Here is a 124,001-nt window from a genome sequence, read left to right on the forward strand (position 1 = left end):
AATATATTACTTATACTGATAGTACAGATACACTTGAAAATGCAACAACTAGTGAATTACTTCTAGTTGGAAGAATATATCATGAAATATTTAATATACCCCAATGACTACGACCCACTGTTAAAGTGGATATAAAACTGACGCTTGCACCATCCAATTTCAAATTGAGAAAAGAAATTGCTGCCAATACTGATGTAATTCTCTCCCTCACCTCGGCAATACTTCATGTACGCAAGCAACAGGTTATGAGTTCGGTTGCTTTGGCAGTGGAAAAACTGAGAGTCAGTGGAAATAATATTAAACTACTTGTTCCTCATACAATCACAAATCAACTTCATATTGCCATGGAGTCACGCACCTTCACCGACTCATCCTTTATCAATGGCGAAATTCCGTCAAAGCTCGCTTTGGCATTTGTAAAAAGTTCTAGTGCAATAGGATCGTGGACTAGATGCCCACATAAATTTCAGATGTTTGGGCTTTTATCTCTTGTTTACAAAGTAAACGGTATCCCACTCTACAATCTCTATTTTTATAAATCCTATAGAATATTGTATGAGTTGACCATGCAAACCCTAGATCATGATTCGCAACTATTTGAAAATGGTATAACCGAAGAAATGTTTGCTAAAACACATGGTATCAATGTATTGGATTTGTCTGGCACGCAAGATATGAGTATAGTACGTACGGGGAGCGTGCGTTTAGAATGTACATTTGCTGACCCATTGGCTGAGAGTATTGCACTAATCTCACTAAATCAATATGAAACCTATTGGGAAATCACTCCCGAAGGCAGTGTTCTACTAGACTTGGCGCCATGAACACCAGTCAAATAATCAATGTATTTAATATGGATCCCTACATGTCCCAGTACAAATCCTATTGTCTGACCTCGGACTATCTCGGAAAAATTCAAAGTGGAAACAATACCTTGATTATTATTAATAGCAGTCCGTCGACTGTGCTGACGGGTAATTGGCTGTGCATCTTTCAAACAATGAAGACGACGATTGAATTTTTGATCCTCTTGGTCTACACTATACATTCTACACACCCCACATCAGCAACTATATTGAGAGCAGTGTGAAAACTATTATTCAAAATCGGAGGAGAGTGCAGGATCTGACGACTAAAAGCTGTGGCTTCCATGCACTACTATATTTTGTGTTCCGATGTCGCGGCTATACTTACACGCAGTTTCTCAACATTTATGTTGACAATCCACGTCTGAACGACTTTCTAGTGGAAAATATCCTCTCAGACCTGTACAGTATTGATTTCAGTGCCCTAAGAGTAAAGTGCTTAAAAAATGTTTGTGAATTTGTTTATTAATAAAATGCATATATATATATATATATATATATATATATATATATATATATATATATATATATATATATATATATATATATATATATATATATATATATATATATATATATATATATATATATATATATATATATATATATATATATATATATATATATATATATATATATATATATATATATATATATATATATATATATATATATATATATATATATATATATATATATATATATATATATATATATATATATATATATATATATATATATATATATATATATATATATATATATATATATATATATATATATATATATATATATATATATATATATATATATATATATATATATATATATATATATATATATATATATATATATATATATATATATATATATATATATATATATATATATATATATATATATATATATATATATATATATATATATATATATATATATATATATATATATATATATATATATATATATATATATACAACAATGTCTTTAAATCTTCACTTTAGATTTCTTCTTCTTCATCGGTTTATAGGCAACTGTCGTGAACCACTAATGCCGGTAAATCATTTGGATTCACTGTATATTGATCTTGATTGACTGCAAAGTCAGGGTCACATTTTCTACAGTATAATGTAACTTCACTCTTGTCATATCTCTTTGTATAGTCAATGATACTATTTGCATTCATATCATGAAATTCACGAGTTTCAATCTGACTATTTGAAGCAATATCACATACAGTGTTTTCAAATGGTGAATCACAATCGGTAACTGCCAAATAAAAATCACTTGGTTTTTAGTCATAATAGGCAGTTTCGTCGCAACGATGACGTAGAAGCTAAATTGTCTTGTTACTCCAATAGTTGACTCGTAGAACTGGCTCCTCCTCCCAGAATAATTTAAATCCACGACGATACCAATCTTGTAGAAATAAATTAAAATCACGTTTGGGATTCTTTCCAATCATAGCGGGGTAAGTATTCTCCCACTGATCACAATTATCATAGGGACAATCGGAGCACAGGTGTCCTCTAAGGTGAGAGTCACAAATCTCTTCAAGACATAAATTACATCCTTTAATTTGTACTGCATAGCCTCTATGTAATTTACAAGGATTACATAATTTGCACTTTTCACTATAGTCATCAATAATTGTACAATTCTCACATTGAGTCCAACTGCCAAGAGTGTCCATGCATAGTGGACATGTATAGAACATTTTTTTTTTTTTTGGTTTCCGATGTCAACTCTCTCACAGCTAAAACGAAACTGATCGTTCCTGCTGACGGATAAATTCACGGTGGAGGATTGGGGAGAGGAGTAACTCTGTGATGTTACCTCTTTCGAATGGTGGTGGGGAACCATCTACATTGAATCCATTGGCAATGTTTTCAAAAGTGTATCCACGATATGATTCTGCTTTGTTCCAATTAATGCATCAATAAATTGAGTATAAGCATTTGAGTCACATTGACAAAGCTTCATACAATAGTCCAATGGGGGAGAATCAGTCCTCATTGTATTGTCAAGTGTTCCCCGAGAGAATATCCTGCGTTGAAGAGATAACTCGAGAAAATCTACATCCAAAATCAAAAGTTTTTCCATAAACACTAGATTTGATCTAATTCTCTCTTTCTCAAATTTATTCATTTTTCAATCCTTTCACACTGACTGCTGACTCTAGACTGACCATGAATCATTAGCCCTAGCATTCTAACCTGACAAAAAGAAAGGGAACATTTTCGATTTCGAAACAATTTTATTGGATAATTACAACAATAATACTAAGCATATACAATTAGCTATACTGTTTATTGTCTTCGATATGTTTCACTAATGCACTTAAAGCACATTGAAGTCTATTCACATGTGCTATATCAACTTTAGCAGCGAAACATAATTGATCCTCCATTTTAAATTTGCTTAAGGATATCACATATCTTGCACATACTTCATCCCATTCCAGACAAAGCCGTGATCCTCTCGTGATTTCCACCGCAATGTTTGGTGCTCTTGTATTATTGCTACCAACTCCATTATCAACTTCTAATAGGGTAAACATTCCACTCATCATCAACACAAATATATATCCAAATGAGTAAAGTCAAACTGTTCTTCTCACTCCTTTGAATTCAATTTACAGACTAATAAAAACTATAGCAAAAATCCTTTCCTTATATTCTCTGCAATCCTCTCCCGCTAATATGTAACCAGCCCTCTAATTGGCTTAAAAGGAGACACGTGATTTGCTTCCCGTTATCGGATCAATACAGTTCACAATCAATTAAGCATTAAAGTTATGGGAAATACATTTCCTCTTCGATTGCACAATCAATTTCTCAGAAATCCATTTCCCCTAGGGAGTCTATGTCCATATATGGTGCCCCGTCATGAGTTATAGATCAATACATTTCCCCAAACGTTAATGCGCATGTGCAAACTTCGCCCCGGAGACTATACACTTGAAAACAGCAAATAAATTGACCTTGAAAATACATCAAAGTGAGAAAAATCCTGTTTTTTCATTCTCAGGGACAAAAACCATAAAAACATCCATAAATTGCTGTACTCGTCGAAGATGTTATGTAATCAATTGAAAAAATAAATAAAAACATGCATAAATTGCTTTTGATAACCATGAAACATCCTTCAATTGTTGTTGACATCCAAGAAACATCCATCAAAGTGAGAAAAATCCTGTTTTTTTTCAAGTGAGAAAAATCCTGTTTTTTCATTCACAGCAGTGACAAAAACCATAAAAACATCCATAAATTGCTGTACTCGTCGGAGATATTATATAATCAATTGACAAAAACCATAAAAACATGCATAAATTGCTGTTGACATCCAAGAAACATCCTTCAATTGTTGTTAACATTCAAGAAACATCCATCAAAGTGAGAAAAATCCTGTTTTTTTCAAGTGAGAAAAATCCTGTTTTTTCATTCTCAGGGACAAAAACCATAAATTATGTCCCGTCAGTGTTAGACTAAATTGTAGATGGCAGCAGGGGTGAGGGGTGGGACCTCCTGATAGGTTCCTACTTAGGCAGAACTCACACTTTATCGTTAAGCGGAGTTCAAGGGGGCAGTAACCCAACTCTTGTTTTAACTCCGGTTCCTTTTAAGCTTGACTTTTCTTTTCTTATTTTTTAACTGTAGAAATGGTTACGCGTCTGAAATGCATGGATTTAAATTTGTATTTTGATGAAAATTATTGCCTTATTGAATCATAACACCAAATTGATTGCTAAAAGATTGTGTACACCGAGATTTTTTGTGTGTATTCACTATTTTTATTAGTTTTTTCTAAGTAAGCAACAATTTACGCTAGTCTTTTCAGGCGTTTGTGGGATATGGCAGCACAGTAACGAACTATCGTAACTTTTGGACAGTTACCATCGCCGGTAAAATTTTACTAGATCTAGTAAATTGCAAGTTCCCTTAGTAAATCTAGTGGAACAGGTGTCAAGTCTAGTAAGACCGATTAAACCTTGCAAACTTTTGTGAAAACTGGTAAGATTTATCAATGACGACGAATTTTTTTTTTTTTTTAATCTGTGAAGGTTAATTTGACTGCCTAGTCAATCTTACTTCAACGCTGTTCTCTGTCCACGCTATCCCAGTGGCGGATCCAGGGGAGTGGCGAGGGGGGCACGCGCCCCCCTAACGTAGTCTAAAGTAGTGTAATTTACTTAATTAACGCAAGATTGTGTTAATTAAACTTGCTCCTAACGCAAGTTTATCGGATCAACCTATTTTGCGCCCTCCCCCTTTAAAAAATCCTGGATCTGCCCCTGCGCTATCCTACTATGAGCGACACTGTGTCCTCTGCCCATTCGCTCCGCAAAAGCTGAAATTATAAAAGATACATGATACCATCAAGCTTACTTTAGTCTGACCCTCATTTGCATTTGAAAAAATAAAAGGTACTGCTCTTAAACTTTTGTATTCGAATCGGTGTGTGGAGAGCATGGGTGTAGGGAGGGGGCAGGGGGCAGCTTCCCGCCCCCCCTTTAGACCTTCAAATTTACATTAGATATGGCTGAAAAAGCAGATGGTTGGAAAAGCAGTTGATAAAAGGCCCTCCAGCACACTATCGACTGCCCCCCCCTAGACAATATGTTGCCTACGCCCATGGTGGAGAGTGAAGGACAAGACACTAGGGTAAATAGTAATCAAGTTTCTAATATTAGCTGTACAAGAAATCTGTGAAATTGGTAATCCAAAATACCTCAAGATTAGTTGCACTCGCTTGTTGTCACTTTAAGGTGACACTAGCCGTCTGCTTATGTTCGACTGATATGTCTGTGGGATTTTGCGACAATCCAACCAGGGACAAGGCAAGCTTCAATTTTTTGTTTTATTGGTCGCATGTTCATGTGAGTCTTTTATCTTTTATATATTTTTGTCTTGATCAAGACAGCACTTGAACATAGGGACGAAATATTCATTCAAATTATCTCCACTGTCTTGCAAAAAGATTTCCGCGTTGTTCTTCGTGCTTTTGTTGTTTGAGATTGCTAATATTAGTGGACCATCAATTCTATTGATGGTTCAATGTATTATGGATGTAAAACACACCATGGTACATACTATTGCATTTAGTCATATTACAATAGAGATAAGGGTACCAGACATTCCTTAGTCGATAACAATATGTCTAATTTACGATAATTTTAATCAGTATTTTCTCTGAATAAAATATAAAAAATATTTCTTTAACAAAACATGAGCCATAGGAGTAAAGCTTATGACCTGACATATATGCAGATTTTTGTTTTCGCTACCGGGGAGGGGGGGGGCTACAAAAGTTTAGAAAAGAACATCTTTGAATTATATGGAAAATGTATGTACAATGAACTGTATGAAAAATTATAATATTTCTGGAAAGGGGATAGAGCGGTCCTAAAAGCCACATCTCTTCCTTGTTAATGTATCTGCATGTGACTTCTCATTGTACAATATAATGTTCCTGATGCATTTAAATGGGGGATGGTAATCAGATTAATCATAGGCAGCGCAGTAGCGCTGCCTACGGAAAGAGCGATGTCGTCACAATGTGATTTTTTTTCACCAAGGCACAAGAAGCAGTTGTCGTAAAAACTTCGAAAGCAGGTCACTCGACTGGAAATTGAAAGCTCCAGTGCCTTTTTTAAGAGTCAAATGCAGCTGGAGGACAACCAGACTCCCCCAAGCCCTTTATTTCCCCACACATCCAACCAAAATTTTGAGATAGCTATTTTGTTCAGCATAGCTGAAAAGTCCAATAATTATGTCTTTGGGGATCTCAACCCCCCAAATCCCTCAGTGCAAGGGCTATAAGTTATGCTAGTTGCCCATTGTTAATATATAAGGTTTTTATGGAAGGGGTGGTTGTATAAACTTTGGATGGAGCTCATTTGATTGGAAATCGGAAAATCTAATGTCATTTTTAAGATTCAAAAGTAATCGGAGGGCAACTAGCCCCTCCCCCACGCCCTTTTTCCCCAAATGCATCCGATCGAAAATTATGAGAATCATTTTGTTCAAAATACTCCAAAAACCATATAACAAAACCTCCAGAGCTGACACAAACCCCCACAGCCCGGGGGTAAGGATTGTAAGTTATGCCCCGGAGGCATATAGGCCTAAGGTATTTATGGAAGGGGTAGTTGTATAAACTTTAGAGGAGGCTCATTTGATTGAAAATTGAAAGTTCTAGTTCCCTTTTTAAGATTCAAAAGTGATCGGAGGGCAACTAGCCCCCTCACCCTATACCCCTTTTCCCCAAATGCATCCAATCGAAATTTTGAAATAGTTATTTGTTTAAAATAGTCCAAAGATCATATAACAAAGCCTCCGGGGTTGATACAAACCCCGTTCCCGGCGGCAAGGGTTTTAAGTTATGCCCCAAGGGCTTATAAGGTTGTTTTTTTAATCGGAAGTTCCAGTGCCTTTTTAAGAGTCAAAAGCGATTGGAGGCCAACCAGCATCCCACTCCAATCAGTTTAAAAAAACGCATCCAATCACAATTTTAAGACAGTTATTTTGTTCAGCATAATTGAAAGGTCCAATAATATTGTCTTTAGGGATGTCAGCCCCCCACAGCTCTCAGGGCAAGGGCTGTAGTTTAGGCAAGTCGTCCATTGTTTACGTAAAGTATATGTTATTGAGAATGGTGGGCATGTTTGACTTTTACTTTCCAAAAAGACGAAGGGCATTCAAATGAGCCTTTTGGAGAATGTTGAGGGGAGTGTTGAACTAAATCAAAACACATTATGTGCATACGGGTTGTCAAAAGACCGTAGCCCAAGAATGACTGAGTATATTAATTTGGAACTTTCGGGAAATGATAAAGAAGATAATCAATTGACCAAAAAGGCAATACTTGCTCGCTACTACTTCTATTACTACTGCATCTCCCACTACTACTACTGCTACCAATGCTGCTACTACTACTAATACTACTACTACCACCACTACTCCACTAAAACCACATCTCCTATAGCGAGTATTACCAAGGCTGAAGATACTGAAATGAACATCTAAGGAAATGTTGAGGGGAAAGTTGAACTAAATCAAAATATATTATGTGCTTATAGATTTTCAAAAGGGTGTATCAGCAATACTTTTTGGAATAGCTTACCGTGTCAAGATGAAACTTCCGGGGCATCATGAAAAGGATGTTGAACTGATCAAAAGGCAACATGTACATGCTACTACTGCTATTATTACTGCTGCTACTACTGTTATTACTACTACTAATTCAACACTATCACCGCTACTACTGCTCCTACTATTACCACTACTACTAGATATTAGTACTATTAAGGCTAAGCGTATGAACATGAAAATTTGACAGAATATTGAGGGGAAATTTAAACTATATCAAAACAAATTATGTGGTTGCAGATTGTCAAAAGGGCGTATCTCAAGAATGGATTCGGGTATTAAGTTGGAACTTTCAGAGAATGCTTAAAGGGGAAGATCGATTGACCAAAAGGTAACATGTGCATGCTACCACTAATACTGCTACCACTACTGCTACTACTACTCCTAAACTACTCTAACCACTACTTCAATTGCAAATACTTGTAAGGCTAAAAATGTTAAGATGAAAAAAGCTTCAAAAAGCGGTGAAAAGGGCGCATCAGGAAAATTTTTGGAAAAGCTTACCGTATCAAGATGAAACTTGCTGGGCATCATGAAGGGGATGTTTAACTGACCAAAAGGCGACGTATAGATGCTATTACTGCCAGTAATACTGCTGCTACTACTACTATTATAACACTACTACTGCTACTATTTCTCCTACTAGTACGACTGCTACTATGATACTAGTACTATGAAGGTGAAATTTTGAGAGAATATTGAGGGGAAATTTGAACTAAATTTCTCCAAAATTAACAGGAGTAGGACTGACGCCCCCATGCTCTCTTAAGACCAGAACATAATTTTCACTTTACAGAAAAAAAAAAAAAAAAAACTGAATGTGGATTGAAAGTTTAATATACGCATGCTGATTCCTTAAGGTTTTTATAATTTTGATTTATTAAAGTTAAAAACGAAAACATTTAAAAGGTATTTTTTTTAGTAAAGTTCAAAATATATTCTGGTCTTCAGAAGACATGGGGGGGCGTCATCCGTGCTTATGTTAAGTTCTGCTCATTTTGAGTTTGAATTGATTATTTATTGTAATTTGTCTTGGCTTTCATTTATTTTGATGGTAATCCGTGGTAGTTTTAATCTGTGAAAATTATTTTACTTTATTTCTGTTCATTTTTGGTTTAATGGAGCTCTTTAATTTTCTTCGAAAAACTTATTTTATGGATAAAGTTTTTTAAATTAATAGATATTTAAAAGCCAAGTAACTCTCCGACGAAACGCGGCTTGGCTCTTATTGTAAGTGTTTTTGAGAGATCGTCGACACATTAACAGCAGTTTTTGACGATTTTATTTTTAAGCTGTTCTTATGGCTGTTGTTTTGGTTCTTTTCTGTGCCCTGTGTTGAGCCAAAAAATTGAAGGGTGTATTGTTTCTCTTTCTGCATTTGTCTTTGACACAGGAACGATACATGCTTTATAGGAGCTGCTTTGGGTGGATATTTGGGCCACAGGGGAAATTGTCCTTCTTAGTGTTTGCTTTGAAGTTTTAAGGTACAGTATAACTGTATTTATTTTGCTAATTCAAATTACGCTCATGACAGAAGGACTTAGTTACAATTCATTCATTCAATCAATAGAAACTAATAATGCATTGGTATTATCACTCAGACTTACAGATGAGTATCATCAATCAACAGCTTATTTGACAGCAAACATCGATCCCATCGTCGTTTTGAAAAGATGCCGAATATTTGGACCTTAAAAATAATATCTTGCTGTTATTCACTTAAGTTGTATCACAGATTAATGAATATAAACAAATAATGAATGCTATCATTTTTCAACTTAAGAACGTATCAGAAAGCAAAAGGTCGTAAGTAAGGTGGGAATTGTTAGAAGCGGCACTCATGAGTGTAGGTACATAAAGCGCAGATGCTGTGATTTTCAATAAAAAAGAGAAGGAGAGAAGCAAAGAATATGCTCTCACAAAAGACCATACGCTACGTTTATTTCTTGTTTTGGGGGCTTTTCGTCCACAGGTTTCACTGTTAATTACTGATGGTACGAAAAAAAAACAATGCAGCAATTACTGCATATCTTTTGTTAAGTTCAGTCAATATCTAATAAGACACGTTTCAAACTCTTTATCGCTCAATGTCATTTATATGTTGAGTTCACTCTAAATGAAGGTCGGAGTATTCATTTTTAGAATAAGTTACTGTTTAAATTTTTACCCATTTTTCCAAATAAAAATGAATATTTCGAAGGATTACGTTGACAACTCTGGTCCAAACACAGGATGTACTTCTAGAGATTCGATGTTACCCATGACAACCAATGTTAACTAATAATATCCTGACTCCGGTAACTTTAGCCAAAACTGGGTTTTCCTGCCATCTATCTTTTGCAAATAATGTACTTTGTAGGCAGCCAACTTTTATTCCCAAGCCTTTTTTTCGCGATACTATGTTGGACATATTTTTGTTGTTGATTTAAAAGGATAATCAGCAAATTTGGAAAGTTTCAAATGCAGATATGTGGAGCTAGAAACCTTCTGGTGTTAAGATTTAAACAGAAATACGTATTTGTGGGAAATAGGGGACTGCATATACTTTTCTGTCTTCAACTGATTTTGCTTGTGCCCTGTCATGGCAAAACAAGAAATGAAAAAACCCACTGGGTTTGAATATTTTTCAACAATATTAAGTAGGTCGGATAATTTGTCTTTGCTGTTGTGCTTCTATTGATTATTTTGAAAATAGTGGGAACCCACAGCTAATTCCCCATTTATTTTCTCTATTAGTTCAAGATAGTGACTATTTGAAATAAACAACTCAGATACAGCAGCCAGAGTTCCCAATTGCCAGCCGCTTTGCCAGACCTCTAACTATTGAAATTTAAGTTTGTTCCTTATATATCAAATAACCAATTGCATACTCTCTTTTATGTTTTCAACTGCACCGGAAAACCGCCAGGTTCAGACTTATACTGCACTACAAAACATTATGTCAGCTGGCAGTAATCACCCAATACTCAGCAGTCAGTTTCGAATTTGTTTCGGGATGATCCCTGGCCTATCCTGAACCCGATTCTGACAGACCAAATAAAAACTAACCGCTGCTATTCATATATCCTGAAAAAGAAAGGCACGATGCAGAAAAGATTCCCAGATATAAGCTTATCTAAAACTTACATTATCAGGTCACATAAAAAATCACGTTGTTTTTTTAATGAACTATTTTTTAACACTGGCACCGAAAAATCCAATGAATAAATACAGACCACTCCCGATCCTTGACTTAATTAAATTAAACTTGTTTAATGTTTTTTGTAATAAAGGATCCAGAATACACAGCCTAACGGAATGTTCGTACAGACAGGTGTGTTGCGAAAAATACAATGGGTGCGTATTCCGCGTTGCATCGCTGTAGTGGTGAAACAGCAGAGTCTGTTCACATCAAAAAATTTATAAAGGCGAAAAAAATAAATTTGAGAAATGCCGGTGATTCCATTCAACCATACACTTGTTACAATTTTGATATTGCAAAGAAGAAGAAAGAGATTTCTTCTTCTTCATTATTTACTAATTTTAAATAACTCAAATATTTAGTTATTATAGTCATTAAAGTTATTAAAGTTATTAAAGTCAAATATAAGTTAAAACTTTTTAACTTATCGAAAAACATCTCAATGTTGAAAGACAAACTAAAAAATAAATAGTAAATTTGGGGAATGTAGAAAGATGATGAGATAGTTAAGTAATAAACATACCATTCGATTCAGAATTCAATCCTCTATCCGAATATAACAATTGCTTCTATTAGAAATTAATTCCAGAAGTTTAGAAAATTCTTGAATTTCCAGATTCTGGGGATGGAAAAACCTAGTTTAAGTTTTGTTTTTCCTTACTCGGTATTCAGGGTCTTGGCCACCCCACCTACAACCGAGCAGCCCACCCTGGAATCTCTTTGCATCCCCAAAAAGTTTGAGTCGTAGAATCTAGGGGATGCGTTTCCAAACCGCATGCGTTGGATTTTTTGAACGCATGAGTCTTGCGGAAAACCGTAAGGATGCGCGGCAAGAGATGCATGTGTTCCTCCACGAAACGCAATCCACAGCAGTTTTCCGCAGATCTGTGCTCTGTGTGAATATAGGGTAATTGTTCATTTATATAAGAGGGCTAGATTTTGCCTGACTCATTGCATATTTCAAAGTTTTTCTGACAGTTTAGTTTTTTAAATTATAAAATCTTTAAAGGATTTTATTGTAAAATAGACAAAAAGTTCTTTGCAGTCCGCTAGTCATAGGCAACTGTGATAGATCATCATGGCCAGTACCAATTGATCATTGAAAATACAACCATTATTTCTAGAGGAAAATATAATAGTTCTGGATTTCAGATGGCAGCAGAGGTGTCTGAATGCTTTTACAGGAACACTCAGGATTACGATTAGCTGATAAAGGTAATCCGCTCCGTTCACATCTTATATTTTATTGGTGACTTTTTTTTTCTAGAGGCTGAGATAGATTAGTGTTACTACTACTATCATTATAGAGCAACTCACTAAACTCAGTCGAGCATCCCGCCAAAAAGGCCCATTGCCTTAACACCAAAGCAAACCTAATTCAGGGGGAGGGGACAAGTATCAATTATCTCAATCTCTACAATAAATTTGCAATCTGTCGGACATCACCTTCCCTAACTATATCTCTAGCTTAACATCCAATTTATGAAGAGCCTTCAGCCGCTATTTTGAGGTAAATGGTCAGTAATTATAAAAATATAACCCTCCTCATCCAGGAATCGGTGTAGCTTTCTGAAATCGTAACTCGAATTATGATAAAATGGCCAGTTTTTCAAACGGGTGTGGACCAACTGATCGAACGGGCTGAGTTTAAGGAGGTTGGGCTATTAATTACAATTCAGTGTTACAAATATCAAATTACAAATATCACACAGGGATTTTTAAGTTAATTCTTCCCGCCTTTACAAGGGGTTGGGGGTGGGGTAGGGATAATCTTGAAGCAAAACTAAAATTTCAAAAAAAAATTGCAGATGGCAATTCAGGCTACTTAAATTCAACGTAATAAGCGAGAGCCAGTCCCCTCTAAATATATAAATACTTTTCATCTATGACTTCTTTGATTGTGCTATCTGTTGCGTAATTAGGGGGTGCCGGGATTTCAAACTACCGTCGGTGGCACTTACTAGGGGGCAGCATGGATAGAAGAGAATAAGAGAACAAAAAAATGGAGTGTAGTTCTAATACATATTATGACCACAGAAAATCAAGCTTTGATTTGTAAAAAAAAAAACAGAAACACAGTTACAAATGTTGCTTTAGAACTTGACCCGGATTCAGAAGTGGAAAATTTTTCTACCAAAGTTGAATGTGCCACTGTGGAATGCTCAAGCTCTTTTGACCAAGCTTTGGGGAAAAAAAAGAGAGAGAAAAAAAAAAAAAGATCAAAACTCTCTTTGAAGCTGTCTACTTGATTGATTTCCGGGTTACCTAAAATTATTTCTTCATTCTCATTCATTTCTAGTCTAAGCGTCTTAGACTTCTAGTCATTAGTCTTCTCGCGTCCTTAACTCTAAAAACCTCCAAAATTCATTGATTTTGCTAATATTTTTATCTAGAACACTCAAATAATCTGTATATTTTAAGTCTGAGGGAGTATTACCTTCCCATCTGATATCATGTTCTCCTATAGACTTTGCCATGTACCTTAGGGAAAGTCCATTAAAATAATACATGTAAACAAAGATAGGAAACAACCGCGCTTAGTTACTGGTTCCACGCCAAACCAACTACTAGCCTCACTTTTTACTCGAACTGCAGCTTTATTATTGTCTCTCATAGTACTTATCACTTTAATGTATTTATCTAGTATGCCATAAAAAGGTAGAACCTTCACTAAAGGTGTTCCATCAGCTGAATCAGATATCTGTTCATAACCTATACAACTGAGCATAGAAGGGGTCTGATGATTCAGGCACTTCTCAATTATTTAATCGAAGAATAAAAGTTTTGTCAATACATGTTCTCTCCTTCCTAAAACAATACTACTCTCAAAACTAGATATGCAGCATTTCTTACTCTGATAAGTGGGGTCATGCTAGGTACTCTACTGTCTACAGAAACCAAGATAATGTCTCTGTAATTACCATACTCAGTCTTATAACCTTTCTTATATAGGTGTTTAACTATGGCTTGTCTAACATCCCTGGATACTTCCGTTTTTACAAAAATCGTTTTCACAATCTTCAGTAATTTATGTGTAAGTTCGATCGACAATGTGGGAGGATGTCATAAAGAAAGATTTATGGTAAATGAGAACATCGTGGGAGGGTGTAAAAAGGGAGTCTTTGAATAAATTGGGATGGAGGAGGAGCGTGCATAGCTGTGTTGGCCTCAGACGGCTTGGTGCTGCGGTGAGTTGTTAGTAGTAGTAGTAGTATCTAGCATTTCAAGTCAAATTGCACATATGGAAACACAAACTGCGCAACGATGTATAGAAAGTATCAAACTCATGAATTTAGAACCAACAAAGGTTTTATTTTTGACTCAATGAAAATAAAAAAAAATTCGTTGTTACCTTGGATGTCAGCAGTGGCTTTAGACCTCATTATCTGGGGGAAGGGGGCAAAGTATACCACAGAAGTTAAAAATAAAAATAAAAGGAATTTAATGTCAGATGTTAGAAAAACTGGGAGGGGTAGCTGCCTTTCTACCCAAGTCTAGAACCGCCACTGGTGAATGTGATTGAATTATTTAGCAATCTTATTATAACAAATACCGTGTCTGATCGTAAAATGGTCCAGAACTTAACACTGTACTTGGCCTTGGTACAGTACTAAAAGGATTGAAAAATAATACGGCCCAAGGTGCTGATAGTGTGGTAAATTAGTTTTTAAGCATAGAGGCTGTGAAATTAGAGTGTTGTGAAATTACTGAATATTACGAACAGGATTTTAAAAAAAAGCAAGTACCTAGCGATTTTAGAACAAAATTGATGGAACCCATCTATAAGAAAGTTGATAAGAGTGGGTGTGACAATTACAGAAGCATTAGCTTGGTTTCTATAGGAAGAAAATTATTTAGTATGAAGATACATTTTAGACTTAGAGATTCTGTAGGTAAGGTTTCAAGCGAACAGTCTGGTTTTAGAAAGGGGAGAGGATTTGTCGACGAAATTTTTACTCTTTGATTAATAATTGAGTGTGCCTGAGTCACCAGACCTCTTTAGTCCTTAGCTTTATATATTACGAGCAAGCACTTGATTCAGCCAATAAAACATCTTTAGCGAAAGTCCTATTTTTGTATAGTATACGAAATAAATAAATAAGAGTTATTGGTGCTATGTACTATATTAACATTGTTGCGGTATATGTAAGAAATGAGTTTTAGCGGCTGGTTTCTTATTCGATCAGGAGTTCATCAGAGTTGCGTTCTATCCTGATATATATATATATATATATATATATATATATATATATATATATATATATATATATATATATATATATATATATATATATATATATATATATATATATATATATATATATATATATATATATATATATATATATAAATATATATATATATATATATATATATATATATATATATATATATATATATATATATATATATATATATATATATATATATATATATATATATATATATATATATATATATATATATATATATATATATATATATATATACGTTATTTTGTATGGACTTTTTCCCAAGGAACACGGCAAAAATAATGGAAGAGCAAGGAATCAAATGGGAAAGTAAAACTCTTTTAGACTCCGATTATTCTGATGAATTGAGCGTCCTTGACGAAAATTTTAGCAGAATGTCTAATTTTTTTGAGGTTTTGAGGGTTCGGGACGTAAGAATAGAGGTCAAAGACCTCCCGTCTAATTGCGTAAAAATGTTTCCAACATTTATTTTGTTTTTTAACCGGAAATATTTTCGGTGGGGGAGCGGTTATTTTATACGGGGAGATTTTCACATTGGGAGGGTAGTTTCTGGATGGTGAACTTTCCAGAGGAAATTTTACACAGGGGGAAATTTTACCAAAATTAATATGCAAATTCCGTTTTAATTTTTCATGTACGCAGAGTTAAATTCAAACCTGCATTAGTTGAAAAACGTTCAGAAATTAAATAAAAAACAAGTTTTCTTATTAAAAGTAAGGAGCGACATTAAAACTTATAACGAACAGACATTATTCCATATATGAAAGGGGCTGTACCCTCCTTAACGTAATATATCAGATCACTTTTAATTAAACCTATGCTTAATGTGATGAGTAAGTATTCTCCTAAATCTCTATTTAAAGAAGCATAATCATTTAACTTAAGTTTAATTTATGTTGTCTCTTATACGTAATAAAATGTTTGAAACAATTTTTTATCATTTGAAAATAAAGCACAACTTGAATGAACATACTTTGCATGTTTCGCAATTGATGAGTGAGGCTTAAACTCGTCAAGTGTAAGATGGAATTGAAACGGACCACGTTTTTATTTTTTAATTATATTACAATTTTTAGATGAACTAGAATTTAACATTTAATAGATGACGTTACGAAAACACACCCCCTTTCAATAAAAATACCACGAAAAGATGTTTATAAAACCGCTCTGTGCTTCTCTTATAACTTTGTCTGCAGCATCTCTCAGTCTAAAAAGTTTCATATTACTAAGTAATTTGCTACTTACAGAGGACAGGCTAATGCCTCGATAATTACGACACTCATTCATATCACCTTTCTTATACAGTGGTTTAATTAAGGTTTTTCTAAAATCGCTAGGTACTTTTTTCTTTCAAAAAAATCCAATTCATAATCAACAGTAACTTATTTCTAATCTTAGAGCCACCATATTTAAGAAACTCACTAACCACAATATCAGTACCTGGCATGGGCGTAGACAGCATCCTGTGTAGAGGGGGGGCAGCCGCTTCTGAAATGGAGGGGGAGGGGTCTTACTAATACTTCCCGAGGTCCTTTGAATATAGGTCTTTAGAAACTAGTCATTCTATATTTCGCTAAAACTTGGCCTGTAACATTTTCCATGTTCTACTTTTCCTGCAATAGTATAATATAAGATACCCACCATCCTACTTCCAATTTCCAGAAAACATAAACACCACAAAAGTGATTTGACACAAATCACATTATGGTTAGATAACAGCTTCTTCTAAGAAATCAACTCAAAAGTTTACAGTTGGGCAAAATTAAATATTAAAATTGGTATAGGGGAGACCGGCTCACGTTTAGCAAAAGCAAACAGTTTCAATATAAAAACCTATGGGGCTTCTGGTGGATTATAAAAGCTCTGACAGATGGCAGTGTATGTTTTTAAAATGTCTGACCTTAATTATTACTTTCACCAAAAAATATCAGATTGGATCAGGTTTTATGGTGATTAACTCTGGAATTTTGTTCAATTTTGTCTGAAAGCCTACGCCTAATTACGAATACTAGAAAACTCGCGTTGTTATCTCACATTATATTCTCTTATTAATTGCCAGTTTTTGGCACATTCCGAGACGTGTCATGTTCACGAATTTACTGTTACCATTTTTTTATCCTGCGGGATAACGAAATTCCATGTTTATTCACAGTACCCAGGATCAATTCAGCTTGCCTTACCAGCTTGTCCAAAGCTGGGTTATGCTTGTAAAAGCTGTGTAAACAGCATATTTAAAGGTTGAAGGCAAGCTTAAAACCCAAAACTGTGTTAATTCTGGCGTTGTTTAATCCTGTCAGAACAGTAGGTGAACTGAAGTTCTATTTTTTCCTGTTAAATTTCATTCAAGATAAAATGATTAAAAGTAAAACAGAAGAAAAAAGAAAGAAAGGTGGCTGTCATCCAGAAGAAAATAAAATAGCAGTTTTTTCTGTCTTATTCTACAAGAAGTCGGTTGGATTCTCTGGAAGTATCGTGGGTGTCCCGAGAGGAACGCTGCAAGACTACATAAAAAAAAGCTGAGAAGCTGAATATCCCTCTAAAAAGTCTGGACCTGAGTTTCTTTACACCCTGTTACATCACATGATAATTATTTACACAGGAACAAGAAAAAAGACTAAAAACTTACTTGAAAACGGTAGCTGATATGATTTCGACTGTATTCCCCTAGAAGCGCGTAAATTTGTATACACTTATGCTATTATTAAGAGCATAAAAGTACCAGATAACGGAACTGCAAAGGCAGCGGACACAGTGGAGGAATTACAGGTAAAGATTGGTACCGTGGTTTTATGGATTGCCTTAAAACTCTATCAGTAAGAACGCCAAAAAGTACAAGCCTATGACGGACAACTGCTTTCAACTGTCAGTGTAGGAGCTTTCTTTAGCAACCTGGAGCGAGGCCTATATAAAAAAATTTTCAGACCACAAGACATTTGAAATTTTCACGAATCAGGTCTGAATAAATCCACAAGCCTGGTAAAATCATTGCACAGCAAGGCCAGAAGTAAGTAGGGAAGGTCAAGTCAGCAGAAACAGGTCAGTTGACCACGATTTGTGCTGGTGTTAATGTGTTGGGAACACAGTCTCTCCACTACTTATTTCCCCCACAAAAATAGTGTCTGGAAATTTTACTCAGGGGAGCTTTACCAGAAACCATCACAATCAGCTCAGAAAATACTTCTGTCTGGATGACTGCCTCTCATTCTTTGCTTTACTTGCAGCATTTTATCAATCAAGTCAAACCCAAAAAATCAACAGGAAAAAAATATGAAAGAGTCAGAAGTGCTCACTGACACCCCCATGAAAGAATGCATTATTGCTAGGATAAAAGCTGTATCTGCCAAAAAGCCCTAGTCCTGGGACGGAAGAAAGTCAGACAAGTGAAAAGACTAAAAAGCAAAAGGTGTGTCTCGCAACAAGAGTTACAGCTAGAGTGACGATTCTGACGTAGATGATCCTATATACAACAACTATTCAGACCCCAGCATAGACATTGAAGACAAGCCCCCTACCAGCAAATTTTAATTTGACACTGAGAAAGTCAAGGCTGGTGATAACACTCTGATGAGTTGAAGAGCAAGAAAGGGAATTCTGTTCACAATATTATCTTTATCAAAAAGTAGCAACTGAAGAACTTCAGGTCCACTTTTGGAAAGAGACTGGAGCAAGAGACTTTGCACCAACTGACGAGATGGATAGTGTCTTAAAGACAGAAGTTGAAATAAAACTGCCACCACTGAAAGGTAGAACACCAAGATTAGCGGAGCGGCTTACTTTCGGTGTTGATCAGTCAATGTATAATTTGAAATTAATACTCTTTAGTTTTTTTAAACCTTAATGAAATTTGTTTTGTAGTTTTTAATGCTGACCATATTATTTCTTAATTTTATAGCTGAAAAACAAGCTTTAATTTTCCCCTGATCACTTTTCTTTTTCTTTTGTCCGGTGGCCAAAAATAAGGCAGAGACGGCTAAACCAGTGCCGGGTTAGCCCAGGCTTGGCACTCTTGACCACTTGGATAGAGAGGCATCCATGTGGAAAAATGGTGGGGTATTTCTAATTGTCTTTTTCAATGATGGTATTGAATGAGTTACTTTTGCTTTGGCATGCTCAGCAAATTTATATCGCTTGAATCACTTCATGGAGAATTAAACAAGTCAAAATCAGCCGATCGTGGGTCAGTCTCCTATCTATATGTCGGACCGAAAGTCAATATTGAAGATCGAACGTAAATGTTGATATCGCAAACGATATTTGGAAATTTCTGTTTATTTCCAGCTTTTTTAACCATCTACCAGGTAAAATCCAACAAAAAATTCCAACATACAAAAATTTCTCGCTAATATCTATCGTAAATTTCAAGTTCTAGGGGGGCAGCTGCCCTCCCCTGCCCCCCCCCTTCCATACGCCCATGGTACCTGGGGCCTTATTATGTTTATCCTTTTAATACTGTCGCTAATTCTTCCTCACAAAACAGATCTTCTTTCACATCCAAGTTATTACAAACTTTTTCATTTTCCTCTATAGATCTCTTTAACTCTTTCCTTATCACTTTTTGTGGCCCCGTTCCTATCTTTAACTGGGACAGGCAGGGGAGTTGTTTGGGGGGAGCAAGGGTGTAGTTGCCCCCCCCCCAATTATTTGAAAAAAATATTATACAGCCCATGCCCCTTGACTATCCAGATATGAACCCCTCTTCCCCCCCCCCCCCAATAAAAATGCTGGAGATTCGCCCCTGGGGGCAAGTCCAGATTGACTACTGTACTCCTTCTCAATTTATTAACATGCCAGTGCAATATGCTGAATAAGGAACAAGATTTTAAAATATCACATTCATAAAATCACTATTTTGCGTGAACTGCAAGCCAGTAATAATCAAGGTGAATTATAAAAAACTTCCTCGAAATATGCTTGTTTATTAAACTAAAAGCATTTTCACTAATATTCCTAGCTTTTCATATAGTTAGCTTTCTGATAATTATCTTTCCTAAATTTTAGCTTTAGATTAACCCTAGACACTACTAGATGGTAATCTTTACTTTTAACATCAATAACAGCACTCCTATATTCCCTGGTATCTTGAATTAATCCTGCCAGTCTACGCTTTAATAATAACATAATCAATGAGGTTTGTTGAATACAATGTTAACTTATGAACCATTTTATGATCAAATACTGTATTGGCTATAAAAAGATTGTTATATAATTCAATCACATCCACCAGTGGGTGTTCTAGACCTGATCAGGGGACAGGGGAAGCAACTGATCCCCAGTTCTTCTGACATTAAATTCCTTTTATTTTATATTTTTACTCTCCTGTGGTATACTTTTCTCCCCCGGGTCCAGCCCTTAGAACATGAGGCCTAAAACCGCTACCGACATCCACGAGAACAGTGCATTTTCTTTTATTTTCATTAGTTCAAAAGCAAAACCTAGTTTTTATATTCATAAAATCACTATTTCGAGTTAACTGCAAGCCAGTAACAATCAGGGTGAATGACAAAATTTTCTAGGAATATGAATTTATAACATCTCAATTTTGTGACAATCATATTTATTCATGGGTTGTATTTTCAAATGCTATGTGTAGCTCTTTTTCGTCGTGTTTTTTCTTTAAGTGAATCTCGCCACCTGTAAATATCTATTAAAATGCAACTGATTCTTTCCATTCAGTTCAGCTTCACTATCAGCAATAGCTGTCAAAAATATTTTGAATTCATTTAAGACTGAAAATGAGTTTCAGCATAATGCAGGTTTGTCTATTTTGGTTTTGGCTGTGTATTCAGGCTTTCTGTATAAAAGTAGGGTAATTGGTAAAATTCTACATTAGCTATCTTGGAAAAAGGTTAGGAAAATGGGTAAAGTTCTACGAAATCATATTATTGAGTTACGACTAAAGTGAATACACCATTCGATGCCTTATTTTATGCTGATTACGAATATAATAAGGATTTCTATCGGAAATGAATTTCAGCCCCCCCCCCCTAGGCCTATATAGCCTATACCTAACCCGTAATGGGAATTTATAGGGGGGGGGGGGGCTGAAAATAAATTAAAAAAGAAAATATCATTATGTTAGAAATAAGCATAAAAAAGGCATAGGTAAAATTATAATTTAGTTAATTTTGGCTATCTTGGAAAGGGGTTGGGTTAGGAAAATGAAACTTTCAGGGATGGATGTACATGCTAAGGTTTGTCCCGGGAAGGTACTTTGAAGTACCTACCTCCACTCATCCCCCCTCTATATAATGGTAAATTACTGCACATTACTAGTTGTTTTTAACTCATATTTCATCCTATATTACTATCATAAATATAAATCACTGCATACCTTACACAACTTCTGCTTTTAACCTTGTTCATTAAAATATATTCCAAAATCCTATTTAAATCCTAAGCCATTTAATTTTCAACCCATGCTGACTTTCTTTATGGTATATCAAACCAGGTTTGTTGTGATGTCACACTTTCCTTATCAGAAACCCTTACCCTTAAGGGTAGCAGGCACATGCCAAACAACTCTGTTGATAAGACCATTTAAACTGTATTAATTAGGGAAAGGATTTGAAAACATCAGAATCGACTTCAGAGGACACGTTATATCACGGGAAGATGTTTTTGAAATCCCCTTTCCCCCCAAACTCGAAATTTTCCAAAATTCTACTTAAGAATCTTTTAAAATATTTCTAAAGCACTAATAGATAGAGTGCTAAAACATCAGAATCGACTTCAGAGTACACATTATATCATGGGAAAAGGTTTTTAAAATCCTCCTTCCCCCCAAACTCTAAATTTTATAAAATTATACTTTAGAATCTGTTTAAATATTTATAAAGCACTAATAGATAGAGCGCTAAAAACATCAGAATCAACTTCAGAGGACACGTTATATCACGGGAAGAGGTTTTTAAAAAATCCCCCTTCCCCCCAACTCAAAATTTTCCAAAATTCTACTTTAGAAGCTTTTTAAATATTTCTAAAGCATTAATAGATAGAGTGCTAAAAACATCAGAATCAACTTCAGAGGACACATTATATTACGGGAAGAGGTTTTTGAAATCCCCCTTCCCCCCAAACTCAAAATTTTACAAATTTTTAATTTAGAAGCTTTTTTAAATATTTCTAAAGCGCTAAGACATAGAGCGTTAAAAACCTCACAATCATTTTGAGAGGACAAATTATATGAGGTGAAGATGTTTTTAAAATCCCCTTTCCCCCCAAACTCAAAATTTTCCAAAATTATACTTTAGAAGCTTTTAAAATATTTCTAAAGCACTAATAGATAGAGTGCTAAAAACATCAGAATCGACTTTGGAATCGACTTCGGAAATTTTGGAAAATTTTGAGTTTGGGGGAAAGGGGGGTTTTAAAAACCTCTTCCTGTGATATAACGTGTCCTCTGAAGTCGATTCTAATGTTTTTAGGACTCTATCTATTAGTGCCATAGAAATATTTGAAAAGTTTTTAAAGTAGAATTTTGGAAAATTTTTAGTTTGGGGGGAAGGGGGATTTCAAAAACATCTTCCCATGACACAAATTGCCCTCTAAAGTCGATTCTGCTGTTTGTAGCGTTCTATGTCTTAGCACTTTAGAAATATTTAAAAAAGCTTCTGAAGTAGAATTTTGGAAAATTTTGAGTTTGGGGGGAAGGGGGATTTTAAAAACCTCTTCCCGTGATATAACGTGTCCTCTGAAGTCGATTCTGATGTTTTTAGCACTATCTATAAGTGCTTTAGAAATATTTAAAAAGCTTTTAAAAATAAAATTTTGGAAAATTTTGAGTTAGGGGGAAAGGGGGATTTTAAAACCCTCTTCCCGTGATATAACGTGTCCTCTGAAGTCGATTCTGAAACTTGTAGTGCTCTATCTATTAGTGCTTTAGAAATATTTAAAAAAGTTTTTAAAGTAAAATTTTGGAAATTTTTGAGTTTGGGAGGAAGGGGGATTTTAAAAACCTCTTCCCGTGATATAACGTGTCTTCTGAAGTTGATTCTGATGTTTTTAGCACTCTATCTATTAATGCTTTTGAAATATTTAAAAAGCTTCTAAAGTACAATTTTGGAAAATCTTGAGTTTGGGGGGAAGGGGGATTTTTTAAAAACCTCTTCCCGTGATATAACGTGTCCTCTGAAGTTGATTCTGATGTTTTTAGCACTCTATCTATTAGTGCTTTAGAAATATTTAAAAAGCTTCTAAAGTAGAATTTTGGAAAATTGGTGAGTTTGGGTGGAAGGAGGATTTTAAAAACTCTTCCCGTGATATAACGTGTCCTCTGAAGTCGATTCTGATGTTTTTAGCACTCTATCTATTAGTGCTTTAGAAATATTTGAAAAGCTTCTAAAGTAGAATTTTGGAAAATTTTGAGTTTGGGGGGAAGGGGGATTTCAAAAACATCTTCCCGTGATATAACGTGTCCTCTGAAGTCCATTCTGATGTTTTCAAATCCATTCCCTAATTAATACAGTTTAAATGGTCTTATCAACAGAGTTGTTTGGCATGTGCCTGCTACCCTTAAGGGTAAGGGTTTCTGATAAGGCAAGTGTGACATCACAACAAACCTGGTTTCATATACCATAGAGAAACTCAGCATAGGTTGAAAATTAAATGGCTTAGGATTTAAATAGGATTTTGGAATATATTTTAATGAACAAGGTTAAAAGCAGAAGTTGTGTAAGGTAAGCAGTGATTTATATTTATGATAGTAATATAGGATGAAATATGAGTTAAAACCAACTAGTAATGTGAATTAATTTAACTTGTTATAGAGGGGGGGGGAGGCGGGGAGGGAGGGACTTCAAAGGACCGTCCCGGGATATACCTTTGAATGTACATCCATTCCCGAAAGTTTCATTTTCCTAACCCAACCCCTTTCCAAGATAGCCAAAAGTAACTAAAGTAGAATTTTACCAAAGGCATCAAATGGTGTAGGATATTCACTTTAGTCCTAACTCAATAATATGGTTTCATAGAACTTTACCGGAAAATGAAACTTTCAGGGATGGGTCTACAGGTTAAAGTAGCCTAGGCCTATGTCCCGGGAAGGTATTCTTAAGAAATAAATTTTATTTCTGGTGTAAATGGGAGGTCAGTTTAAACTTTACCCCCATCCCCTAATGTGCAAATATAGGCTATACCTTGAATTGGTATATAGGTGTGGGGGTAAAAATGCATTTCTGACAAAAATGATCATTGTATTTGGAAAGAGCATAAAAAAAGGCATCAAGTGGTATATTCACTTTATTTGTAAATCAATAATATGATTTGGTAAAAATTTACCCATACTTTAGCCCAGTGCTTCCATTTCTACTATATTTTAGAGTAGACTAATTTATTTTGAATGTTTCTCCTCTAATATTTTTTTACCTACTTTAGTACTTTATTTCCACTTTAAATTTGGATTTCCACTTTTTTCCTTGCCGAGCCTATGGATTTTTGTTATGGAAATAGGAATTTTGGATACAACAGTGGGATTTCAGCACAAGCGATTGACAAATGTTCTAGTTTTTGTTGGAATTCGATAGACCTGCAAAATTTGAAACAAAATAACCAATGGGGAAGGACTGAAGGTTTGATTTTTGGAATCAGGTGGCACCCATCAAGACGCCAAGTGGAGGGCTAAAATTCACTAGCATTCTTCATGTCATTTGGTTTATTTTTGGACTTCTCTGCTCAAATGTTGTCACAGAAAGACTTTTCAGCATTCTGAAAACAGTAAAAAATGAAAAGAGGAATGGGCTCAAAAATGTAACTTTGGCTGCAATGATTTCTGTCAAGTATGGGATGAAGCTTAGCCCCCCTAGATTCATCAAGAGTTTAAAGAAAAAAAATGAAATCTGATGTGACTGCGTCTGAATGTGTTGCTTTTTTAGGCATTGGTAAAGACTATGGGGATGGCAACAACAATGTTAACTTGGGGTATTATTCTTAGTATTTGGTGTTTTTTCTTAAATCTTATTATTTGGTAATTCTCATTAAATTTTTCTGAATACAAATTAAAGTGCATCTACATTTGGCATTTTCTGGAAAACTGGGATCCAGGTAGCAGTCTACACTAGTTAAAATTGAATAATTCAAAAGATCAAAATGCAGGCGCTGTCCTTAAGTCAAGCTTTATGTGATTCATTTTTGCTACTATATTCTGCTTCAAATTATCAACCCAATACAAAAAAAAAGTCAAAATAAAAATAATGCAGGAAAAAGTGACTGGCTGGATATCATTCATGCTAATCCTTTGTATCAGTTCAAATAAAAACGAGGGTATTGCAAAAGTAAAAAATAATGGCAAAAAAAGAAACAAATAAATAAAATACATTCATATGGTCCAGAATCTGAGATCTGGACCTGGAATCTATAAATCAAAACCAAACTTAAACTTAATTAGTCAATAAATACAAAGCATTGTTTTAAACATCAAAAGAAGATATTTTGGTACACTTAAAAGGTCTTGAGTTGCAAAATAAGTTGTCCTGAACAAATGCTATTAAAAGTCAGCCTAATAGGTCTTTTTTACATGTAACTTGGAAAGAAGTAAGAAAATAGGGAAACTTTGAGGGATTTTGATATTGAAAATAGGGATTTTCCACCAGCCTTTAAGGGATTGAAAAAATTTAAAGTAGAAACACAGGTAATATAGCATAAGAATCAATTTTGTTAACATTCCCATTCAAATAGTAAACACAATAACATACTTCTGGATTGTGTCCTACTTTAATTCTACTCTTTTTTTTTGCACTTATATACTTTATTCCCACATTAGTGGAATGGAAGCACTGCTTTAGCCTGTAAACTTATCTCTGAAAGTTTCATTTTCCTAAACTAACCCCTTTCCAAGATAGCCAAAAGTAGCTAAAGTAGAATTTTACCAGCTAATTGGTAGGCTAAATTTTTGCTTTTTTGTTTATTTGCTAGCTAAAAGGTGAACATAAGCCTACCCTTAAATGCTCTTGCTGAATGTAAGCAAGGATGGCCTACTAACCTAGGCTGAACTAAAAGATATCCCCACAGATGTGTCTCATGCCTCCCTTCAATGAGGTTGGGTATAACCCTAATTGTATGACCCTTTTATTTTTTGGATACCATACCACCTTTTGAATTACTGTAGCCAAGATAAGTGTCACTTTATTTTTCTGTAATGTAGATGGCGTTTTTGCTCAGATGTTTACTATCTCTTTCTGTGGGGTTTTGGTGCCCCCACCCCTCCCATATTAGCCCTAAATAGTTTCAGACGTTCATTAGAAGTGAAATTGGAAGTTCTACTTACCTGTTTAAGTCAGAGATAATGCTATAGGCCTGTAATAAAGAGCCATAATGGTTAAAACAGTTAAAATGTATTGTTATCTATTTGGTTTTCCCAGAGACACTTCATATGGAAGGGATCGTCGTATAAACGTCAGAGGGGGCTCATTCGATTGCAAATTAAACGTTCTAGTGCTGCATTTTAAGAGTCAAAAGTGGCTGGAGGGCAACAAGCCATTTCCCACACCATTTCTTTCCCCTAAATGTATTCTGTCAAAATTTTGAGTCTACCATTTTGTTAAAAATAGTTTGAAGTTCAAATAAGCATGCCTCTGGGCTTGACAACCCCCTTTCTAACCTCCAGGGCCTGGGCTGTAAGCTATGCATGTTGTCTATTATTAAAATATAAGGTTTTTTTTAGGGGAAGGGTGGTCCAAAATTGAGTCCTAGCCCTTCTTTAAATTGAAAGTGACCAGAAAACCAGACAGCCCCCCCCCGAAATTGATCTTCAATCCCTCTTGATTTCTGGGAATATTCTGGTCTGTGCTCTTATTGTGTAAGTAAAGGGTAGCATTAAACCCCAAAATTAGAAGATTTCATTCCATATAGGAGGGGGCTGCCCCTTCCTCAACCCCAATCTCCCCCTTGTGGTCTTAGAAACTTTGGAGGATGCTCATTCGATCGGAAATTGAGAGTTGTAGTCCTTTTGCATAAATTGAAAGTGATTTGAGGCCAAGCAGCGCCTGTCCTAAAACTGTTTTTGATATCTGGTTCTTTTGTTACCCCTTCAGACATCTGATTGACATTTTGAGGTAACTATTTTGTACTTTCTCTGGCAGCTCAATTTTGCTTGTAAGGTAATTTTGTGCAGGGGGGGGGGGGTGCCGGCGCCCCTTTTTGTGTTCCATTTTGCTCCAACGCATCAGATTTTATCTTAGATCCTTGATCCTCTAGAAAGCTTGACAGTGTTTCCTAATTTTTCAAAAAAAAAAACTGTTAATCACTAGTTATTACTATTCCCATGACAATAATGTAATCTACCATCACCTTAAAAGACATAAACTTATGTCTTTTAAGACATATGTTTTGCTCTCAAAAATTTGTTCTTATTAAATTTTTGAATTATATCCTGTTATCAAGTTTGTTTGCCTGAGATTTTGATAATATGTAATTTTGTAAATTAACAATATTGTCATCTAGTTTGCAGTTTTCCGAAATAGATGTCATCAGTGAATTGTTTTGTTTTTTTTTTCACAAAAAAAGCTCAAATTCCAATTTTCAGAATCTACTGAGAAATAAAGCAATTTTTGTGCAATTTTAATTTCAATCCAGGTGAATTTTCACCCTAAGCTTGGCTATCACCAAATCTGATGAAAATTTATGTGTAATTCATGCAGTATTTTTGCTTTTGATTTTCAGTTTCATTGTCACATGCTTTGTCAGAGTTAACCTCCTCCCCTATTTTGATGGATAACAAATTTTAAGCAGCAATTTTGCTCTTAAATAATTAAAAAGTCTGAACTTTCTATGCCTCCAATCATAAGGATTAAACAGGTTACTCCATTCATGACACAGGTGTACCTTGCGATTGCTTAGGGCAAGGTAGGAGTCACCAAAGCTGTCGAACGACGGTGAGGAAAATTTTAAGTGGATACAGCTATTTTTACACAGAACGTAGGCGGGGATTGAAAGTGGGTTAAGCATCTGAAAATTCAACCCTCTGTTCGTTTGGTCCTTACCCCAAAGATTTCAAATTAACTTCAAAGACTTTGTTGTAAAGATCAGACCTACTTTGTGTCTCCAATATTAGAGATTAAAAAGCCTTTTATGATTCTTACTGAAAGAAAAATGCTGCTTGATCCTATTCTGCTCTTATAGATTTGACTTTTTTCCATGGTTGCATTTCAAACGAGTTGCAACTTGTATTCCATTCCGGCAACAAGTTGATAGTGGGTGGAGGGGTGTAGCCAGTTGAAGAGGTCACTGGCATAATTTTGTTTTCTACTAATACACATTTAAAATTATCATGTGATCCCGATTCATCACAAGGTGCGTCTTGCCTACCTTTTTCTTTCAAAATTGTGAGTGAGGGGGTGAGATAGAGGGCTGCAACCCAACTTTCTACGTTCAAACATACAGGTTGAAAATCAGTGCATGTGTCCGATTCAAATAAAAAAAAGTGCTACGTGCCGCCTTATTGCTAAAAATTTGGCAATGGGAGGGAAAAGGGACTAAGTTGAATATGGACTTGACTGGTTTTTACACTGAGTCAGAGCTTAACCCGTCATTGCATCGCTTTAGGGCTTTGTTTGTTTTTGCCACACAATTGTCTGCAGTTTGGGTGTTGCTCACTTTTGATCTGGGTCAGGACTTGCATTGTTTTCACATCATATTGCTGGAACTCTGCTGCCTGTTTAGTTTGTTTTTATATCAAGTCAGAACTTAGCTTGTTTTACACTTGAGACAGGACTTAGTCCGTATGTCCGTATTTGCACCTAGTCAGGACTTTAGCTAGTTTTTGTTCCAAGTTAGAACGCAGCTCCAAATAATCTTGTCTTTTCACCGAATCAGGACATGTTTGCGCGCCAATACACCAAACTCCTGCTTAAAATTAGCTCGTTTGTGCGCCAGTCGCCGAAATCTTGCCGCTTGTACTTCTTTTTTTTTGTGTCGAACCAGGAGTTAGCTTGTTTTTGCGCTAAATAAGGAGTCTCTTTTGCACCAAATCAGTCCGTAGCTTGTACTTAACTCGTAAGGTGCATAATTTTCCTTTTTATTCTATAAACTATCTTGGAATTTCTTAGAGTAATGTTTGATAAGTTAAACGAAATAACTAACAGGATAGAGATTAGATTTCTAGGTTTATTAAAGCTTCCTTACATGCTCTGGACATATTGTTGTTGAAATTAAACGTAAGTGTTTTCTTGTCTGCACAAAAGGGTAGTATGAAAGGAAATTTATCCGTATGATTTAATCAATTGACTCCCCTGGAATATAAGACAAATATGGACATCAAGGACAATGGACCTGTAGAACACGGCTTCCTAAGTCGGCAATGATGATTCGTCCATTCTTTGTCCTGCATGTTAAGCTTGTGCATGCCTATAGTTGAAAGTATGGGGTACTTGCCAACCAACTATCTCTTCCTTTGTATTGAATCTTATATTCTATCGTTTGAAGTAGATAATAACAGACAGTGACATGAGTAAAAATGGACTACAAAGTGACTACCACAGCCTTTCCTGTGACATATCAAGTGTATATTTCCCCAATTTTGTAATATTAATAACTTAAGAACATGTTTTCTGTTCTTTGAACCAGTCCTGAGCAACATGTGTATCACCTTTCACTCAATCGCCTCATTATTGCTCTTTCCTTGGTGTAGTAGAAACAAGTTGAGGGAATATTCCCTTTGAGATGACGTAGTTTACAGAGGAAATCGATTTCTTACTTAGGAAGTAGAACTTTTGCGTGGGATATCAGGAGATACGGGGGTGGACTGATGACTACGTTCGAAGGTGATTAAAACTACGAGAGAAAAAGGTTAGCCCAACTGACGTAAATTTGTTTTTATGGCTAATCTATTCTCTGGGATTTAGACTAAGCAACAAGCGATTGTTGTTGAGTGAGTGAAATGAATGTTCTTTTGGAACAGATGTTTACATATTCTCTGTTTTCTCTTTTGCAAGAAATGATTGTAATAAAGAAAAGACAAGATAAAGCCCTTGAAGTCCGTTTTACAAATAAAAGCATTAAAGACAATGGACATTTAGTTAGTTCAATACGATATGATATGATTTATTAACGCTAAAAGCCCTGCTGGGCCGTGGTTAATACACAATACACTTCAAAAATAATGAATGAAAACATCCTTATTATAAACAAAACAAAAATAAAGTAAAAAATAAATCTAAAGAACTAATGAACTTCTATCTTACCCACCTGGTTTGGCCAACTAAAATGAGATCGTTACAGCAAGAAAGAACTATAGTTAATTGGGATCCAAATCGAATTGAATTTAATAATCTAAATCTTTCTTAGCCCAAGGTTGAGAGAAAAAATACAGAAGATTTTTCTGGAACCGAATATAAACAGGCATTCAAAGCTTTTTTTCCCCTGAGCTGCAAGAAAAATATAAACCCCACCCCGATTTGAATCTAGATCACGTGTTTACGCCCATAAATGTGGATATAATTATGTAATAACTTAACTGACTTATATCACCTTCTATTAAGAGTTGTTTATTTCTTCTTTCAATATATTTTGTTCATTTACAGTATATTTATTCACTTAGAAAAAATACAACAGGCACTCTATATGCTTTATAAATCTTTGCTTAATGGATTTTCGTATGAATTTCATTAAGGGGCTGATGCTTTTTTCATGTCATTGGATACTTTTTTTGTGAAGTCCGAAGCTCTAGTTGACTCTGCTTAGCAACATAGGTTTACTTGTCGTTTATCTGTATCAGATACGACAGGATTTCTTAAAAAAATACAGCATGAGAGATAATAATCGAAGGGGGGGGGGGGAATTAGCCAAGGGCATTTTTTTCAAGAAAAAGACGGATTTTACTTGTTCCCTTCAGGAGTCAATCTGACCAAATCTGGTTTTTGTATTTTACTAAGTTTTACCATTAAAGTATTTGATTGACTATTAAATTGTAGAGTCCCGTGGTCATTTCGTAAAAATAAGGGCTAATACCAAAAAATGACGACAATGTTTTTTCTGGAAGCCATTTTCACTAAATCCATGTGAAAATACGAGGCATTCTCTATATTCAAGCACATAGCGAAAAATCGGCGGCTTATAGATTTTTATATAAACGTTACAGCGATCATTGATTTTATTTTTTATTTTCCTCTCTTTTTTTGGTTGGGTTACGTTAACCTATTTACTTGAAATATTTTAAGACTTGACAGTTCATGTGTTCTTCATCAATCCAGAGGAACCGGACAACCCCTTTGCCCTAATGTGTGCATAATGACCTGAATGCTCGGACATGCATATTAGAGCATATCTATTTACCTTAAAATTGCATACCAAGGAAGAATTACAAGAAACGTAGATGTAAAATAAATCTTATAGGAAAAAATATGAATGGCAGTTTGACAGAAAAAATCTACTATTTTTATTATGGAAGAAGTTCTCGCTAGATTCCCCGAGCTCATTTTAATCAAGGTTAAGATCCTTTTGAATGCCTGATGTTTGAGTCTCCTTTATAGCTGCTGAAATAAATCTTTAAATGCAAACTTTGGTACAGAGTTAACTGCAATAAGTTGGAGCAGATTTGTGAGCAGAGGTGGCTTTCCAAGATCAAAGAGTTTTTCGTTATTGGTAGTTTAAGTTCTCCAGAGAAAAAGAAACTGATTTATTTGGATTTCAAAATCATTCCTTATAAATGCGCACGCAATATTTTCCAATAGAAGTGCCAAATTGAACGGTTTACGAACGATTCAAAACAAACCATTGAATGAAGCCCTTAATAGGGAAGTTCGAAAGCTATTTGTTTAATTTTAGATACGACAGGATTTGGTCGGGACTTGATAACCAACTAGATTCAGTGTACCATTGAAAAAGCGTGTGTTATAGTTCTGATAACCATAAGGTTGACAACAGTAACTGATCGCATGACTTTCATAAGATAAAATCAGATATATCTTCATCTCCAAAACATGTCTGATACTCTTATTTAATCAGGTTTCATTTGTTATGTTAGTTATTTAGACTCTGTGACGAGTTTTACATAACTGTTATGGGAATACCAACGCAAAGGGGCAGTCTTAAATTCATTTCTAAGGCCCGTCTTAGGATCTTGTCGGTAGAAATTATATGTATAAAACGTTTAAAATATCCAAGGTGCTTTTTAAGTCAATTAATCGAATTTCTCCGTATTCGAGTGTGTTTTTTTGCAATTATTTTAGTGGCGGACGATCTCACTCTCACTAGAGGGAATTTTATAAGAATATGGTGTTTGATTCGCCTTTTATGTCTTATTTTGACGAGTACCCGCTCCCTGAAAAAATCTGGGATGCCTAAATGCCCATGGGCATGTAGCTTCTTGTCTAGGGGGGGGGGGAGCTGAAGTTATGTTACCAGTTCACAAAACCTTACATTGCCAGCAAGTTCTATTATACCTGTGAAATCTTTTTTAATAAGTAATCACCAAAAATCGTAAATCATCAATAAGCTTCAGCATCAATCTTCTTGGACTAGAACCAAATCTTTCCAAGACGTTATGGATAATTGCTTCTTATTTAACTTTTATTCTGTCATTCCAGCTGTTTATTTCCAGCTTTTTCAACCATCTACTTTTATCAATTGTTTTTTTAGCCATCTACTTTTTTCAACTGCTTTTTTAACCATATGCTTTTTCAGCCATATCTAGTGTAAATTTGAAGTTCTAGGGGGGAGGGCAGATGCCCCCCTGCCTCCCCTTTACACCCGTGTACATGCCTCAATCCTCCCAACGTTTAAAGACATGACATCTCTTGGATTGCAAAACATTACAACCCTAAATATAATAAATTCAAGTTCAAATAGTTGGCATTGATATAGGTTATAGCTGTGTGGTAGAATGAAGACTTGCGCTAATTATTTAGACTTCAACTTTGAGGAGGTTCGGAATCATCTTTTAGCAAAATTGTGCAAAGTTCTTGTATATAAACTAGTACCACCTTCCAAGTAATTGTTATGTTGATAGGTACCAGAAGGGTAGTTTAAGAGGAATTTTCTATAGTTATCAGGTATGAAACTGGAAAGTGTAAAATTGGATGGATGGGGTAACTTTAGGAAAATAGTTTGCGACATAATAGAATATATCTTAGGCAGGAAAGTTACAAAATCACCTAAGAACATTAGCGAAAGTGCTTTTAGCTTGATAGAAGAGAGAAGGTTTCTGAGCGATAGACCTTACAAGGGAAAGAGGAATGTAAGAAAAGTGGAGAAGGCATTAATGTGGGAATTAAGGAGATGTTAAATGATGGCTGTGAATATAATTGCTCAGAATCAGGCAGCCAGACAGCGTAATAGTTCGGTAATAAATTGATAAGTTAAAGAGTTGAGAGGAAGTAGTCAGTCTGGACATCATCAGTCCGGAGATAGACTTTGTCTTAAAGAAAACAGCACAGGCTGAGGGGGCAGTGGCGGATCCAAGGGGGGAGGGTGCTTGCCCTCCCCCTCAAGATTTTTTCTGGCGCCTTCATTCCTTGTTTTTTTCTATCTTCACTCTTTTTTTAAAATAAATTAGTCAATTTGGTCAATTACTGGCATCCTTGTCACATTGCCTCCCCCCCCAGGATTTTGCTTATTGGTGCCCTGTCACATTGGGCCCCCAAAGATTTTGCCCTAGACCCGCCCCTGTGGAGGGCGACCTAGAAAGTGATCCAGAAAGTCTCAGACCTAGAAAGTGATCCAGAAAACTGGAACTTCAAGAGAAGGAGTAAACAGAGAACTTTTGTACAGATCGGGGATGAAGGAGGAGCTTAGGCAGCAGTGATGACCTCAGGCGCTTTGGTCCTGCAATGAATTGTTAGTAGCGATATTATGGATTCGCTGAAGAAATAAATATGCTATAAAAACGATGCATAAATATGCCAATTAAATGTACAGTATCTGGACTTTTAGTGACATTAATTAAAAAGAACTTTCCGAAAAAGAAGTTTTTCAAAGAAAAGTTAAGGTCATTTTAAAGTTAAGATCAGCAGATACAAATACCTCTTAACCCTCTCGTGCCGGGGACCTTGTTTTTGTAAGACCAGAATGATCGAAGACACATTTTCAACTAATCTGATGCTCCTGATCATGAATCTGATGTTTAAAAAGACGTCACTCAACTCAAAGTATGAGATTTTCTACTGTGACATAGATGGTACGTCAGTGACTGCGGTTTTTCGATCTGTGACAGATATGACCCGTCAGCTAGGGAAGCTTTTCAGTCCTTGACATAACTAACCTGTCAGCGCTTACTGCTTACCAAAAAAAATGCAAATATTCAAATATTAATGAAGAAAGCATTCAAAAGTACAAAAAGTGGATAAGAAAAGAAAAGAAAGTCTTCAAGTTAACCATAAGGATTCATTTCACTCGATTTCATGGTACTCCAGGAAACAGTTGGTCTCCTTGCTAATACACAGGGTCAAACTACAAGCTTGGCAATAAGTAAAAGGCTTCCACCCTATTCCTTTAAGGCAATACATCTCACATTTTTGCTTTTTCTCTCTAAGACAAGGCCAATGAGTACCATGGTTTTTCGGCTGTATGACGGCACTCACACTTTCCATCGTCTTTCTATATTTAGTGCTCAAAACCGTCCTGGGACTCCTGGGACATATACCATTCCTTGATGGCTTCGCAGAAACTGAAAGTACAAGGGCCTGCACAACGTGCCTTTTGAAATCTAGAAGTGACATCGAGTGGCTCTCGTGGTACGAAACGTAAGCATTGCAGACTGCCATGTCGACGAAGCCGAAGAAAAGACGATGCCACCACTTCATGGATTTACGCTCATGACCGTAGATTGCTCTCAGCATATCCGCCTTTTCGACCCCACCTGTAAACCGATTGTAGTCCTTAATAATGAGAGGGCACTTTATTAGCAGGGTTTTTTAATCTTTCTGCTTTCTGGTAACGTCCCTTCCTTCATTAGCGTGGTAGTTCGAAGCCGTCCTAACTGCACGATTATCCTTCCGATTAAATACTCTCGTATTTTCCAATCTGACCTTGAAGTCAAACTGTTCTCGAAGTAGCATTTTGTCTTCTTTTAGTACCGGGAGGCCTTTTCTGTTTCCTCGTATCGTTCCGCACGCATGTATCGTTTCTGTGTAGAGGTACTCCAAAAGTGGCAACGAAGTAAAGAAGTTGTCAAACATAACAATATAGCCTTTCCCTTTGAGGCCAGCTGTCATTTTACAAACAACTCTGCCTCCTAAACCAAATCGCGCAAATGTTTGGTCTGTCTGCGTCGACCTTGCTGCCTTGATATACCTCAAATTGATGTATGAATTCAGTGCTCCTTACTCTACACCACATTTTATATCCCTCTTGATAGGCTGTTGACGATAGTACTACCTTAATGATGAACTCCCTTTGAAGAGGATAATTATTTCATCGATGCTTTGCCCGTGAGTCTCATGGTTTGCTTCGCTGAACTGCATATTTAGCAGTTCTATTACTTCTCGAAGCTTGTACAGTTTGTCTTGGCAATCCTTAAGGCGCTTTGTATTATCACTACAATGCAAGAATCTGAGTATTTGCAGGGAACAATTGTGAGGCATTTCTGTAGCAACGAAGAAGACATGAAGATCAGCATCGCACTGCCAGTAAGTTCGAATCAATGGAAGCTGATGATAGCCCATGAAATGGTTGATGGCGATGAACGTCAGGAACTCTTCTTTTGTCAGTCTTAGGGGTTTTCCCATGCTGCGTTGCATATAGGTTTGACTAAAAAACCACAAGGTCATGGAACTCATCCCAAAGTATCTCGACAAAGTAGTCTGAACAGGTCTCGCAATCTTGAAAGAAATCGAGGTTAACTCCAGTTGGCTCCGAGAAGTCACTCACTTGTGTCTTGCATTTCGTTCTAGTCCACAGCAAGTTCGATAGCGGTTCGTCCGAATCGGATTCAGTATCACCAATATCACTGTCATTTGACGACGAAGTCTCCGCATCAGCATCGTATAGAAGATCTCCTACAGGAGGATCAATACTAACTTCGTTGAGAAGACCCTGGTCCTGTGAAGCAGTGACTTCTGGGGGAACTGAATCAAGCATATCTCCAGCCATTTCGAAACTGCTGTCAGGAAGACAAGAGCTTGATGTTCCTGCTAAATATATGTCAGAGACGACAACATCAGACGTGTCGATGTCAGCGAAATCGTTGATACGCAAGGGTTGCAGCTCTACGTAACTGTTGAGAAAGGAACGATTTTCGAGAGGGTCTTCCGCAAATAGCTCAGGACCCCTGTGTGCCCGGCCGTATTGCTCATCAACGTCAATGTCCCCTCCATTATCTTCAGATATATCCTCGTCAAGGTATGCCACGATTTGTGAGTCTTTAAGGCTCCTTTGTTTCGTTATGACAACCTGGAACAAGAGATTTTGATGTTCAGGTTATTGTATCCAGGCCCAAGAAAGCCTGTAGGGTTAACAAGATTAACATTAACAAGATTATCAATAAACAAGAAAACCATATTTAACCACTAGTAGCTAAACAGTACCTGCTGATGGGTCATAAATGTCACGGATGAAAAAACTGTACTCGCTGACGTGACATGTATGTCACGGGTCAGAAATCAGCAGATGCTGACGTGACATATCTGTCACAGCTGTTTTTTTGCTTTTTGTAGTCCACTGAGAAAACAAAACAATTTGAAATATACATCAAAATGTTCTATAGACCATGGAAATTCTAACGAGCTATTACACAATCCCTTACCTCAAGTTACGAGCTCACCATAGGCGAAATAAACAAGGTTATTTGACTATTTCAGATTTACTGTATGCTCTCCGGCAAGAATGAGTCTGATAGCCCCTAGGATGGTCAACCACCATCGTGCGACCCACCATCTTGCAGCTCTTGAAACAGCAAATTTAATGATACCAAATTTGACTAGATGTCTTTAGTAGAAAAAAAGAAAAATTCCTAAAGTTGCGTGACATAAAGGTCACGTCAGGCGCGAAAGGGTTAAAATTCAAACTCAAAATGACCAGAAATTACTATTAAAGAATAAACGAAACCCAATACGAACAGAAATTAAATAAACAATAATAGAAAAAAAACATACAAGTAATAATATAAATGAATAAATAAATCTTAAAGCAAGTAATGCTTAAGTTGAATATGCAAATTAAGCTTAAAACGAAGAAAAATATTTTGCTATTGAAGTGTCAATGAAACCCAAAACGAACAGAAATTAAATAAACAATCAATGCAAACAAACATACAATAGATACTAATAAAAATGCATTAAAATTGTAGAGTCCCGTGGTCATTTCGTAAAAATAAGGGCTAATGCCAAAAAATGACGACAATGTTTTTTCTGGAAGCCATTTTCACTAAATCCATGTGAAAATACGAGGCATTCTCTATATTCAAGCACATAGCGAAGAATCGGCGGCTTATAGATTTTTATATAAACGTTACAGCGATCATTGATTTTATTTTTCCTCTCTTTTTTTGGTTGGGTTACGTTAGCCTATTTACTTGAAATATTTTAAGACTTGACAGTTCATGTGTTCTTCATCAATCCAGAGGACCCGGACAACCCCTTTGCCCTAATGTGTGCATAATGACCTGAATGCTCGGACATGCATATTAGAGCATATCTATTTACCTTAAAATTGCATACCAAGGAAGAATTACAAGAAACGTAGATGTAAAATAAATCTTATAGGAAAAAATATGAATGGCAGTTTGACAGAACAAATCTACTATTTTTATTATGGAAGAAGTTCTCGCTAGATTCCCCGAGCTCATTTTAATCAAGGTTAAGATCCTTTTGAATGCCTGATGTTTGAGTCTCCTTTATAGCTGCTGAAATAAATCTTTAAATGCAAACTTTGGTACAGAGTTAACTGCAATAAGTTGGAGCAGATTTGTGAGCAGAGGTGGCTTTCCAAGATCAAAGAGTTTTTCGTTATTGGTAGTTTAAGTTCTCCAGAGAAAAAGAAACTGATTTATTTGGATTTCAAAATCATTCCTTATAAATGCGCACGCAATATTTCCCAATAGAAGTGCCAAATTGAACGGTTTACGAACGATTCAAAACAAACCATTGAATGAAGCCCTTAATAGGGAAGTTCGAAAGCTATTTGTTTAATTTTAGATACGACAGGATTTGGTCGGGACTTGATAACCAACTAGATTCAGTGTACCATTGAAAAAGCGTGTGTTATAGCTCTGATAACCATAAGGTTGACAACAGTAACTGATCGCATGACTTTCATAAGATAAAATCAGATATATCTTCATCTCTAAAACATGTCTGATACTCTTATTTAATCAGGTTTCATTTGTTATGTTAGTTATTTAGACTCTGTGACGAGTTTAACATAACTGTTATGGGAATACCAACGCAAAGGGGGAGTCTTAAATTCATGTCTATGGCCCGTCTTAGGATCTTGTCGGTAGAAATTATATGTATAAAACTTTTAAAATATCCAAGGTGCTTTTTAAGTCAATTAATCGAATTTTTCCGTATTCGAGTGTGTTTTTTTTTGCAATTATTTTAGTGGCGGACGATCTCACTCTCACTAGAGGGAATTTTATAAGAATCTGGTGTTTGATTCGCCTTTTATGTCTTATTTTGACGAGTACCCGCTCCCTGAAAAAAAATCTGGGATGCCTAAATGCCCATGGGCGTACGTAGCTTCTTGTCTAGGGGGGGGGGGGAGCTGAAGTTATGTTACCAGTTCACAAAACCTTACATTGCCAGCAAGTTCTATTATACCTGTGAAATCTTTTTTAATAAGTAATCACCAAAAATCGTAAATCATCAATAAGCTTCAGCATCAATCTTCTTGGACTAGAACCAAATCTTTCCAAGACGTTATGGATAATTGCTTCTTATTTAACTTTTATTCTGCCATTCCAGCTGTTTATTTCCAGCTTTTTCAACCATCTACTTTTATCAATTGTTTTTTTAGCCATCTACTTTTTTCAACTGCTTTTTTAACCATCTGCTTTTTCAGCCATATCTAGTGTAAATTTGAAGTTCTAGGGGGGAGGGCAGATGCCCCCCTGCCTCCCTTCCGTACACCCATGTACATGCCTCAATCCTCCCAACGTGTAAAGACATGACAACTCTTGGGTTGCAAAAAATTACAACCCTAAATATAATAAATTCAAGTTCAAATAGTTGGCATTAATATAGGTTATAGCTGTGTGGTAGAATGAAGACTTGCGCTAATTATTTTGACTTCAACTTTGAGGAGGTTCGGAATCATCTTTTAGCAAAATTTTGCAAAGTTCTTGTATATAAACTAGTACCACCTTCCAAGTAATAGTTATGTTGATAGGTACCAGAAGGGTAGTTTAAGAGGAATTTTCTATAGTTATCAGGTATGAAACTGGAAAGTGTAAAATTGGATGGATGGGGTAACTTTAAGAAAATAGTTTGCGACATAATAGAATATATCTTAGGCAGGAAAGTTACAAAATCACCTAAGAACATTAGCGAAAGTGCTTTTAGCTTGATAGAAGAGAGAAGGTTTCTGAGCGATAGACCTTACAAGGGAAAGAGGAATGTAAGAAAAGTGGAGAAGGCATTAAAGTGGGAATTGGAGATGTTAAATGATGGCTGTGAATATAATTGCTCAGAATCAGGCAGCCAGACAGCGTAATAGTTCGGTAATAAATTGATAAGTTAAAGAGTTTAGAGGAAGTAGTCAGTCCGGACATCATCAGTCCGGAGATAGACTTTGTCTTAAAGAACACAGCACAGGCTGAGGGGGCAGTGGCGGATCCAAGGGGGGAGGGTGCTTGCCCTCCCCCTCAAGATTTTTTCTGGCGCCTTCATTCCTTGTTTTTTTCTATTTTCACTCTTTTTAAAATAAATTCGTCAATTTGGTCAATTATTGGCACACTTGTCACATTGCCTCCCCCCCCCAGGATTTTGCATATTGGTGCCCTGTCACATTGGGCCCCCAAAGATTTTGCCCTATATCCGCCCCTCTGGAGGAATAGGGTATCAGACGGGAAGGTAAAACTCTCAGACCTAGAAAGTGATAAAAAAAAACTGGAACTTCAAGAGAAGGAGTAAACAGAGAACTTTTGTACAGATCGGGGATGAAGGAGGAGCTTAGGCAGCAGTGATGACCTCAGGCGCTTTGGTCCTGCAATGAATTGTTAGTAGCGATATTATGGATTCGCTGAAGAAATAAATATGCTATAAAAACGATACATAAATATGCCTATTAAATGTACAGTATCTGGACTTTTAGTGACATTAATTAAAAAGAACTTTCCGAAAAAGAAGTTTTTCAAAGAAAAGTTAAGGTCATTTTAATAAGATCAGCAGATACAAATACCTCTTAACCCTTTCGCGCCGGGGACCTTGTTTTTGCAAGACCAGAATGATCAAAGACACATTTTCAACTAATCTGATGCTTCTGATCACGAATCTGATGTTTAAAAAGACGTCACTCAACTCAAAGTATGAGATTTTCTACTGTGACATAGATGGCACGTCAGTGACTGCGGTTTTTCGATCTGTGACAGATATGACCCGTCAGCTAGTGAAGCTTTTCAGTCCTTGACATAACTAACCTGTCAGCGCTTACTGCTTACCAAAAAAATATGCAAATATTCAAATATTAATGAAGAAACCGTTCAAAAGTACAAAAAGTGGATAAGAAAAGAAAAGAAAGTCTTCAAGTTAACCATAAGGATTCATTTCACTCGATTTTATGGTACTCCAGGGAACAGTTGGTTTCCTTGCTAATACACAGGGTCACGCTGCAAGCTTGGCAATAAGTAAAAGGCTTCCGCTCTATTCCTTTAAGGCAATACATCTCACATTTTTGCTTTTTCTCTCTAAGACAAGGCCAATGAATGCCATGGTTTTTCAGCTGTATGACGGCACTCACACTTTCCATCGTCTTTCTATATTTAGTGCTCAAAACCGTCCTGGGACTCCTGGGACATATACCATTCCTTGATGGCTTCGCAGAAACTGAAAGTACAAGGGCCTGCACAATGTGCCTTTTGAAATCTAGAAGTGACATCGAGTGGCTCTCGTGGTACGAAACGTAAGCATTGCAGACTGCCATGTCGACGAAGCCAAAGAAAAGCCGATGCCACCACTTCATGGATTTACGCTCATGACCGTAGATTGCTCTCAGCATATCCGCCTTTTCGACCCCACCTGTAAACCGATTGTAGTCCTTAATAATGAGAGAGCACTTTATTAGCATGGTTTTTCAATCTTTCTGCTTTCTGCTAACTTCCCCTCCTTCATTACCGTGGTAGTTCGAAGCCATCATAACTGTACGATTATCCTTCCGCTTAAATACTCTCGTATTTTCCGATCTGACCTTGAAATCAAACTGTTCTCGAAGTAGCATTTTGTCTTCTTTTAGGACCGGGAAGCCTTTTCTATGTCCTCGTATCGTTCCGCACGCATGCATCGTTTCTGTGTAGAGGTATTCCAAAATTGGAAATGAGGTAAAGAAGTTGTCAAACATAACAATATAGCCTTTTCCTTTGAGGCTAGCTGTTATTTCACAAACCGCTCTGCCTCCTAAGCCAACTTGCGCAAATGTTTGGTCTGCGTTGACCTTGCTGCCTTGATATACCTCAAATTGATGGATGAATCCAGTGCTGCTTGCTCTACACCATATTTTATATCCTCTCTTGATAGGCTTTTGAGGATTGTACTTCCTTAATGATGACCTCCCTTTGAAGAGGATCATTGGTTCATCGATGCTTTGCTCGCGAGTCCCATGGTTTGCTTTGCTGAACTGCATATTTAGCAGTTCTATTACTTCTCGAAGCTTGTACAGTTTGTCTTGGCAATCCTTAAGGCGCTTTGTAATATCACTACAATGCAAGAATCTGAGGATTTGCAGGAAACGATCGCGAGGCATTGCTGTAGCAACGAAGGCGACATGAAGATCAGGATCGCACTGCCAGTAAGATCGAATCGATGAAAGCTGATGATAGCCCATGAAAAGGTTGATGGCGATGAACGTCAGGAGCTCTTCTTTTGTCAGCCTCAGGATTTTCCCATGCTGCGTTGCATATAAGTTTGACTGAAAACCCACAAGGTCAAGTAATTCATCCCCAAGTATCTCGACAGAGTAGTCTGAACAGGTCTCCCAATCTTGAAAGAAATTGAGGTTAAGTCTAGTTGGCTCCGAGAAGTCACTCACTTGTGTCTTGCATTTCGTTCTAGTCCACAACAAGTTCGATAGCGGTTCGTCCAAATCGGATTCAGTATCACCAATATCACTGTCATTTGACGACAAAGTCTCCGCATCAGCATCGTCTAGAAGATCTCCTACAGGAGGATCAATACTAACTTCGTTGAGAAGACCCTGGGCCTGTGAAGCAGTGACTTCTGGAGGAACTGAATCAAGGATATCTCCAGTCATTTCGAAACTGCTGTCAGGAACACAAGAGCTTGATGTTCCTGCTAAATATACATCAGAGACGACAAAATCAGACGTGTCGATGTCAGCGAAATCGTTGATACGCAAGGGTTGCAGCTCTACATAACTGTTGAGAAAGGAACGATTTTCGAGAGGGTCTTCCGCAAATAGCTCAGGAACCCTGTCTGCTTGGTCGTATTGCTCGTCAACGTCAGTTCCCCTCCATTATCTTCAGATATATCCTCGTCAAGGTATGCCAAGATTTGTGAGTCTGTAAGGTTCCTTCATTTCGTCATGGCAACCTGAAAAAAGAGATTTGATGTCCAGGTTATTGTATCCAGGCCCAAGAAAGACTGTAGGGTTAAAAAGATTAACATTAACAAGATTAGCAATAAACAAGAAAACCATATTTAACCACTAGTAGCTAAACAGTACCTGCTGATGGGTCATAAATGTCACGGATGAAAAAACGGCACTCGCTGACGTGACATGTATGTCACGGGTCAGAAATCAGCAGATGCTGACGTGACATATCTGTCACAGCTGTTTTTATGCTTTTTGCAGTCCACTGAGAAAACAAAACAATTTGAAATTTACATCAAAATGTTCTACAGACAATGGTAATTCTAACGAGCTATTACACAATCCCTTACCTCAAGTTACGAGCTCACCATAGGCGAAATAAACAAGGTTATTTGACTATTTCAGATTTACTGTATGCTCTCCGGCAAGAATAAGTCTGATAGCCCCTAGGATGGTCAACCACCATCGTGCGACCCACCATCTTGCAGCTCTTGAAACAGCAAATTTAATTATACCAAATTTAACTAGATGTCTTTAGTAGAAAAAAAAGAAGAATTCCTAAAGTTGCGTGACATAAAGGTCACGTCGGGCGCGAAAGAGTTAAAATTCAAACTCAAAATGACCAGAAATTACTATTAAAGAATAAACGAAACCCAAAACAAACAGAAATTAAATAAACAATAATAGCAAAAAAACGTACAATTAACAATATAAATGAATAAATAAATCTTAAATCAAGTAATGTTTAAATTGAATATGCAAATCAAGCTTAAAACGAAGAAAAATATTTTGCTATTGAAGTATAAATGAAACCCAAAACGAACAGAAATTAAATAAACAATCAATGCAAACAAACATACAATAGATACTAATATAAATGCATAAATAAATCTTAAAACGAGTGAAACTACAATTGAATATGGAAATCAAGCTTGAAACAAACAAAAATCACTGCAAACAAAAATTTGGGTATCGCCTCCTTCTCTCACTGTAAAAGTATAAAACCTACTGCGTCACTTTTTTCAACATCAAATGTTCATCAAAGTATCAAAACTACTATCAAAGTTACAATATAAAAGTAAAAAAATAACAAAGTAAAGATAGCATCAAAGTAACAATAAGCAACTTGCGTAACTTACAGCCCTTGCACTGTAAATCCAAGTTTCCATGTAAATCACTAAATCCAAGTATTAAAGTAAACAAAGTTTAAAACTAACAATAATCAAGTTCCATGACTCAGAGCCATTTCCCCGGGGTTGGGAGAGGGGGAGGGGGTCAACCCCGGAAGCATCGTTATTTGGCCTTTGAACTTTTTTGAACAAAATGGCAATCTCAAAATTTTGAATAAACGCCATTTGAAAAAGTGGGGCGTGGGCTAGTTGCCCATTCATCACTTTTGACTATTAAAAAAGAACTAGACATTTTATTTTCCGATCAAATGAGCCCCCTCCAAAATTAATACGACCTCCCCCCCGGTGACAAAAACCTTATATTCTAATAATATGCAACTTGTATAATTTACAATCCTTCCCCGGGGGCTATGGAGGGTTTCTCAACCCCTAAGTTATTGTAATTTGAATTTTGAACTATTTTGAACAAAATGGCTATTTCAAAATTTTGATAGGATAAATTTGGGGGAAAGGCACAAGAAGGGGGGGGGGGGTAATGCTAAGGGTTGGGTGTGTTTGACTGTGCACAACCTTCCCGTGGTGGCCTCTTTTCACTAATCTTAATGCACAACTAAAAAAAAAAATAATACAAAATTGAAACATTATTGCCTTTATGAGCTTTAATTTTCTATTGTCAAAAACTTAGTAACAGAAAAAATTAATTTAAAAACACTAAAATAACTTTACACTGGAGACAACCATTCACAAGCAGTATATAGAGTTATCTTCCCAATTGTGGTGCAAATGTGAGAATATTAGGTGGTCTGGTTCAATTTTAAGGGGTGGAAGGGACTGGCAGTGAACAACCTTCCCGTAATGGCCCTGTTTTCACTAATCTTAATGCACAACTAAAAAAAACAATAAAACATCAAAACCTTATTGCCTTTATGACTTTTAGTTTTCTATTGTCTGAAACTTAGTAACAGAAAAAAAAAATTAATTACAAAAAACTAAAATAACTTTTCATAATAGATAACCACTCACAAGCAATAGGCTATATAGAGCTATCCTCCAATTTGCGCTGCAAATACGAGGATATTAGGGGGTTGGATTTAATGCTAGGGAGTATGTCATTTGAGTCCCCTCCAAAGTTTAAACTACCACCTCTTCTATAAAAATCTTATATACCCCCGCAGCATAAGTTACAGCCCTTACCCCGGGTTCTGGGGTAGGGGGGTAATGTAAACCCCCAAGTTTTTGTTATCTGATCGTCGGACTACTTCAAACAAACTAACAATCTCAAAATTTTGATCGGATGCATTTGGAAAAATGTTTTTTTTTGTGTGTGTGTTGGTGGGGGGGGGGGGTGGTTAGATGCCCTCCGATACCTTTTGACTAATAAAAAGGTAACTAGAATTTTCAGGTTCAAATCAAATGAGCCAGTTCTGAAGTTTATACGACCTCTCCTTACATAAAAAACCTTATATGCCCCGGGGCATAACTTAAAACAATTGTCCCCGGGCTCAGGGGTTTTGTGTCAACCTCGGAGTTTTTATCATCCGATGTTTGAGCTATTTCTAACAAAATGGCTATCTCAAAATTTTTATCGGCTGGGTTTGGGGAAAAAAGGGCGTGGGGGTGGGGCTAATTGCCCTTCGATCTCTTTTTATTCCCAGTCCAACCAAGACCCATGGATGGATTATAGATAGACTTATCTATCAACCAATCAAATGACATCACTTTTATACAATCCTAAAAAGGACTTATCCCAGGTTTGCCTCTCAATTACTCGGACTGTCTGTCTTGGCTCTTTCTACAATTAGCCATGTCTTGATGCCTACTACAAAATGCTTGATTTCATTTCAATTTGATTTTAATTTTAATAAGGGTATAGCCGACAAAGACAGGCACAGGGACAAGCAAACACCAGCCCAAACACAAAAGCAAATAGAGTGTGGGAGGCAAAATAAGATACAAATACACAATTACACAAAGAAATACGAACAGACAAAGACAGACAGTGGAACGAGCAATCATCTGCTCAGACACACAGTAACAGACAGTGAGAGAGACAAAAACATACAAATACACAATTAAGACAAACAAACCGACAAAGACAGGCACTGGGACATGCAAACACCCGCCAAGACACAGGCAAAGAGATTGAGAGAGACAAAACACATAAAAATACACAATTAAAAGAAACAAACAGACAAAGACTGGTACTGGGACAAGCAAGCACCAGCCCAAACACGGGCAGAGAGAGTGAGAGAGACAAAAACGCATGTAAGCACATAAATTCAGACATGCAAACCGATAAAGACAGGAACTGGGACATGAAAACACCCACTCAGACACACAGGTAAAGAGAGTGAGAGAGACAAAAACACATACAAATATGTAGATTCAGACATACAAACCGACAAAGACAGGCACTGGGACAAGCAAACACCTGCCCAGACGCACAGGCAAAGAGAGTGAGAGGGAAAAAAACACATATAATTACAAAGATTCAGACATGCAAACCGACAAAGACAGGCAGTGGGACAAGCAAACACCAGCCTAGACACACAGGCAAAGAGAGTGGGAGAGACCTATTTGAACCCGGGTACCTACAGCCAACCTACAATCCCCACTTTGTTTTTTTTTAAATAACTTCGTTTTCACCTTTAGTTATAGATGGCAGCACACCCGCTCAGGCACACGGAGATAGTGAGAAAGACATGCAATAAGTTAGGTTCATTTAGTTTCACTTGGCGTGGTGCTCCGCGATAAGTGAACCTAAATAAACCTCTTCGGTATTCCAAAGGAATGAATCTCTTCAGTACTCCAAAGAAATCTAAACTCTCACTGTTATGGCAACGCACGCAAATGTTTCCAATAGTGTTACCACTAGTGCTTGTTTCATAGTTCAAGCACTTTGTCAGCGTTCAACGCAATGATGACTTTATCATGTGTACACACTTTTTTCGAATATTTCATCTTCACTTTTTTTAAAATATGATGCAGGTGTTTATCCTTCCAATATATGAAAGTTACTAATTTTATGCATACAATCAATAGGCAGTGTCGATATGTAGCCATAGAGTACTACTAGGACAGCCGCGTAGTGTCTACGAGAAACCACAGAGTACCATTGATACAGCCGCATAAATAAGAAAAAATCGACAATTTTTCGTGCAAAAAATTCTAAGTAACAAAAAAAAGAGAAGTGTTACTACAAACAATATTTTTAATAGTAAAAATCATGAATAACATATCTATATAATTCTCATTTTGTATTTTCAAAATATTAAATGTGAATTTTTTGTTTTAAGTATTTTTCACGTCATTTTAAGACATGTAAAATAAGTTGAAAAAAACTTATGTTAAAAAAAATAAAAAATGAAAATTCAAAAAAAAGTTACAAAAATTAAACTAAAAAAAAGTTATAAAAATAGGGGGAGGGGGCAAAAATTCAAGGGAGGGGGATTGGGGCCCTTGGTGGTTGGGGTCCTTGGTGGTTCAAATCCGTATTAGTTGGTAAGAAATTTTAACCCTTTACCGGTTTCATTCAATCCAAATAAAAAAGTATTTTTATTATTATCATTTGGTTTTATCTGGATATCCTGAGTTAACACCCTCCAGACCGTTTGAATGCTAAGCTATACTGAACGTACATCGTAACACCATATTAGGGTCGTTGACCTACATAATTAAAGGTATTAAAAGATATCTCATTTGCATAATTGTACGCGTCGTATTGTATACCAATTTGGTCCGAATATAACCGGTTCGGTAGGTTTATATGATGTGAGTTCAATACCTTTACCACTTATGCTACTCATATTTGCCCCCAGGGCATGACTTATAACGTCCATCCTCGGGCCCTGGGGGTTTTGTCGACACCAGATTTTTATTATCTGACCTTTGAACTATTTTTAACAAAATGGTCATCTCAAAAATTCTATAGGATGGGTTTGGGGGAAAAGGCGTGGAGGGGGGGAGGGGCTAGTTGCCCTTCGATCTCTTTTGACTCTTTAAAAGTGAGCTAGAACTTACAATTTTCAATCCAATGAGCCTTCTCTAAAGTTTTACGAGTATCCCTATCTATAAGAACCATAAATGCCCCCAGGGCATAGCTGAGAATGCCTGTCCCCGGTCTCTAGGGGGTTGTTTCGACCCGAAGTTTTAATATCTGATGTTTGACCTATCTTAAATAAAATCGTCATCTCGAAATTTTTATCGAATGGGCTTGGGGGAAAAAGTCGTGAGAAGAGGGGCTAGTTGCCCTCCGATCTCTTTTGACTCTGAAAAGTGAAGTAGAACTTTTATTTGTCATACAAGTGAGCCCTCTCTGAAGTTTATACACGTATCCCATCTATAAGAACCATATTTGCCCCCAAGACCTAACTTAAAACGCCTACCCCCAGGCCCTGGGTGCTTCGTCTACAGTGGAGTTTTGGTTATCTGACCTTTGAACTATTTAAAAAAAAGTATCTAAAAAATTCTATCGGATGGGTTTGGAGAGAAAGGCGTGAAGGGGGGAGGGGTTAGTTGCCCAGCAATCACTAGGTTTTTAAAAAGTGAACTATAGCTTTCAGTTTCCATTTAATTAAGCCCTCTCTGAAGTTTATACGAGCATCCCTTCCATAAGAACCATATATGCCCCCAGGGCATAACTTTAAACGCCTGCCCCCGGACCCTGGGGGTTGTGTTGACACCGGAGTTTTTGTTATCTGGTTTTCAACTATTTAAAAAAATGGCTATCTTAAAATTTGTTGGATGGGTTTGGGGAAAAAGGGCATGGGGTTGGGAGCTAGTTGCCCTTGGATCTCTTTTGACTCTTAAAAACCCAACTAAAACTTTCAATTTCCAATCAAATGAGCCCTCTTTGCAGCTTATACGAGCATCCTTTCCATAAGAACCATATACGTCCTCAGGGTACACCTTAGAACGCCTGCCCGCGGGCCCTGGGGGATTATGTGGACACAGGAAATTTTGTTATATAACCCTTGAACTATTTTTAACAAAATAGCAGTCTCAAAATGTTCATCTGATGCATTTGGGGGGAAAGGTCGTTTGGGGGGAGGGAAAGGCTAGCTGCCCTCTGATCACTTTTGACTCTTAAACTCACTGTTAACTACAACTTTCAATTTCCAATCAAAGGTTCCCTCTTTGAAGTTTATAGGAGCATCCCTTCCATAAGAAATATATATGCTCCCAGGGCATATATGGTATATTCAGTTCAATTTATTCGAATAAAAACATAACACAGACATCAATAACAATAAAGATCTTAGAAGAGAACTTGTTAAGGACCCAAAAAAAAAAAATAAAGTAACACTGAAAAAAAAAAGATAAAAGAATAAAACATGAAAATTAAAGCAAATTGGTTGAAAATTGAAAGATTAAATTATATTATCAAGTTTTGTTACATTTTTATACAACTTGCAGAAACTTGTGGCTAGTTCAACACTGGAGGGTATTTTGTTCCATTGAATAATAGATTTGTAAATGGGAGATTGCTGGGCAATCATAGAAACGCATTTAGGAATTATAAAGGCTCTTTTGGATGAACGGAGACAGTGGGCTTCCGAATTATTAATATTATAATAGGTTTGTAGTTGAGGTGGAAGATTATTGTGGAAAGCAGAGTAAGCAAGCGATAAGTTTAGTTTTTGTATGATTTGATCAAGTGGAGCTATGCCAAAATCTGAGTACAAATCACGGGTGGAATATGGACGGGAAAGCCTAAAAACTGCTTTAATGGCACGGTTTTGGGCAAATTTGAGTTTTTTAGTGAAGGACCGGTTTGTATTTCCCCAAACTGATCCGTAGTAAGAAAAGTAAGGAAAAATAAAGGAATAATAGATGGTAACTAGGATGTCAGGAGGAAGAAAATAATTCACATGGTTAATCATAGCTACTTGTCTCAAAATTATTACTGTGATGTAAGACATATGATTAAAGAATGACAAGTATAAGTCAATAAATACACCAAGAAACCTGGCAGCCTACACTTGCGGAAAGATGTCAGAGGAGTTCTTGAGACCAAGAACCGGTTGGATTACGTCTTTGTTGTAGGGGGTTCTTAATCATACTATTTGACTTTTTTTGCTATTAATGGTCATATAAACCCGAGTTTTTTTTTATCAGACTTGAACTATTTAAAAAAAAATGTCTATCTAAATTTTTTTAGATTTTTGCATTGTATTATTATTATTGTTATTATAAAAAAAAATTTATCTGATGCATTTGGGAAAACGGGCGGGGGGGGGATATCTGCCCTCCGATCACTTCTGACTCTTAAAAAGTAAACCCAACTAAATGAGCCCTCTGTGAAGTTTATACGAGTATCCCTTCGATAAGAACCTTATATGCCTCCAGGGCATAACTTACAACACCTTCCCTCGGGCCCTATTTGGTTGTGTTGATATCGAAGTTTTGTTATCTGACCTTAGAACTATTTTTAACAAAATGGCTATCTCAATTTTCATTTGATGTATTTGGGAAAAAAGGGCTTGAGGGGGGGGGGGCTAGGTGCCCTCCGATCTCTTTTGACTCTGAAAAAGTGAACTAAAACTTTTAATTTCGAATCAAATAAGCCCTGTCTGAAGTTTGTACGAGCATCTCTTCTATATGAACCATATTTGCCCCCAGGGCATAACTTACAACGCTTGCCGCCGGGCACTGGGAGGTTGTGTCGATCCTTGCGTTTTTCTTATATGATATTTGAACTATTTTTAACAAAATGTCTATCCCAAATTTTCCTCGGATTTCTTTCGGAAAAAGGGCTGGGGGGGGGGGGGCTAGTTGCCCTCAGATCATTTTGACTCTAAAAAAGGGCACTAGAACTCCCGATTTCCAATCGATGAACCTTCTCTGAGGCTAATGCGACGACCCCTTCCATATGAAGTGTCTCTGGAAAAAAAGTAAATCAATAAATAATAAAACATTGGAGCCGTATGGACTTTACTATAGGCGACGCTACAGTGTTGCCTCTGATTAATGTATGTGTAAACTTCTGATTAAAATTGTAAGATGTTGAAAAGTTTTGGTTTCGTTAAGGCCTGTAAGGTTTGGGTACCTTGGGCTGTTTTATCCGAGAAAAATCCTATCTGGGCGCGTCTCCATATTCTATAAAATGTATGTGTAGTTATGGTTAGCTTTAAAAAGGTTTGTTTTTCTCATTCTTAAGGTCATAAGCACTTCTGTTGAAAAAGCTCTTGGTCCAATTATTTATTTCCTGTCTACGTAATTGCTTTATATAAATCTCCTTAGCTCTTGTTTCGGTATTTCCTTTTCATTATTGGATGACCATGGATTTCTTTCTCTAATTAATTGGTTTCTTAGGTTTTTCTCGGTTAAATGTAACGTTTTTAATCTTTGCATTCTAGTTCAGATGTTCAGTCTATCATTTAAAACAATTTGTGGCTAAAAATTCAAATGCGTACAATTATTTTTTATCTTTTTAATTCAAAAGCTGCCACAAGCAGAAATAAATTTTCTGAAATGAGTTGCCGATGCTTCCGATATTGACTTGAGCCATATTTCTGAAATCTGAAACATATTTCTGATACTTCTTAGTGGTCATAGGCGAATCGTCTATTTTATCCACTGGTGATGGGGTGAACACGGTCCTGAATCAATCCATGGAATTTATTTAGGCAATAAGAGAAGAAAAAATATCGTATAAGGATGAAGAAACGAGGAAATTTTACCTTTCAGCGCTAAGGCTCTCGCTCAACCTTGCTCAGCGTAAAAAAACAAAAAACAAACCGACGTCCACGCAATGAAATGAAAAGACAAACCTCATAAGCGAAAATTATTTATGAAGTATTTAGGGAATATTCAGGGGGTATGTTTTTAGTATGCTCGTTTAATTTTAAAGAAAGAAAGAATAATGTTTGGGTTTTTGTATATTTTATTTAGTTTTTCAGTTTTGTTTAGTTATATGGCATTTCCTTTGTGGTTTACTTCCATCCACCGAGCGTTGAATTAATCATGAGGCTTGTAGTAATGAGTATCATTATTTTTATTCACTGAATAAGTAATTCCAGCAAGTAGACTAGAGTGATTTTGACAGGCAATATTTCCAGATGCACTCTTTTGGCGAATTTTCAATGAACAGAATATATAATATTTCTTTTTGCTTGAATCGTCGTTTAACTCGTTTGCTGGAATAAAGTACTATTGTTGGTTTATAAGCTAAAATAACTTGAAATACTGGATTGGACTAGTTGTGAAAGGGTATTGTACATAAGTAGGAACAGGTTTCTTCTCATTAAAAGGACGACAATACAGATTTAGTGAAGTATGGTTAAAGGTAGCGTTGGGTGATGCTCAATATCGATATTGATGTATTGGTACATTGGAGAAAATATTGATTGTCTAAAACGTAGATACTGAAAGCAATTTTTGGAAAGTTTTGCCTCTTCTAGAAAGTATGAGATATAGTACAGAGTTGCCTAAACTTTTTGTGACCCAAGTGTCAAAATGATTTAAAATACTGTTGGGCGATATTTTGATTAATCGGTATATCGATATTTTTACTTTCAATATTTGATAAAACATAAAATCGCAAAGAAAGGAAGAAAACGAGGACAATTAACAGCCAGTGAAAAAATTGAAAAATTATGCAAATATTTCGGTCAAGACCTCCGCTTGGCCGTCCTCAGTGCAGAATAAAACTGATAAAAAACCAAACCTTAAAAAAAACCTTATATATATATATATATATATATATATATATATATATATAGTACTCCTATGTATAACGCACTCTTTTATATAGTGCTAGTTTGGTTAATGCTAATGAAATAAAATATGATGAATATATAATAGTTTAGAAACAAATTTGGGCCTTATATTTGCACATTAGGGGGGTGGGGGTAAAGTAATGCATATATTATTACTTAACCTAACCTAGGTACCTCCCCCCCTAAACCCCAAAAAACAACAGTTTAAATATCGTATACGCAATGAAAACCATACATTGTACTACCCTATAGCGGTGTCTTGAATTAAACCTGTTTTCCTGAAGGGTTTCCATTGCAGTATATAAAAGAGTGCGTTTAACATAGGAGTACCTATATATATATATATATATATATATATATATATATATATATATATATATATATATATATATATATATATATATTTATATATATTTATATATATTTATATATATTTATATATATATATAAATATGTATAAATATGTATAAATATATATATATATATATATATATATATATATATATATATATATATATATATATATATATATATATATATATATATATATATATATATATATATATATATATATATATATATATATATATATATATATATATATATATATATATATATATATATATATATATATATATATATAAAGCAGCGAAAAGCAGCGGAGGGAGAAGAGGCAGCTGAGAGGGCTGATTGAAGAGCCGTCTTTAAAATCACTAATGAGATTATTGGAAAGGAATCCTCTATTCAACATGGACCAGTAACAGACCCCTTGGGCATCCTGATAATACAGCAGTCTGACGTAAACGAAGTTTGGGCCAGCCACTTCAAGAAGCTGTTGAATAGACCTCCACCAGACGATCCCCCAGAGATCCCAGCAACAACACTGTTTTCCTTAGATATCAGCACGGATCTGCCGTCATCCACCGAAATTATAGCATCAGCAAAGAAGCTGAAAAATAGGAAGTCGCCTGGCGAAGACAGGATATCCGCGGAAATGATCAAAGCGACTGTTATGACCTGCCTCAAGTTCTGGACAGTGTTGTTCGCAGTAATCTGGACAACCGCCAAAATACCTTTGGATTGGAAACGCAACACCCTTGTGAGGATCTTTAAGAAAGGCGATGCGTCCTTCCCAGGCAACTGGCGAGGAATCTGCATGCTTTCCATACCCAGCAAATTGCTGACGCACGTTTTACTGCAGAGAATCAGCTCGCAGCTCGACAGACACCTTCCCGACGAGCAACATGGATTCAGACCGAACCGTTCTTGTGCAGACTTGATATTTACCCTACGGTTACTGACGGAAGAAAGCAGAGAATGGCGCTCCAAAATCTATATGATATTCATCGATTTTGAGAAGGCATTTAACTCAGTAGACCGCCAAAGTCTGTGGAAGATCTTACTGCATTACGGAATCCCTCAAAAGATAGTTTCACTGATTGTTACGTTTTATGAAGATAGCGAGTGTTGTGTAAAGACTCCAGATGGCCAAACTCGTTTCTTCCGCATTCTATCAGGAGTTAAGCAAGGTTGCGTCTTGTCACCGCTACTTTTCGTAATCGTCATTGATTACATACTGCGAAGTATATGCACAGACGGAATCCACCTGAATCCAGAAACACGATTCAGTGATGTAGACTTTAGTGATGACATTGCCGTCCTAAAATCATGCAAGCAAAGACTCCAAAAACACCTTGACAAAGTGAGGGAGAGAGGTGGCCATGTCGGCCTGAAAATAAATAATGAGAAAACAAAATGCATGGCAACCACAGATTCACCCCTGAGCATCACTTGCGGAGACCAACACATAGAGCAAGTCGTCCATTTCAAATACTTGAAAAGCATAATAGAAAGTACCGGATCGACCACAAAAGAAGCGCTCACAAGAATCGGCCAAGCCAATGGGGCCTTCAATAGATTACGGAAAATATGGCGGTCCCAAAGCTTCTCTATACAGCTAAAGCTACGATTCTTCAATAGCAATGTTATGCCAGTGCTGCTTTACTCAGCCGATACCTGGCACCTGAACCAGGAACAAGAGAGAAGAATAATTGCTTTCGAAAACACATGTCTCAGAAGAATTCTCAACATCCTTTGGCAGCAGAGAATAACAAACCAATCCATCCGTGACAAGACTGGCCAGCCTCTTGTGACATATATCATAAGAGTCCGCCGATGGAGATACCTTGGCCACGTACTACATATGGACAATCTCCGACTACCAAATGCAGCGCTCCATTGGCAGCCATTGGGTTCACGCAGCAGTGGCAGACCCAGAAACACCCTGCGTCGAACGTACCAGACAGATCTCCGTAACCTGCACGCATCAATCCAACCTCAGTGAGAGGACATACTTGCAGCAGCAAACCTGCGGGAAGATTGGAGGCTCCTTCTTGATGCCCTGGGTGCCTCTGGAGGCACAGGCGGATCTAAGGTCAAAGGATACATGTATAGTTACAATTAAGCTAGATTACCTTATCTTAATTTATCTGTGACAGATAGCTCCTTTTCCTTGACAGAATTTTTCAGACTGAGAAAATTCAACCAGTCTGATCGGCTAGTTTAGCTCTGACAACATTCAAAATCCGAACTTTTCATTAAAACATTATTTGTCGTCAACTTTTCTTTCTTAGTTGGTATTAATTTATACGTATATGACTTAGGAACCAGAGGTGAATTATTGCGTAATAGATGCCATGGTAAGATGTAAGATAAGGATAAATAAAATCAATTATAGATGAAAGAATTCAAAGCTGCAAAGAATCTCTAAGATGTATGCTGAAAATATGTAGAATTTTCATGTGGTGGATTTTCCACGGGGAATATAGGGGGTTAGAAGCCCCTAAAAAATATCGGTTTCGATAATACGTTTCGATATCCGATATCGATATATGGTCCGATATATCGACATATCAATGTCGATATCAAATATCGCCCAACACTAATTTAAACATGGACAGTTTAAGTGTCCCGCCAGAAAACTGGTGGGTCTACAAATTTGACTCGTAGTGCGATTATGCGATGCTGACAGTCCGTGACTTTATTATCTGCAATGGTAGCCTAGTATTAAAACATGTTTTCAAATTGGTTTTCCAAAAACACAATGTATTCAGCGTTGCTAGACGTTTTCTAATCAACCTTTCTGTTTGAGCCCTAACCCATGGGTTCAACCGTGTGGTTTTTGGAAATCCACGTGGTTTTACTCATTGTGTAATTGTACCACGAAGAAAGTGACAAGTTCAGATAAAATTTTGACCAAAGATTTTTTTTTCCCAATAGGCAGCGTCCAAACAAACATGGGAATGACACTCGTTATTCATCCAAAAAAAATTATATTTTGAAACTAGTTAAACCACTGATAAAATTTTCTACGATGTAAAAATAGATAAATATGTATTACCAAAAGAGACACAGGGCCATGACAACACACAAAATGAATTCAACAGCAGGTACTTATGTGTTATAGCGACCACACCAAAGAAGTGAAGTTATGTTAATCCTAATGAAATATAAGAAAATATGTTGAAAATATAATACTTTACTAATAAAATTATGGAGAATACAACAGAGAATTATGGAAAACAGGCTGCCCAGAACGCATTATATTAAATACCTAACCTAACCAGCTCTATATACTAAATGGTACTTATTAAATATCCCGACCTAAACCAAGAAGTGAAGTTAAGTTAATCCTAATGAAATATACCAAAAATATTATCAAAATATAATACTTTAGAAAACAAAATTATGGAACTACTGAAGAAAATTATGGAAAGCAGGCCGTTCAGAACGCATTATGTTAAATACCTAAACTAACCACATCACCTCTATATGTTAAATATTTAATAAAAATATACCTACATCGTAGTTATTCTTAACGAGACAAAGCTAATTATAACCTACTGCAGACAGACGAACCAATTATTCTCATATCTTAGAGATCAAAATTCTTGAGGGGGTTCGGGAAATTTGACAAGTACCTAAAACGAAAAAAGAGAAAAACGAGAATTATACAAGCCAGTGAAAAATGTGGACTAATATGCAAATATTTCGGTCAAAACCTCCGCTTGACCGTCCTCAGGGCACGATAATAAAATAAAAATTACTAATAAAAATCCAAGGATACTATAACAAAATTTCAAATCTTAAAACAAAGCACAACTAAGATTTGACGACCCTTTCCATGTAACGGTGAAAGGGTAACTGAATAAAAAAAATACAGTACTGAATGGGAATTCAATTTTTTAATTTATACAGAGCACTTTTAAAAGCTAAACGCTTTCCAGGTAAAACATCATCACAGATGTGGTTAGGTTGCAACATGTGATTTTTTTATTTAAGTAAAAACGATCAGAATTATTTAGTCCATTATAAATGGGGCTTAAATAGGTTTCTCCAGTATCTCTATTGAGAGCTACCTTTTGGTGAATGTACTTTTTTTTTTTATCTCAACTGCCTCCCTGAAAACTTGGGTGAGTCCTTTAACAGGGACAATAATGGAGGTGTTACCGAATAAAACGAAATGGTGCGGGTCGTCATACACATGTTGAGCCAAGGCGGAATCAAAAATCTCGGGCCTTTGGTATAGCTCCATAGCTTTGTCGATTGAGGACCTGTGTTCCAACAATCTCTTTGTTCCAACAATATATGTATATTTATATATGTCCGGGTATATGTATACATGTATATAACAAATATATGTAAATATGTCCATAATTTCCAAATGCACTACGTGATCTACGAGCCCATGGCCGTGAGTAAAATGTGGTCTGCTGTGTCCCTTATTCTACAGGCTGGAGTTTATATATGGGGGAGACTGTGATTTAAGAGTGGAAGAAATCACCACACGAGGGATTTGATGTTTACCCTAGAAAAGCGCATAAAAATATCAAAGATTCTGCGCTTTTTAGCCATTACTTTCGACCAAAAAGAATGAGAAAACATCATAGTGTGCATAACTTCAAAAAAGAGTTTGTCAAAGAAAAAAATATGGGATAATATATGTGCAAATGCTCTTCATAATTTATAAATCTTTTTATGAATTTAATAAAATTCGCCTGTGATTGTAACGTAATAAATGAATGTAATTCAATTAACAAATGAATATAATAAAAAAATAACCTGAATTGAAAGATAGTTGTGTTACTTTAGGGAACACAACTATTCTTCAATTCAGGTTAAATTTTTGGCTGCTCATATTTCTACCTTAAGTGCTGTGGCACAAGCTTTTGCGTCTATTCTAACTATATATTTGGTTAGTACAATTCCGTTACTCTCTGACTGTAAAAAAAAACATTAAAAAATTCGAAGGAAGCTGATTTGGCAAACCTAGCCTTGGTCAACCATTTTCGGGTATGCAAATTCTGATTAGTAGTCTGACTGCACACTGTTTGTGCTCAATTTATAAGGCATTTAAATTTATTGCAATCAGGTGGCTTGGTGAAGATAATAAATAGCCAAGGATCTCGGATGCTCGGTGTCCCCGGGACCTTTTTTCCGCCCTTTGTTTCTCCCTGAGCTGGAAAAAGTCGAGTACATGGTTAATTTAAGGTCAACATTGAAGAGAGGTTAGTAAAGAAGCCAAAGACGATTTAATTTTGCTTCTAAGCTTGAAGATAATGTACTAATGCTTTACCCGCACAAAATCAATTATTTGGTTATCTCTCTTTGCTGTTTTGAAAGGAATGATTCGACACCTAGGTAGTATTATTAGTAAAGACGGTGAGTGCAGTGAAGATGTTAAAAGTAGAATAGCCAAGGCCCAGGGTGTTTTTTCACAAATGAAAAATGTTTGGAAGAATAAGAAGATGAGCCTGTAAACCAAGATCCAAAAACGGCGCTTTTTCCAATTTTTCCGTTTTTGGGCGCTCCAAAAATGGAGTATTTGTTAGATGTTTTCCAGAGAAATTGCCTACGGATTGTTTTAGGTACCAGACTGACTGGCCGTACCTCAAACAGTAAACTGTATGAAAAATGTGGTTCAATCCCGCTTTCTAGGGCTATAATGAGAGATAGGTTGAGATGGTTAGGACATGTTCTGCAGATTGTCCTTGTCAGCCAACCGCCTAGGGCCAAACGAAGAGCAGGTCGTCCCTGAATGGACTGGGAGTATTTCGCAAGGAAATATTTGAGAGAAATAGGAAGTTCTTGGGAGGGTGCGAAGAGGGAGGCTTTGAATAGATTGAGATGTGTGAGTAGCGTGAGTAGCTGTGTTGGCCTCAGATGTCTTGGTACTGCAGTGAGTTGTTAGTAGTAGTATAATATCCAAAGGGACAATTTCTTCATATTTTAGGGCCAGGTATAAATCGTCTCCAAAAAGATTTCAAATGCTCCAAAAAGTGATGTTTCGTGTGGAAAAAAAGCTCGTTTATTTGTTCTAAAAGTATGCTAAAAAATAAACGTTCTCTGTGTTAATAGATAAGGTAAAGTTATACCTGCTTTACATAAATGTTTCCCAAGGTCCTTCGCAGGGCCCCTCAGAACTCCTCTCACAACGAAAGCAAATGCCTTAACCTAACGGAAAGTTTAACTAATTTAAGTATTTTTCTTATTTCAGTACCCAGAAACCTCTTCTGTTAAAATCTTTGCCATTTATGCAGTTATCTGTTAGTAATAATTGTCCTCGTCAATATATATATATGTATTGATTAAGGTTTGAAATATTATACAAACTATCAATTCATAGTTTACGAGATAAAAAAAAAATATTTATCTAGCCAACCACTTCTGTACTGTTTTGGTCGGAGAATATGTGGTAGAACTTATCGGTAAGCAATTATAATAACAGGGGGGGGGGGGGTAATGCCACATCTACTTCGTTTATTCCAATCATTTTTGTGCATTTTCTACACATTTCTCTTTCAGAACAGTTCGTATTTTTATTTATGCATTTAGAAACATCGTCAGGAATGCTCTTTGCTTCTCATCATGCTATTTTTTATCTGATTGAATTATCACATACCTATACACGAGGGAGGGGGATTAAGTATATTTGAAAAATATTTTGACGCGATTTTTACTTCAAGAGAAATTCCACAGAAATATGTTCACCGTGTGAGGTCCATCTCCATGTGTAAATTTATATTTTTGCAGAGTTAATATTATTTTGTCAGTCATGGCTTTTTATCAACTTGCGCGAGCATGTTGCTACTTGTGGAATCAAGTGATGTGTTTGGATCTTCATTTTAAATCATATTCATGTTACCGTCTTCTTTATGGATACCGGCAATTTTTACCAAAAGTTTAGATTTGCCGAAAGGTCAATATTAAATGAGGTCTGCTCTCTTTGTCAAAGTTTGTGATTTATGTAGATAGTGTTTCTTCCCTAGAAGAAAATGATCTTGGCATGAATGTCTTTTTATCAAATTAACCCAGCATGCCACCACTTGTGGAATTTAGAGGCTGTTAGGAAAGAGGTTGTTATGGCAATTCTATTTGTTGGCTTCCCACGTCACTATACAGCTTGCGCAAATGACTGTCTCCTCTTCTATTCATCCCGGTGATAGTTCTGACAAATTCAGTTCCTTGCTCAAGCTGAGAAAGGTTGGATTAGTTTTCAATTTTATATGAATTTAAAACTGAATTACTGTCGACTCAATTTTTAAGGTTTGTTTGTCTTTTTTTTTTGTATCTTTGACATGTATTTTTAGGACTTATTTAAAGCCAATTCGTATCTTGTTAAATGAAAGAAGGGGTACCGCTTCTGTACATTGGGATGGAGTTGGGAATTAAACGAAAGTGTGAAAATCATAGCTTAAATTGTGCAGAAGACAATGATAATGATATTAAAAAATCAGGACGAAAATGAGCTCACTGTAAATATACCGTGGTACTGTATGTACTTCAAAAATGGATACGGCAAAAGAAAACGTTGCATTTTAAATGCACATCTCAAAGTTTGATTTGATATCCTAGGGATTAGAGGGGGGGCTGAATGGCAAAAAAGGAGCCGAGAGGGAGGCTGATTACCCTCTAGTAGCTTTCAGCTTTTAACAAGGACAAAAGAACTTTCAATTTCCATTCGAATGAGCCCTCTCCTAAGTTTCTAAGATTGTCCCTTCCATTTGAAATGGGATGAAGAAAGTTTTCGGCACTTTTCCGGCCTTTTTTGGGCTATATTATGAGGGGAAGAGTTTTTTTTTAGTTTCTCTTTGCATTGGGGTCCCATAGCCCAAAGTTTCATATGCTTCACGCCAATCGAAAAAGAATCGGCCCTTTTTTGAGCCCCTTTTGTTAGAGGAGGAACCAATTTCAGTTACCGATTTTTTCGCATTAGTTCCTCTGGTTCAAAGACTTACCGTTGTAAGCTTCAAATTGATCATGGGAAAGCTCATTTCCTGGCCTAATCCCTCCCCCTCCTCACAGCAAAAAGTTGATTATCTTTTTGACCAAGAAAATAATACTTGAAAGTTTCACGTCACTGGACTCTCAAGATCAAACATACCCCCTCCGCTTTTTTGTCCCTCATAAAATCTATAAAACAGTTTGTGGTAAAGACAGGCTATAAAACAGGTCAGTAACGAGCGACTCGACCCATTTGTTACCAAAACTCTAAAAACGGAATTTTGATGCACCAAAGGAATTGGCTTTTTTTAGATTCCAAATATCATGATTCCAAAACTCATTAAATTTGATTCCAAAACTCATTAAATTTAATATTACCCATCAAAAGGGGGAACACCCCTAAAAATTCAATAGATAGCCTATTAATGAAAATCACACCATCAGATTCAACATATTAGAGAATCATACTGTAGAGGTTTCCATTCCTATCATAGTCTGCGCAATAGCGTTGCTTAAGTAAAGAACGGTGTTGGCACAATGTATTATTATTATTTTTTTTTCATTTAGACCAGGGCACTTCGTATCGAAGGAGTTGTCGTAGAAACTTCGAAAAGGGCGAGATAGCCATTTTGTTCAACGTAGTTGTAGTGATGTCAGGCCAATGTGGTCTAAGAAATTTTCTTTGATCTGGAAATTATGTTTTCGAGGAGGACACTCCTCCAGCCCTCAGGGCAAGGGTTGTAAGTTATGCCCTGGGGGCATATAAAATTTTTTTTTTGTAGAAAGCGCTGTCGTAAAAACTTCAGAAAGGGCTCACTCGATTGGAAATTTAAAGGGCTAGTGCCCTTTTTAATAGTTGAAAGTAATTGGAGGGCAACTAACCCCACTCTTAGCCTCACCATTTCCCCAAACACATCCAATCAAAATTTTGAGATAGCCATTTTTTTCAACGTAGTTGAAAGTTATGGATATTATGTCTTTGAGGATGATAAACCCCCCACACCCCGCAGGGCAAGGGTTGTAAGTTATGCCCTTTGGGCATATAAGATTTTTATAGAGTGTTATCATAGAAACTTCGAAAAGGGCTCATTCAATTGGAAATTGAAAGGGCTAGTGCCCTTTTTAATAGTCAAAAGTGATTGGAGGAAAACTAATACCTCTCCCACGCCCGTTATTTCCCCAAAGACATCCAACAAAAATTTAGAGATACCCATTTTGTTCAACGTAGTTGAAAAGTCCGGAAATTATGTCTTTGAGGATGAAAATCCCCCCACACCCCTCAGCGTAAGGGTTGTAAGGGTGTTTTCAATAGTCGAAAGTGATTGGAGGGCAACTGGCCCCCCTCTTACGCCCACCATTTTGCCAAACATATTCGATCACACTTTTTAAATAGCCATATATTTACGGATATCTCACGAGGTTTAAAAAAACTCTTTTCCATACCATACACTTTTTCATACCATAATGTAAAGATCTAGGTAATTTTTTTAAGAGGTTTCGGCAGTTTCTTTTTCTCGTTAAGATTAGCCAAATATTGCTTGTAAATTGTACACGCAAGTCAGAAACTAGTAGCCAACTTACCAGTTGTCTAAGTAAATTATATTTACTCTAGTTCAATATATATATATATATATATATATATATATATATATATATATATATATATATATATATATATATATATATATATATATATATATATATATATATATATATATATATATAATATATATATATATAACGAAAATAAAACAATCCAGTGTTCGAACCCTTTTAATAGTCGAAAGTGATTGGAGGGCAACTAACCCCCCTCTCACGCCCACCATTTCCCCAAACATATAAAATCAAAATTTTAAGATAGACATTTTGTTCAACGTAGTTGAAAGTTCTGGAAATTAGGTCTTTGCCAGCGTTGTCGTAGAAACTTCAAAAAGGACTCATTCAATTGGAAATTGAGAGGGGCAGTGCCCTTATTAATAGTCAAAAGCGATCGGAGGGCAAATGACCCCCCTCCCCACGTCCATCATTTCCCCAAACACTTCCGATCAACATTTTGATATATCTATTTTGTTGGACTTAGTTGAAGGGTCCGGAAATTGTGTTTTTGAGTATAACAGCCCTCAGGGCTAAGGTTGTAAGTTATGCCCTGGGGGCGTATAACGTTTTTATAGATAGTGTTGTCACAAAAACTTCAAAAAGGGATCTTTCGATTGGAAATTGAGAGGGCTATTGTCCTTTTTAATAATCGGCAGTAATCGGAGGGAGAATTCCTCCTACGCCCATCATTTCCCCAAACATTTCCGATCAACATTTTGATAAGGCTTTTTTAGTCAACGTAGACGACAAATCTAGAAGTCAATTATTAAAGGGTGACAATCCTCCCCCCATAGTTAAGGAGACAAGGGCTAAAAACTATGTCTTTGTGACAATCACGATTTTTATAAAAATTGGTGTCGTAGAAACTTGTAAATGGGATCATTCGATCGGAAATTGAGAAGAACAGTGCCTTTTTTATTAGTCGAAAGTGATCAGAGGGCAAATGCCCCCCCCCTGACGCCTATCATTTCCCCAAACACTTCCAATCAAAATTTTGATATAGCCATTTTATTCAGCCTATCAGAAAGGTCTGGAAATTATGTCATTGAGGATAACAAATTCCCCCAGTCCTCAGGGCGAGGGTTGTAAGTTATGCCCTTGGGATATATAGGGTTTTTATAGAAAGTGTGGCCATATAGACTTCGGAGGGGGCTCATTAGAGCGTCTCAAACTTCGGAGACGCTCTAGTGATCTTTTTAAGAGTCAAAGTGATCAGAGGGCAGCTACCCCCCTACACACACTTCGTATTATCCCGAAATGTTTCTAATAGGAATTTTGAGATAGCCATTCAATTCAAAACAGTCTAAATATCATATGACAAGGATTTTGGGGTTGAAACAAACCCCAGAGTTTAGGAGCAAAGGTTGTAAGCAAGGGTGGATCCAGGATTTTTTTTCGGGGGGGGGGTTACTAATTTTTGACTCAGTTTTCGACTAATTTTACGGATTTTTACCTAGGTTTTACTAATTTTCGACTTATTTTCGACTCGGTCAAAAATTTCGGGGGGGGGGGTCAAACCGGGTAAACCCCCCCCCTGGATACGGCCTTGGTTGTAAGTTATGCCCAGGTGGTATTTAAAGTTTTTATGGAAGGGTTGGTTGTTTAACTTCAGAAGAGGCTCAGTCTTTCTCCCTGAAAAAAGACTATCAATATAAAACGAACAGAAATTAATCAAAACAACTTTTTGCACAAAATAAGTTTTTCAAAACAAAAGTAAAGAACTCCATTAAACCAAAAATGAACCAATATAGAATCAAATAATCTACCAAGCATACAACTACCACAAATCAACATTAGTAAATAAATGAAAGCCAAAATAAATAGAAATTCGTATAGCTTAATCTCAAAACAAGCAGAAATTATTCTGGGTTGGGTCCTAAGCCCTATGCTTTCTAAAAGACAGAATATAATTTGTACTTCACCGAAAAAAATTCTTTTAAATGTTTTCACTTTTATAACTTTAAGAATTCAAAAATTAATTAAAATTTTAAGGAATAAATATCAGGATATGTAGGCTATATTAAACTGGTAATGTACAATTTTTTGCAGTAAATTCATTTGAATTTGTTGTTTTTGTTTATTTGTTGTTTTTCTTTAATTTGTATTTGTTGTTTTGTTTCTTCTTTGGGTTTTCTTTCGGTTTTTTTTTCAGAGGGGATTGTATCGAACCAATGGTCCTACAAGACCGAGACAGAGCTCATTCAAACAAAAATCGAATGTTATTGTGTCCTTTTTAAGTGACTAAAAAGTTTGGAGGGCAACAAGCCTCCCTCCCACGTCCCTTTTTCCCCGAAGACATTAGATCAAAATTGTGAGATTGCCGCTTCTTTCAGTATAGGTGAAAAATCTAATAACTATGCCTTTTGAATGACAAGACCCTACATAGTCCTTTGGGAAAGGACTGTAATTACGCAATTTGACCACTGTTCACGTGTTATTTATTGGGTTAACACGGAATTTTTTGGGGGAGGTTTTTATGTGGGGTAAAATTTTCTGTGGAGAGGGAAATTTCATACGGGGGAGGGGAGGAAGAAGATTTTCTTGTGTGATTTTAAAAATAGTCAGAAATTGAATATTAAAAAAACAAGTTTTTTCAACAGAAAGTAAGGAGCAACATTAAAACTTAAAGCGAACAGAGATTATTCCGTATATGAGGGATTCTGTCCCTTCCTTGGCCCTCGCTCTTAACGCAAAAGTTTGGTTTTTTATTTACAATTCTTTCAATAAAAACTGCTCAAACACAAGGGCTGTTGAATTTGGATAAGAAGTATTTTGAAAGAACTTTAAAGCTAGGTGCCCACAGAAAGCGATTTTTTTGCAGACGAATACGTGAATTCGCATTACGACAGCGAATTCGCGTGGTATGCCTCACAGAACGCGAAATTTCAAATATGATTTCTAAAAGACAGAAATAAAAGCCCTGGATTGCTACTGCTTTTGTCTTTAAGATGTCGGAGAGATAAGCTGAAACGATCAAGAAAGTTCCGGGTGTCTATTTTCTTGTTTTTAGAAGTTTATTGTATTTCGTCTTGCGAATATCTATCGTGCGAATAAAATTCGACTCGGAGTTGAAAGGTACGAACTGCAAATTTTGGGCGCGCGAAGCTGAAAATATTTGCCTGACGACGACGAATTCGTCTAGCGTCAGCGAATTCGCTTTCTGTGGGCACCTAGCTTAAGACTTCAGCCTAAAGAGTGAGGGTAAAGGACTTCTTAATGGCTAATGCGCACTTACATCTCATTGCATATAATTTTATGAAATATAAAGCAAATTAATCAAATTAAATGAAGCTTTAAAATAAATTTCAAAAATATATTTCTGCAATAAGAAGGGAAGTATCACCCCGCAACACCCTTATTCAGGCTTAGTCTATTTAAAGAAGATGAGATGTTAATTCATATCCTCCCCCCTTCATACCCCTTCCTATATGTATGTGAAGGTTCATGGCAATTTAGACCATTCGGACATTAAAATGCGCTCTTTAAGGTATATGGCACCCCCTGCCTACACAATGACCCTCCCCCTTCTTAATAGCTGTTGTACCGTTATACGCTTCTAAAATTTATCTTAATTTCCCTTTGACTGCTGAATGTTTCACACTTGGAGAAACTTTTCCAAAGGGAAATTTTAAAACCGGGGATTATCCGGGAGAAATACGCCGGCCCCGTTGTCAAATGTCTATATTTCCTGCCTAGTAAATTATCCTTTGTTTATTTAAATCCTACGCAGCGAAACGTATCTAATTTAGATTTGTCGAGAGGATTTACCAAATAATTAATCAAAACTACCTCTATGTTTTCATTCTTCTTTTTTTTTGTTATGTAACTGCTAACTATCATATAGTAACAGTAAGATTTCTTTGCTAGCTGGGTTTATTATTTACTTTAAAAGGTATATAGGCTAAAGTAATCTAACTTGCAACCTTTTTTCTTTGCTATTTGATAGTTTTAGCTCGGTAAAGTTAGCCTAGTAGGACTTTTCGAGTTGTAAAACAGGTCATCCAGTATGTAGAATATTGTGTCTCATGCTTTCCTAAAAAAAATTTTAATATGTCTTCCCAAATTCCATTTTATGTTCGCCTGATTGATCTCCCTTGTCCTCAAGAAAAATCACTTTTCAAGAAATTTAAAATATATATCTCCTAACTTGCTATCCCTTTTTTTCAAGTTGTTATGAGAGAAAAATCTGTTAACGAAAGCAGACATTCTTGCTATCTAACCTCAGATAACAGTATTGAGTCTTTTTAAGATTAAATAAAAAAAACAAGTTTTTTAAACTGAAAGTAAGGAGTGACATTAAAACTTAAAACGAACAGAAATTATTCCGTATATGAAAGGGACTGTCCCCTCCTCAACGTCTCGCTCTTTACGCTAAAGTTTTTTATTGTTTAAAAAATAGACTTGTGAGATAGAGTCAAACTTTAGCGTAAAGAGCGAGACGTTGAGGAGGGGACAGCCCCTTTCATATACGGAATAATTTCTATTCGTTTTAAGTTTTAATGTCGCTCCTTACTTTCAGTTTAAAAAACTTGTTTTTTTTATTTAATTTCTGATCGTTTTTTTTTTAGTTAATGCAGCTTTTATTTTGTATCACCGTCATTGAATAAGTAAACAAAATTTGCATAAAAATTTTACTTTTCTTTTGCTAAATGGCTGTCTCTAAATTCGTTTTTGATGTAATTTACAAATTAACTAATGTAACTAACTTCTACATTCGTATATTTTTCTTCTGTCAAAAAATACAAAGTTGCAGATTTTTGCAGATATGGGCTTGAAACCTATGTAATAGGGTTTTCTGATACGCTGAATCTGACGGTGGGATTTTCATTAAAATTCTTTCACTTGTGGGGATGTTTCCCCCCTCTTTAAGAAATCAGGAACATTTTCTCAGGCTCGTAGCCTTTGATGAGTAATACTAAACTTAATAAAATTTATATATTTAGAATCAGCATTATAGGCCCATTCTTTTGATACATTTATTGACATCAAAATTCCGTTTTTAAAAGTTTCGATAACGATTGAGCCGTATCACTTGTTTTTTTTATTGTTTTTTTAATTTATTACGTATATGTTATTACGTATATGAGGGGGTTCTCCCCTTAGTCAATACCACGCTCTTTACATTAAAAGTTAAAAAAAAATTTTATTCACAAACCCCTGAATCACAAAGGCCGTTTAATTAGAATAGATAGCTCTTTTGAAAGCACTAAAAAAAAAAAACTGTAGCGTAAAGAGCGAGGTATTGAATTGGGGGAGAACACCCTCATATACGTTATAATTTCTGTTCGTTTTAATTTCTAATGTTGCTTCTTACTTTCAGTTGAAAAAACGTATTTTTTTTTAAATTTAATTTCTGATCGTTTTTTAAATAATGCTTGGAAATCCGGCGCCCCCTTCATAGAAATGTCCCTTACCCCAAAGAAACATCCTCCACGGAAAGATTCTCCCGAGTAACCCCCTCCTCCAGCCCCCCCCCGGCAGAAAAAAATCGTTCCGGAAAATGTCTGTATACTTCCCAATAACCAAGACAATATGTAAGCAATGAGCAAAGTTCATAACTTCCAGACCTTTCCCTGGGAACTCTGGGGGATTAAGTCATCCTAAAAGACATATTTATTGGATTTTCGACTGTGCTGAACAAAATAGCTATCTCAAAATTTTAATTGGGTGACTGAGAAAAAAATGAGCGTGGGAGGAGGCCTACTTGCCCTCCATTTTTTTGTCACTTAAAAAGGGCACTAGAACTTTTAATTTCTGTTTCAATGAGTCCTCCTACGATATTCTAGGACCACTGGGTCAATACGATTACCCCTGAAAAAAAAAAAAAAAAAACATCTGTGATCTTTCTTCTGGCAAAAATGGAAAGTTCCACATTTTTGTAGATAGGAGCTTGAAACCTGTACAGCAGGGTTCTCTGATACGCTGAATATGATGGTATGACTTTCATTAAGTTTCTATAATTTTTAGGGGGTCTTCTCCCCTTTTTTCAAAAATCAGCCAAGTTTTCTCAGGCGCGTAACTTTTGACGGGTAAGGTTAAACTTGGTGAAACTTATATATTTGAAATCAGAATTAAAATCTGATTCTTTTGATGTATCTATTGGTATCAAAATTCTGTTTTTTCGACTTTCGGTTACCATTGAGCCGGGTCACTCCTTACTTACAGTTCGTTACCACGAACTGTGTGATAGAACGTACATTTCTGTCATTGAATTCGCACTTGCTACCTTTCATGGCCTTGGTACAGTCACTAATAGAAGAAGTATTTGTACCAGAAACGTGTCTTTTATAAGAGCTGACGCCTTTTCCTTTTTTATTTCAAATTGACGTTACACTTCAATTTTAGCTAGGGTCAAGTTTAATCAGAACGCATGCGAAAACAAGAAAGAAACAGGGTGTTGCGGATCAGTTGAAACGGATAGCAAAGAAGATTAGATATTATCGCAAATCAAGTGTTTTTTTTTAAAAGAATAATTCCCGATTTTGGCAAATGTTTTGAAAACCTTGAAAATAAAGTTAATTTTTGATTTTATATATGACAGTATCACTTGTATGATTCTGGTATCGGAACGCGGAAGGGTTGTGGAACTGCCAGCCCAGTTAAGGTCGTTTGGATAGAATACATACAAGCATTGTCAATTTTGGGTGCGGTCACTTAAAGTTGATTGTACTTAGAAAGGCTGCAACTGGATTTTCTTGAAATAATTTTGAGTGGGCGGTGAAGTTACTTAGATCGCTTTAAACTGTATCAACGTACCAAGATCCTGGTGCAATGTCTTTTCCGAGGTCTGATTTAAAGTGGTGCTACTATCATTGAGATTTGTTATGACAAAACTGAGGTCATAAAAGTGAACCAAGTGCAAAACAACCACTTTTGAGGTAGTCTCCCGGATTTGGGTTGCTGTAATTGAATCCTTTCTTACGATTATAATGTTCTATGACCAGTAAATCGTCGTAAGCACGCACACGCACATGAATTTATAGTAGATCTCCCCTGGGAAATATTGAGAAAAGAAAATTATCACCTGAAACCTTTGTTTAGTACAAAAAAAGGCTATAAATCATACACATCAAAACGGTGGTTTTCAAGCAATCAATGAAAAGTCTGATGGATTGCCCCATTTCTGAAATCAAGAACACCAGGTGGCGCGTGCCAATATGGCGAAAGTTTGCCAGGTGTAGTAGAACTCTGCGGCACACATGGCGTTCTGAGATGTACTCTAGGTAGCGGAAAGTTGGCGCCCCCTTGGAAAGGTCGGCCATCAATCTTTTATAAGGAAGGGGCTCCCATATAGAACTTGACAGGTAGAAAATGCAGACCATGTAGACCTCCTAACGGGTTTTCTAATTATTGAAAATTCCTTGTTTCATAATCATGCCAACTGCAATACTATTTCTCAATGAAAACTATGATGGCTATACTAAAGCTGAGGACAATAAACTAAACATTGTCGCGTGGATTTGGTTCAGTGTAGCTTATACAGAATTTATCGTATTGAGAGATTGAATCTGCGGACATCTATCGGCCATTGAATCAATAAGAATTTAGTTCATTAATGCACTGAAAAATATTGAGCTTGAACCACACTGTGAAATGCTTACTTTAAGAATGGCACAGCATTTATTTGGTTAACTTTAATCATTAAAGCTTCTAATTCAAGAAACTCATCTTCTATGAGCTGTTTCATGGAATGAACCCATTTACAAGTGAATAACACTTATATTGCAAATGTTCTTGTTCCAGATTGGTATCTTCGATGCTCGACGTATAGTTACAAATTTCATGCTTCCATTCAAACGTTTTTAGTTTTTTCTATTTACCTTTTGTTATTTGGCAGCGTTTCATTCGTGTTATAAAACTGACAAGTAACTAATTACAAAAAAAATCTATCGTTAGATCATAAATGGATTATATAAGTGTGAGTGTTCTTGATGAAAAACTCCAGACGGTTTTCTTTTCACCTGTTGAAGTCACATCTATGGTGTTCTCCCGTCATTGGGTACAGGCAGAGAGTTTTTATGGAGGAACAATCCAGTCCCTTTAAAGAATATTATCCTTTGCGGCATTTTAGAGCTTATGTTTTACTCAAAGTGCAGCTCAGTGGACTATAATAAAGTATAACCTCTTTCGATGTGATAGCTCTTTCCACACGACAAAAAATGTTTGCGTTCGATTTTTTGTCGTGTTTTGACGACAGTGAAAAATTTTCGGATAGTTTCTCTGTCGAATGATGAAGCAATCTTCTTTGTCGACAGGTAAACATCACTTTTTGGTAGAACTTCAAAAGTCGGAGGGAAAATAGCAATATTTACTAGAGCTATCACTACAACTGGATTATATCACTTCATTTTACAGCCAAAGAAGTGCTCCAAATTTTTGCAAATGCTGGAATTATAGGCATTTATTGCCACTAGGTTGAAAAAAGACTAAATCAAACAAACATCATAATTTTATACAAAAAAGTGCTACTAAATTGAGTTACGTAATCGATTTGGTGATTAGATCCTTGTCAACTAGGGTGCGCAGATAAATGCTACTTGTCTATCTTATTAAGTGGGCAATGTAGAACCCAGTGAGGATAACCTATAGGCTATAAACGAAATAGACATACCTGAAGTCGTAACAAAGTTTTCACGAGATGAGGAAAGGCCTCATAAAAATCATTTTGTAGATATAGATGGAATTGTTTTCCACCTATATATACGAGCACGCTATTTAGTCGCTGTTGTCAACAATTGGTTTTACTGAATTTGGACTATAGACTTAACATCGCTAGGACACCGGATAGAAAAAGATAGGACAAAGAGGCCCGTACTCTTTCCCAATTCCTTAGTCACTCTTGAAAGTTGGATCAAAATCTAATATTCACATACACTAGGAGAGCAGTCAATATTTTTAGAGTTTTCAGACCATTCATTCCAGGGTAGTATGAGACATCCAAAAAGGATATTTTAGATTTTCTTTCTGCGGAGGGGGGAGGAGTGTGGAAAAAATTATCCCATTCTCCTGTTCACAATTATGCTCGAGAAAAAGTGAATCATTCAAAATTAAGGAACAAACAGCTTCACTTGGCCAGTAGTTTTATTTTGTCTTTTTTCACTAACTTCATTGTTCCTTGATATGGCCCTAGTGCCTCTAAAATACACGGTTATTTTGACCTATGGCACTCTGTTTCAGTGGTAGATAGTAGCTTAGCTAGGGGGTCTAGATGGAACTAAGTCCACCTATGAAGAGTTCAGGATCACGTAAGAAAGTTTTAGCTCAAAAGCAAAATTATTTTGATGTGCCAGGTTCCGCCAAATATAAGAATTATTCCCTCTAACACACGTAGTACCTCGTATCTTAGTGGTTGTAGGGGTAGGTTGTAGCAGAGCTGCTTTGCGATGGTCTCATTTTAAATACACTAATTTTTAAAAGCGGTATGGTACCTTGTTCTAGATCAGTAATGTAGAGAAAGATTCTCCTTGATAGTGGACTTGTGTAGTGTGCCAATAATGTTTTTATCTTTGCCTCTAAACCGCAGTCAGCTTATAACTTCAGTGTTTTTATTACAAATAAATTATTTGTTTGGTGCTGCTTGGTCATGGATAAGCTGTTGATATAAAAGTATTTAGTGGTTTAAGAATTTGCAATAAATTCACACATAAAATATCGTGACAGCAAGTATTATTATTTTCTTTTCTAAACATTATAAGGTAGCAAATTATACATATATAAATATATATATATATATATATATATATATATATATATATATATATATATATATATATATATATATATATATATATATATATATATATATATATATATATATATATATATATATATATATATAATATATAAATATATATATTACAGTGCTAGTGTTATCATGGGTCCCCCGTGTTTTGTTTAGTTGTATTCTAGTGTATTTTAAAGGGAGGGGATCTTCACTTCACATTATATCATGTCCAATTAATTTGGGTGAACAGTTGCTTTTGGGTCACTACTTTCTTTGCTATTTAATCGAACTCGTGTAGCAAGCCAAAGAAAAAAATGGGGAAAGGATTTTGTTACCTCGCAGTACTGTAGCCTCGCACAGTGTCCACCTCCAGCACCTTTAGCAAACTGCTTGAAAATTAGTTTAGAGATTAATATGGACTATGGAACAGATCTGAAAATTCTATAGGTTCTTTTGCAAAAAAAAAAGAAATTTTGACGTTTGCACGTTTTGAGGTACCGATATCCCTTTAGGGGATTTTTTTTGCGCCGAACGAACAATGATAAGGGATGAAGATCTGGCGCCTGTGATGGCGCAAAGGGTGTCGGAAACTGTCGATGTTTCGATTGCCCGCTGTGTTATACAAGGAGGTGGTAGAATTGTTAAATAAAATTAAAATTAAAAATTTGTTTTTGGAATTACTGGTTAAACTTCTCATAGAAGAAGAAAATGCTCGAAATTTCTTTTCTTATTTCAACCCTTTTATATTCGGTAAATCTATTTGTATACTGCGAAGGGCATTTCCAAGGTATTTTTTCGGGGGGAAATATTCTTTTCTAGGCTGTTTTACAAGAAACGTATCAAAATTTGTTTATACCCTTTTTTCGTTCGTTTTGCGAGGGGCGGGGGGAGGCTCAAACAGATATGTGTATATACATAAATATATATATATATATATATATATATATATATATATATATATATATATATATATATATATATATATATATATATATATATATATATATATATATATATATATATATATATTTATGTATATACACATATCTGTTGTATCCACTTTAATCTGTTGAGCGTCCGGCTCTTCATCTCAGGGTCGTGGGTGGGAGCTCGATGTTGGTTTACCTTTTTTCCTTCGGTAAAAAGTACAAACATTGAAAAAAAAATTCAATTTTTGGATAAAAGTTACGTTTATGGATTAAAAATCGCTATTGAACTAAAATACTTGTTTAGATTCACAGAGCGTTTGATTAAAGAGAGGGGGGATAGGTTTTCTTTGTAAATGAGTATTTCAAAAGTCGTTTAATTTTGCGTATAACTTGCCACCTATTGAATGAACTTATCTGATTTAATCAGAAAAATATTAACTTGGAATTTGACTTGGAAGAAAATTGAAAAATATTAAATTAGGACTGTAGCTTTCAACGTACAAATGCTTTCTCCCCTACATCGTAGTTGAATGATGGTCTTACCCTGGGGGGGGGGATGAGAGGATTTTTCTGGAAGAGACGGTCAAAATACAAAAATAGTGAATTTTTAGACTACTATTCAGTATATACGGTTTAAGTCCTTCATATCAGTCTCGATGGAGAAAGGATCTTAAGATGTGATGGTGAGGATTAATGTCTAGGCGTCTATTCTCTCCACTTGTCACAACCGCAATTTTAATTTAAGTTCCGAAATTCGAGGTAGGCAATAGAAGAGTTGTTTTGACTTCATTGGTGAGTTGTATGGATATCTGTGTATTAAACAACCTGACCTGTCTTCGGGTATTCTGTGGATATAATATTGATTTTGAGTGCTTTTCCTTGACATTGGGTGATCACCTAACGTTAATTTCAAGTAGCTAACGTGCTACTTGTTGTTTTCCTATTGAAGCACAATTCTATCTAAATTATTTAGTTCAACATACCTGCTCTAGAGTGGAGTTCCTCCAATTTATTTAAGGGCATCCCATTCGAATGAAATAATTAATTAAGTGTAACACTTAAATAATTAAGTGTGCTGAAGTGCAGAAAGTTCTGGATTCTAGATCTAAATTGTATTTTTGATACAATTACTATATGTTTACGTTGTCTGCCTATTTATGCAAAATTTACTATTCAATTAGCTGAAAAGTATTGAATGATTATCTAATTTTAAAGTAATCATGTTGTGGTTTGAACAAACATTTCAAGATTATTGCCTTTTTTTCTTTTTGAATTAGCCTTAAATTGGATCTTCTTAAATATAAATCTTTATGTATTAAGAGCTGTGTTGCAAGTCCTTTGGGATTTCATGAGTACATACGAATTGGAGTACATAGCAACCGAGAAATTTATACATGAGCATATTCCTAGATTTAAAAAAAGTGAAACGGAAGTAACATCATAGCTGCTGAAAAACGGGATTTAGTGGTTCAATATTCCGTTAATTTCGTCGTGTAATGTTCAAGTGCCAGCGAAGATGACGAATAAACGTCACGTATGGACAAATCTGTATACACTTCTGCACAAATCATGGATACACACGTGTAAACATTGGTGGAGAGGGGATTCTCATGACTCCTCTTCTTCTAGTTGTGCTTTGAGGGTGCAAATGTACCTCATTTAGAGACGTAAAATGTTAAGTGTCGCTCTCTAAGTACAAAACACTAGGCTATTAAATCAATATTTTCTAAATTGCTCCCCGAGGATTTTAACACTTCTTGTGATAAAAAAAAAGTTTGAATGCTCCAGGTTTAGAGGAGGGTTTGCCTGTAGGGGGTTTAAAGTTGGAAATTTTCACCAGAGGAAAATTGTATGATATCAAATTCTGAAAAAAGGTTCAAGTTCCAGCTCTAAATATTGAAAAAATATTGCTCTGGTGATATTGAATCCAAATGGGTAATCTTTATCAAATTAGTGATTGATACTCAAAATAAATTCACATAAAAAGATGTCTCTTTTCTCTGGGATTTACTGATGCATATCATTTTTCAATATATTTTCTAATTAGGCAGTTTGTTTCTAATTGGTAACTTGGGAAGTCAAGGAATGTTATGATCAAGAATCCCCCCTCCCTGTAAAATAGCTTGCGGACGATTCAGCCTGAAAATTTCTCCTTAGCATTCTTTCATTTGAATAAGACTTTAATCTCTAATCGGTTTCTCGATCACTTCAGTAATACCCCCTTCCGTGGAAATTATTTCCTGGAAATCAAAACACGCGGAAAAAAGCCCTTTTATAATTCCCCCGGAACATCTTCACAAGAAAAAATTGATAAAGAGAATGTAAGACAATTAAAAAGAATTTCGTATAGTAATTCTGTCAAACCTCCCCAGTGTAACATTTCCTCTGAAATATTCACCCCCCCCCCTCCCGCAGAAATTTCCCTCTTCGAGGAAGATTCTCCCTATAGAAATCCACGCCCCCCCCCCCCAAAAAAAATAGTTTCTGTATACTTCCCAATAAAAATTCTATACGTAAATAATGGGCGAATTTCAAAACTTAAAGGCCTCTCCCCACGAACTGTGGGGGGTCATTTTACAGCTAAAAACCCATTTATTTGATCTTTCAACTATACTGAACAAAATGGCTATCTCAAGATTTTGACCAGATAATTTTTAGGGAAAAGTGGGCTTGGGAGTGGGCCCAGTTGCCCTCCAATCTTTTTGGTCGCTAGAAATTTTAACGTTCTTTCGAATGCACCCTCTCCCGATCTTCTAGGACCATTATTACAGTATGATCACCCCTGGAAAAAAAGAGAAATGAAAATGGATCCGTGATCTGTCTTCTGGCAAAAACACAAAATTTCACATTTCTGCAGATAGGAGCTTCAAACTTCTACAGTAGGGTTCCCTAACACGCTGAATCTGATGTTGTATTTTCATTAAGATTCCTTTAATTTTAGGAGGGGTTTCTCCCCTATTTCAAAAATCAGGCAAATTCTCTCAGGCTCGTAACTTTTAATGGGCCTAAACTTGATAAATCTTATATATTGGGAATCAGCAAAATAATCCGATTCTTTTGATGTATCTATTGATATTAAAATTCCGTTTTTCAGCTACTGCTGCAACCATGATTGAAATGAAAACTAAATATGTCCGATTTTTTTTTTTTTTTTTTTTTTTTTTTTTTTTCATAAAGAAAAATAGTTCTCAAGACATACAAAATCGATGCATAAAACATGTTACTGTCCGTTGTGAGTGGCATTGAATCTAAAATGGGTTTTGGTATCCAAATTTAAATAGTTTAGGCCTCCAGTCTGTTGTGATGTATTAAGAGCTAAACAAACATCCTCATGTGCAGGACTTTAGCCGCGTAGTTTCTTTTACGTCACAGAAATAAGTCTTGTTTAATGAATTCCTTGAGCTTTTCGACGTTAATTCGGTTAGCTGCATTTCCCTTCTTTTCAGAGAATTACTTCTATGGTTTCTTTTTTTGTTTATTTTTAAATGAGGAAGTTTCTTTAGTTCCAGGATGTGGAATACAGTAGTTTTTTTTTTTTTTTTTTTTTTGTATTGTTTAACCGAAACATGATAAATCTGTGCAGTCCTGAGTCCAATATCCAGACACCTTCTTAGAGAAACGGGAAAAGACTGCTCATTCTTCGCCACGAAGTGTACATCTGTGAGCACCAACTCTTCCTCTATGCATGACACTGTGCATGACATTTATGAAGGTTGGCAACCCTTTGGAAATGGGAAAGATTCCTCTTGTGCGTCTTTTTCCACTGTTTGTATTTGTCGATTGTCGAAATAACTTATAGGCCTATAACCGTATTTTTATGTAATTACTTGTAAGATCAGATTTTCCAGGTAGAAGTTCACACGCGTGAATATACAAATTAAATTCATATGATGGAGATTCTCAGCCTAGGCTAGCCTGTCACAAATCATTAATTTTATTATTTATTCTGAAGCTTTAATATAAACTTACAATGCTAAGTTTTTTCCGTCCTCCAATGGGAAGCGATAACTCTTTAAAATCGGCATTTCTTAGTAGGTTTCCATTTTTGTGGATCATCATACTTTTCGAATGGGCCCCGTCCTTTTCGTTTATATCTTTCTTTTTTCAGTCATGTCATATTTTTGTTTTTGCCTTTTGAATATCTTTTTCTTTAGCAAATAAATATGGCTTACATCACTTGCCAAGCATGTCAAATCAAGATTTTATTTGGTCGAAGTATTGTTTGTTCTTTGTCAGGTCCGCCATTTTATGGGTAGTTTTTAGAAACATCGTATTTTCAAGTTTTCTATATCTAAAACCAAGCTTTATATTCGCTCCAATATTCGGAACTAGAATTACTTTTTAGACGTTTTAACATCCTGCTTTGTAGTCTAGTTATATTGGTAAGCGGTAAAACCCAAAGGCATAGTATTCCTTAAGAGGAAAAAAAGTAGGAATTCGCAAAACCACCTGATCTTTTCAGAAGCTCAATTGGCCATGTACAATTTTTACTTTTTTTTAGATTTAGTGTCAACTCACATCAGTAATTTAACCTACTTGATTAACTCTTAAGGGGCTTTCATACTGCGAACGTAATTTTCTATGATAATTGGTTAAGGTTAACGTTCTATATCAATTAAAACTTTTCATACTTAGATAAGTCCTTTCACACTAAGCTATCGTATAAATCCGTAAAACCATCAGAATTATCATCTAAAATTATCACAATCAAACTATTTAAAAGTAAAAATATGGAATGGAGGTGGAGATTTAAGCTCTAATCAAGCGTGAAAGGTTTTATTGGAAGAGTTGCAAAATCTAGGAATTCCATTTTGTTGCTGTTGTATTGACTTTTCATTAACCTAATAGTGAAATTCTAAGTTGAGCTCGAGTCTTCCTGACACTGCCTACGTTACAGACAAAATTTGCTGTTTGTTTCGTAAGATTACATAACGTAACGTAAAGTCTTACGTTGTACTGATGTGAAAGGTCTTATGGCGTAGTGTGAAAGAACCATTAATGGTATGAGTGCAAAATAAAAGCACTTAGTGTATATTTCTTGAATAGTATTTGATTTATATAACTCATTCAGGGAAGGCTCATTGAAGCGAAAAGCAAATTTTCTGGGTCCTCTAAAACCAATTGGGGAACAACCTGACGCCCCTTCAACGCCCTAAGCTGCCTGTATTGCCAAGGTGGTATTAGATCCAACTTTGAAGAAAGTAATTTTACTGTGAAAGGATGAAAGATCCATAAATGTTCCTCCGAAAGTCGCATGACGAGTGTTGACCCTGGGGTAAGAGTCCCAAACTATGAAAGTAGCCTCTATAAAACAGAGGCTTCACACACACACACACACAGCTTCTGATCTACTAAGCTTCCAACTTGTCTTTTCATGCGGAAGTCCTTTCAAAGATATTTGATTATTCTATCAAGTCGGATTTCTAACAACAATTTCTACTAAGCTTCAAACTTTTGGTTTTCTTTTTTAAGGTTTTGGAATTGTTTTAATCCCGTTTTAAAATATATACAAATATTTTTGCAATTACCAGTTTTTTGCTGGTAACGGAATTTAATGTCTTTTCATACTGCAGTCTTTTCAAAGATATCTGATTATTTAAGCAAGTCGGATTTCTAACAACGATATGTACTAAGCTTTAAACTTTTGGTTTTCTTTTTTAAGGTTTTTGAATTGTTGTAATCCCTTGTCGAAATAGAGAATCATCATTTGTAACAATTGCAAATTTTCGTTTCTTGGGCCTTTCTACTGACATTATATAACTGGTTATGTTCAAACCTGTAAGCTTAATCAGTTAGCGAGTTGATTTTATCTAAAAAAAAAAAAAACAACTGATTTAACATTTTTAGGTATTTTTATTTGAATCAAAACATTATTGCTCAGGCACCGTAAATATTTTTGCAGTTTACATAATAACTTTAGCGATTCTGAACTGAATTAAAAAAATTTCAACTTTTTTTTCTTGTCTTAAAAAGACATTGCGTATACTTATATAAAAAGAAATTCGGTAATGATGTTTTTCTAACAACGATCTCTTCTAAGCTTAAAACTTTTCGTTTTCTTTTTTAAAGTTGTTGAATTGTTGTAATCTCTTGTTAAAATAAGCCCAAATATTTTTGCTATTAACATTTTTTTGCTCTTTACGCAATTTAATGTCTTTTCATGCTGGGTCTTTTCAAAGATGTTTGATTATTGAAGCAAGTCCAATTTCCAACAACGATTTCTGCTAAGCTTCAAACTTTTCGTTTTCTTTTTTAAGGCTTTTGAATTGTTAAAATTCCTTGTCAAAATATATACAAATATTTTTGCAATTACCAATTTATTGCTCTTTAAGCAATTTAATGTTAACTTTTCCATGCATGGAAATCTTCAATTTTTCCACTTAAGTGTGATAAGTGTGACAACTTCATTGCAATACTAATGTATATAAAAATGACGTCACTCACAGAGATTTTTTTTCTTCTAAAATTGAGGCTTTTCAACGAATTTTCTCAAACTTTTGACCTATCTAGATCGTTTTTTTAGGCGAGAATATCTCAGGTTACCAATTTTCCCGATAAAATATAGAGCCGTTTCAAGAAAAAATAAATACATACACAATTATTCCTCACTTATAAAGTTAGTAGGCTATATATATATATATATATATATATATATATATATATATATATATATATATATATATATATATATATATATATATATAATCGTAAAATTTGTATGATTGGAAAACCATAGGTAAGGTCCTAGAGCACGTGTCTCCTCAAGCTTCTTATAAAATCTGAAAAAAACTAAGTATGTTGTTCTCCTTTTTACTCCAGATCGTTCGTAAATTCGGCTAAAAAAAAAAATTTAGGGATTACTTAGGGAATAGTCCTGAATGATTAAATCCTAACCATTGAAATTCCTGAAGATCACATTATGACTGTCCCATATCAAAGGATACTAAGTACATATTTCATTACTGAATTTTCGTTTCCGTCTAAATTGGTTTCTAACGATTTGTCTGAGCTTGCTAACTACAAATCTAAAGTTAATAATGACATTTAGAGATCAAAAATCAAAACATATTAAGTGTATGTTTCACAAATGCTGGGCGTGGCATACCTTGTTGAAATCAGAGTTATATGAAGATTTTTCAGTCTGTATAGAGCGAATTTAAAATTTCGGCTTGAGCAGAAGTTAGCTTCTGCAATGCTAAATCTAAGACAGCAAAAATCATCATGAATGAAGAAATGATAACTAAAACAAACTGACAGGACAATTCACACTGTAGCCAGACTTAAAGCGAAAAAAAGCTAACGCAATTTATGATGATGCTACAGCTTTGAAAATCTTCAAACCAGAAGGCTTGAAGGCTTGAGACAGTTAATTTAGTTCTACTTAAAAAAAAGTTATTATCCTCACTTTGTTACACAGTTTATAGAATTAGCAGTATGATCATACCCTATCTCACCCATTATAAAAACCCGGACCAAGGTGCGAGTGCTCCAGGGAACGTTTTTGCAGATATAAACATAAGCGGCATTAGATCTTTTCACGGGTAGACAAGTCAGATTTCTCTTGGACACAAAACAAGTGGAAACGTGCTATTATGAATAATGCACTTTGTAACCATTTCTCATTGATTGACGGAAACAGACTAACCCGCTAATGTAGAAATAAGTGGGAGGAGCTTTTTGTTCGTACCGAGAATGAAGACCAGAAATGATCTGCGATAAACTTACTGGGTAATTCTATAAACTGTGCTTTGTTATAAGTAATCTATTTAGTTTTCAGTAAAGTTCAAATGACACTCTAGCCTTTGGGGGATTTGAAAGGCGGTTACACTTTATTCGAAGTAATTTCTGTTCGTTTTGAGTTTGCTTCATCGTAATATCTCTTTTCGGTTTCATTTCATTATTCATAGTAATTTCTGCAGTTTTTCAAATTGTGTTTTTTTTTCTCATGGTAACGCATTCTGAAGCTTTGAACTATGAAACAATTCTTAATTTTTTGTTGTTTTGTTTTCTTTTCTTTTAAAGGAAGGGGCTTTCCCTCCACCATTCGCCATGGAGGACCTCTGAAAATTGCTTTTCACCTTCGCCGCTTTAATCGCGCGTCGATGACGAGGCTCAGCATTTGGAAATATACATCAATTGCGAGAGTGGGTTTAAAAACAAGAAGAAAAACATAAAAGAAGGTAGCTGATACGTAAAAAAAAATCAGGGATTAGTGGGAATACGTAAATGTTCATCTCATTTATTGTCTACTAGCCTACAATAGACCATAGGCGGAACCAAACATATATATATATATATATATATGTATATATATGAAGCTGGAATTCTGTTGAAAAAATTACTGAAATTTGTTTCCATTCTCCATATATTAACAAAAATAACTATAATCCAATCCAATAAAATCCAATAATAATTGGATAAAAAATCCCATTAATTGGATAAAAATCCAATTTACTATAAAATAAAACAAAAATATACGAAAAAAACCGCTGTTAATTCAAGCCATTCGTATTTGCAAACCGCGGTGGATGCACTACGTTTAGAGATTTTTCCGACGGAGATTTTGTTTGTGTTGCTTGTTGGCCGATAGGGATGAGCAATTTTGCGGCATCCGACATGCATCAACTATACCTGCAGCAAAAGTGGTGACTCATCTTGAGTAAATTAAGAGTCAATGTTCACTTCACTTTAAATTGTTGCGTAACGATTTTTTTATTTAAATATACGTTTTTATTCAGCAAATTTTGCCAAAGGGAAAACACCGCTGACCTATGCCTTATGCCTATGCGTTTGACCTCTGACCTATGCCTATGCCAGAGCTCTGCGATGGCTACAGGAGCATGTTTTCAAAGTCTTTCAAATGTTTGTGTTATTACATCTAAGTATATGTTTCTAATTTACATCAATGATCAAAACCATAGGTACAAAGAGCTGATTTTTTTAAATGAGGGGGATGTTAAAGAAACTTTCCAAAGGAGTGGCGAAAACTTTGTAATTAGAATAGAATTTTCAGATCCTTTTTAGGGCGATTCTTTGGACTATCTCACCCTGCAGGATCGTATCCAGATGGACCTCGGCCAAATTTTAATATCTCGTGATTTCTGTATGATGCAAGCTAATTTTCAGATGTTCCGCCGATATTTTCTGTTTTCGTATATTCGCCTCCGTATCTCCATATATTCAAATAAATGTCTTGTTGCCTACTCTTTTGTGTGCAGGCTGACATTTTCAAGTACGTTTGTTGAGTTATTGTTCGCATTAGTTTTCAGTTCCAGAAATGCTTGTGCAAAAAAAAGAAGATCCTCCTTCAACTTGTTATACCCATAACCCAACCCTTTTTTCTAATTGATGTCAAATTTGTAACATTAAAACATGATTTGTACACTCGTCACGTTTTTATTCAAGACGCGTTATATTCTGTAATTGGTCATGCATCATCAGTTAGTTTTAAATGGGAAACCGTAATATTTCTTAATTTCAATTGCTTTTCAATTCGAAACAAAATGTAGCTATCATTTTATGATGGCTGTTGCCATCATTTCTGGTAACTTCACTGTAAATGCCCAGATTTTTGGTTTTAGGCAGTTTAAAGTAAGAAATATGCTTTTATAACTTGAAACAGAATACTCGTAGGGTCGTAGCTATTTTAATTTTCTGGTGAGGGGAGGGTGGCCATGCCATTTTTTGATGGGTATTCAACTACGGGGAAATGTTCCTTCCATTGTATAAATGAAAAATTCATGTCTATATAATTTCTTACAACTCGTGGGGGGGGGGGGGGTAAACCTGGTGCTTGGACTCTCCCCCATCTGTATGACATGTCAGATAAACACGCCTTTCGAAATATTTTAGATTCTACGCACTTTAAGTCGAAAAGACCATACATTTTTGTATTCAATCAATTTGTGTTGAATTAATACGCTCGGAAAACAATGGGTGAATAAAATTTAAGCACAAAAATATATCATGCAGCTTGGTGTTGCGAGTTTTCATACTAGTGTTTCAATGTTTAGAATGCCGTATTCCAGTGTAGCTATGTGAAACATAAAGGACCCTGTGCTGTTTTAGTGCCAAGCAAAGTATAATCACCTACGGAACAAGTACTGACAAAACCTATCCTCTCCACACAAAAAAAGTGACCCTTTGTATACCTATGCGAACCTGGCCACTTAAAACCGTAGTTACATAATTCATCCCGGTCACTCGTTGCCTGAATCACGCTCTAGCATAATTATTGGCCGGAGCAAAGTACTTTGGCTCGGAGCGATTAAGTAGTACAACATTTTGCGTCTAGAGGCGCTGAGGTACGCGGGGTCACTTTTGGAGAGTTTTGTCAGTACTTGTTCCGTAGGTGATTATACTTTGGTGCCAAAGAAAGTCTTGGATCTTAAAAAGTTCCTCGACAAATATGTTTAGGTTTAAGACATTTATTTGCTGGGGAAAATGATTCAGGATTTTGTTCCGAAGTCAGTACTGTCAGTTGTGTTCACATAGTAACACGGGGTTTAATATGGGGAATAGGGATTTATGCGCAAAGAGTTCTGTAAGTTCAACTTGTTTTCCACTGATGTCCTCTAAGGAAATGTGTCTTATTCTTAGAATCCTTTGTTCGAAAATAAATGGTAATAGGCTAAGGTTTTTTGCTGTTTTTTTTTTTTTTTTTTTTTTTTTTAAACCCGATATAATAACTTTTAAATAAAATAATTATGGTCTTTTGAGTGACCTGTGTTTAGCGTACATAGAACAAATACTACATCACTATTTTAACAACAAGATGGTGTTTCCTAAATTATCACCCCCACCCCCCCAAAAATTTTTTTAGAAAAATCTGCACGTCTGCTTCGAGGCAGCCAACTCGTTTCTGTTGCTAGGTTAATTGTATATATGGTTAAATTCAGGAACTGAGTCGACCCTTTCATCTTGACAACGCCTCTTTTTGCATAGGCCTGCAAATATTTGCTCGGATCCCTTAGTGCCCAATATCGAGTTTAATTTTACCGTTGGGGTGATCTATTGATAAATTGATGCGGACTTAAAGATCAGAGGGTTGATGTTCTGTCACAAATTTGAAGGGGGTTTTCAGTTCTGTGCATCGTTTCACTTTCTTTAATGTTATGATTTGATGGTGAAGGACAATTTCGATAGCTTGTATCATCATAAATTATATAAAATTGTCTCATTCATTGTTTAAAAACTTCACACATTAATTAAAAAAGAAGAAAATGAAAATTATTTTTAGGTTGTCTTACCGTTTAGAATCTTGTTTCTTGTGTAGTAATCTGTAGGCCTATTTTAGAAAATTAAATGTCAATGTCGTGAATTTTCGAAATAGTGAAATGAAGCAACACTTTGTAAAGATTTAAAAAAAAGGAAGTTACAAGTTACGCTTGTTTTTCTTTATTTTTTATTATTATTTTTTTTTGTATTGGCAATCACCGACACTTGTGATTGACGTCATAAATTCCGTAACGTTTTAAAATTCAAGCAGGATAGTATTTTTTTTCGTTTCCAAAGTTTGAAGTAATTTTTGCGATTACAAAATAATTTGCGGGTTAAAAATATTCATTCATTGGCCTGCAGAGGATAACTCTTATGGCTCGTTATTCCATTCCCAGAGACATGTACAGGGAGTTTTCTGAAGGTAGGGAGGTTTTTAAAAAACAGATGAATTATCCGGGATTGTGAAGTGTATAAAGTCCTTAAAACGTCAGGATTTTAGCGAGGCTTGGTGAATAATCGGCGCATATTCTTATGAATATGCTTAGAATTTCATTTTAGGTATTTCCAAGTTTCTATATAAGGCTATTCAGTTATGAAGTTGAAAAACTTTTTGATGTTTTACTTGCAAAAATTGAATACTTTTAACGTCAGCTCAGTGTTACACCATAGGTTACTTCGCATTCGCAGCAATTGTGGACGTTAAAATGGATAAAACCTGGAAGGCACTCAGTTGTATGAACATAATTGAACACAGATTAATGAGGGAATTCTCCCCTTACTCTTAGTGGGAAAATTGAAAATATAACATGCATTTTTTTCGGACTTGCGTTCATATCGAGGGTTTGCTGTGGCTTTTGGACAGTTCAGTTCAGTTCAATATGGGTTTTAATTAAAAAAAAATATATATAAAAATACACTTAACTCAATTCCTTGTGCATTGATGCACGTTTGGGCCCGTAATAATTACACACTCTAAATACAGCGTGGCCTCCTGTCCTCTCCAATTTCCATCGCGAACCGCCATCAAATAATAATAAATTTAACACAACTTCTCCTCCGCTCACACCCCTTGAAGTATCGCATGAATGAACTTTGCTGCTCGTATGGTGCACGAGATGTAAATAAGGTGTTGGAAAGTTGGCAGCCCCTCGATTTATACCGTACGCCTTTGACGGCATCTCTGCATAGAGGCTGGTCGTTGCAACTTGCAAGAGCTATTCTGTGCTGTAATCAAATTTTGTGCAATTTACCGGGGTTCCCACGGAGAATAATAATACATTTTATGTTTTAAAGTAGGATGACTGGAAAATGAGCCGTTCTATAATATTGCTGACATAACCAATTGATACAAACGAATAAATGATCACAGATGGACTGAGGTCAAAACCTGAGTTTTGCCTGTGATGTGTTCTGTCCTTCGACGATCGAGAGGGAAAAGAGGATTTTCTCCAGTAAAACTAATCCAAACCCCCAGCCCTTGCATAAAAACTCAAAAAAGTATTGCCATAAATGTACTTTTTAATGCTCCGAACTCTCCTCGCCTTGAACAAACCGGTCTCCCTCCCAAAGCTTAGATGTTTATGTACCAAAAATGGCGTTTCTGCACGTTATTAAACTGCAGTGTCGGTTCAGTGGCCGATACCGCTTTTTTCCTCTCTTCCGCATCTGTTTAGTATTGACGTTAATCTGGAGGTCATAAAATTGAAACCTGGTTGTAATAACTTACTAAAAGTGGAAAGGTATCTGGTTTCTTAGTTGTTCAATAATTGATTCATAATTCTTTTAAGAGAGAAAGGTATACATATTTACCAAATAAACCATTGGTGCTTGCCAAAAATTGTGTCTCAGCTCGGTAAAACATTGCAATTTATGCATTTGATTTCCTATTGAGTACATAGGAAAGCATAGGAAGCATTGTGTAAAATCAGGCGGCTATCGCATGAACACACTATATGACGATTATGCTCACATTCATTGAGTCCTTTTTGTTTTCATACTAACGTTGAAATTGACGTACTCACGGCAACGTCCTAGATTCTCATGACCAACAAAAACAGTGTAAAAGCATTAGGCTTCTCATGTGAAGTTTGGATTTTTGTGCAGTCGACGTGTTCAGGTGACGTCTTCTTTATGTAATTGTTTTCCATTAAGAATATCCCTTATTGTTACCATGAAAATAATTCATCTGGTTGGTCAAAGTGAATTTTCATATTTATCATCGCTATCAATTACTTTAAAAATGTTTTTTATTTGAAATTTTGAACTGATGTAATAACGATCTCTCAATAAAATTATCTCCCCTCCTCTCTTTCTCCATCTTCCCCCTCTATCTCTCTCTCTATCCCCCTCTATCATGGTCGAGAAATAAAATGCGCATACATCCAAAAATGCATACGCCCAAGAACCAACACAAATGTTGCTGTTCCCAACGGTTTATTTAAAGCATGTTATGTATCACGTTTCGTTTCTTCTGTCCATAATCATTTTTTATTTGTGAAGTTGTGATTTCGAATTGACGACTGTTGCCCAATCCAGTTTTTTTTTTTCAAAGGATGATTTTTTGTCATGATCTGGGATAAGGATAATACTTCTGTGATAGAGTTATAATTTTCCGGTTTTCAAAGTAGTGGCACTTTAGTCTTTGAGAAGCTCAGTTAGATTCAGGCTGGCTTGGCATAAAGGTTCTAGAAGTTTCTGGATACTTAGACTACGATGGTTCGTACCTAATTTTTTTTTTGCGATATTTGACGTACAGGTTATACTGAACGAGGACTTTGGATAGTATATTGGAAATAAAAATACGAGAAAAAAATTCCATATTTTCTCATGTGGCTTTTCATAAGAGGTCATCCCTGGTCACAAGGTTAATTTGGAAAATTATCGAGATTGGTCCAAGGGACCTCTAACTTATCGAAGGGCTTGTCTGTAGGGACTCGGAAGTTTCATATTTACTTAAAAATGTTTTTTTTCAATTTTTTGTTTTTCTAGTTAGTGATAAAGATGTTCCGTTTTATACTGATTCTGGCTTTAATAGCTCTGGCTAACCATTCGAAAGAAAGCTGTGCCGAGATATGGCTTTAATAAAATCGATTTTTGGGATCAGAATAAAAATTGGGGTATATGCGTGGAATGATTCCCATTCTGAACTAAGTGCTATAGAACAAAACAGTTGAGCCATTCGATTTGTGTTTCCAAGTAATATGGTCGCTACGGGGATAATTGTATCCCCCGCCCTCTATTTATGTTGGGACCAGATACTACTGTAGGCCATATACAAAGCTTTGCTGATTCTGTTGCTTTTCAATGCTTTTTTTACTTGACAACAGTTGGTTCATAATACGAAATAATGCCAATAAAAAAACAAACATAATCTTTCAATTTAAAATCTTATGCTAAATTGATATTACAACATTTGTTGCAAATAAGTGTGTTATTATGCGACCACTTTCAAGGAACTTCACAGTTTATAAATTTGGGTTTCCAGGCAGTGTCGTAATTTCGTCAAAATCCTGGAGGGGGGGGGCAAATTTTTAGCCAATTTTCCCAAATAAAGTGAAAATGACAGGAAAAACTTAAAAATGAGCCATTTTGAACCAAGAAAAGGTAAAAAAAAAGTAAAGGATGCGGCACTAGACCCTTAAGGTCCAAATCGACGTGCTGATCTCCGTCTCAAGGCCCTTCAGCCAGGAAGTGCAATGGGGGGATGGGGGCCAGCCATCCAATGCTTTCGCAAACCTTTCTTGTATACCTTCCCCAGATTTCTCCAGCTACCCATTTAGAGCTGGGTCGACCCCATAATATAGTACTATATTGTACTATAAAGATACTTTATAGTACTACAAAGGTAAATATATACTAAAGAAGACTAATCCGCTTCTGTTGATTCTTAAATTATGCAAGCTTATGTAAGTTTTCACAAGATTTTTGACGAAATTAAATTTCAGCTGAGGGGGGGGGCCAAAGAGAGGCCTGGGAGGATCAGTTGTCCCCCCCCCTCTCTGCCCCATAGTATACTACGCCCCTGTTTTCAGATAGGTGGGTTTTTTCTGCACGAATGGGACAAATTGCATTTGCTTGATAAAATTTGACGGAAAATGAGCAAAATGATATATTGTTTTCAACCGACAAAATTAAAACAAAAACTAAGAATAAACAAAAGATTAATAATAATTTAACTACTACTACTATTACTACTAAAATCCCACGGCAGCATCAAGCCGCCTGAGGTCAACACAGCTACGCACGCTCTTCCTCCATCCCAATATATTCAAAACATCCCTCTTTGCACCCTCCCAGAAAGTTTTCATTTCCCTTAAATCTTAATTCAACTTTAATCTTAATCCCATAATTCAGCATTCTTTTCAAATTTAATTATCACTGTATTCATAATTGTGCCCCTGCCTTCCCCCTAGGCTATATTCAGAAATTTACTCATTTTCTTTTTTTTTCAAAGTGGCTTGATTTGGCATTATGGGGCCCATTGTTGATGAGAAATAAGCACAAAAAAACTATACCAATTCGCGAAATCAGCAAACCTTTGTATATAGCCTAGGGTGCATCTGAGGGTGCTTAAGGGGGCTGGGGTTTGGATTTATAGAGATATGTTTTATAAAAAAAATTCCATAAATGTGGAATAGATGATTGTAATATCAACCTAGTATTAGATTTCGAATCAAATGCTATGTTTTTGTCTTTGTTTTACTTGTAAAAGAAATATACATTCCAAAAAATGCCCAAAAAATAAAAAATGTCTTACATCATTACTCTGAAATACCAACTTAGCATTAGATGTAGAATTGAATGTTATGTTTCTAACTTCGTTTTTAAAGCAATAAATAATAAGGAACAAGTTTTTCACTCAAAATTGTATTTGCATGGATAGCTATTAGTATATTTGGAAAGAGCGTTAAAAAGTGCATCGAGTAAGTATATAGATCGTTCAGCTAGCGAATATATCTAAACATTTATAAATTTACCAATGAAATACAAAAATGGCCGAGAAGTCCTCAATGAAAAATATTATAAAAAAAAGTCCTTACAAAAGAACTTACCAAGTACAGGGTTAAGCCTTTTTCTTTTATTTGGGACGCCAAGAAAATGGAATCTTTTCTTGTTCTATATTTATATATATATAAAAAAGAAAGCTTTTAAGACATTCAAGCCCGATACATAACCAGTTTGAGGCAACATGTTTTTAGATTCTGCTTTCGGATTAGTTAAAACATTGAAATTTTTTTCCTCGTTTGGATCCATAGCTTTTATTCACTTTGGAGTTGTAAAAAATGTATGAGAGAACACATTTAAAAGGTGGTATTCCCCAGCAAATCTTTCTAATGTAAACTCTTATCAGTAGTAGCCTAAGCCGAAACTTGATAAAGCGCATATATTTTGAATATGTCAAAAGAGAATATTCTACGCTATTTGGAAAAACAAAAAGGTCAATATGAAAACAAAAATATGAGTTTTCAGTAAAATCTTGAAATTGAAATAAGTAGACACAGTGGAATTTGTCTGTTTTTTTTTTAGATAGACTCGTAAAATTTCTCACTTCTTTATAGACTGTTTTAGAACACAAAAAATAGAGGACGGTTAAATATATTTCACGTAAGCTTCTAGAAAATAATGTTTCGCCTATTAGGCCTTATCATCCACCTATGGACTATTATGCCTTATAATTTACTAGTCCATTTTTAGATCTTAATCCCCTTTGTTTTTGTTTTTATTCCATCGGGGACTGTATTTTTGTGTGTGCCCACGCATTTCCCTCCTTTGGAATTACGCAAAAGAAATCCATCGATTTTCTGTAAGGTTTTGTGGAACAGTTCTTAGAATGTGTTTTCTGTTAATGCTTGTTTAATCGGATGACGCACTTTGAGCCTTAGTTGGACTTAACTTATTGAAATAATTATTTTGGCTTTTTGATAGTAAAAAGGTATCCGAAATGACATTGTGACTTCTTTTGTTCGCGTTTAGGACTCACTAATTGAGCAGTTTGTCTTCTAAACCGGTTAGATTGATAAGAAAGAAAAATATAGCGGTGAGAAGTGGCAACCAATGACCATTGTTGGTTCTGCAATATCTAAGTTAATGCATCGCTTTTTGGGCAGTCAAATTTTTGATCCCAGAGAATTTTTCTATCAATACCAAAAGAAATAAGAAAAGAACATGTATCTGTTCACTTTTTTTAACCAACAATGAGTACATGAGAACTATAATTAATGAAAATCTCGTAAATGACGCGCTCGCGGTAAAACAGTCAAGACAGATACCTTTTGCATCTAAAGAATTAAGTTATGCCCAGCAATGAAAACGGCAAAAAGCTATGCGTTACCTGAATCACATGGGCACTAGCAGACACTTTTTTTGGGGGGGGGGGGGACTTGCACCAGTTTTTCAGAGAAATGCAATAGTATGAACAATATGTTTTTAGGAAAAAGAGTAATGTTATACCTTTTCCCGAAAATTATAAAACTGTGCACTATTAGTCTTCCTGTATAGAGGGGGCTGATCAGCACTATTTACCAATCCTCCCTCCCTATGGGTAACCACGCCTATTCTCCTGGTCTGGAAAATACTATAGATTTTGATTATGTTAGAGTATGCAAAGGATGTATTTTAAGTGTACTTAAGCTAAATTAAATTGGCTACAGAATACACTATTCAACGACCAAATATTTTTTTGTCACCCTAGAGCATTCGACTTCATTAGAACTCCATTATAAAGAAATTAAGTTGAGCCATTACAATGCTTTGATACTAAAACTAAAAAGCATAAAAATTGCACTTTTACTGATTTGGCATATGGGTTGTTTAATTGACCAAACCCTAGAAAACAGTAAGATAAATTTCTTTGCATTTTTTGAATGGAATTGAAGAACTCGGCACTGGGGGCTATGTTTAGTTTATTTTTGGTCAATTTATTCGCAAGTGAAATAAACCAATTTGGTTTAAAATATGTAAATAGTTATCTTCTGAAAAATCCAAATCGTTAACTTGGACTGTTCAAAATTGACTGCTTGCACCCATAATTTCTTAACATCAAATATCTTGCTACCATGCCCTCTGTTTGTATCTTCCTGATCCTCAAGAAGTCTATATCCTCCATTTCACATTCCCTTAATGCTCTCCTCTTCCCTTACCTCCTTCTCATTCTCCTAAAATCTCTCATTTGGGAAGTTCTTATTCAAAGCCCTTCCCTATCAGGGGCGTTCACAAAATGTAGGGGGGGAGCAAAATGTATTCATAACAATATAAGGGGGTGAGTTGTTGTTTTTTCAATGACAATATAAAAAAATATAGGGGGGGGGGGCAATATCTTGGTGGGGGTTATCGTTAGAAAATGAATTTAAAATGCCTGCATTTGTCAGTCAAGCTGTGAATGTGTTAGGTAGTCTTTCAATATCGTAACTTTCCATGTTGATATTCTCGTATTATTTAAATTATTAACTAAAAAAATTAAATAATTAATCATTTCATATTATTTCAATTATTTAAACCCCAGAAAAGAAACCATGGTTTTTCATGCGGGAATAGGGACTTACAAAGGAGCTGGCTTATCGCGGATTAGAAATCAAACAGTTCGTGGTAACGAACTGTAAGTAGACCCCGGCGCCGCGCCGATTAGGGAAGACCAGCGGCGGCGGGGCCAAAAACAGCGCGCCGCGCCGCCGGTAAGATGTCGGTGGCGCGCCGCCGGCGAGATCAATGTTGACCGCAAACATTCATGTTTTCATCAGTCTTTCTCAAATCACAGCTTAACTTTACAACAGATTCGAGTCTATTCATGAGTTCAAAAATTCACAAGTCGCTGGCTGGAAACTGGTCTTCTTCGTTATTCATCAAGAGAAGTAGAAATCTGGTAGAAACGAAATGGCTGTGGCGTTTCAGAACCCTTATATAATACGAGTAGTGGAAGTATCTATTAGCTATGTATTCTTAACATAAATAATTGTCAAAATTAGTAGTTTTTTCATCGAGCAATACTGCATATAAAACTTCAAATACCGTATTACAAAATTCGTCAGTTATCTGGGTAAAAACTTTGAATATAACTTTGAACTTAGAAGCTTAATTTTTTCATAATGCCCTTTGCCTATATCTGTTTTGTCACCTTTAAAAAAGTTGAAATGGGCGACTTTGATAATGATTGGTTCTTTTTTTTTGCTCTTTTGGATTCCTAAAGAGCCTTCTTGTATTAAAAACTGGTTTTTAATAACAATTTAAACAAAAATGTATTTTAAAGTTTTTTTTGCTCTATTATAAAATATATGTCATGTAGGCTAAGGCTGAACTGCTGCTTTTTTATTGCTTTTGGCTGCTCTTTTGGATATTATTCATTTTTTCTTTTGGGGGTTCATTCCAAATTATAAACTGATAAATACCTAATATCAGTCAAATTGTAAACTGCATCTAAAATGAGTAAATTGATCAAATTGAAAAATACATGATGAACACTTCACTTGAGAACACTTTAATTACAATGAAACAAAAAACACTTAATGGGTTATTCGGTATGAAGAAAAATGAAGTGCCAGCTATTTTCTTAGGTAAAAAATGAAAAGCTCATCCGTTTTAAATGTAATTAAATGAAATAATATGCAGACTGAAGTAGCTCCAGGAAGATTTTGGTAATCATTTGTGGGGTGATCAAATTTCTTAAACCACTGTAGATACGTAAGAACTTTGCAACATGTAGTACCTTGAGGTCATAAGACTGTCAAAGACTCCTACTTGAACCTCCCAAATCGACAACCTTTATTATGACTTGGCCTTTTAATGTAACTTGGGCACTAGACCAAGGGCGCCATTGTCACTCGAGCGCAACGTTAGGTGGGGATGACGATATCGCTCTCGTCACACCAATTCGTTTTAGTGTGAATCTGCCTGGTACTTATAAATGAATGTTTTTAAATTAAACCCGTTTAATAAATAAGAAAAAAAAAACGGGTTGGACGCATATCTCTTTTTCCCTTTGGACGAAAAAACCATGCAAGTGCTGTATCAAGTATAACTCACAAAAATCTTGTTCATTTTTGTCAACTTTTTGGCATCCCTGCTTTCAATAAAAAAAAAACAAGGTACTATCACTTAAATATAATAACTCCCTATGCACCCCCGCCCCCTCTGTATACCATTTTGATAGGATACCGTCTCTGCTTTAAATATAAAAAAAATTAACTTATTGGCACCCCTGCTTTAAATTTTTTTTTTGAGGTATTATCATTTAAATATGATAGCTCACTACCCCCCCCCCTCTCTGGATACCACCTTGATATGATGCAGTCTCGGCTATAAATTAAAAAAAAATTAACTGTTTGGGATCACTGCTGTCAATACAGAAATTTCGATATATTTTAATTTAAATTTAATACCTCCCTACCCACTCTTGATAACACATTGATAGTATAACGTCTCAGCTTTACATTATAAAAAAAGCTTAATTAATAATTAAATATGTCACTATATTGTTAAAAAAAAAACACAAAATAACGTTAAAAAACCTATTGTTCATTGAAAAAAAAAAATTGAGAGTATGAGTACAATGGGTAAAAATACAAAAACAAAAATGAATAAATTATTCAGATATACCTCAAATTATTGAAAAACTGAGTCATAGATTCTTCGTGACATTCAATAAAATCCAAAGAATCTAATTAAAAGGGAGCACACACAAAGCCAAATTAGGCCAGTAGCCTATGAGAAATCGCAAAATACCCAAGACAATGAACAAGTCCTAATGGGGGGCCCTGGGTCAATCAAAATATTTCAATGGTTTCCCAGGGAATTTGATATCATTTTCTTCTGTCTCCACTTTAGATGAAAAAAATAATTATCTTTTTTGCATCCCTGCTTTCAATGAAAAAAAATGAGGTATTATCATTTAAAAATGATATCCCCCTATCCCCCCCCCGAGAGGTAGTAATTTACAATTTATTTATGAATCATATTTTTGGGGTAACTTGAGGTTCAATCTTTAATTCCCCAACCTTGTACATAGCTTAGTGTATAGCTAAATTTTGTCTCAATAGAAGGTTTTTTTTTCGGGGGTGACGGGGGGTAAAAATGTTTCAGAAAGAAGATTGTATTTTGTATCTGGCGTTCAACAATTGAGTATTAAACATTATGAAAATCTTCTCTAAAAACAGCAAAAAAAAAAAAAAATCTGCAAATTTACAATTCAGCTGTAGGAACAATCTGTCGCCTGTCAATTTCAAAATCCAACTGAAGTCTGAAGCTGTATAGTAGTGAATGCGTTCTATAATTCTATTCAACTTGAAAATAAAGTTCTCGACTATGCATGATGTAAGAAATAGCGATTGGGAAACTGCATTTGAAATGATTTAAACTCATTTCATAAAGACGATACTTGTTTTTGTCACCATATGAAGAACTGTGTATATTGCAATATTTGCAATTGCATATTGCCTCTGTCTGGTTTTTATGCAAAGTAACAAAAGAGACGAAAATTAATGAACAAGAGAGTAGTGAAGAATTATGGTATGCAAAGTAATATTTGGCAGGGAAAGTCACTGGTGATAAATCGCTAGGTGTGGCACCATGATTGTGTGATTTTTGGGGAACCAAATTTTTTTTCGGGGTGACGCATAGATTTTCGGGGAAATACCCGGAAATTCGGGGATAGTGCAAGCCCTGCTTGATCTCTAATCAGGAAAATCGAAATACTATACCACATGAGAAGAAAAATCTCCGACTTTGTGGTTGACGCAATTAAGAATCGCTGCAAAATTAAGTTAAAGTCGACCAATCGCTACCGCCTATGCCGGCGGCGGCACGCCTGCGTCGCGCCGGTGGCGTTCGGTCGATCCGCGGGCGCGGTGCCGGGGTCTAACTGTAAGTATGGAGCGACCCGGCTCAATAGTAACCAAAACTCTAAAAACCGGAATTTTAATACCAATAGATACATCAATAGAATCAGATTTTTATGCGGGTTTCAAATATATGTTTCATTAAGTTTAGTCTTACCCATCGAAAGTTAAGCGCCTGAGAAAATTTATCTTTTTTAAAAAGGGGAAAGCAACCCCTAAGAGTCTCAGAACTTTTGTGAAACTCGCACCATCAGGTTCAGTGTATCACAGAACACTACTACAGAGGTTTCAAGTTCTTATCTGCAAAAATGCAGAATTTTGTATTTTTTGCCAAAAGAAAGATCATAGATGCGTGTTTTTTTTATGTTTTTTTTTTTATTATTTTTTTTCCAGGGGTAATCGTATCGATCCAGTAGTCCTAGAATATCGTTAGAGGGCTCATCTGAACGGAAACTAAAAGTTCTAGTGCCCTTTTTAAGTGACCAAAAAAATTGGAGGGTAACTTGGCCCCCTCCCGCGCTCATTTTTTCCACAAACTCACCCAATTAAATTTTGAGACAGCCATTTTGTTCAGCATAGTCGAAAACCTAATAAATATGTCTTTTAGGTTGATTTAGGCCCCCACAGTTCCCGGAGGAAGGGCTGCAAGTTATGAACTTTGCCCATTGTTTACATATAGTATGGGCAGTATAATATGGTTAATGGGAAGTATACAGACGTTTCAAGAGGGATTTTTTTCTGGTTGGGGGGGTCTGAGGAAGGGGTTACTGGGGAGGATCTTTCCAAGGAGGATGTTTCCTTGGGGGAAGCGACATTTCTATGAAGGGGGCACCGGATCTCCCAGTATTATTTACAAAATGATCAGAAATTAAAAAAAAACAAATTTTTTCAACTGAAAGTAAGGAGCAACATTAAAACTTAAAACAAACAGAAATTATTACGTATATGAGGGGGTTCGCCCTCTAGTCAATACCTCGCCCTTTACACTAAAGTTTTTAGTACTTTCAAAAGAGCTGTCTATTCTAATTAACCGGCCTTTGTGATTCAGGAGTTTTTGATTCGAACAAAATTCGAACTATAGCATAAAGAGCGACGTATTGACTAGAGGTAAACTCCCTAATATACCTAATAAAAACATACAAATATAGAAGTTCGTTGCGTAAGTTAATTCGTAAGTTAGGTCAGAACAAAATTTCGAGAAAGCCAGAAAATTAATATGCAAATGTCATTCTAATTATTCATGTACGGTGAGCCAAAATCAAAGCTGCATTAGTTCAAAAACGTTCAGAAATTAAATAAAAAAAAACAAGTTTTTTTAACTGAAAGTAAGGAGCGACCTTAAAACGTAAAACGAACAGAAATTATTCTGTATGTGAAAGGGGCTGTTCCCTCCTCAGCGCCTCACTCTTTGCGCTAAAGTTCTTTATTGTTTAAAAAATAGAGCTGTGAGAAAGAGTCGAACTTAAGCGTAAAGAGCGAGGCGTTGAGGAGGGGACAGTCCCCTCCATACATGGAATAATTTATGTTCGTATTAAATGGTAAAGTTGCTCCTTACTTTCAGTTAAAAAAAACGTTCTTTTTTTATTTAATTTCTTATAGGTTGGACAGAGAGGCTATAACCCTTCTTTGGTAGTCAAAATTACTGAAGGTCTTGGTAAATGATTGCTCGGAGCCAATGGACCTTTGTGGCCTGAGGCTCGGTTCATTTTGGTGACTTCATTCATAGCATAAAAAAGATTGTTTCCACAGGAGATGGATAAATTAATACCCTGGCTCTCCACCCCACAGTTCTGCTGAAACGACCCACTGGAATTCAAGTTTACAGTGCCAAACTCCCATATAAATCTCTTCAAGTTCGATATAATCTTAAGAAAACCTTTTGACTATGGGGCCTGGGCGCGTAGAAAGGAATTTTTCAGGGGAAAAATAGTAAAAGAATCGGGGGGGGGGGGGTAATAAACAGCAAATCATATTTGAAAGTTCGAATAAAAAGTTCCCAAAAAGTCAATAAATTTAGAATCTTGCCCCCTTCTTGCTTACTTCTCTTTGGACTCGTGTAAGGGAGGAGGTAACCTTCTCCCTATGAAAATAAAAATGCCAAACGCATAACATTTTGTTATATTGGGTGAAGCCTAGCACTTCACCAGCAAACCTTTTGAAACCAGCCTCCATCTCTCGATCTTGGAAGAATTTAAATAGGGGGGCATAGATTTGATTAAGTTTTGTCCATTCAACGCAGAGGCAATCGTCTGTTTTATTTTCCAAACCACAGCTAGGCATTTCCTTGTTAAAAAAATGTTTTTACAATCTACCATATTTTTAGCTTAATTATCCGTCTTCTTTTTATCCCAGTGTCGCTGATTGATCAGTCTGTTATGTTGCAATCTTATTGGTTTGCTTATAATTTCCACATACGTAGATGTTACGATGGCTTGCTTGCCTGTTTTCCAGTAATCTTTCTGAGAACCTTTAGTTTAGGCGGCGGCAAATATCCAGCCATTATTTGTGAATCAGAAGTCGCTCTGGTCTTATGCTAGAAGCCTAGGAAAATTTTTATACTTTTGAGCTCGTAGGCCAATTTGAAATTGTGCTTGGATAAAAAAAACGGTTTCGATTTGATGTCATCGACAGTGAGTAAATATAATTAGTTGTGTTACTTGTATGCTGTACCAAAAATATACACGCAGGGGAGGTGTGTATCTCTTAAGTGTACCTAATATTAGTGTTGAGAAGGGTAAAATGTCAGTTTAGTTGTTTCAGACTGACTCCGAATGTTGAGCAGGTTATACCAAATAGCTAAAAAAAAAAAATTCCTTAATTTTGAGTTTTCAATCTCTTTTTCATTGGCTTTAGTTTTTTGAAAATACACTTTATTTTCGTCAAATTCTACTTTAGCTACTTTTGGCTATCTTGGAAAGGGGGTAGGTTAGGAAATTAAAAGTTTCAGGGATGGATCTACAGGCTAAAGTATGTCCCGGGATGGTATTTTAAAGTACCTACCTCTACTTCTTCTCTCTCTACCATCTGATAATTTTTTACTTTTAAAATGGAGAACTAGAAATTTTTAATTCCCAATCAAATAATACTCCTCCAAGGTTTATACGACCATCCCCTTCCATAAAACATTATATGCCCATGGGGAATAACGGAAAACTCTTGACACTGGGATTTACGGGGCTTTATCAACCCCAGACATTGCTTGCATGAATTATTTTAAACAAAATGGCTATCTCAAAATTTTGATCACCTATTGAAATTTTGACAAACAACATTTTACCTTAATTTTCAGTTATCAGTTTCTTTTTCTCTGGGTTTAGTTTTGAAAATGCAATTCCTGTTGTTTGAGTAGAATTTTAAGCCATATCAATGGTTTTCTTTTCTTCAATATTTAGGAAATATATTTGCATATCTTTAAAAAATTATAAATCGGGATTGAGCAAAGTTGTGAAGTTGAAAACAATTTTGTTGTACTTCATTTAAGCAGATCTATTGGGCAAGGTTTCTCTTATAACACACAGATTTGTAAAGGTCATCAAAGGTCAGGGCCCTCTAGAGGGAGAAGGAGTGGAGGTAAATACTACTAAATACCTTCCCGGGGCGTAATTTAGCCTGTAGATCCATCCATGAAAGTTTCATTTTCTTAACCTAACCCCTTTCCAAGATAGCCAAAAGTAGCTAAAGTAGAATTTTAAGCCACATCAAGGTTTTTTTCCCCAAATTTTGAAACAGATTTACAGATCCTTAATCAGGATTGAGTGAAGGTTTTTAACACCAAGTTGTTACGATAACCACATTTCCGGGACACCAGAGCAAGTGTCCCATTGGGTAGATGTGTTAAGGTACCAGGGAAAGTGAAAATCAAATTTAGTTGCTTAAATTAACTCTATGGAAACTTACATTACTGTAAGTATCTTTAAAATCATGAAAAATATGGGGTACGCATTTAGATGAGAACCTCAATGTGCAGTTAATGTAGTTTTTGGTAGTAGTGCGCGCCAAACTAAGAAAAAGAAACTTGGCTAAAAAATCAGCAAGAAAGAAGCTTAAAAAATGCTGCAGGAAGATGCTACACATAGCTGCTTAGAAAAGTTTCTCTTTGGATGTGTTGCACTCTTTGGGAATCAACAGAATGTTAAAATTGGATTCTAACAAATATCTTTGTCAATCCCGCGTGTAATAGTTTATTGCAAATAATCGCAATATCTTCTTGAGTAAGTAATTATTGTGGTCTATTAAACGAGGTTTGAACATCAAAATGAATTTCTTTAAAAAAAAATTTAGCAAACTTGTTGGCTTACACATGGCAATAGATAAATATTCGACGAATTTTCTATCTGTAAAAGGATGAATTGCAACTTATTGAATTCTGAAGCACAATAAGCAAATAATTAAAAGGAAGAAGTTTCAACAAGTACTTTTGAAGGCAATTCAATAATTGCAATCGGCTATTGAATGCTAATAATTACAAAAATCGGTTGCGATAACCTTATTCATCGTAGATGGTAAGTTTAAATAGTAAGTTTTCTTATTTATTTTCGCTATTCAATATGGAAATGCTGGTGAAAGCGCGTCGCTTTCCTGAAAACGTCATAGTGTTGAAACAACCAAACGAAAAATCTGAAAATCACGGTTTTAAGTAATAGACATAATGTCAAGGGGGGCAATTTTTTTTTATTTGCATGTCCATGGTACTTTAGGAATGTGCTGCCGTGCGTCTTTTCGGCATGTGTCCTGGCTTTCAGTGTTGCTAGCACCCACATGGGAAAATAGATTTAGAGCGACTTGAGTTAACTTAGAACATGAAATTAGCTTGAGACTACATGGAAGGATCTCTAGCAATGATCCCATTGGGCTCACGCGTTGACCTGGTAGTGTATTCTATTGTCTCCAATTTTCTTTCCCTTTCCCCCCCCCGGTGCCGCTGCCCACATGTGTACATGAATTAGTTTTGTACTTAACCCCTTGCTCGTGATAAAAATTAAATGCATTTTTTGTTCAAAAATGTTGCTAAAATAGGAAATTAAGGTGGTCATTCACATTCAATTGTGGAAAATCCCGTGCTGATTTTGTCATTGCCGATAGCTATTTTGTTATTGCCAAGGACTTGCTTCATTATAATCATGGTTAGTTGATTGACATTTCGTTTATTTAGCGATAACAAAAAAAAAAAAAAAAAAATGGGGAAAGTAATATCAAAATATTTTCTGTAAGCAAATCTTGATACAAACTTACAAATGTATTTGCATAGAAATATCGAGATTTTTGATAGCACGATAGAAATACTATTTGCTTTGACATTTGCTCCTTCAACTAGTTTTTACTGCTGAATCATTGTCCCATAATCTTATGTACCGTCGCTAAATGGTAGAACAGATAGTGCAAAAAGTCCCTTCTTTACCTTACTTGCGCGTAGGAGCAATTGGGAGGGGAAGGGGCGGAGACCCACAGCCAATGATTGTTTTGGTGTGCCCAGCCATATAATTTTTTTTTAGATGTATTAAAGTGTAGAGAAAATGAATACTTCTACTGCTACTCTTGTTTAAGCATTCTTTTGATACTGCTGAAAAAATGTTGTTTGTACTTCCCAGTATATATTTATGCTTTTAGTATATTTTCTTTCTAATTTAATCCACTAGAACTTTTGTGGATTAGAAATTTGTACACAAAGTATAAAGAAAAATGTAAGTCGGTGATTTGTTATTAACTATTTTAGTCTAGACGATTGTTCTGTATCCATTTTGATTGTTCTGTATCCTGATTGTTCTGGAAAGATTGGTGAATTTATATGTATAATAAGAGGGTTCATGGGGGTTATTTCCACCCTGTATTAATCCAAAAATTTATCCCTATTAATACGTTTCTATTCTACTTCAACTGCTCCAGACATTTTTGACGTCAGGGTATCCCACTTGATCACTTAAACCATATAATTTTTCTTCAACCTCTACCATTAGTTTATTGTTATGGTAACTACATCACCTCCCCCCCCCAACTCAACCTTCCCTTATTGCCTATAAGTGACCATAGGAAATGGTTATACTGATGTCCAAAAATAACGTGTATATAACATGTTGTGATTGAGAGTCCTAGGTTGGTCATTCTGGCTGAGCCTTGAGTGGGGAATATGATTTGTGTTTTTTTTTTCTTTTTAGTTCAAATATGCCAGTTTTGAACAAATGAACTCTGAACAGGGATCCTGCACAATTATTGAGATTTAAGTTTCTAGTGGATTGTGTTTTATCATGCCTCATATACCAAATCATACAATTTCTTTTGCTATTATAAGGTTTTTCTAATATGATTAATTTCCTAATTGTTATTTACTCATTTTAGAAGGGAGCCATTGAGTTGAATGCTGAAGCATTGAGCCGACTTCAAAACTCCAGCTTCTCAGTCATGGCTTCAAAACATCTTGAAGTTGCTGCTCCCCATGAACCTGCTTTCGATTTAGAATCTGTGGCTGATTCGGATTCTGACAGTGGTGTTGATCTCTTTGCTGATGATGACGGAAAGTCTTCCTTTTCTGATCGCTCTAAGACGCACAGCGTCAGTCCGTCACGTCTCACTGAAGTTGAGAGTGAAACTCGTTTTGCTGTTCTTAGTTATGAGCAGGTAAAGCGTCTGAATGACGTCCTTACCGAGCCTATGGCTGTTCATGGACGGGGAAATTTCCCTATTTTAGATATAAAATTGTGTGATTTGATTCGTGTAGTTCGATCAAAACTAGAGGCAGATTCCGTTACTGTCAGAGACGTGCGCCTAAATGGTGGCGCCGCCTCACACGTCCTAGCTTCAGAAACGGCGTTACCTTATAACGACACGGACCTTATATTTAATGTTGAACTAAGCTCTGGGCGTGCTTATGATAGAGTAAAATTTGCAACCCTGTCTGCTCTGCTAGACTTTTTACCAGAAGGAGTGTCAAAAAATCGAATGTCAACATGTAGTATTAAGGAAGCTTATGTGAGTAAGATGATAAAAGTAACAGAAGGAGATCGATGGTCCCTCATATCTTTGGGGTCTAAATCTCAAGGAAAGAACGTTGAGTTGAAATTTGTGGATACAATGAAACGTCAGTTTGAATTCTCTGTGGATTCATTTCAAATAGTGCTTGATAGTTTTTTAGTATTCCAAGAGTGTGCACACATGCCAATTAGTGAATCGTTTTATCCAACAGTTATTGGAGACTCTGTTTATGGTGATATTAGAGAAGCATTGTTGCATTTGCATAAAAGACTGATTGCAACACGAGCTCCAGAAGAGATTCGTGGTGGTGGACTCTTGAAGTACTGCAACTTACTTGTACAGGACTATAGACCTGCATCTCCCAAAGAGCTGAAACAAATGGAACGGTATATGTGCTCTAGATTTTTCATTGATTTCTCAGATATAATGCAACAAAAAAACAAACTTGAAACATATTTATGGAACCATTTCCGTGGTAGTGATCCTGCTCTTGTGTATGATTATTTAATGATCTTGTATACGGTTGTTGATGAATCCACTGTTTGCCTAATGGGACATGAAAGACGACAAACGTTGTCACTCATTGAAGAACTTGGTTACAGTATCTATTATGGGGACCTGAATCGTGTTTTTGTACCGCAACCGTGCGTTCCCCCACAAGCTTATTATTACCCTCAGAGCTATTATTATCCAGCTATACCATCTTTGGCTCCCTCAAAAGGCCAAAAAGAAGTTCAAAGTCCGGATACGACATCTTGCTCTTGTCAATGTCATAACTCTTGCAAAACCCAACAGTGTAGTTGAATTTTTTTTTTTTTTTTTTTTTTTTTTTCATTTTTCTGCTGTAAGCATTTGGTAACCCAATAGCAGTAGTGCCAAACTTGGTGATAATGCCTCTATGCAGTTTGTCAAGCCAAAACCAACTTGTAAGTGAAATCGCCTAGCTTATTAATGTCATGATAAAGATTTCGTTAATTATACCTATAAAAAAAGAAGTGCTTAAATGGCAAAAATTGGACTTAGTTCTTTAAGTTGGCATAGAAAATTTGTTTCCACTTGAACTTCGCCATAATTGAACTAAATGTATAACCGGTTTTACAATTCCTTGTAACTTCAAAATGTTTCTTCATTTTTTATGGATGAAAAAGTTTTAGTAACAAAGCTGTTGTACTTTTAAATGTTTAAACAATGCTTGAATGTAATTTTTAATTGAGACGAATTTTTCTATTGCCTGTTTTTAGCTTAAAAAAAGATTATCTATTAAATTTAAGTATGCCCAGTGCTAGTACAATTGGAAAGCTATCATGCATGTTTTAACTCTGCTTTAGGTGATCTTTTTACGAGGTTGTTTTTGGCAGAATTCCAACGATTGTTGGGTACTTTTTTGTCTCTTTTTTACTGGCCAAGGCGAGGATTTATTACTTGGCTACTCATAATATTTCCATACAAGTTGCGAAGTTGAAAAACTGGTACCTATATTTAAATTATCTGAAGGACCTACTTTTGTGGGTCAATACCCACTTCAACTATATTACTATGTAGGATGTTTTTCTTTATTGTAATTATCCTGGCTGGGATTGCATGTGCGTAGCATGGAGTTTAAACTGTGTACAATCTACTAATGCTAGCTAATGATGGCTAGACAGGCATGTATGCAGAAATTTTTCTTGGTGGGGCAATAATAATAAAAAAATATTGGTTTGATGATAGGAAAAAATGCCTGGAAATTTTAGGGGAGGGGGCTGGGCCCAAAGTCTCATCTCCCTTTTGTATGTCCCTTTGATTATACTCAAATGTTTATTCACTCTTAAATAATTTCCTCTTTTGCACCTTTGAGATTTTAATGCTAACATTTCTAAAATTTCAACTAAAAAAAAGCTATTGAAAAGCAGTTCAATGAAGATTGAATTTTGAATTTTCAAATGGGTTAATTGACTTTGATTTCTATGCTTACCTACAAAGGCTATAAATATTTTCCAGTCTCCTTGCTTAAAATCCAGATGATAATTGTTCATTTTCCAATCTTCGAAGTTCGTTTTATTATTTCATTGTGTAGGCCTAGGTTATTGTAAAACTGACTACGAGCGATTTATGCTATACAATTAGTTTTTTTATGGAGGGTAATGTATCACTCCATCTAACCACCCCCCCCCCCTTCTCCACCGCTATCATACTACCCTCTTTTAGCACTGATAATGAATCGCCTCTAGATATCAGAAGCATATTTGTTGGCTGAAACCTCTGAACCTTTTTTCTTCTTTTTACATGGTGGGAATTTTGTTGGTTACAGTTTTGTAGCTAATGGGGAAATTGAGAGGTTAGTCAATTGCATAGAAGAAGCATTCTTAAATAGATATAAGATGTAGCTTCATGAAAGTCAAGTGAAGCCAAATGAAAGTCAAAAAAGCATTTGATTAGTTGCTGATTGGCCAAACAAAGATAAATCAACCAAAACCTGCTTATTTGTTTGATCATGTTTAGTAAGCCTGCAATACAAATAGCTGCCATATCTGAATATTCATTTATTGCTGGCTGAAGGATAAAGTGTGCTCTGGTATCTGCTTCATCTTAGCGCTTTATTTTGAGACTTCCTTACTCTGTGAAACTGAAGATCTAAAATTTATGCTATCCAAAAAAATAATATATTACTCTAATATTAAGAACTGCGTATATCATTTGTTAGAGCCAATATTTTAATGGGTCAAAAATAAATTATTATTTCTTTAAACTTATAATATGCTCAAATGGAAGATGCTTCCAGCAGTCAAGTTTTGCTAAAGTATCATTGAAAGTTGAGATTTTATTTTGCCAATCTCATTTTGTTCTTGAAATCTAGTCAGCTGTAGCATTATTTATTTGTTTTTATTTTTTGCTTGCAAAACCAATTCTTGTTAAAAAGAAAAAAACATTATTGTTCCTTTATATACGCAAACGAACCCTGTGGCAATCATCTTTTCTTTTTCTTATTTCTAATAATCTTGCATTTCTCTTTGAAAGGACTTGACAATTTTTATGAAATAAAAAAAAAAAAAAAAAACTCAGTTGATCTTTGCCAAACGAAAAAGGGAACCATAGGAAACAATGTCCTTTTATGACCATCTTAATAAAGTCAAGTCCCCATCCCCAGTGCCTCTTGGAAAGGTGTTGAACATTCCCTGGGGGAAAGGGTGTAATGTCTACTTTCGAAACTTGTAGGTGTTTTTTAACAATTTGAGGGATAAAATTTGTTAGACAATTCTCTTTTTTGGCCTCCATGAATTTGATTTTTGGTTTCCTCTTTTTATTCCATGATCGCAGATACTTTTTGTCTTTACGTCAAAAATAGGCATTAGATCCTGGCAGAAAATAATTGATGCAGATAGATTGATCTTCCAACGAGCTAATGTTGGAAGATTGGAAAGTTAGGGAGCTTTCTTCTCATTTCTGCAATTGTGCTTATTGGTACTTGGTACAGCGCGAAAACGGAATTATCAATACAAAATTTGTGGGTCAACAGAATTTTTGGAAAAACAAGATGTTTTTTATTGTTAAAAGGAACTGGCTCGGTTTCAAAGTATATTACACGTTGCTTTATTATCTGTGAAAGGCCTTAATCCTTTGCTCCACTTCACTTTTTTGTTATTCATAAGCACATCATCCTTGGAATGAAGTGACTGTATTTTATCCCCTAAGATATAAACTTCCTTTCTGGGTTTTCTAGTTTTTACTTGTTCCGCCTAAATTGATTAATCAATTCGACAAACAATCTTTTCAATACGGATCGACTGATGCTAAATAAAAACATTTTAAGAAAATGCCTTAGGTTAGATTCAATTTACGTATTATTTGCTCATTTGTTTTGTATATTCGTCTTCCTGTCAGTTCATGATTTATGTATAATGTACAATGTAGATTATTTCATACTAAACGTCTCGTGACGTTAAATACTGCAGAATCAGCGATGGAGGTACTCTGTCTGAAATAACCTTATGATCTTCTGAACTTCTCAGACTTTAAATCAATTGTCTGGATTTTTGCTGCAATATTTCACTTGAAATAAAGCTTAGGAATAGGCCAATAGACGTGAGACAAGATTGAATAAAGCTTGATTACCCTATATTACCTTTCCCTCTGATTGATAGATCAGCTTATCAAGTCTAATAATCACTGTTGTTGCTATGGCAGAAAAAAAAAAGATAGATTCAACAAAGGTATTGCTTAATCCAAGATATATATAAAACTTTATCCTGCTTTAACAAGCATTTACAAATAGACTGTAAAATGATTCTTTTGCATAGATTTAAACTTCTCACATTCAATTTTGGTGTTAGTATATTTCCCAATCATGCATTTTTGTATGTACGAGTATTTAGTTTTGTAAGTAGAGGTTTCTGAACTTTGTTATTTACCATTATCAAGAAGTTTGTGGCATGTAAAAGCAACAGTTTTCTCAAAAGCTTTGTCATTCTCTGGCTAAGATTAGCCAAAAATCTAAAACCGGTAAATTGTGTGATTTTAGATAGTTACACCAAATTTATGAGGACCTGGAACTTAGTTGCATATTCTTTTATGTGATTGCTATGCAGCCGAACGAGTCATGCCACGTTAAAAATAATATTTTTCGGGAAACTACTTTCTGGCACTTAAAAATTTTGCCTTACTTTTGAAAAATAATGTCAACGTTCAAAACGTGGTGTAAGCTATTTTGGCATCAGAAACCTCTAATATATAAGTTTCGATTGGTTTTGTGTGGTATGCTTTTTAATTCTTTTTTTTTTCAATTATAAGAAAAGCGTCGACTCTAAGAAGAATTTTGGTTTGGCATGCTGGTCCATTGATCTATCCTTCCATTTTTTTTTTAAGATTTATGCTTTTTCTTCTGCAATCGAAATCCAGAAGGCTAGTTTGTACAAGTTTGGAGTAGTCTAAAGTGAATGTTAGACTGAAAATAAATGACTTCTAAGAAGTCACAATTCGTATCCTTATCTCGGTGATTGTTATGTACCTTATATACATAGAAGTTACCTACCATTTCTGAAGTTTATTAAGAAATAGCAATCCTTCATGAAGTCCTCATTGTAATTTCTCATTTGTATTTTATTTTTCTCTATTAATTCTTAGTCACTATTATTCAGGTGTACTTAGAAGGGGTTGTTAATGGCATTTGATTTTGAAGGCGTCTTGTTCATACTTTGTCTGGGATGCCGCAAAGGAGGGCCAGTAGGGGTATATTCACTTGCTTAAAGTAAAAAACAAACGTATTTTAGAAATGGAAGCATTGCTCAAAATATTGCAAGGATTGAGGTTGTCTGTAGTTTGGACATGTTCCCCCTTCAAATGAGAATAGAGTGGTTTTGGTCAATCGTTGATGGGGCATTCCTGAATCAAAATAATTGTGCCTACCATCAGTTTTTTTTTCAACCTGTCTTCAAAAAAAGTATCCTTTAGCCAATGATTAGACCATTCTTCGGGCAAGTGAAATCATAACCTTCTAAAGTTAGGGAATAGTCTATGTCATGTCACTCCAGAAGGATTGGTAAATAACGATCTGATTTTTGGAAATTTGTTCAAGTTATATGAAAAAGATACCTATGAGCAAATGTAAGGGCTATATCAGCACGGATATTGGGATATCAAATTCAGAATTTGTTGTATTCCTGTTTTCGTTTTGGTGTTATTTTTCTTTCTTTTCTCTATTTTTATTCCCTTGATGAGCTTTAAAGAATTCAAGGTATTGATGTCTTCAAATGTTGTTCACCTGGAGGCTGAAAGTTAGCTTTTGTTGGTACCGATAAAACTCCTTTCTTTTGTCTTATGTTTCCTTTTGGTTAATTTGATAGTTAAGAATATATCGGTGAGCCCAATTATAAATTTTTAGAATTGTCATGTACATTTTTAGAAGTATATTAAATCCTCCTATCCCTTAGCTCACGAATTGAAATTTCCTCTTTTTAAGTTTTAGGTTAATTTTGTTGTACGAAAAGAATTTATAATTTTGCTCATTGCATCTTCTTCTAAATGTGATTATTTTTTCATGTTAATCAATTATTTTTCTCGGCAAAGGCCTTAAGTAAATTGGTTTATATCTGATGTAACATGTGTGCCGCATCTGCCTCTCCTGATAGACCTTATTGTCTTTCACAATTATCATACTTTAGCATTTTGAAGAATGTCTGTGTACGTCTCAGTTAGGCAGTGTAAAATGCGTTTGTGAGCTGGTCTTATTGGTCAGGTGGTTTTTAATTCTATGTCTATCAATTGGAAGCTGATTTGTGACATACTTAGGAGTAATCTGTAGGCGTAATAAGAGCCTATTAAGGTGCATTAAGCTTTTCTATGCAGGATTCTTGTTCCTTCTGTCTCAGCTCAGTGGGCTATTAAACAAAAGTATTTATTACATGATACTGCCTACAGACTGACTCTCAACGATAATAACCCTAGTGCCACGATACCTTGCACGTACTCCTTTGATCATCATCCGGTTCCAAGATACCAAACGAAAGCGAGCAAAAAATTCCGTTTCTTTCAATAGTTAGCTGTCTCTCGGTTTTTTAAAAAAAAAAAATCGTTTGGAAACGACCTAATGAAAAGAAACGGTTCTGTAATGTTTTTTTGTAACTAATGATGATGCTGATGCTTGGTTTAGATTGGTAGACGCATGTCTTCATAGAGTTTTAAAACAGATATGGTTTGTCTTCTCTAGATTGTTGTTGGTCCAAGGAAATTGTATGTTAAAAGTATTCCATGCTTTTTCAGGACCAATGTTTAGTAGGTATTTACATATCGATGCCTATAAATGAAAAAATAAGAAAAAATTATTGTTGTTTGTGTTGCTAATTTTGCTGGGTGACGGAGGGTACCTCCATCTTATTTTTGAGGTTTAACTTTGTGATATATTTACTCTGTAAAAAAAATTAATTAGGTAGTGTATATTTGGCTCTTCGTATTATTATAGTTATATGAATATGCGCATACACAATAAAAAGTTTAAAACGTTGATCCTTGTCTTTTTGGAATTTGCCTACTAGGAGAGTTTGCAAAAGTCAGCTCAGCTTTCAAGAACTGAAAATTGAAGTATTTATAACAAAGAATTAATTTTAATGTTAAATTTTTGTTTTTATTTGGATTTCAAATGTCATTAAGTATTCAGGTTGAAATGTTTAAGACTGCTAGTGTATGAAGCTTGGCTTGAGTAAATAACAACATTCACTGTTTGTTTCAGTGATGTTAAGCCATCGTAAGTTCTACCGACTCAGAACAACAAAGATATGAACATAGGACTTGACTTTCAATCCCATAGGGGGCCATCTTACTTTAGCTTTTTTAGCCTCTTCATTAAAATGTCCAACTATGTCGCTGTAAGATAAATAGTTTTGCACAAAGCCTCCATTCAGCTGGATGTCCCGGGACTTATTGTCCGGTTCTAAGCTGGCCTTAGCGCTTTGTGGAGACAGTAGCGACTCAGGTGGACTTTAAATGCTGTTGTAGGAATAAATAGACAAGATCCTAGGTAGAAATAGGTACTTTTACATGGGAACTTCAATGCCAGCGTTGGCACAAATAGAGATAGATGGTGTCATAGCTTAGTTAAATTTGTTATGGGTAAGGAAAATAACAATGGTAAGACTTAATCCAGTTATAACCAATACAGTACAGTGTTTTGTCATAAAATGGCCCACAAGTTAACTTAGTGTTAACATGTGAGTACCATGCGTACCTACCTCATTGATCGTGTTGTAGATTGAAGTTTGGCAGGATTGACTCAGGACTTGTGTATATAAGAATACTATTATTGATGTTAAAAGTAAGTCAACATCTAATAGTCTAGTGTTAGTTCAAATGCGAAATTTAGGATAATTATCTTCCGCATCGTCATGATATTGATAGACTCCAGGATAAAAGATTGAACGGAACTTTTCAAGAAAAGTTGAATATGAAACTGGAGTGTTTAGAATTTGACATTGTAGAAGACGGATTGAATAGTTTTAGGAAAATAGTTTACAAAGCAGCTGAAATTGTTTTAGGGAGGATAGTTAGAAACCCAGCGAGGAATATTCGCGAAAACTCCAAGCTTAGTAGAAAAGACAAGGAGTTTGTACAAGAAGTTTGTGGGTGGGAGGTCTCATGAGAAAAATGGGAAAGTAATGGAAGATGAGAAGACATTAAATTTTGAATTAAAGAGATATAAAATACAAAACAAGGATAAAATTGCCAAGGATCTGGAAGATGCAGCCACAGGGATAATAGTAAGATTATTTTTGTATGAGGAACTGAAAGGACGTATTCAGGCTTGATTTGTCCCAGTGAAAGATAGGAACGGCACCTCAATTAGTGATAAGGAAAATGGTAAAGAGAATGGGCAGAACATACTGAGAATGTATTAAACCGTGGTAAAGCTGTAGGAAATGATATGGAAAAGATAAAAAAAAAAAAATTAACAGTTAGGGAATGAAGGAATGTTATTTTGCGAGGAGGTATTTGAGACTACTGAAAGGACTGAATAATAATAATAAGTTAGTAAGTGCTGATAGCGTGTAAAAGAGTTTTTGGAATATAGGCTGGGGTGGTTGCAAATTTAGAGACAAATTATAAAAGATTATGAGCATTGTTTTAAAAAAGGGAGAAGTAGCTAGTTATTTTAGGAAAACTTAGATTAAACTTCTTTATGCGAAAGGTTATAAGTGTGATTGTGGTAATTACTGAGTGTTGGCTTGGTTTCTGGAGGAAGTAAGTTACTTAGCATGACAATTACTTCCTAAGCTAAGAGATTCTGTAAATAAAGTCTTAAGAGAAGAAGTCCTTAGGAAGGGGACGAGGGTGCCTCGACCGAATTCTGGCTCTTAAATTAGTAAATGGAAAGTGCCTGAATCATCAGACCCCTTTAGTCTTCAGTTTCATATATTATAAACATCAATAGATTCAACTGGTACAAAAGCTTTAGCGAAGGATCTATCCTTGTATGTTGTACCAGATAAGCACATTGAATGGACCAATACTATGCAGGAGAATAATATTGTTGTGGTTAATGTAATAAGTAACGCTAGTAGTTGGTTATGTGTGGAATCAGGAGTTATGCATGGTTGTGTCCTATCCCATTCTGATAGGTTTTGTCGCTAGGAACACAGCAAAGGCTATGAGAGACCTCGGTATCAAAGGGAAGGTAAAGTTCTTCTCAACTCAGATTATGCAGATGATTTGAGTGTCCTCGATAAAAATGTTATGAAGATGTAAAAAGTAAACTAGCAAAGGTGCAGTTTGTTTTTGCGAATTTGGAAAAAAAATTTGGAAGAATAGGAAATTAGGTCTTGAACCAAGATTAGAATACTAGAAACTATGATAATGACAGTGGTCAAGTATGATTCTGAAACGTGGGCACTTCCAAAGGATGAGGAAGATTTGTAAAATTTTTGTCCATAGGAATGATCTAATCATAGTTTCAGGTACCTGTTTGTCTGAACGTATATACGAGTTTTAACCCGACTTTCTAGGGCTGTAATGAGGCGAAGGTTAAGATGGCTAGACCAAGTCTTACGGATGAAGGATGGCAGATTCTCAAAAATTGTTCTGTTTGGCCATCTGTCTGCGCCTCAACATCCCCGAACAAGGCAGGAAGAGGTCATAAGAAAGGATTAAAAGAAAATAAGAGCTTCATAGGAGTGGGTAAAGGTTAGAGCCTAAAATTTGCTTGGAGTCAAGGAGGAGCGTGAACAGCAGTGTTGGCCTCAGGTGGCCTTGTGCTATTGTGTTAGTAGCTGCATAAGCGAAGGAAAAACAATTTTCAGAGCCGATACTACAGTAATGACATAAAACCTGTTTATAAAATCCATTACAACCATACGAACCAACGTTTCACAGCCATACTTGATCGCTCTCATTGCCAAACCTTCCGGTATGTTAATGTTAGTTCGAAAAATTTTCTTTCTAACATATTGCAATTATGAAAAAGCCTTGCGCCTTGGCTATTCTATAGCTTATGTTTCAGTGCATTCACGATCATTACTGATTAGTGTTGCCGAGATAAATGAAGAATCATTTGGTCGATCTTAACGTTACCTAACAGCTTGTCCAATTTTAAGTAAACTTGTGTGTAATTTTATATTACATCAGCCGAGATCTGGAATGATCTGGAACAAACGATTATTACGGCAGCTGAAATAGGATCAGGAATTCAAATTCTTTAAATATGCTGCCTGTCTAATGAACAGGATGACACTGCCGCTTACCTAACTTTTTCAGGATAGCGAAAATGTAACTTAATGTAGAAAAAAGATAACTTCTAAATAAATTATAAGCCATTGTTTGTGTTTTAATGATTAATATGAACACTAAAGAGTTTGGTGAACCTTCAATTAGATTGTGTTTTGAGTCTTTTTAAAGGTCAGTTATAAAGTCACATTAGCTGAAAAAGGAAAACACATTAAATGTTCCAGTGAGTGAAAACAGACATTTTCTTCTTTTTTGAATGAATACGTGGGCATAGGCCCATTAACATTTGCAGCCAAATTAATTTTATGCTTTAAAATAGAAGAGTATAGTTACTGATGTTTTATTGCTGCTGTTTGTGTCACCATCACCTTTTCGTAACATCAATATGCTAAAAGAAATAAAACATCATTTAAATTTTACTTCTAAAATAATATCTGAATCCCAGTTCAGAGATATTTTATATACTAAACTATTTCGTATAGCTTGAATCTTCATATTAACAACTATTCAATTTGTGCTTTTACCGTTTTCGCTAAGGGGGATTAGCATTCATTTTAACTAAAACAGTTTGCATTATTTGTATTGTGGACACTTTTAGCGCTTGAGCATGTTTACGTTTAACTGCTTTGAGGCATCATGTGTACAAGGTAAATAGAATATGGCATAAATTATAGAAGGACAAAATCTACACCAAGTTAAACAAAGCATACTATTTGGAAAAGCTGCTCCGTGCCAAAGCTGCTTAAGTTCAACAGGTTCAGGTTCATTCATTTTTCAATCAAATATGCATAACATACTAAATATACAAATAATTGCTGACAATAGCGTTTTGCATATTTAGTAGCCCAAAAAAAACATTCTGAAATAACTTTCCTAAGTAAACTTGAAAAGTGCTTCTTCTTAACATTGATTTATATAGAATTCTTCTTGTATTGCATATTTAAGAAACGAGGCTGAAACAGGCCTAAAGAGAGCTTTTCTTATGCAGTGTGTTCTGGAAAAAAAGAGAAAAACGGCCAGGAACTCTTTGGACCATAGATGTACCTGAGAATTACTAGGATTATAGAGTTTAGACGGTAATGGCAGTCCAAGATTGTGAAAGACAAGTTTGGTGAGTTCGTAAAACCATACAACATACAGTTGAGCAGTAAAAGCTCTTAAATGCACAGTGGTGGTACTCGGAAAGTTTTTTTTACGACCACCTTGCTGAGCTCATGAAATTCTAAATCAGGATCTTAAGAACCAGTAAGATATTAAAACTAGGTCAATGCTACTTTTGACTACGTCATTAGCATAAAGTCCCAGAAGACCGAGTAAAGCTCAGTCTCCTGGGACTCGGCCCGTGAGAGGTTCACGGCCCACAGCCCGTGACAGGCTCTTGGCCCGCGACAGGCCTGTATATGTGTGATTCTCGAATTAAATTTTAGCATAGCCATCGTGTTATTCTATAGTTTTAAGTCAAGGGGTGGTAAATCAGTAACTTCAATTGAATTAAGTAATTCTGGCGTGAATTCAATTCCTCCTTTTTGTTTATCCTTCACAGAATCATAAATTTTATAGGATTTTTTTTCTCCGTGAATTCGTTGTGATTCTCGCTGCTGGCTCTCTTCTATCCGCATATTTCGTTACGCGCCATTTTCGTTTATGATACTACTATTTGATCATCGCTGTCGCTTGTCTTCTAACCGCAGGTTTTGGTTTCATCATTTTTATTTGTGATTCATTGTCATGCTTGTTGTCGCCTGTTTTCTAACCACAGATCTCATTGTGCTTCAGTTTCGTTCATCATTGCCTCAGACATTTTTTCCATGTTTTTTTTTTTTTTTAGCTGTTCGGATTCATTCATCATCTTGTATAATTTTGCATAACGTCATAGATCCCAAAAAGCTTCTTTTCCAGCTTTTCTCTATTAATTATATTTTGCTTTAATTAAGTTGTTATAAAATTCAGTAAAAACAGGCATATTCCATTGCATGTACCCTCTGGAATATCTAAATTATGTATTAGCATAATTATCGTGTTATTCTTTAGTTTTAAGTCTCGGGGTGGCAAATCCGCTATTTAAATTCAATTAAGAAATTCTCTCGTGAATTCCATTCCTCCCTCCTGTTTATTCTCCACAGAAATATGACTTATAGGATTTATATTTTCCTGGGAGGCGATTGACAATCTCAGCACTAATTATACTTACTTCTTTTTGTGTGGCGCTAGAAACACGTTCCTTCATTCCATTGCAATTTTTGATTTGTCTTCGAACTGTAGATTTCTTTTTGTAATATTTCCATTTGGATTTTGATGTGATCCTCGCTATTGCTTGTTCCATAACTTTTGCTTTAGCTGTTCGAAGTCATTTGTCATGTTTTATAATTATGTATCATAGATGCTAAAAACAAACGATAATCCCTGGGAAAAGATGATGTAAGTTGGTCTTTAAATGTTACGTCATTCACATGAAATTAAGGCTCCAATTGAACTTTTTGTAAAGTTGTAATCAATCTAGATCGTTTTTTCCGGGCTAGAAAGTGGTAGTGTGCCAATTTTCAGACAAGATTATGGTCGTTCCCAGTCGTTTCTGAGAAACAATACATACACAATTATTGCTCGCTTAAAGAGAGTGGATATAGCAAAGGGAGGTTTTGAGGGTTTAAACCCCTTGAAATATGAAAAACTGGGCAGAAACTTCAGCATTTTTGTAGTGATTAAAAACTTTAGGCAATTGAACCCCCTTCCCCCAAAATAGGCGATCATTTTTGAAGTAGAATTCCAGATGTACTTCTGGCTATATTAGACTTTAAATATGGAATTTGTATTAAGGTGGTATTACATTGGATAAACTAATTGGATTATGTAAAGGAAATCATTTTACTTTATGCAGTAAAATGTTTTTAAAACACCAAAGAAATTAGCACAGAAGAGAAAAGTTTACAGGAAGCTATAAAAAACTGTTGTTAATTGATGAGTAAAAATTTAAAAAAAATCAACTTTTGAAGAAGTTTAGCTCACGATTCCTGAGTCCTGATGTATATGTCCAGATCAACCAATAGGCTGTTAAATCCAAATTTCATGATAGTCAAGCCATACTACTATTGCAAGGAATGTATCATTAACGCGTTGACTGTCACGGCAGTTTTCAGAATTCCCGTCAAAAAAGCCAATCGTATTACATTATTAGAAACCCTGATTATATTAGTTATCATAGTTATTCATTTATTAATAAATTTTGTGTTCATGTAATTCAGCATTGATTTTTTGTTCTCTTCCCAGACGTCGGTCATCCATATTAGCGCTGCTATACTACGAGTTCAATTGTAGGTGCACGAATATGGTAAGTATAAACAGTACGAAATAACTCATAGTCGGCATCCTAGCAAAAAAAAGTAATCTACGAGTTATACCGTAGTTAGCAAAAATTTGATTAACGTGTTAAATAGTTTATTAAAAGAATCTACTAGGGATTTCCAATCATGGTAAAAGTAGTGATCAGTATGTATTCTATTTGACATTTTCTTCATCGTCAAGGAGTGAGGACTTTTACGAGTAAGTGGCAGTAATTACTAGCATTTATGGAAAGGACTTGCATGAAGCAGAGAGAAACAGTTACTTTTAGAAACACTCCTGACTCAAAAACTTCTTATTCCTTTTACTACCTTAAAATAGTGGAGAACCAGCCTGGTGGCAGGGTTTTAACTTTCTGATATATTTACAGCCTGAAAATTTCACAAAGCTGGTGTTAAGATCAATCCGGTTATAAAAGGGGGAGGGGGTTGTTCAGTGGCGGATCCATGGGGGCGAGGGGGTACGCACCCCTCCCCCCGTATTTAGTTGAAAGTAGTGTACTTTACTTAATTAACGCAAGTTTGCGTTAAATAAACTTGCTGCTAATGCAATTTTATCGGATCAACCTATTTTGCCCCCCCACCCAAAAAAAATCCTGGATCCGCCCCAGCATGGACGTCAGCAAACTTGTTTCAGACTTATAGGGGTTTACCTTGGTAAATACTAGGACTAGCTGGCTAAACCAAGGGATTCACGAAACTTGGGTTTTTGCATGGACATAAACGGAAACTTGGATCAGAAGAATAACCTGTATTGGTGCTCAAAGTCGTTTACGATTGTAATAAAGGGTGCGCAGCTCCTTGTAGGAAACTAGTGAAATTCGTTTCTCTTCATTCCATGAATTGATATTAAAAACTTATTATTTATGTTGCCGTTTATATTTCTTTATTTCATTTGTTTTAGTTTAAAATGAAACGACGACGTTTCAATACGGAGAAAAAATTACACTGGAGGTAGTTCCCCGGACAGACCGGTTTAATGATCCCAAGAATTTGATGGGTAATGAAGTATGGAGCGCACAGTTTTCTTTTTTATATTTGCGCAATATTTCTTTTTATTTTCCAGTAGTCGGACCACCGTAAAGAATAATAGTCCGACTCGGACTATTATTCTTTAGTTACTAGAATATAGGCGAATAGTTACTGCATCTTAAATTTTAATTCCTCTTTTTTTTTTATTTCAACTAATAAATAATAAATAAAACTTAGAATCATGAACAAGGTTTGATATGCCAACATGCGAATAGCTGTCGGCTAGATTTTAGGAGCCCAAGCCCCTCAAAATTTAAAGCTAAAAAATAGTCTTTCTTAATTATTTAATTGTTAATTAAAGGTATTTTCGTTGCTAGAGTTCCAGATGAGCTGGAGTTCCTTTACCCCTCGATACAGCAGTTGCCCAATTCTAGTAAAGGGGTTCAAATTCCCTAAGGCCAACAAATTTGTAAAACAGATGAAAATTGAAGCATTTATAGGAAAAAGTAAGAAATATTTTTTATCCCCCCCCCCTCTCCTGACCGAAATCCCATGCACATTCTCTTTTTTTATCATGGACATTTTTAATTTAAATGCTGCACAAATTCGATCTTTTCTATTAAATTTTTTTCCCTTTTTAAATATAGGAGAAATCTATTGTTTCAATTACTAGAGTTTGAAATTGTTTTTGAAACCAAACAATCCCATCGTTCTATAAAAACTTTGATGGTAGATCCATTGTTTGATGGGAACAATCCGTGAAAACTAATATCATTGCATTTTACGGAATATGGGTGTTGGAAAGCTTATCTATTCCCTAAAATTATAACAGTTGGTTTTTAACACCTTTCTCCATTTTTTTTAAACTAAAGAACGGCCATGAATCCCTTCCCCAAAATACCGTCTCTAACCTAGATAAGGCCAGTTGATGTCTAAATTTGTAAATGTAACAGATTTGTGGAAAATAGCCCCTTTTGCTTTTAGAGTGATTTTTTGCAAATATTAAGAAATGATTCCAGATCAAGATTAAACTTGTTTTGATTCGAGGAATTATCTTTCTTTGTTTAATTTTTTTAAGCTCCATTTTTCTTTGAAAGAACGAAATTGATTGGTACCTAGAGAATATCTTATCTTGGTCTTAAATTGTTTGAACACAATAGATGATCGGTTTTGACAGAATGTCTAACTTATTACACAAGTCAGAGAACAATGTGTTATAGGACAATACGGCCGCAGTAGTTCAAAAAGTGTTGTGTTACATAACACATTTTACAGGAGACAAAAAAAAGACTGAAAAACATGTTTTTAGTGTTTCGACTGTACGGCTAGATATTGTAAATTATGTAAAAATATTTTGTTTCTGCATGATATGCAACGTCACTTGGAAAGACGGATATATCTAAATATCTTAAGGAATCCAACAAGATGCAGGAAGATGCAGTGGCAGATCCAGGGGGTGGGGGTGCCTCCCCCCCCCCAAAGATTTTTTCTGGTGCCCTCATTCCTTGTTTTTTTTTTTTTTTATATTAAATTTCTTAATTTTGTCAATTATTGGCACCTTTGTTATATTGGGCCTCCCCCAAGATTTTGGTCTAGATTTGCTACTGGGAAGATGGACTGAACCAATCGATTGAGTGTGTTTAATTTTTTGGGCTAAGCTGTAAATCAGTTCCCAACCAGATTCGTCCGTACTTCGTAAAAAAGTGTTATGTAACATTTACTGTCAAACTGACATTTGTAGCCACCTCCCTAAATTGAGCATTTTAGATTTATTGGTCAAATATATTTTTCAGGGCCTCATTTATTTGTTGAGGCCTCGCTCAAGGCGTTTAAAAATTTTGATTTTCCAAATAGCGCCATAGTCCTTTTCTCGCTTTGAAAAAAATATTGGAAAAATAAATTATGCCATATCGAATTTGTCTTTCCGAGCCTTGGATGTCTTTAGAAAACCGATCTTCTACTAACAACTGTTTTTTTTGTAAACAATCCAAAATACCAAAAGGTGATTTTCAGCACATATAATCCCCAGCGAAATAAATATCTTGTACTTTAAGACCTTTTATATCGCACAAACCAAAATTTTCCTCTAGCTGTTCACTGGCTTACCGTAATTTTTCGTGGCTTACCGTAATTTTTCGTGGGGCATTGATTAATTTATTTTAGAACCCCCTCATTAAGAAAAATTACGGTGATGTGGCACATAATTTCTTAATTAGTTTATTATCCATGTGCGGCATAATGACAATGATGCACTTCTTTTTTCCTAAGGTACTTCAATTTTCTACCTCCACTTTGTCCTTAATTGTAAGACTTAAAACGTTGAAATATTTATGAAAACAGGTTCTTTAGTCTGGTTAAACTTTCAAAAAAGGAGAAAAAAATCAAGTTTACACTACTCTACTTCCCTTTGTCTGTGATTCTTAGGATTTGAGCCGGATTCTATAGCAAATAGGATCTTTATTTCTTGGTTTGTTTTTAACTTCGGGACTCTTTTCATAACCGTTTTGAGCTTTACTAGTTGGAAGGGGGAGAATTTGGGACCTTTAAACACCTTCCCAGGCTCAAATTTGGCTATAGGTCCTTGATCCTTCCCTGAAAATTGCAGTTACCTAGTATAAATGCTTCCAGCTTATAAGAAGTTGATATTCTGTTGTAGGGTCTTGAAGACAGTTTTTTCTGTCCTAATTTGGGCTTTATGTTCGTTCTCAAAGGTTTCATTCTCTTGCCACAAACACTTTAAATTCATAAGATATTTGTGTTCTAGAGTAGGAAAGTATGGCTAAAGGGGAGCTTAAAAAAACCTTCCAAGCCCCTAATTTAGGCTTTAAATCCCATCTTAAAACTGTTATTTACCTAGCTCAACAAATTTTGAGTTACCAAAAGCCGATCTTCCCGACTTTGACCTAAAAATGATAAATATATAGAAGAAACAGTCTTGCATTTCATCACTTCATAATCTGACTTTTCTGCAGTTTTTGTTTTTAGCTGAACTTTTCATCGTCTAAAGCAAATTAAAACCAACTTGAAACAATTCCAAAGTAAATAATTCAGTCTCCTATTAAAAACCTCTCGGAGAGCTAAAAGGCAACTTGAATGGCGAATAATCGCCATTCAAGTTGCCTTTTAGCTCTCCGAGAGGTTTTTAATAGGAGACTGAATTATTTACTTCAAATTTTCACGGCCCAAAGAGCTCAGCCTGTTCTGAATTTAACCTTTTTGTTCATTTTTATGAATTAAGCTCTCAAAGCCAAGAAGTTCGCTTGGGGGTCTACGAACAAAGTTCTATCGGGGACACCATAGTGACTTTTAGCAGTCTTCCATATAGTGTCGGCCCTTTGTGTGTTTGTTCTGGTACCTTTTCCTTATCAACACAAAAATTAATCATAAATTTCTAGTTTGTTTTATGAAGTCTTTATTGTTTATTCGTTGAACATACACTGTATAAAATACTTAGGAGCACACCTACCAAAAAGTGTCTTTGGATCTTTCTTGGTTTGACTGCTTTAGTAGAGGAGCATCTCGCCCAATAATACCAGAATTTATCGTGCTGTTGGAATCATGTATTTGCTTTGATATCTTGATACACATCATTCATTGGACCTTTATGTTTTATCAACTAAAGATTTAATTTTCGTGTATTTACAAACGTCTATTATCGCGGTGTTTCATGGAGACATCGGAGAACCCAATTTTGTGTTGGGGAAATTCAGAGAATCCCCTGAAAACTCGAGGGCAGTGGAAACACTGTCATGATCGGTCATTATCCTCTTTTGTCTCTGCCCCTGCCTCTGCCAACATTGAGGTAACGAGAGCAATTCGATTACTTATGGTATTATTTTGATCCTTCAAAAGAAGTTTCAGCCCTTTTACGAATTGTCTTGACTTGTGTTATGATGGAGGTTGTTTTTCCATGAGATAAAAAGAATGAATGTATGTGAGCTATTCACAATCCAGACTAATATACTTTCCCATTTGAAGTCAGGTATTTACTTCAATTTCGCTTTATTGGTAAAGGGTGGGGGATGATCTTTTAAGAGGACAAAGACTATGCAAATAGTGTTTTATTGTATTTGCATGAAATATTCCCCACATATTTTTTAAACCTAGTGGATAGGAGTGTCCTTCTTTCATGAAAAGTATCCGTAGTTAGATGATATTTGAAGGGAATGGGGATGAGACTGTTTTTGAGACCTATAGTCAAAACAACCACCAACTGCTACTTTCTTTTCTGGACAAACAAAACTTCAGTGGGTACGCAATCATTCCTATAAGCAGGTGAACAAACACAACCACAATTTTTGTCATACGTGTGGGACTGTGGCAAAACGAGAAGGAAAAAAGCATTAAAAATATGTTATGTATTTCTTAATTTACATATTTTCCGCCAATAGAAATGAATAAAGTTTCATATTTCGTAAGAGTCTGCATCCTATGCATCAGGACCTAAGACACGGAAATAAACCCAAGTTTTGAAAAGGGATCTGTTTTTCCTTTTTGTTTTTAGCAAGTTTCTAAGATACGACAGCAGCAAATTCAGAAAAAGCATCATTTTTTAATCTTTTTTTCACGTGAGAGAAAAAAAAATCATGAATCTTGACAAAAATGTAGAAAACTTAATCCCTTGAAAACCCAATGAGTTATTAAAACAGATTGAACAAATCGATCTAATGTGCTCAGTTTAGACGGATAGTATTTTAAGCGCACAGAAGGGGATTAGAAGGCACAAGCTAAGCAGTAAATAATGCATTTGATTTCGAGGTGTGGTTGCTCTATTTAATCCACATGTCAACTCCTTCTAATCTAATGAAGGGTCAAAAGTTTCATGTAACCAAGCGATGAGTAAAGCCGTTTTACCTAACGATAAGTTTATTAACGATAAGTTTGTTTATTTAATGGGTAACTAGAGCAACAGCAAAACAAACACTTTAAAAGAGCCTAGTAATGCCATGAAATATGTTTAAAAAGAGTTTATGATAACAATAATTGATTACAATGATTTTACTGCTCTAAAACCCTAAGGCCACGGCACTAAAATGAAAATTGCGATCTAAATAATTAAAACTACACAAACCAACAAACAAAATTACAGAAATATATTTCTGTGCTCAGTTGGTAGGCTGAAAAATCGTCCGAGCCTTTCAACACTTACGAATCTTTTGTATCCTAATATCTCTTATTTCTGGCTCCTTAAAATCAAACTTGAACACATCTGACTCATATCATCAACATGCTCTAAACGTCTTCCCCTTTACCTTAAACATTACTCCTAAATATTTCCATTCTTTCAAAGTTGTACCCCATACCTAATAAAATAAGTTTATCTTTCTCACTTAACTGGCGCAGCTCATAGACTACTGTTTTACTAACATTCAGCTCATTTTTTTTCTGAATAAGTATTTCTGTTGTAAATTCAATAGCTCTTGCAACTTCTGGCCTGGGTCTGCAACTGAAACCTTATAATCTGCAAAGAGAAGCATGTATTTTCTTAACTTAACTGGCCAGTTTGAACTTATTTGGCGCTCATTTCTAAATTCTTAGACTACTGTTTTACTAACATTCAGCTCAATTTTTTTCTGAATAAGTATTTCTGTTGTAAATTCAATAGCTCTTGTAACTTCTGGCCTGGGTCTGCAACTGAAACCTTAGAATCTGCAAAGAGGAGCATGTATTTTCTTAACTTAACTGGCCAGTTTGAACTTAACTGGCGCTCATTTCTAAGTTCTTAGACTACTGTTTTACTAACATTCAGCTTAATTTTTTTCTGAATATGTATTTCTGTTGTAAATTCAATAGCTCTTGTAACTTCTGGCCTGGGTCTGCAACTGAAACCTTAGAATCTGCAAAGAGGAGCATGTATTTTCTTAACTTAACTGGCCAGTTTGAACTTAACTGGTGCTCATTTCTAAGTTCTTAGACTACTGTTTTACTAATATTCAGCTTAATTTTTTTCTGAATAAGTATTTCTGTTGTAAATTCAATAGCTCTTGTAACTTCTGGCCTGGGTCTGCAACTGAAACCTTAGAATCTGCAAAGAGGAGCATGTATTTTCTTAACTTAATTGGCCAGTTTGAACTTAACTGGCGCTCATTTCTAAGCTCTTAGAAGACTGTTTTGCTAACATTCAGCTTAATTTTTTTCTGAATATGTATTTCTGTTGTAAATTCAATAGCTCTTGTAACTTCTGGCCTGGGTCTGCAACTGAAACCTAAGAATCTGCAAAGAGGAGCATGTATTTTCTTAATATATTCACTGTCAACATTGGGGCTCCGTTCTCTTCCATAAACCTTTTCAAGCCATTTAAGTAAATCCTAAATTGCTTAGGTGAATGCCTGGATTCCTGCTTCACTCAAGTCTATATACTTTTTGTGTATATTCATGTCTATGCGTCTTTTGCTTCATTCCTGTCTATGACCACTTTGCTGGAATCCTATATCTATCTTTAGTCAATGGACGTGCTTATGAATACATTTCTTTTGTCTCATTGTCAGTTTCATCTGTGTAGCTTGAATGATTTTTTTGTAACTGTGACGAACACAGTAGACAGAATATAGCGGTATGATCATTCTCTATCTCTCCCATTATAAAACCCGGACAGGGGTGCGAGTGGAAAGAAACAGGCTAAACAAGCTAAGGCAGAAAGAAGAGGGAGGAGCTTTTTGTTCACGATGACCAGAAATGATCTGCGATAAGCTTACTGGTATATTCAGAAACAGGCTAAACAAGCTAAGGCAGAAAGAAGTGGGAGGAGCTTTTTGTTCACGATGACCAGAAATGATCTGCGATAAGCTTACTGTCTATAAACTGTGGTGACGAATGACCTCAAAGGGCTAGTTTTTTCCTTTCTGCAAAAAAGCTTGTATTTTGTGCCCTGCATTGCTTGAATTTGAAGAATTCAGCCCTTCAAGTCTTTTTTCAGGGACCACTCACCAGTGGAATCGACTGAAATGTAATATAAAATTCTCATTATACAACTGAAGAAATTATGGATGAAGGCAGAGCAGACTAGAAAATCAGTTCAACCCACACGGAATCATAAT

General features: G+C 35.6%; 1 protein-coding gene across 6 annotated transcripts; it reads left to right on the plus strand.

The window, feature by feature from the left end:
* The first annotated feature begins 21,166 nt into the window (after positions 1-21,166).
* Positions 21,167-109,448, plus strand: LOC148949305 (terminal nucleotidyltransferase 5C). 6 transcript variants are annotated; one of them, XM_089093328.1, is made up of 2 exons: positions 21,167-21,204; positions 101,840-109,448. In XM_089093328.1, the coding sequence occupies exons 1-2, from the start codon at positions 21,184-21,186 to the stop codon at positions 103,274-103,276; spliced, it is 1,458 nt and encodes a 485-aa protein (XP_088949454.1). In that variant the 5' UTR covers positions 21,167-21,183; the 3' UTR covers positions 103,277-109,448. The 6 variants fall into 6 exon arrangements, with proteins under 6 accessions (XP_088949454.1, XP_088949457.1, XP_088949459.1 ...); XM_089093331.1 differs by lacking the exon at positions 21,167-21,204 and adding an exon at positions 60,400-60,533; XM_089093333.1 differs by lacking the exon at positions 21,167-21,204 and adding an exon at positions 72,441-72,470.
* The last annotated feature ends 14,553 nt before the right edge of the window (positions 109,449-124,001 follow it).

Source organism: Artemia sp. Qi Xiang Cuo, chromosome 8 (assembly GCF_049724085.1).
Source record: "Artemia sp. Qi Xiang Cuo chromosome 8, ASM4972408v1, whole genome shotgun sequence".
Taxonomy (NCBI): Eukaryota; Metazoa; Arthropoda; class Branchiopoda; order Anostraca; family Artemiidae; genus Artemia; species Artemia sp. Qi Xiang Cuo.

What these genes read in the sequence shown, in the direction of transcription:
- LOC148949305 (XM_089093328.1), top strand. Translation starts at nt 21,184, where the DNA reads ATGAGTTTCAGCATAATGCAG. An exon ending in TGAGTTTCAGCATAATGCAG is followed by an intron (nt 21,205 to 101,839) that starts GTTTGTCTATTT and finishes TACTCATTTTAG; the next exon opens with AAGGGAGCCATTGAGTTGAA.